The sequence below is a fragment of the Nomascus leucogenys genome, chromosome 3 (genome assembly GCF_006542625.1).
Source record: "Nomascus leucogenys isolate Asia chromosome 3, Asia_NLE_v1, whole genome shotgun sequence".
Classification (NCBI taxonomy): domain Eukaryota; kingdom Metazoa; phylum Chordata; class Mammalia; order Primates; family Hylobatidae; genus Nomascus; species Nomascus leucogenys.
This window is the reverse complement of record NC_044383.1, coordinates 33121305-33264352: the sequence shown is the minus strand read 5'-3', so window position 1 is coordinate 33264352 and position 143048 is coordinate 33121305. Positions and strand designations below refer to the sequence as shown.

The following is a 143048-nucleotide window of genomic DNA, read 5'->3' as shown; positions in this document are numbered from 1 at the left end:
ATTGCTTGTGGCCAGGTGTTCAAGACCAGCCAGGGCAACATAGCGAGACCCTGTCTCTAAAAAACAAAAACTAAAAAAATTAGTCATGTGTGGTGCTGCATGCCTGTAGCCCCAGCTACTCGGGAGGCAGGAGCATAACTTAAGCCCAGGAGTTCGAGGTTTCGGTGAGCTGTGAATACATCACTGCACTCCAGCCTGGATGACAGAGGGAGATTCTGTCTCAGAAGAAAAGGAAAGAAAGAAAAGAAATATCTATTGAATGCCTGCCTTGGGCCAGGTACTTCTAGGGAGATGGCAGTGAACTAGACAATCATGGTACCTGTCCTCATAGAGCACCACAGTACAAACATGATGAATGTTACAAAAGCAGAAACCACAGGAGCTAGGAGAGGGTATAATATGGGAAGCTGACCTGGTAATCTTTTTGGAGACTTGAAGAAAATAGGAATTAGCTAAGTGAAAAGTCAGTGGGAGAAGAGAGAGGAGGCAGCAGAGTGCTCTAGGCAGACGGAAAAGTATATAGTGAGGCCCTAAAAGTAGAGAATCATAGAAATAGAACTAGGAGAAGGGTGGCTAGCGGTAAGGTAAAGATATAAGCAAGGAGGGACCAGGACATAGAGGGCCTCGCAAGCCACGGTAAGAAGTGTAGACTTTATCCCAAGGGCAACAGAAAACCAATGAAGTATTTTAAGCAGGAAGGTGACATGCAGAATTGCATTTTTAAAAGATCACTATGGATCTAGCATGGTAAATAGACTGTGGGGCAAGGATGGACACAGGGGAGCCAGTTAGGAAGGTATTTTGGTCGTCTAAGTTGAGATACTGATAGCAGTGAGGTGGAGAGAAGAGAAAAATCTGGAGACTTTGGAGTTAGAATTAACAGCACCTGGTGATTCAATGCAGGAGGAGAAAGAGTCAAAGATGATTCCTTATCTTTTCCTTGGTAGTGCTTTCAATTATGACTAAGTAGTTATTTGTGCAAGTATTTGTTTGGCTGCCTTCCCCACAAGATTATAAACCACCCTAGGACAGGGATTTCTCTTAAACATCTTACTTAGGTACATGCTGTAGCAGGGTGTGTGGCACACAGTGGTGTTGAAAAACTATGTGTTAAGGCCGGGTGCGGTGGCTCATGCCTGTAATCCCAGCACATTGGGAGGCTGAGGTGGGTAGATCACTTGAGGTCAGGAGTTCGAGACCAGTGTGGTCAACATGGTAAAACCCTGTCTCTACTAAAAAACAAACAAACAAAATTAGCCAGGCTGTGGTGGTGGACACCTGTAATCCCAGCTACTAGGGAGGCTGAGGGAGGAGAATTTCTTAAACCTGGGAGGTGGAGGTTGCAGTGAGCCAAAATTATGCTACTGCACTCCAGCTTGGGCAACAGAGTGAGACTCCATCTCAAAAAACAAAACAAAACAAAAAAAGCTATGTGTTGGCTGTGCTTGGTGGGTCACGCCTGTAATCCCAGCATTTTGGGAGGCCAGGGAGGGAGGATCGCTTGAGCCCAGGAGTTTGAGAGCAGCCTGGGCAACATAGTGAGACCCCACCTCTACAGAAAAATAAAATAAAATTGGTTAAGCATGGTGGTGCATGTCTGTAGTCCAAGCTACTAGGGAGGCTGAGGTGGGAGGATGGCTTGAGCCTGGGAGGTGGAGGCTACAATGAGTCATGATTGCACCAGACCCTGTCTCAAACAAAACAAAACTGTTGGTTACATGGTATTTCTGGTTCTCAGCAACCAGGTTTATGGTGATATCACTCACTGAGTTTGGGACATGGAGAATGAAGAAGAGGTTTGGGGGATGAGTTTAGTTTTTTTTTGTTTTTTGTTTTGACAGAGTCTCACTCTGTTGCCCAGGCTGGAGTGCAGTGGTGCAATCTTGGCTCACTGCAACCTCTGACTCCCAGGTTCAGCTACTTGCCTCAGCCTCCCTAGTAGCTGGGATGACAGGCGTGCACCACCACACATGGCTAATTTTTGTGTTTTTTTTGTTTTGTTTTGGTTTTTTTTTTTTGAGACTGAGTCTCGCTCTGTCGCCCAGGCTGGAGTGCAGTGGCATGATCTTGGCTCACTGCAACCTCTACCTCCCGAGTTCAAGCTTTTTTCAAGCTATTCTCCTGCCTCAGCCTCCCAAGTAGCTGGGATTATAGGCACATGCTACCATATGAATTTTAGAATAGTTTTTTCTAATTCTGTGAAAAAATAACATTGGTAGTTTGATAGGAATAGTGTTGAATAAATAGATTGCTTTGGACAGTATGGCCATTTTAACAATATTGATTCTTCTAGTCCATGAGCATAGAATGTCTTTCCATTTGTTTATATCACTTTTGATTCCTTTTAGCAGTGTTTTGTAGTTCTTCTTCTGTAGATCTTCTTGAGAGATCTTGGAAATCTTTCACCTCTTTGGTTAGATGTATTCTTGGGGTTTTGTATGTGTGTGTGTGTGGCTATTGGAAATGGGATTGCATTCTTGATTTGGCTGTCAGCTTGAACATTATTGGTGTATAGAAATGCTGCTGATTTTTGTACATTGATTTTGTATCCTCAAACTTTTCTGAAGTCTCAACTTTTATTTTAGAATCAGGAGGTACATGTGGTGGTTTGTTACCTGTGTATATTTTGTGACACTGAGGTTTGGGGTATGAATGATCTTGCCACCCTGATAGTGAGCATAGTACCCAATAGGTAGTTTTCAGCCATTGCCCCCCTCTTTCCCTCCCTCCTCTAGTAGTCCCCAGTGTCTGTTGTTCTCATCTTTATGTTCATATGTACCCGATGTTTGGCTCCCACTTCTAAATGAGAACATGTGGTATCTGGTTTTCTGTTCCTGCATTAATTTGCTTAGAATAATGGCCTCCAGCTGCATCCATGTTACTGCAGAAAACATTATTTCATTCTTTTTTTTTTTTTTTTTTCTGAGACAGGGTGTCACCCTGTCATCCAGACTGAAGTGCAGTGGCACGATCTCAGCTCACGCAACCTCTGTCTCCCAGGCTCAAGTGATTCTCATGCCTCAGCCTCCCGAGTAGCTGGGATTACAGGCGTGCACAACTAGTGCCTGGCTAATTTTTGTAATTTTAGTAGAAACGGAGTTTCGCCATGTTAGCCAGGCTGGGCTCAAACTCCTGACCTCAGGATTACAGGCGTGAGCCCTCACACCTGGCCCTTTTTTTTTTTTTTTTGAAACAGGGTCTCACTTCAGTTGCCCAGGTTGGAGTGCAATAATGTGATCCCAGCTCACTGCAGCCTTGACTTCCCGGGCTCATGTGATTCTCCCACCTCAGTCTCCTGAGTAGCTGGAACCGCAGGCATAAGCCACCATGCACGGCTAATTTTTTTTGTATTTTTAGTAGAGATGGGGTTTTGCCATGTTGCCCAGGCTGGTCTCAAACTCCTGGACCCAAGCAATCCACACACCTAGGTCTCTCAAAGTGCTGGGATTACAGGCATGAGCCACACTGCTCAGCCTGATTTCATTCTTTTTTATGGCTGGAAATTTCTTTTTCCTTTTTTTCCTGAATTGCCACAAAATCATAAGTTCTTTGAAGTCAAGGATAGTGTCTAATTTATATTTGTATTAAAGTGGTTTGTCACAGTGTTAGAAAAGAAAAGGAATTTAGTAAGTACTTGCTGAATGAATGAATTTTAGAGACAGACTTAAGCGCCCTCTTCTAGATTACAATGATAGATGGAAATGTTAACAGAAATGAGTTCCTGGTGTCCAGAAAAAAGTAACTAGAGAAAAGATGGGTAAAGACTAAGGGAAATGAGTCCAGGCACGGTGGATCACACCTGTAATCCCAGCACTTTGAGAGGCCGAGGCGGGTGGATCACCTGAGGTCAGGAGTTCAAGGTCAGCCTGGCCAACATGGTAAAACCCCATCTCTACAAAAATTAGCCAGGCATGATGGCGGGTGCCTGTAATCCCAGCTACTTGGGAGGCTGGGGCAGGAGAATTGGGAGGCAGAGGTTGCAGTGAGCTGAGATCACGCCATTGCATTCCAGCCTGGGCAACAGAGTGAGACTCCGTCTCAAAACAAACAAACAAAAAAAAGATTAAGAGAAATGAAGACTCATCTTTTTGGAGCTCCAGTCTTGGGTATATTTGAATTTGCCTCTAAATCCCTTAATCCTCATTATCACAAATGTCCACTGAGAATAGCGCTTTGTAAGAAACACACACACAAACATGTTTGTACTTCCCAAAGTGTGTTGAAAGGACAGCTTTCCTATCATCTCTTTATTTCTTAATCTTTCCTTATTTCTGAACTAACACACCTATTAATAAGAGTCTAGACCGGGCGCAGCAGCTCATGCCTGTAACCTTAGCACTTTGGGAGGCCGAGGGGGGTGGATCACCTGAGGTCAGGAGTTTGAGACCAGTCTGGCCAACATCGTGAAACCCTGTCTCTACTAAAAAAAAAAAATAGCTGAGCGTGGTGGCGGGTGCTTGTAATCCCAGCTACTCCGGAGACTGAGGCAGGAGAATCGCTTGAACCCAGGAAGCAGAGGTTGCAGTGAGTCAAGGTTGCGCCACTACACTCCAGCCTGGGCAACAAGAGCGAAACTCCATGTTAAAACAAAACAAAAATCTTACATGTACCCTGGAAATATTGGTTTCTGGGTAGAAGTTTGGCTTTCTGTACTCTTGAGCTCAGATTTCTTTTCAAATCAACTTTAACCTCTTCTGAACCAGAAGGTATGTAGTAGGAGTGATCACTAGGTGGTGAAAATGCTTTGGACATGAAGAATGCAGGTAGGAGACTCCTTCCCAACTCCTTAGACTAGGAAGTTAAGGCCTTTGGGAAGCAAAGGATCTGAGAACTGGCTAGGCAGGCAAAGTACATGGCGTGTGCAGGCTCCTGACTGCAGAACTTTTGGGTTTCAAGGTCAATTTGAGACCACAAAGGTCAGAGATGTTGTGAGGGTCTGGTTTTCTGCACCAAAGCCTTGGAAAGGCACTTTTCATGCCAACTTTTCCTGATCATTTAATTTTAAAAATGTTGAGAGCAGGGACAGAATCTGTACTTTCATTGCATTTTCCAAAGATAGTCTAGTTAACAATGGGCTAAATGTACAAACAAACCTCCAGCAGTAAATGACACTTTAGGTTAATGTTTAACTTATTAACTCCTAGGAAACGAAGTGTCACCTTGTATTTTTATCACTGATTTTAAGGTTTAAAGCATTTCACACCAATTTTTTTTTTTTTATTTCTTCCAATATCCCTATAACTAGATAAGGGACAAGAATTATGATACACAGCCGGGCACAGTGGCTCATGCCTGTAATCTCAGCACTTTGGGAGGCTGAGGTGGGCGGATCATCTGAGGTCAGGAGTTCGAGACTAGCCTGGCTAACATGATGAAACTCCATCTCTACTAAAAATACAAAAATTAGCCGAGCCTGGTGGTGCACACCTGTAATCCCAGCTACTCGGGAGGCCGAGGCAGGAGTATTGCTTGAACCCGGGAGGCGGAGGTTGCAGTGAGCCGACATCACATCATTGCATTCCAGCCTGGGTGACAGGGTGACACCCTGTCTCAGAAAAAAAAAAAAAAGAATGAAATAATGTTTTCTGCAGTAACATGGATGCAGCTGGAGGCCATTATTCTAAGCAAATTAATGCAGGAACAGAAAACCAGATACCACATGTTCTCATTTAGAAGTAGGAGCCAAACATCGGGTACATATGAACATAAAGATGAGAACAACAGACACTGGGGACTACTAGAGGAGGGAGGGAAAGAGGGGGGCAATGGCTGAAAACTACCTATTGGGTACTATGCTCACTATCAGGGTGGCAAGATCATTCATACCCCAAACCTCAGTGTCACAAAATATACACAGGTAACAAACCACCACATGTACCTCCTGATTCTAAAATAAAAGTTGAGACTTCAGAAAAGTTTGAGGATACAAAATCAATGTACAAAAATCAACAGCATTTCTATACACCAATAATGTTCAAGCTGACAGCCAAATCAAGAATGCAATCCCATTTCCAATAGCCACATACACACATACAAAACCCCAAGAATACATCTAACCAAGGAGGTGAAAGATTTCCAAGATCTCTCAAGAAAATCTACAGAAGAAGAACCACGAAACACTGCTAAAAGGAATCAAAGGTGATATAAACAAATGGAAAGACATTCGATGCTCATGGACTAGAAGAATCAATATTGTTAAAATGGCCATACTGTCCAAAGCAATCTATTTATTCAACACTATTCCTATCAAACTACCAATGTTATTTTTTCACAGAATTAGAAAAAACTATTCTAAAATTCACATGGAACCAAAAAAGACCTCAAATAGCCAAAGCAATCCCATGCAAAAAGAACAAAGCTGGAACATCATATTACCTGACTTCAAACTATACTATAACACTACAGTAACCAAAACAGCATAGTAGTGGTACAGAAACAGACACATAGACCAACGGAACTGAATAGAGAACCCAGAAATAAAGCCACACATCTACAGTGATCTGATCTTCAACAAAGATGACAAAAATAAGCAATAGGGAAATGACTCCCTATTCAATAAATGGTGCTGGGATAGCTGGCTAGCCATATGCAGAAGAATGAAACTGGACTCCTGTCTCCATAAATAAAAATTAACTCAAGATTGATTAATTAGGATTTAATTAGGTCAAGTGGGACCTAATTAAACTCAAGAGATTCTTTTCTGCACAGCAAAAGAACCTACCAACAGAGTAACAGATGATCTACAGAATGGGAGAAAATATTCGCAAATTACATATCCAACAAAGCTATAATATCCAGAATATATAAGGAACTTACTTAAATGATTAAATAAGTGAAACCCAAATAACCCAATTAAAAGATGGGAAAAGATATGAACAGACATTTCTCAAGACATACAAGTGGCTAACAAACATGAAAAAATGCTCCATGTCACTAATTGTCAGAAATGCAAATGGACACCACAATGAGATACCATCTCATGCCAACTATAATGGCTATTATTAAAGAGTCAAAAAAAAAAAAACAGATGCTGGTGAGGTTTCAGGGAAAAGGGAACATTTATACACTGTTGGTGGGAATGTAAATTAGTTCAGCCACTGTGGAAAGCAATTTGGAGATTTCTCAAAGAACTGAAAACAGAACTACCAATCAACCCAGCAATCCATTACTGAGTATATTTCCAAAAGAAAACAAATCATTCCATCAAAAAGACACAGCACAATAGCAAAGACATGGAATCAATCTAGGTGCCTATCAATGGTTGATTGGATAAAGAAAATGTGGTACATATACGCCATGGACTACTACACAGCCATAGAAAAGAACTAAATTATGTCCTTTGCAGCAACATGGATGCAGTTGGCGGGGGGGCATTATCTTAAGTTAATTAACACAGGAACAGAACAGCAAATACCCATATTCTCACTTATAAGTGGGTATATATGGACATAAAAATGGCAATCATAGAAACTGGGGACTACTAAGTGGGGAGGGAGAGAAGCAAAGGTTGAAAAAGTAACTGTTGGGTATGATGTTCAGTACCTGGGTGATGGGATCATTTGTGCCCCAAACCTCAGCACCACAAAATATACTCAGGTAACAAATCTGCACATGTACTCCCTGAATCTAAAATATAAGTTGAAAAATAAAAATTGAAATTATGTTTAAAAAATAAATATGCCAGTTGTGGTGGCTCACACCTGTAATCCCAGCACTTTGGGAGGCTGAGGTGGGAGGATTGCTTGAGCCCAGCAGTTCAAGGCTAGCCTCAGCAAATTGCAAAACCCTGTCTCTATGAAAAATATAGAAAATTAGCTGGATGTGGTGGCACATGCCTATAGTCCCAGCTACTTGGGAGGCTAAGGTTGGAGGATCGTTTGAGCCCAGGAGGTGGAGGTTGCAGCAAGCCAAGACTGGGCCATTGCACTCCTGCCTGGGCAACAAGAGTGAGACTCTATCTCAAAAAAATAAAAATAACAATAAATAAAAAGATAAATAATAAATAAAACAATACACTTAAAAAAAAAAAGAAAAAGAAAAAAGAAATTCAAGGAATTGTGGAGGCCTAAAACATTTTCTGGAATATAAAGGGAATAACAGATGGGTCCATTTTAATAGATAAATACCACTTTTTTTAAAACTTAAAACTTTTTTTAATTAAAAAAAATTTTAAATAAAGACAGGGTCTTGCTATGTTGCCCAGGCTGGTCACAAACTCCTAGGCTCAAGTGGTCTTCCTGCCTTGGCCTCCCAAGACGCAATTTTAAAAATTTTATTTATTTATTTATTTTCGTGCATTGTAAGATAAATACCATCTTCTGATTTGCTATTATTGAAACCATGACTCTGAGTCCAAATATTCCTGTGTGGGCATACAAGCTTACATTCGTACACTGTTAAATTTTAAACTGGTTCTTTCTTCTTCTTTTTTTTTTTTTTTTTTGGCAGAGTCTGGCTCTGTTGGCTAGACTGGAGTGCAGTGGCGCGATCTCGGCTCACTGCAACCTCTACCTCCCAGGTTCAAGTGATTCTCCTGTCTCAGCCTCCCCAGTAGCTGAGATTTTAGGCACCCACCACCATGCCCGGCTAATTTTTTTTTTTTTTTTTTTTTGTATTTTTAGTAGAAACGGGGTTTCACCACATTGGCCAGGCTGGTCTCGAACTCCTGACCTCAAGTGATCTGCCCGCCTCAGCCTCCCAAAGTGCTGGGATTACAGGCATGAGCCACCACGACCGACCCTAAAGTGGTTCTTAAGTAAAGGGCTTTTGCATTTCATTCATCCTTGGGTTTGTTTTTGAGGTATTTCTTTATACGGAAGGACTTAGCAGATGCTTTGGCAGACTCGTCAATTTTGAGTCGAAGCACATATGTGATAAGAAGCATAGGACGTAGTGTCCAAGAATCTTTTGTTCTCCCTAGTTTTAAAGTTTAAAGCCTTGTTTGCCTTATTTAAAGAGACATGCTTGATCATTATTTATTTTTTTGTTTTTTTTTTTTTAGACAGTCTCGCTCTGTTGCCAGGCTGGAGTGCAGTGGTGTGATCTCCGCTCACTGCAACCTCTGCCTCCTGGGTTCAAGCAATTCTCCTGCCTCAGCCTCCTGAGTAGCTGGGATTACAGGTGGGTGCCACCACACCTGGCTAATTTTTGTATTTTTAGTAGAGATGGTGTTTCACCATGTTGGTCAGGCTGGTCTCAAACTCCTAACCTCGTGATCTGCCTGCCTCGGCCTCCAAAAGTGCTGGGATTACAGGCGTAAGCCACCATGCCCAGCCCAGAATTTATATTTTAAAACAGCTTTGCAAAGCTGAGTTTTGATATTTTCTATTTTGATGACTCATTTGACTATCCAAATAATATTTTTAAAGTTTAATAATATCTGGGTTTCTAACTTCCAACACTTGGTGTTTGAAACTGAGGTACACAAAACAGAAGAGAACCAAAAACAAAAGCTCAAAATGTTTTACCACAACAATTATTTAATATTTCTTCTTCATTTTCTCATTGTATACTCAAAGTTTTGACTATAATGATTCTAGCTTGTAATCTGTACACTGTGAATCCTAATGACTGTTAAACAGATTAATATAGAGCTATATTCAACCTATGAGCTCAAAATCAAGTTATCTTGTGTGTAATAGATATTCAATCTTTATTTCATTCTTTCATTCAACATACATTTATTGAGGGCTTTCTAAGGGGCAGGCACTATTCTCGATGTTGAGACTACATCAGTGAACAAAGCAAACAAATCCTTGCTTCAGCGGAGCTGATATTTCAGTGGAGCTGATGTTCATTTATCCAAAAATCTCAAATAATCAATTTTGAAAATGAACTCCACTTGTATGGGGGAAGGGAGAGAAATGACAAGAACTCCAAATCATTTGAAAGTTGCAGCACGGTGTAAAAGGCCACTGGATTTGCAATCAGGAGACATTGATTGTAGCCCTGGTTGTATTAATCCTTCTTGTTATTTTCTTATTCTTAGTTTTCTCATCTGTTAAATAATGACATTGAATTTCATAATCTCAAAAGTCCCTATGGATTAAATGATTGAGCAGTTTATTATTCTATGATATGTAACAGGCATTTACTAAATTAACATAAATTTACATACAATGAAATGCACAGATTACAGGGATTTATTTTTTAAAGTAAAGACATGTCTAATGAGTCATCCTAAACTCCTATACCTTCTGTGGCTGCAGTACTTTATAGAGTTATATATTATGTTCAGAGTAATGGTCCTGAGGCGTTACAGAGTGCTGAATCAGTTAAGAGAATATTTAATTATGTTCATTAGACTACTTATTAAAGCACGAAAATGGACTGAGGCAATTTAGAGAGATTTCAAACAAAAAGTATCTTCTCATTAACCCATACTTAATCAGAAGCTCAATTAACCAGTATACTCTGTTCCAAGATTTTACAGTTTTTAGACTTATTTTTCTTTACAACCATGACAATATTGCTTCTAAATCCCAGCCATTTCATATGTATACTGTTATAATCAATGGATTATTGCTCCCTCAAACAATATGAAATGCTTCTACCAAAATAATCACTTCAGAGATAGAAAAACAATTGTTTAAATATGAAACAGACTTGAGTGAGCTAAGATTGTGACTTTTGCTTTTAAACACTCTAGATGTATTCTATCGAATGTATGTGCAATTAAAAAGCAAATTAAAAATAAGAAATAGCCAGCCATGGTGGCTCACATCTGTCATCCCAGTACTTTGGGAGGCTGAGGTAGGGGAATAGCTTGAGTCCAGGAGTTTGAGATCAGCCTGGGCAACATAGTGAGACATCATCTCTACAAAAAATAAACAAAATTAGTTGCGCGTAGTGGTGAGTGTCTGTAGTCCCAGCTACTCGGGAGGCTGAGATGGAAGGATCACTTGAGCCCAAGACATGGAGGCTGCAGTGAGCAGAGATTGCACCACTGCGCTCCAGCCTGGGTGACAGAGTGAGACTATGTCTCAAAAAATAAAATAAAGTAAAATAAAATAAATAAATAATAGCAGGAAGACCTCTTCTATTCACTGTACCTGAGAATCTAAAGCTAAAGAACAATTCCTTGAGATTTTAGTGGATACATAAACTGGTTCAACTCTACAGAGCAATAAAGGAAGATTTAAAAGGGTTTGGTTATGCAATATTTGATTGTCACATTCAGGGAGAGTTTTAAGCTTGGCCTATATACTAAATCTGTGTACTCATTCATTCTTTTGAACTTATTCCAAAATTACAACTTTCTCTCACAGAGTACGTCACATTCCACTCATTTTCCTTAAATTGGTAAGGAAATCTTATTTTATTTTATGTATTTATTTTTATTTTATTTTACTTTTTTTTTTGAGATGGAGTCTCACCCTGTCGCCCACGCTGGAGTGCAGTGGTGTGATCTCGGCTCACTGACCTCTGCCTCCCAGGTTCCAGTAATTCTCCTGCCTCAGCCTCCCAAGTAGCTGGGACTACAGGTGCCCGCCACCACGCCCGGCTGATTTTGTATTTTTAGTAGAGACAGGGTTTTACCATATTGGCCAGGCTAGTCTCGAACTTCCGAACTTGTGATCTGCGACCCCCCCCCCCCACCCTCCTCGGCCTCCCAAAGTGCTGGGATTACAGGAGTGAGCCACCGTGCCCGGCCTATGTATTTATCTTTGAGACAGAGTCTGGCTCTGTCGCCCAGGCTGGAGTGCAGTGGCGCAATCTCGGCTCACCCCCTGGGCTCAAATGAATCTCCTGCCTCAGCCTCCTGAGTAGCTGGGACTACAGATGTGACCCACCACACCTAGATAATTTTTTTTTTTATTTTTTATTTTTAGTAGAGACAGGGTTTCACCATGTTGACCAGGCTGGTCTTGAACTCCTGACCTCAGGTGATCCACCTACCTCAGTCTCCCAAGGGGGAAATCTTATTTCTTTGACCATGAACATCTCCTCAGAAATTATCATCGTCCACAGTAGCATTTCCATTTTTTGAAAAAGCTAGAACCCCAAAATCCTTCTTTCATGTCACCTTAGTGTTTCTCTTTTGTCTTTTATCAGTTACTTCCTTTCATTGGTCATTTAAGTCAATCTGTTAGAAACATGATGTTTTATTTCTTTCTCTCTCCTGGTTCTCCTTTACTCCTCACTCTTTCGTTTATTAATTATAATTTTAAAGAGACAGGGGTCTCCCTGTGTTGCCCAGGCTGGTCTGGAACTCCTAGACTCAAGCAGTCCTCCTGCCTTGGCTTCCCAAAGTGCTGGGATTATAGGTGTGAGCGACTGCACCCAGCCCGCTTCTCGGTCTTTTAAAACACCTTTCCTCATTATTCAAACTAACAACCTAAACATTCGTATTGAGGACATAACACACACCCAACAATGTGTGCGGTGAGTGTTCAAGGGATAGGAGTGATCTGGGCTTAGAGCTTGCAGTCAAAGAGCTCACAGTCTAGTTAGGGAGACAGAAAACATCAGAAAAAACAAGACAACAAGGAAAACATTAACAGTAAACCACGGGGTTCTAGCTGCCAGTGTAACTCAGGAGTTCAGAAAACCAAGCAGCTAGAACAGTCAAAGCAGAGAAACAGGCCAGGCACAGTGGCTCACGCCTGTAATCCCAACACTTTGGGAGGCTGAAGGGGGCGGATTATCTGAGGCCAGGAGTTCGAGACCAGCCTGGCCAACATGGTGAAACCTCCGTCTCTACTAAAAAACACAAAAATTAGCCGAGTGTGGTGGCAGGCACCTGTAATCTCAGCTACTTGGGAGGCTGAGACAGGAGAATCACTTGAACCCGGGAGTCGGAGGTCGCCGTGAGCCAAGATCGCATCATTGAACTCCAGCCTGGGTGACAAGAATGAAATTCTGTCTCAAAAAAAAAAAAAAAAGAAAAAAGAAAAGAAACAAAGCCACAGAATCATCTGCCAGGAAATCTTACGCAAATCTACCAAGGTGTACATTCTTATTTCATCTGGGGCCTGAGGGCAGCTATTAATATGAAGGGAAAACAACCAGGCAACCAGATAGATTGGTGAATTTATGTAAATATATCTTTTTTTTTCTAGCCGTATTAATTTGGCTGGATCACCAAACATGCCATTGAAAAAGATGTATCCAGTTACAAATATCAGAAAAGCCTGTGTGTGTGTGTGTGTGTGTGTGTGTGTGTGTGTGTGTGTGTGTGAGAGTGACAGAGACAGAGAGAGAGACTTCACCAGGTGGGAACAAATCCAAATGTGCATACTCAGAACACCACTACAGCGATCCAACCCTGCTCCACCAACATCAACCGATGTGTCATTGGGTATAAATATCCTTATTAAAGAGATCAGATGTATTGATTAATGCCAGACTCGTGGGTACCATATAAAACAGAACACTTTCCAAGAGATATCTGACAGTGCCTTGTATCTCAGATAGACGTGTGTTTATCAAGTCACACAGTGACTTGGAGACCGCCATAGTTTTACCCTGACCAAGACTGTCATAGAGCTTGGCTTCTAACCTTAGCAGAAGGCTTGCTCATGTCCATGCACTTAGTCGGTTTATTCTAGTTTCACGAAGTGGAGGTTTTTGATTTCTGATCTGGCACAGATGCTCCATCCCGTGCCTTCTCCAGGGATGTTTTCTGAGATCATCAGGTTTTACCAGGTTTCACGGGGCGACAACCCGTCCTCACTTAAAAAGTAAGGAAGTTATGTCTCCTGCAGGACAAATCGGTAACTGCAGGCTCGGTGATCTGCGAGGACAGCGTTCTGTGCCTTTTGAAGCACTATATTGTTTCTCTCCACAATGTGGCGCTGCTGTTCTAAGTGTCATTTTAGGGCCAGTTTAGGGTAGGAAAGGCGACAGCAAGAATTAGAAGGTGTAGGGGAGGGCGCCAGGGAAGCAGGGAAAGGAGAATGTTAGGAAGAAAGCTAGTGGGCTACTTCTGCCAGATAGGGCTTCCCTAGCACCCCAAATCTGATCCATTGCAATTAGGAAAGTTATCTCCTAGTCCAAGGAATTCATCCAGTAGTTCCCAAATCTGGCTGACTGGCAGAATCACCAGGAGAACATTTTTAAAGATACAGATTCCCAGATTTTATCCTAAGAAACTCTGATTCATAAATTTTGAGAGGAGCCCAGTCATCTGTCTTTTTAAAAAGCTTTTTCAGAAGATCATTGGTGTGTTATTTATCTAAGGTTTAGAAGGGAAAAAATATTTTAAGGGGAACCAGTCCTAGTCCTCTCAGGACTACATACAACTTCTTTTTTTTGTTTTTTTGTTTTTTTGCTTTTGAGACAGAGTCTCGTTCTATTGCCCAGGCTGGAGTGCAGTGGCGCCATCTCTGCTCACCGCAACCTCCACCTCCTGGGTTCAAGCGATTCTCCTGCTTCAGCCTCCTGAGTAGCTGGGATTACAGGCGCCCACCACGATGCCCAGCTAATTTTTTTGTATTTTTAGTAGAGACGGGTTTCATCATGTTGGCCAGGCTGGTCTCAAACTCCTGACCTCAGGTGATCCACCCACCTTGGCCTCCCAAAGTGCTGGGATTACAGGCGTGAGCCACTGCGCCCAGCCGGCCAGAATTTTCTTAAAGCAAAGCAGCCTAGAGTTCATTGAGGAGGTCTTCGCTTAGTGGTCCTGAGTGCCATGACCTTTCCAACTATAGACAAATACCATCAATTATTTTGTGATGGCTCTTTACACTATTTAGATGTTTATTTTCCAGCCAGGCATGGTGGCTCATGCTTGTAATCCCAGAACTTTGGGAGGCCAAGGTGGGAAGATCACTTGGGGCCAGGAGTTCAAGACCAATCTGACCAACATAGTGAGACCCCATCTCTAAAATTTTTTTTAAAAAAAAAATAAATAAATGTTTAATTAATTAATCAATTTATTTATTTTGAGATGGAGTTTTGTTCCTGCTGCGCAGGCTGGAGTGCAATGGCATGATCTTGGCTCACCGCAACCTCTGCCTCCCGAGCTTAAGCAATTATCCTGCCTCAGCCTCCCGAGTAGCGGGGATTACAGGCGTGCGCCACCATGCCCAGCTAATTTTGTAGTTTTTAGTACAGACAGGGTTTCTCCATGTTGGTCAGTCTGATCTCGAACTCCCGACCTCAGGTGATCCGCCTTCCTCTGCCCCACAAAGTGCTGGGATTATAGGCGTTAAGCCACCACGCCCAGCCATAAATGTTTATTTTCAAAGCAACTAGAAGCAGTTTGTTTCCTTCCTGAGATAATTATCCACTTGGTAATTGTAATAAATAATAACAACTATCAGACTATATTAGTCCTTAAAGATGGTGCCCAATATATTGTTGTATGTTGGAAAATATATACGTGGAAAAAGAAAATTGCAAGAAAATGCAGATAGCAAAGTGATAGAAAAGTACATAAACAGCAAAAGAATAGAAAAGTATGTGGAAGGAAATATACTCAACTCTTTTTTTTTTTTTTTTTTGAGACGGAGTCTCACTCTGTCGCCAAGCTGGAGTACAGTGGCACCATCTTGGCTCACTGCAACCTTCACCTCCCGAGTTCAAGCAATTGTCTTGCCTCAGCCTCCCGAGTAGCTGGGACTACATGTGCGCGCCACCATGCCTGGCTAATTTTTGTATTTTTAGTAGAGACGGGGTTTTGCCACGTTGGCCAGGTTGGTCTTGAACTCCTGACCTCAGGTGATCCTCCTGCCTCAGCCTCCTAAAGTGCTGGGATTACAGGCGTGAGCCACTGCTCCCGGCCAAAATATACTCAACTCTTAACAGTAAATACCTCTGGAGAATGGAACTGGGAAGAGAACAGCATTCCATTTTTATTTTACATGCCTCTGATTTTTTTTAAACAACTAGAATATATTATTTTTCTCTTCTCCCCACCGAATCAAATACAGATATTAGATAGATGGCAATGATGCAGGCACAGTTATTTAATCTCTCCAAATTCCCACATCAAAACTGGGAGAGCAACTAGATAACAAACCCAAAATCCCTGGACCACATTTTGCAAAACTAGGTGACAAGGTATCCCTAGGAATCCCATATGCAAGCAGGTGAAACTCAATACCCACAAGCTCCATACTATTTCAGCATCTGCATGGGAAAAGCAAAGGAAGCAACAGGACAGCTGACAGACCCCCAACTGGAGAACTCCAAAAGAGCCAACAGGAAAGTGAGGTGGGTCAATCTGAAAACAAGAGGTAGAACTGGAGGAGTTTGGCCTAATCCTATTAGTGGGTGAGTGCGTGTGGGGCCCATGAGTTTGGCTAGAGCAATCCAGCCCCTAGAAACCCATGAAACTGACCAACCAGGGCCCCATTTCAGGACATGGCCACACACTGAAGAAAAACATCTAGATGTAGAGTCAAAATTAAGCAGGACTGGGATATAAAAAGGCCAGTAAAAGAGGTGTTCAGATAAGGTGGAGGAGGAAAGGAACAATATCAGAGTCACAGAAAGCAAGCCATCATATTTTTAAACACTGCAGTCCTATCTCCTAAAATTTCAGGAAGCCAGCCTCACATAGAAAGAAGCAACAGAAAAGTATCAAGGTTAAATCTAATAAAAGTTATTATGAGGAAAAGGAGAATAAGAGGCAAAATAGTTTCTACAGACAATGAAAGCACATTAGAAACAGAGTAAAGCTCTTACAACTTCTTGCTTTGAAATCAACTGGAAAACCCCTTTTAAATGATATAAGACATAACAGAATAGTAAAAATCGGAAACAGACAAACTCAGAAATAAAGTGACAGAACTCAGGAAATAATTAGAAAGAAAATAATTTCAGAAATAAAGACAAACTATCAGAAACACCACAGTGAATAGGCACAACAAATAATGCCTTAAGAAAAATAGAAGGTGAAGGCTAGGCGCGGTGGCTCACGCCTGTAATCCCAGCACTTTGGGAGGCCTAGGCGGGTGGATCACCTGAGGTCAAGAGTTCGAGACCAGCCTGGCCAACATGGTGAAATCCTGTCCTTACTAAAAATACAAAAATTAGCCAGGCATGGTGGCACACCCCTGTAATCCCAGCTACTTGGGAAGCTGAAGCAGGAGAATCACTTGAACCCAGGAGGCGGAGGTTGCAGTGAGCCGAGATTGCACTCCAGCCTGGGCAACAAGAGTGAAACTCTGTCTCAAAAAAAAGAGAAATAGAAGGCAAAAAACAGGGAACATTTTAAAAACAAAAAAGAGCTGGGTGTGGTGGCTCACACCTGTAATCCCAGCATTTTGGGAGGCTGAGGCAGGAGAATCACTTGAGTGCAGGAGTTCGAGACCAGCCTGGGCAACATAGGGAGATCACATCTCTCTCAAAAAAAAAAAAAAAAATATATATATATATATGTATATTAGCTGAGCATGATGGCATGTGCCTGTAGTCTGAGCTACTTGGTGGGCTGAGGTGAGAGGATCACCTGAGCCCAAGGAGATAAAAGCTTCAGTGAGCTATGGTTGTGCCGCTGCACTTCAGCCTGGGAGATAGAGCAAGACCTGTCTCAAAAAAAGTAAATAAATAAATAGAAAATAACCCAAAAAGAAATAGAAAAGATTAAAGAGAAAGTGGCAAATATTGAAGATAAAATAAGAACATCCAATGTATGGACAATGAAAGATCTTTAATCTCATTGCTGGGAGAGGTCCCGACTATCTTTCATGCATAACAGTTTAAGAATTTTTACTTTTTTCTTTTTTTTTCTTTTAGAATCTCCCTCTGTCGCCCAGAATCAAGTGATTCTCCTGCCTCAGCCTCCTGAGTAGCTGGGACTACAGGCGCACACCACCACACCCAGCTAATGTTTTATTTTTAGTAGAGACAGAGTTTCACCATGTTGGCCAGGCTGGTCTGGAGCTCCTGACCTCAGGTGATCCGCCCACCTCGGCCTCCCAAAGTGCTGGGATTACAGGCGTGAGCCAGCGCACCCGGCCAACTTTTTATTTTTTTAAGACAGTCTCACTCTGTCAGCCAGGCTGGAGTGCAGTGGCACAGCCTTGGTTCACTGCAACCTCCACCTCCTGGGTTCAAGAGATTCTCCTGCCTCAGCCTCCCGAGTAACTGGGATTACAGGCACCTGCCACCATGCTTGGCTAATTTTTGTATTTTTAGTAGAGATGGGGTTTCACCATGTTGGTCAGGCTGGTCTTGAACTCTGGCCTCAAATGATCTACCCGCCTTGGCCTCCCAAAGTGCTGGGATTATAGGTGTGAGCCACAACATCCAGCCTAATTTTAGCTTTTTATTTTCACCTACACTAAAAAAAGTTTAAAAATTCATTCAATGGTGTGAAGTTTTTTCACTGATTAAAACTCAAACCCCCATTTTCTAGAAAGGCATCCTGTAGCTAGCTGCAAAAATAAACATACAAGATGCAGAGAATAATACGCATCAGGATCATCCTCTATATCTTGGGGCTGATTGAGATTTTATGGGTCCTGAAGCTTATAAAATTTAAGGAACACTCTTTAAGAAAAAGAATACAAAAATATCTTTAATTCCTAGCTGGGTTTTATTGGGCTCCCCTATATCAGATACATAATTGTCCATTGGAAAGTCATGATCACATCTGTCAGAACACTCAGGGATATAATAATGTGTCAAAGTGTATGTAAAGCAGGAAGAGTCAGCAGTTATAAATACTATCTCACAGTAGCAATCAGGAGAAACCAATAAAGACAACTAAGAAGAAAATAGTGATTGGCACCCCATCATGCCAGTCTTCCCAGCTTCATCCCAAGATCTCTTTACCTGCCTCACTGCCACAATCTCCAACTTCACCCCCTAACTGCACCCCTCCCTTCCTCTGCACTCTCACTGTACAGCCAATTGCCTGTTTACTCAACGGAATCACCTTAAGGATAAGAATTGTGTCCTGTTGACTGTTGTCTCTCCAGAGCCTAACAGTTCCTGAGCACGTAACAGGTGCTCAGTAACTATTCATAGAATGTAATGAGATCTTCTGGTACCTCAGCTCCTTACTCTTACACTTGCTGTGCTTCCAGCAAAGCTTTTCTGGAGTGTGCTATAATTCAGGAAAAGAAAATATTCTTTCTTTTTAAAATTTTTTTTTTAGTTTTTATTTTTTTGTAGAGACGAGGTCTTACTATGTTTCCCAGGCTGGTCTGAAACTCCTGGGCTCAAGCAATCAAGTGATCCTCCCACCTCAGGAGTGCTGGGATTCCAGGCCTAAGCCACCATGCCCAGCGAAAAACGTCCTTTCTCATCTCTTGCTTTGTCACCCAGGCTGGAGTGCAGTGTTGCGATCTTGGCTCTCTGCAACCTCTGCCTCCCAGGTTCAAGCAATTCTCCTGTCTCAGCCTCCTGAGAAGCTGAGATTACAGGCACACATGACCATGCCCAGCTAATTTTTGTATTTTTAGTAGAGATGGGTTTTCACCATATTGGTCAGACTGGTCTCGAACTCCTGACCTCAGGTGATCCACCCACCTCGGCCTCCCAAAGTGCTGGGATTACAGGCATGAGCCACTGCGCCTGGCCAGGAGAATATTTTTGTAACCTGCATAATAGTATCTAATAAGTTTTTGCTCAACCCAAGATTTCATATAAGAAAAAAAACCCAATAACTTAAAACTCCTCAAAATTATGAGCTTTTGCTCTTTGAAGGTTGTTAAGAAAAGAAAAAAGACAAGCAACAGACTGGGAGAATACAGAAATAACTCAGTATCCACAAGTAGTGTACCATTTCAGCATCTGCATGGGAAAAATCAAAGGAAGCAACAGGACAGCTGACAGCCTAAAGGGGTCTTGTATCTGATAAAGGACTTGTATCCAGAGCTCTCAAAATTCAGTAGTAATAAAACAAACAACCCAATTTTTTAAATGGGGAAACTATTTGAATAGAAAACTCACCCAAGAAGATATATGGATAGCAGCCAGGCACGGTGGCTCAAGCCTGTAATCCCAGCACTTTGGGAGGCTGAGGCGGGAGGATCACGAGGTCAGGAGATGAAGACCATCCTGGCTAACACGGTGAAACCCCATCTCTACTAAAAATACAAAAAAAAGTTAGCCAGGCATGGTGGTGGGCGCCTGTAGTCTCAGCTACTCGGGAGGCTGAGGCAGGAGAATGGCGTGAACCCGGGAGACGGAGCTTGCAGTGAGCCGACATCACACCACTGCACTCCAGCCTGGGCGACAGAGCAACACTTCGTCTCAAAAAAAAAAAAAAAAAAAAAAAAAAAAAAAAAAAAAAAAAAAAAAAGACATATGGATAGCAAATAAGCACAGAAAAAGATGTTCAACCTCATTAGCCAGTAGAGAAATGCAAATTAAAACCTCAGTGATACTACTACACACTTACTACAAGAGCCATAATCCAGATGAGTGTTTTGGCAAGAATGGGAAGCAACCAGAACTTTCTTCCTTTCTTTTTTTTTAGAGAAAGCGTCTATGTTGCCCAGGCTGTTTCAAACTCCTGGGCTTGCGTGGTTACGGTGGCTCACGCCTGTAACCCCAACACTTTGGGAGGTTGAGGCGGGTGAATCTGAGATCAGGAGTTCGAGACCAGCCTGGCCAACAAGGTGAAAGCCTGTCTCTATTAAAAATACAAAAAATTACTTGGGTGTGGTGGTACACGCCTGTAGTCCCAGCTACTCAGGAGGCTGAGGCAAGAGCATCACTTGAGCCAGGAGGTGGAGGTTGCAGTAAGCTGAGATCACACCACTGCACTCCAGCCTAGGCAACAGAGCGAGACTCCATCTAAAAAAAAAACCAAATAAACAAAACAAACAAACAAACAAAAAATCCCATTTTGGAAAAGTTTGGCAGCTTCTTAAAATGTTAAGCATACACCTACTATAAACCCAGCCATTCCATTTCTAAGTATTTATCCCAAATAAATGAAGATATAGATCCATTAAACACTTGCACTAAATGTTTACAGCAGTTTTGATTTATTTTCATTATTTTAAAATTTTTAAAATAGAGATGGGGGTCTCACTATAATCCCTGCTCTTTGGGAGGCCAAGGTGGGCAGATAAGCTGAGGTCAGGAGTTCGAGACCAGCCTGGCCAATATGGTGAAACCCTGTCTCTACTAAAAATACAAAAATTAGCTCGGCGTGGTGGCGCATGCCTGTAATCCCAGCTGTTCTGGAGGCTGGGGTAGGAGAATCACTTGAATCCAGGAGGAGGAGGTTGCAGTGAGCCGAGATCGCGCCACTGCACTCCAGCCTGGGCTACACAGCGAGACTCCATCTCAAAAAAAAAAAAAAAAAATTCACTGAGCGTAGTGGCGGGCACCTGTAATTCCAGCTACTTGGGAGGCCAAGGCAGGAGAATCACTTGAACCCAGGAGGCAGAGGTTGCAGTAAGCCGAGATCATGCCACTGCACTCCAGCCTCGGTGTCAGAGCGAGACTCTACCTCAATAAATAAATAAATAAATAAATAAACAAACACACAAACATCTAGCAGACACTTCCTGATCTAGCTTATTCTACCTCTCTGACCTTATCTCCAGCTACCCTCCCCTCTTTGCTTACCATATTCAGCCGTACAGATCTTTTGGCTCCAAAAACCTGCCTAACTTGTTCCTGCCTCTAGACCTTTGTGTTTACTGTTCTTTCACTTGGAATGTTCTTCCTTGGATCTATGCCTAATGCGCCTTCCTATTTTTCAGGCCTCCCCTCATGTATCACTTCTTCAGAAAGGACTTCCATGACCACATCTGAGGAAGCCCTGTAGTCAGTCCCTATTCATTATAATTTCATAGCATATATTATCTGAAGTTATTTTGCCATTTGTTCATTATTTCCCTCTCCCAACCACCACCTTCAAGACAACAATAATTAGTTTCTTTCTTCTTCACAGCTGTATCCTTAGTGCATACACCAGTGTCTAGCACATCACAGGCACTCACATGTTTGTTGAATGAATGAATGGGTGACCTTCAAGCAGTCTGGAAAGAGAGCAGCCAGTTCTCTCCTTAAATGTTTTCAGAAAAGATTCCACCATTTTTCTGACAATAAAAATGAAGTCCAGCATCCGATAACATTTAGTTGTCAGAATGGTCCGCCTAATATCCAACCTAATCCTTCCCAAAGCAATGTCTGTCCTGTCTCTTCTCATTTGTCTGATGCTCAATGGAATAATTAAATTGGCTTACCATGGTCAATAATAAATGTACTAGGCCTTCTCAACGATAATTCTACTTCTCATCATATCTCACATTGCTGTTCTCTCTGGTCCTTGTCAAAGTTCTCGGTCTCAAGTTTCACTTGTGAAGCCCAGGATTCAACCCAAATATTACTGCTTGAAATAGCCTACACAATAAAAACTCAACGTATAAGTACCTACTTAAAAAGAGCAGTCCTACATCACCTACCTCTTATTAAATTTCTTTATCTGGCCAGGCACAGTGGCTCATACCTGTAATCCCAGCACTTTGGGAGGCTGAGGCAGGAGAATCACTTGAACCCAGGAGGCACAGGTTGCAGTGAGCCGAGATCACACCACTGCACTCCAGCCTGGGCTACACAGCGAGACTCCGTCTCAAAAAAAAAAAAAAATTCATTGAGCGTAGTGGCGGGCACCTGTAATTCCAGCTACTTGGGAGGCAGAGCAAGACTCCATTTCAAAAATAAAAAACAAAAAAAAACTATTTATCTATAGATTCTACATGTGTTTTCATAATGGCCTTTTGTGAAAATGCTTGGACCTTCTCAAGAACCTGTAGGTTCAAATGAGAAGAAGTTTCGAGACATCTTAAAGGTTATAGCTCCTAGAAAAGCTACCCAACATTGCTGGCCCACCTGTGGTTTCGCCACTCCACGCAAAGCAGGGTACAGGTACAGGGTGTGAAATTCCAGTGACCCAGAAGAAGGTTGAATGAATAACCATTAAAAGCACACTTTTCTTTTTTTTTTTGAGACGGAGTCTCACTCTTCACCCACGCTGGAGTGCAGTGGCGCGATCTCGGCTTACTGCAACCTCCACCTCCCAGGTTCAAGTGATTCTCATGTCTCAGCCTCCCAAGTAGCTGGGATTACAGGTGCACGCCACCACATCGGGCTAATTTTTGTATTTTTAGTAGAGATGGGATTTTACCAGGTTGGCCAGGTTGGTCTCGAACTCCTGGCTTCAATCGATCCACCCACCTCAGCCTCTCAAAGTGCTGGGATTATAGGCGTGAGCCACTGCACCTGGCCAAAAGCGTACTTTAGTGAGAAGTTATTAAGACTAAAAAAGTGGGCTTTGGGCTGGCTGGGGTGGCTCATGCCTGTAATCCAACCACTTTAGGAAGCCAAGGGGGAGATCACGAGAGCCCAGGAGTTTGAGACCAGCCTGGGCAACACAGGGAGACCCCCCGCCATGGTCTCTACCTAAAAACTACAAAAATTAGTTGGGTGCAGTGGTGCATGCCTGTAATCCCAGCTACTTGGGAGGCTGAGGTGGGAGGATTGCTTGCACCCTGGAGGTCGAGGCCGCAGTGAGCCAAGGTCACACCACTGCACTCCAGCCTGGGCAACAGAGTGAAACTGTCTCAAAAAAAAAAAAAAAAAAAAGTGGGCTTTAGGGGTAAATCTTAAAGTTGAGATGGGGAAAAAGCAAATAGAACTGAGGATCCTATAGACTGCACTAGCCAAAGTTATGAGAGACCTCAGTTTTATTAAACAGTATAGCACTGTGGTTAGAATAAGCTCTGGAGTCAGGCACACCTAGGTTCAAATCCTACCTCTGCAACTTACCTACTGTGTAAATCTGGGCACCTTACCTTGCTTCTCTAAACCTTGGTTGCTTCGCTCATAAATGAGGGCAATGATATTGCATCCCTCATAGAGTCATGAGATTAAATGACTTCATTCATGTAAACCCCTTTTTAGGGTTGTAGGAATTGCTCAGTACATTTATTTGAGTTACTACTATGAATTCTTTTTTTTTTTTTTTTTTTGAGATGGAGTTTCACTCTTGTTGCCCACTGGAGTGCAATGGCGCGATCTCGGCTCACTGCAACCTCCACCTCCCGGGTTCAAGCAATTCTCCTGCCTCAGCCTCCCAAGTAGCTGGGATTACAGGCATGCGCCACCACACCCACCTAATTTTGTATTTTTTTAGTAGAGATGGGGTATATTATAAACAACTATAAGCCAATGTATATGAAAACTTTCATCAAATGAATCATCTTCCAGGAAAAAATACAATTTACCAAGACTGACTCGAGAAGAAAGAAAAACCCTGAATAATCCTATAACAAGGCATTAAAGCAATAGCTAAAAATCAAGTCCAGGTGGTTTCACCAGTGAGTTCTCACATACATTCAAGGGCCAAATGATTCCAACTTATGCAAATCAATTCAGAGTACAGAAAAGGATAAATCACTCCCAATTAATTTTGTGAAACTGGCAGAATTCTTATAAAATTTGACAAAAACTTTATGAATAAGGAAAATTATAGGTCATAGTCACTCAGTAATATAGATGCAAAATCCTAATAAAGTGTTAGAAAACTAAATTTAATAATGTTCAAAACTGACAATACTTTATGACCAAGTTGGGTTTATCTTAGGAATGCAAGCTTGGTTTAGCATTGGAAAATCCACCAACATAATTCAAAATATTTGCATATTAATGAAAGATAATATGTTTACGCACTACATGGATACAATGCATATGATAAAATTCAACATCGATTCATTTTTTAAAAATAATTAATTAATTTTAGTTTTTTCTTTTTTTTTTTTTTTGAGATGAAGTCTCACTCTGTCACCAGGCTGGAGTGCAGTGGCACATTCTCAGCTCACTGCAACCTCCGCCTCCTGGGTTCAAGCAATTGTCTTGCCTCAGCCTCCTGAGTAGCTGGGACTACAGGCATGCACCAGCTCGCCCAGCTAATTTTTGTATTTTTTAGTAGAGATGGGGTTTCACCATGTTGCCCAGGATGGTCTCAATCTCCTGACCTCATCATCTGCCCACCTCGGCCTCCCAAAGTGCTGGGATTACAGGCGTGAGCCACCATGCCCAGCCAATTTTAGTTTTTTTCTAAAGAGAGGGTCTTACTTCATTGCCCAGGCTGGTCTTAAATTTCTGGCTTCAAGTGATCCTCCCACCTTGACCTCCCAAAGTGAATTCATTATTTTAAAAACCTTTAATGAAACTAGACATAGATGTGAACTTCCTCAATCTGATAAAGCCTCTACAAAGCTCTTTGTATTAGGTATCCATTGAAGCATAACAAATGACCTCAAAATTTGATAGCTTAACACACTTAAACATATTTATGATCGCACACAGTTTCTATGGGTGAGAAATTCAGGAAGCTTAGCTGAGTGCTTCCAGTTTAGTATTTCCCATGATGTTGTAGTCCAGAACATTGGCCAGTACTGCAGTCATCTGAAGGTTTGACTGGGGCTGGAGGATCCTCTTTCTAGGTGGCTGACTCACAGAGCTGGCAAATTGATGTTGGTTGCCAGCAGGAGGCCTCCTTGCTGCAGTGACCCTTCCATAGAGCTGCTTGAGTGTCCTCCCAGCACAGCAGCTGGCTTCCCCCAGAGCAGGCAAACCAAGAGAGAGCAAGATGGAAACAGTATCTTTTATAATCTAGCCTCAGAAGTCACACGTGACCATTTCTGCAATATCCTATTACACAGGTCAGCCCTCTTCAGATATGGGATGTGAATATCATTAGGCAAAGGTCATTTGGAGCCATATAGAGACTGGCTATCACAATTTCATGTCATATATCTTCTTTCATGGTGAAACAGTAAAATTATTCCATTTTATGAACAAGACAAAAGTTGCCACTATCATCATTTCTATTCTATTGAACTAGAGGTCTTAGTTGACACAGTAAAATTGAACAAGAAATAAAAGGAAGAAACAGTCACTGTTTTCAGATCACATATGTCAATATAAAAAATGCAAAAGAATATCCCACAAAGTGTTAGAATTAAAGTGAGTAATGTTTCTGAATACAAAGTGAATATTAAAAAATAAATTGTGCCAGCAACAATCGGAAAGTACAATTTCAGGACCAGGCTCATCACTCTCCCACCTTCTGAGTCTTCAGTGTCTATTATTCCACTCTATGTGTCTACGTGCACTCATTGTTAGCTCTCACTAATAAGTGAAAACATGCCGTTTTCTGCTTTCTGCTTCTGAGTCATTTCAATAAGGATAATGGCCTCCAAAACATCGTATTTAACGATGAAATATTAGAAGCATTTCCACCAAAATAGGATAAGATCAGGAGGCCCATTACTGTCACTAATATTATATTCAGGTTTAGTCAATGCAACAAAAGAAGAAAAAGAATGGAGAAATATAAATGTTGAAAAGGAAAGTCAATTTGGTAATATCTATTAACACTTTAAGTATATATATTCACAAGTTTTAGGTGGCCAAGTGAACACATAGTTTTTCCCTCTCACTACTGGAACTCCACCCTATTATAGTGGTGAAAAACTTACAGTGGTGAAAAAAATGAAGGGGCCCATCAGCAAATGAAGATTTCAACCAACTTTTTGAAGTTAGAGATAAGGAAAGCGTAATGAAGCCAAGAAGAAGCAGCTACTGCCTAGGGTTTGTGTGAAGGGGGTGGCTGCCAAGGACACTGGGTAGTCCACAGGATCCAGGAGGAGCTTTTAGCTGGAGGCCCCAGATACAACACAGGGAGCAAATGAGATGTGGGAGTTATTGATTAAAAGTCTGTACATAGAACAGCTGGCCCATCAATTTCACTCTCCCTTTATCAGTCAAGCACCTGCCCCTCCAGTAAATAATTGATGAGTTCTCCTCAAAATAACTCAAATGGCTCAATAAGAAAGGGCTCAATACCCAGAATGCAGGCTCTGGCATCACAGAACTTTCTTTCATCTGTTGTATGGGATTTGACCACCCAGATAAAAAGTTCCAAAGTGATAAAATCTGAGATTATACAACATCTGAATGTGAGTACAAGGTTTGCTGCAGGGTTTGGGGGTGTATTTTGGTTGTTATTATTGTTGTTGTTTTGAGATAGGGTCTCACCCTGTCTCCCAGGCTGGAGTACAGTGATGTAATCTTGGCTCACTGCAGCCTTGACTTCCCAGGCTCCAGCGAACCTCCCATCTCAGCCTCCCAAGTAGCTGGGACCACATGCGCGAGTCACCATGCCAGACTAACTTTTGTATTTTTGGTAGACAGAGAGTTTTGCCATATTGATTAGGCTGGTCTCAAACTCCTGAGCTCAAGTTTTCCACCTGCCTTGGCCTCCCAGTGCTGGGATTACAGGCGTAAGCCACTATGCCCGGCCTATTGGAGTTTTTAGAGTGAAATGTTTAAAGGTATATGTCCTATATGTTATGGATTGAGTTGTGTCCTCCCAAAAGATATATTGCAGCCCTAAGCTCCGGTACCTCAGCATGTGACTTTATTTGGAAATAGAGTTGTTGCGGCAGATGTAATTAGTCAATTTAACATGAGGTCATGCTGGAGTAGTGTGGGCTCTTAATCCAACACAAATGGCGTCCTTCTAAGAAGAAAAGAGGCCAGGGGCAGTGGCTCACACCTGTAATCCCAATACTTTGGGAGGCCAAGATGGGAGGATCGCTTCAGGCCAGGAGTTTGAGACCACCCTGGGCAACATAGTGAGACCTTATCCCTAAAAAAAATAAGAATTAGCCAGGTGTGGTGGCGTGCACCTGCAGTCCTAGCTACTCAGGAGGCTGTGGCAGGAGGATCACTTGTTCCCAGGAGTTCAGGGCTGCAGTGAGCTCTGACTGCACCACTGCACTCCAGCCTAGGGGACAAGCGAGACTCTGTCTCTAAAAATAAATAAATAAAAATTTTAAAAATGAAGAAGAAGAAGAAGAAGGAAGAGAAGGAGAAGGAGAAGAGAGAAGAAGAAGGAGAAGGAGAATAAAGAAGAAGAAGAAGGAGGAGGAGGAGAGAAAGAAGGGGAGAACACTGTGTGATGACAGAGGCTGAGACTAGAGTGATGTGTCCACAAGCCAAGAAATGCCAAGGACCGCCAGCAACACCAGAAGCTAAGAGAAAGGCTTGGAACAGATTCTTTCTCTGAGCCGCCAAAGAGGAACCAATCCTGCTGACACCTTAATTTTAAACTTCTGCTCTCTAAACTGTGAGAGAATACATTTTGGTTGTTTTAAGCTTCCCATTTTGCGGTGCTTTGTAATACAGCGGCAGCCCTAGGAAACGAATACATCTTCCACATTAATTTTCTATATCAAGTTGTTCTTTCTCAGGCATAGTGTATTTCTTCCAATCTTGGCATCCTTGAAAAGCCAGTGGAAATGGAATAGCAAAATAAAAAGGAATGGGTTAACCAGGACCCCTCAGTCACTGATTACTTCCTGCCTAGACTTTATTTTTATTTATTTATTTTTGAGGCAGAGTCTCACTCTATCACCCAGGCTGGAGTGCAGTGGCACAATCTTGGCTCACTGCAACCTCTGCCTTTCAGGCTTAAGCAATTCTCATGCCTCAGCCTCCCAAGTAGCTGGGATTACAGGAGTTACAGGAATGAGCCACCACACCTGGCTAATTTTTGTATTTTTTTAGTAGAGATGGGGTTTCACCTTGTTGGCCAGGCTGGTCTCGAACTCCTGACCTCAGGTGATCCACCCGCCTCGGCCTCCCAAAGTGCTGGGATTACAGATGTGAGCCACTGCACCTGGCCCCTGCCTAGACTTTCCTTACACAAAAGATAATCCTGAGTAGAGGTCAGTTACCATGAAAGAGGATCATTGCCACAAGTTATGTTATTCAACATTAAACTGTCTCAGCCAGATGTCACTTATTGAAGTTGATGCAGTCCTTTTTGGTTGTGCAAAGACACACTCGGCTTCTACTACTCTAGGGCTTCTAGATTCTCTAAATCTTTTTCTCCTTGTCATCTATTTTAGAGCGCATTTTGCTATCTCATGTTTCTCCTTTCTGCTCTCATTATTCTTCTTTTGAAAAAAAAAATATATGGAATATTCAGGAATCAGTGAGAAGCCCAACTTGACAGAGATACTATTTTCCTCTCTGTCATTCTCTCTCTTATCCAAATTTCCAGGGAAGGAAACCTGATTGGCTCAGCTGGGGAGAGTACCCACTTAGTTACCCACTTAGTTACATCATTTATGGTCAGGGCTGAGGTCATGTGGTACAAAATTACTGCCAGAGGCCCCCCACTGGAGGTTAGATAGCCTATAAACGTGATTATGAGCTGGACAGACACTTCAAAAGCACTCTGCTATTAGTTGTAATAATTCAATGAATACCCTTGTGTATAATCTTTATAAACATCATATGATTACTTCCTTAAAATAAATTCCTAAAGGTGGAATTATTGGGTCAAAGTGTATTAATATGATTAAAGTTTTAAATTCATGTTATCAAATTCATCTCAAAAGCACTGGATTAATTCACACTCCTATTAGCAGTATATAAAATGGCCATTTGACAAAACAATATTGGATCTTTTTTTTAAATCTTTGCCAATTTGATGAGTTAGGTGATGTCTCGTTATTTCAATCTTCCTTTTATAATCAGTAAAGGAAATTTTTTTTTTTTGAGACAATGTCTCACTCTGTCACCTAGGCTGGAGTGCAGTGGCACAATTTTGTCTCACTGCAACTTCCACCCTCCAGGGTTCAAGTGATTCTCCTGCCTCAGTCTCCCAAGTAGCTGGGATTACAGGCGGCCGCCACCACACCCAGCTAATTTTTTGTATTTTTAGTAGAGACGGGGTTTCTCCATGTTGGCCAGGCTGGCCTTGAACTCCTGATCTCACGTGATCCTCCCACCTTGGCCTCCCAAAGGGTTGGGATTACAGGCGTGAGCCACCCTCCTGGCCAAGGTAAATATTTTCATCTGCTTCTAGGGTGTTTTTTATTTCTGACTTTTGAAGAGCCTATCCATATGAATTTGCTGTTTTAAAATTGGACATTTTTCATTCTAATGGTTTGTTATAGCTCTTTATATATTAAAAATATTTACCTTTTTTGTTTTGTTTTGTTTTTTGAGACGGAGTCTCACTCTGTCACCCAGGCTGGAGTGCAGTGGCTCAATCTTGGGTCACTGCAACCTCTGCTGCCAGGGTTCAGGCAATTCTCCTGCCTCAGCCTCCTGAGTAGCTGGGATTACAGGCGCCTGCCACCACGCCCAGCTAATTTTTGTGTTTTTACTAGAGACAAGGTTTCACCATGTTGGTAATCCACCCGCCTCGGCCTCCCAAAGTGCTGGGATTATAGGCGTGAGCCACCGTGCCCGGCCCAAAAATATTTACTTTCAACATACATATTAAAGATATATTTCCATTAGTCTATTTTGTTTATAGAAAGGTTTTTTTAATGCCAAATTAAATTTAAAATGACACATTTACCTAAATGTTAATTGCCCTCAAATCAACTTTAATAACACACTTAAAAAATACTCTAGAGAACAATAGATTAAATATTAGCAAATTAATCTTGAATACTAAGTGAGTATGAAGCGCCAAGCAAATATTCAATCACAGTGTCCTTCATTATACTAAATAGCTAATTCAATACTCTTCTATTCACTGCCATATTCATTCTTTGTCTTTTTTCACCCGGATTTCTGCAACTGGCCCTAAATTGTCTCTGCCTACAATCTCATCCTCATCTAAGCCATTTTTCATCACTGCCAAAAAATAAGTCTTCTAATGTATACATTTTATATTACAAGTCTGCTTAAACCCTTTGATGGTTTCCAATTACCTTCATGATGATAAAACCCAAACTCCTTAGAACGGGTGCTTCCTCCCCTGCATACTACCTAATTTCTCTGGCTCTTCTTCTTCTTCTCTTCTTCTTCTTCTTCTTCTCTTCTTTTCTTCTTCTTCTTCTTCTTTTCTTCTTCTTCTTCTTCTTTTCTTCTTCTTCTTCTTTTCTTTTTTCTTCTTCTTTTCTTCTTCTCTTCTTCTCTTTTTCTCTTCTTCTTCTTTTCTTCTTCTCCTTCTTCTTCTCCTTTTCTTCTCTTCTTCTTCTTCTTCTTCCTCTTCTCCTTCTTCTTCTTCTTCTTCTTCTTCTTCTTCTTCTTCTTCTTCTTCTTCTTCTTCTTCTTCTCCTTCTCCTCCTCCTCCTCCTCCTCCTCCTCCTCCTCCTCCTCCTCCTTTCTTTCTTTATTTATTTTTTTTTGAGATAGGGAATCTTGCTGTGTCCCCCAGGCTGGAGTGCAATAGCACGATCTCGGCTTACTGCAACCTCTGCCTCCCAGGTTCAAGCGATTCTCCTGCCTCAGCCTCCTGAGCAGCTGGGATTACAGGCGCCCGCCACCATGCCTGGCTAATTTTTGTATTTTTAGTAGAGACGGGGTTTCACCACGTTGGTCAGGCTGGTCTCGAACTCCTGACCTCAGGTGATCCACCCGCCTCGGCCTCCCAAAGTGCTGGGATTACAGATGTGAGCCACTGCACCTGGCCCCTGCCTAGACTTTCCTTACACAAAAGATAATCCTGAGTAGAGGTCAGTTACCATGAAAGAGGATCATTGCCACAAGTTATGTTATTCAACATTAAACTGTCTCAGCCAGATGTCACTTATTGAAGTTGATGCAGTCCTTTTTGGTTGTGCAAAGACACACTCGGCTTCTACTACTCTAGGGCTTCTAGATTCTCTAAATCTTTTTCTCCTTGTCATCTATTTTAGAGCGCATTTTGCTATCTCATGTTTCTCCTTTCTGCTCTCATTATTCTTCTTTTGAAAAAAAAAATATATGGAATATTCAGGAATCAGTGAGAAGCCCAACTTGACAGAGATACTATTTTCCTCTCTGTCATTCTCTCTCTTATCCAAATTTCCAGGGAAGGAAACCTGATTGGCTCAGCTGGGGAGAGTACCCACTTAGTTACCCACTTAGTTACATCATTTATGGTCAGGGCTGAGGTCATGTGGTACAAAATTACTGCCAGAGGCCCCCCACTGGAGGTTAGATAGCCTATAAACGTGATTATGAGCTGGACAGACACTTCAAAAGCACTCTGCTATTAGTTGTAATAATTCAATGAATACCCTTGTGTATAATCTTTATAAACATCATATGATTACTTCCTTAAAATAAATTCCTAAAGGTGGAATTATTGGGTCAAAGTGTATTAATATGATTAAAGTTTTAAATTCATGTTATCAAATTCATCTCAAAAGCACTGGATTAATTCACACTCCTATTAGCAGTATATAAAATGGCCATTTGACAAAACAATATTGGATCTTTTTTTTAAATCTTTGCCAATTTGATGAGTTAGGTGATGTCTCGTTATTTCAATCTTCCTTTTATAATCAGTAAAGGAAATTTTTTTTTTTTGAGACAATGTCTCACTCTGTCACCTAGGCTGGAGTGCAGTGGCACAATTTTGTCTCACTGCAACTTCCACCCTCCAGGGTTCAAGTGATTCTCCTGCCTCAGTCTCCCAAGTAGCTGGGATTACAGGCGGCCGCCACCACACCCAGCTAATTTTTTGTATTTTTAGTAGAGACGGGGTTTCTCCATGTTGGCCAGGCTGGCCTTGAACTCCTGATCTCACGTGATCCTCCCACCTTGGCCTCCCAAAGGGTTGGGATTACAGGCGTGAGCCACCCTCCTGGCCAAGGTAAATATTTTCATCTGCTTCTAGGGTGTTTTTTATTTCTGACTTTTGAAGAGCCTATCCATATGAATTTGCTGTTTTAAAATTGGACATTTTTCATTCTAATGGTTTGTTATAGCTCTTTATATATTAAAAATATTTACCTTTTTTGTTTTGTTTTGTTTTTTGAGACGGAGTCTCACTCTGTCACCCAGGCTGGAGTGCAGTGGCTCAATCTTGGGTCACTGCAACCTCTGCTGCCAGGGTTCAGGCAATTCTCCTGCCTCAGCCTCCTGAGTAGCTGGGATTACAGGCGCCTGCCACCACGCCCAGCTAATTTTTGTGTTTTTACTAGAGACAAGGTTTCACCATGTTGGTAATCCACCCGCCTCGGCCTCCCAAAGTGCTGGGATTATAGGCGTGAGCCACCGTGCCCGGCCCAAAAATATTTACTTTCAACATACATATTAAAGATATATTTCCATTAGTCTATTTTGTTTATAGAAAGGTTTTTTTAATGCCAAATTAAATTTAAAATGACACATTTACCTAAATGTTAATTGCCCTCAAATCAACTTTAATAACACACTTAAAAAATACTCTAGAGAACAATAGATTAAATATTAGCAAATTAATCTTGAATACTAAGTGAGTATGAAGCGCCAAGCAAATATTCAATCACAGTGTCCTTCATTATACTAAATAGCTAATTCAATACTCTTCTATTCACTGCCATATTCATTCTTTGTCTTTTTTCACCCGGATTTCTGCAACTGGCCCTAAATTGTCTCTGCCTACAATCTCATCCTCATCTAAGCCATTTTTCATCACTGCCAAAAAATAAGTCTTCTAATGTATACATTTTATATTACAAGTCTGCTTAAACCCTTTGATGGTTTCCAATTACCTTCATGATGATAAAACCCAAACTCCTTAGAACGGGTGCTTCCTCCCCTGCATACTACCTAATTTCTCTGGCTCTTCTTCTTCTTCTCTTCTTCTTCTTCTTCTTCTTCTTCTTCTTCTTCTTCTTCTTCTTCTTCTTCTTCTTCTTCTTCTTCTTCTTCTCTTCTTCTTCTCCTTCTTCTTCTCCTTCTTCTTCTCCTTTTCTTCTCTTCTTCTTCTTCTTCTTCCTCTTCCCCTTCTTCTTCTCCTTCTCCTTCTTCTTCTTCTTCTTCTTTCTTCTTCTTCTTCTTCTTCTTCTTCTTCTTCTTCTTCTTCTTCTTCTTCTTCTTCTTCTTCTTCTTCTTCTCCTTCTCCTTCTCCTCCTCCTCCTCCTCCTCCTCCTCCTCCTCCTCCTCCTTCTTTATTTATTTATTTTTTTTTGAGATAGGGAATCTTGCTGTGTCCCCCAGGCTGGAGTGCAATAGCACGATCTCGGCTCACTGCAACCTCTGCCTCCCAGGTTCAAGCGATTCTCCTGCCTCAGCCTCCTGAGCAGCTGGGATTACAGGCGCCCGCCACCATGCCTGGCTAATTTTTGTATTTTTAGTAGAGACGGGGTTTCACCACGTTGGTCAGGCTGGTCTCGAACTCCTGACCTCAGGTGATCCACCTGCCTCGGCCTCCCAAAGTGCTGGGATTACAGGCATGAGTCACTGTGCCTGACCTGCCTTTCTTCTCCCTCCTCCCTCCCTGTTCCACATACTGCAGCCACAATGGGCTAATAATACTTCTTCAATGTACCCTGTTGCTTCACACATTTGTAATACCTTTTGTTATTCCCTCTATATGAAACCCCCTTCCTTTTTTTCACCACTGATGAACTCTTATTTCATTTTTTTTTAGACTTAACCAAGTCTCTTCATCCTCTAGGAAGTCTCTCTGGCTCTCCCCCTGTTCCTTTGGGTACACCGCCTCCACGCTCCCAAGGCACGCCATGCATATCTCTCCCTTGGCAATTTTGAATGTTTACTAGCCTGTTCTTCCAGGAAACTGTCAATGTGGTGGCAGCCTCCTCTATCACTATGATTCAGAGTCTTACAAAGGGCCTGACACATCATAGGCTATTACATTTTTGCCAATTAAATAGACACATTCACGCATCCATGTTTTCTTAGGGAAAAGTACAACAAAGCAAATGTGCCACTATCAAAGTTTTAAATAGAGAATAAAGTGTCAGGGTATTAATAATAAAAACTTAAAACAGTACTATCACTAAGAATACTCAGTATATTGCTTTTCTGCCCTCTAGCTTAATTTTCACATTTTTATGTCTAAAAGAATAACACTAAGCAAACACCTTTGGAAGATGAACTAGGATAGAAGAATATTAAGAATTTGGTTGTCAGGCCGGGTGCAGCGGCTCATGCCTGTAATCCCAGTGCTTTGGGAGGCTGAGGCAGGTGGATCACCTAAGGTCAGGAGTTCGAGACCAGCCTGGCAAACATGGTGAAACCCCATCTCTACTAAATATACAAAAATCAGCCGGGCGTGGTGGCAGGTGCCTGTAATCTCAGCTACTTGGGAGGCTGAGGCAGGAGAATCACTAGAACCCAAGAGGCAGAGGTTGCAGTGAGCTGAGATGCCATTGCGCTCCAGCCCAGGTGACAACAGGGAGACTCCGTCTCAAAAAAAAGAAAAAAAAAAGAAAAAAAAAAGAAATTTGGTTGTAAAGTGCTTCAATTTATTAGTTTCTGGTATAAATTTCCAGGAGAGAGGTGGATATTGCAGTGAGCCGAGATCGCACCACTGCACTCCAGTCTGGGCGACAGAGCTAGACTCCATCTCAAAAAAATAAAATAAAATAAAATCCCAGGAGAGGCCGGTCACGGTGGCTCATGCCTGTAATCCCAGCACTTTAGGAGGCTGAGGCAAGTGGAACACCTGAGGTCAAGAGTTCAAAACCAACCTGGCCAATGTGGTGAAACCCCGTCTCTACTAAAACTACAAAAATTAGCTGAGCATGGTGGTGGACGCCTGTAATCCCAGCTACTCGGGAGGCTGAGGCAGGGAGAATTGCTTGAATCTGGGAGGCTGCAGTGAGCTGAGATGGCACCGCTGCACTCCAGCCTGGGCGACAGAGTAAGACACTCTCAAAAAAAAAAAAAAAAAAACCCAAGAGATCTAAGAATATCTGATTTTTAATTATTTATAATAGTAAATCAAATAATGTAATATAGTCTGTTTTAGAGGAAAAATGCAAATGTAGTTCATTTTTACATGGGGCCCCTGATTTGAGGGCACCAAGAGAAAATTCCAGACTTAGGATTTGAAAATAATGAGAGGGTTATAAAGTTGAAAACAAAACCTGATGGAACTCATAAATTTATTTATAATTCATTGTACCTCAACCATTGAGATAAAGACTCTATCCTTCAGTATCAAGGTGATTAAAATAGCAATACTTAAATCCAAATGGAAAGAAATTAAAAAGTTGACTTTTTTTGTTCCCTTCTTTTCACAGGTGTTGAAAAACTTGCCTTTTAAATACCCGAAGAATTAAAAAAAAAACTGCCAATTCTTTTATTAGACTGAAAACAACCCAAATATTGAGCAAAATGAGATTACTTGTATACCTGACAATTTATACTACCCTGCTCTTTAAAAAATTGAGAGTAAGAGAGAGAGATATATATTTTTTGAGACTGAGTCTTGCTCTGTTGCCCAGGCTGGAGTGCAGTGGTGCGATCTTGGCTCATGGCAACCTCTGCCTCCCAGGTTCAAGTGATTCTCCTGCCTCAGCCTCCTGAATAGCTGGGACTACAGGCGCATGCCACCACGTCTGGCTAATTTTTGTATTTTTAGTAGAGATGAATTTTACCATGTTGGTCAGGCTGGTCTTGAACTCTTGACCTCGTGATCGCCTGCCTCAGCCTCCCAAAGTGCTGGGATTACAGGCATGAGCCACCGCGCCCAGCTGAGAGATCTTTAGATCCTAACATAGAAAGTTGTGTAGAGGTTCCAAGATGGCCGAATAGGAATGGCTCCAGTCTGCAGCTCCCAGCGTGAGTGACACAGAAGATGGGTGATATCTGCATTTCCAACTGAGGTACCAGGTTCATCTCACTGGGGCTTGTCAGACAGTGGGTGCAGCCCACGGAGCAGGGTGGGCCATTGCCTCACTGGGGAAGCTTAAGGGATCGGGGAATTCCCTTTCCTAGCAAAGGGAAGCCATGACATACAGTACCTGGAAAATCGGGACACTCCTACCCTAATACTGCACTTTTCCAATGGCCTTAGCAAATGGCACACCAGTAGATTATATCCCACTCCTGGCTCAGAGGGTCCCGCTCCCACAGGGCCTCGCTCACTGCTAGCACAGCAGTCTGAGATCAAACTGCAAGGCTGCAGCAAGGCTGGGGGCAGGGCGTCTGCCATTGCTGAGGCTTGAGTAGGTAAACAAAGCGGCCGGGAAGCTGGAACTGGGTGGAGCCCACTGCAGCTCAAGGAGGCCTGCCTGCCTCTGTAGACTCCACCTCTGGGGGCAGGGCATAGCTGAACAAAAGGCAGTAGAAACTTCTGCAGACTTAAACGTCCCTGTCTGACAGCTTTGAAGAGAGCAGTGGCTCTCCCAGCACAGATTTTGAGATCTGATAATGGACAGACTGCTTCCTTAAGTGGGTCCCTGACCCCCGAGTAGCTTAACTGAGAGATACCTCCCAGTAGGGGCCGACTGACACCTCATACAGCCGGGTGCCCCTCTGAGACTAAGTTTCCAGAGGAAGGATCAGGCAGCAACATCTGCCATTCTGCAATATTTGCCGTTCTGCAGCCTCCGCTGGAGATATCCAGGAAAACCGCCTGGAGTGGACCTCCGGCAAACTCCAACAGACCTGCAGCTGAGGGTCCTGACTGTTAGAAGGAAAACTAACAAATAGAAAGGACATTCACACCAAAACCCTGTGTATACGTTACCATCATCAAAGACCAAAGGTAGATAAAACCACAAAGATGGGGAGACACCAGAGCAGAAAAGCTGAAAATTCTAAAAATCAGAGCACCTCTTCTCCTTCAAAGGAACGCAGCTCCTCACCAGCAACGGAACAAAGCTGGACGGAGAATGATTTGACGAGTTGAGAGAAGAAGGCTTCAGATGATCGGTAATAACAAACTTCTCCAAGCTAAAGGAGGATGTTTGAACCCATCGCAAAGTAGCTAAAAACCTTGAAAAAAGATCAGACAAATGGCTAACTAGAATAAACAGTGTAGAGAAGCCCTTAAATGACCTGATGGAGCTGAAAACCATGGCACGAGAACTATGTGATGCATGCACAAGCTTCAGTAGCTGATTTGATCAAGTGGAAGAAAGGGTATCAGTGATTAAAGATCAAATGAATGAAATGAAGTGAGAAGTTTAGAGAAAAAAGAGTAAAAAGAAATGAACAAAGCCTCCAAGAAATATGGGACTATGTGAAAAGACCAAATCTATGTCTGATTGGTGTACCTGAAAGTGACAGGGAGAATGGAACCAAGTTGGAAAACATTCTTTAGGATATTATCCAGTAGAACTTCCCCAACCTAGTGAGGCAGGCCAACATTCAAATTCAGGAAACACAGAGAATGCCACAAAGATACTCCTTGAGAAGAACAACTGCAAGACACATAATTGTCAGATTCACCAAAGTTGAAATGAAGGAAAAAATGTTAAGGGCAGCCAGAGAGAAAGGTCGGGTTACCCACAAAGGGAAGCCCATCAGACTAACAGCAGATCTCTCGGCAGAAACTCTACAAGCCAGAAGAGAGTGGGGGCCAATATTCAACATTCTTAAAGAAAATAATTTTCTACCCAGAAATTTCATATCCAGCCAAACTAAGCTTCATAAATGAAGGAGAAATAAAATACTTTACAGACAAACAAATGCTGAGAGATTTTGTCACCACCAGGCCTGCCTTATAAGAGCTCCTGAAGGAAGCACTAAACATGGAAAGGAAAAACCAGTACCAGCCACTACAAAAACATGCCAAATTGTAAAGACCATCAATGCTAGGAAGAAACTGCATCAACTAATGAGCAAAATAACCAGCTAACATCAAAATGACAGGATCAAATTCACACATAACAATATTAACCTTAAATGTAAATGGACTAAATGCTCCAATTAAAAGACACAGACTGGCAAATTGAATAAAGAGTCAAGACCTATCAGTGTGCTGTATTCAGGAGATCCATCTCATGTGCAGAGACACACATAGGATCAAAATGAAGGAATGAAGGAAGATCTACCAAGCAAATGGAAAACAAAAAAAAGCAGGGGTTGCAATCCCAGTCTCTGATAAAACAGACTTTAAACCAACACAGATCAAAAGAGACAAAGAAGGCCATTACATAATGGTAAAGGGATCATTTCAACAAAAAAGAGCTAACTATCCTAAATATATTTATATATATTGCACCCAATACAGGAGCACTCAGATTTATAAAGCAAGTCCTTAGAGACCTACAAACAGACTTAGACTCCCACATAATAATAATGGGAGACTTTAACACCCCACTGTCAACATTAGACAGATCAACGAGACAGAAAGTTAACAAGGATATCAAGGAATTGAACTCAGCTCTGCACTGAGCAGACCTAATAGACATCTACAGAACTCTCCACCCCAAATCAACAGAATATACATTTTTCTCAGCACCACATCACACTTATTCCAAAAGTGACCACATAGTTGGAAGTAAACCACTCCTCAGCAAATGTAAAAGAACAGAAATTATAACAAACTGTCTCTCAGACCACAGTGCAATCAAACTAGAACTCGGGATTAAGAAATTCACTCAAAACTGCTCAACTACATGGAAACTGAACGAACTGCTTCTGAATGACTACTGGGTACATAACAAAATGAAGGCAGAAATAAAGATGTTCTTTGAAACCAATGAGAACAAAGACACAACATACCAGAATCTCTGGGACACATTTAAAGCGGTGTGTAGAGGGAAATTTATAGCACTAAATGCCCACAAGAGAAAGCAGGAAAGATCCACAATTGACACCCTAACATCACAATTAAAAGAACTAGAGAAGCAAGAGCAAACACATTCAAAAGCTAGCAGAAGGCAAGAAATAACTAAGATCAGAGCAGAACTGAAGGAGATAGAGACACAAAAAACCCTTCAAAAAATCAATGAATCCAGGAGCTGGCTTTTTGAAAAGATCAACAACATTGATAGAGTGATAGCAAGACTAATAAAGAAGAAAAGAGAGAAGAATCAAATAGACGCAATAAAAAATGATAAAGGAGATATCACCACCGATCCCACAGAAATACAAACTACCATCAGAGAATACTACAAACACCTCTACGCAAATAAACTAGAAAATCTAGAAGAAATGGATAAATTCCTGGACACATATACCCTCGCAAGACTAAACCAGGAAGAAATTGCATCCCTGAATAGACCAATAATAGGTTCTGAAATTGAGGCAATTAATAGCCTACCAACCAAAAACAAGTCCAGGACCAGATGGATTCACAGCCGAATTCTACCAGAGGTACAAATTCCTTCTGAAACTATTCCAATCAATAGAAAAAGAGGGAATCCTCCCTAATTCATTTTATGAGGCCAACATCATCCTGATACCAAAGCCTGGCAGAGACACAACAAAAAAAGAGAATTTTAGACCAATATCCCTGATGATCATCGACACAAAAATCCTCAATAAAATACTGGCAAACCGAATCCAGCAGCACATCAGAAAGCTTATCCACCATGATCAATTTAGCTTCATCCCTGGGATGCAAGGCTGGTTCAACATATGCAAATCAATAAACATAATCCATCATATAAACAGAACCAAAGACAAATACCACATGATTATCTCAATAGATGCAGAAAAGGCCTTCAACAAAATTCAACAGCCCTTCATGCTAAAAATTCTCAATAAATTAGGTATTGATGGGACGTATCTCAAAATAATAAGAGCTATTTATGACAAACCCACAGCCAATATCATACCGAATGGGCAAAAACTGGAAGCATTCCCTTTGAAAACTGGCACAAGACAGGGATGCCCTCTCTCACCACTCCTATTCAACATAGTGTTGGAAGTTCTGGCCAGGGCAATCAGGCAAGAGAAATAAATAAAGGGTATTTAATTAGGAAAAGAGGAAGTCAAATTGTCCCTGTTTGCAGATGACATGACTGTATGTTTAGAAAACCCCATCGTCTCAGCCCAAAATCTCCTTAAGCTGATAGGCAACTTCAGCAAAGTCTCAGGATACAAAATCAATGTGCAAAAATCACAAGCATTCCTATACACCAATAACAGACAAACAGAGAGCCAAATAATGAGTAAACTCCCATTCACAATTGCTTCAAAGAGAATAAAATACGTAGGAATCCAACTTACAAGGGATGTGAAGGACCTCTTCAAGGAGAACTACAAACCACTGCTCAACAAAATAAAAGAGGACACAAACAAATGGAAGAACATTCCATGCTCATGGATAGAAAGAATCAATATTGTGAATATGGCCATACTGTCCGAGGTAATTTATAGATTCAATGCCATCCCCATCAAGCTACCAATGACTTTCTTCACAGAATTGGAAAAAAACTACTTTAAAATTCATATGGAACCAAAAAAGAGCCCACATCGCCAAGTCAATCCTAAGCCAAAAGAACAAAGCTGGAGGCATCACGCTACCTGACTTCAAACTATACTACAAGGCTACAGTAACCAAAACAGCATGGTACTGGTACCAAAACAGAGATATAGACTAATGGAACAGAACAGAGCCCTCGGAAATAATACCACACATCTACCACCATCTGATCTTTGACAAACCTGACAAAAACAAGAAATGGGAAAAGGATTCCCTATTTAATAAATGGTACTGGGAAAACTGGCTAGCCATATGTAGAAAGCTGAAACTGGATCCCTTCCTTACACCTTATACAAAAATTAATTCAAGATGGGTTAAAGACTTAACTGTTAGACCTAAAACCATAAAAACCCTCGAAGAAAACCTAGGCAATACCATTCAGGCCATAGGCATGGGCAAGGACTTCATGACTAAAACACCAAAAGCAATGGCAACAAAAGCCAAAATTGACAAATGGGATCTAATTAAACTAAAGAGCTTCTGCACAGCAAAAGAAACTACCATCAGAATGAACAGGCAACCTACAGAATGAGAGAAAAATTTTACAATCTACCCATCTGACAAAGGGCTAATATCCAGAATCTACATAGAACTTAAACAAATTTACAAGCAAAAATCAAACAACCCCATCAAAAAGTGGGCAAAGGATATGAACAGGCACTTCTCAAAAGAAGACATTTATGCAGCCAACAGACACATGAAAAAATGCTCATCATCACTAGCCATCAGAGAAATGCAAATCAAAACCACAATGAGATACCATCTCACACCATTTAGAATGGTGATCATTAAACAACAGGTGTTGGAGAGGGTGTGGAGAAATAGGAAGGCTTTTACACTGTTGGTGGGACTATAAACTAGTTCAACCATTGTGGAAGACAGTGTGGTGATTCCTCAAGGATCTAGAACTAGAAATACCATTTGACCCAGCCATCCCATTACTGGGCATATACCCAAAGGATTATAAATCATGCTGCTATAAAGACACATGCACACATATGTTTATTGCAGCACTATTCACAATAGCAAAGACTTGGAACCAACCCAAATGTCCATCAATGATAGACTGGATTAAGAAAATGTGGCACATATACACCATGGAATACTATGCAGCCATAAAAAAGGATTAGTTCATGTCCTCTGTAGGGACATGGATGAAGCTAGAAACCATCATTCTGAGCAAACTATAGCAAGGACAGAAAATGAAACACCATATGTTCTCACTCATAGGTGGGAATTGAACAATGAGAACACTTGGACACAGGGTGGGGAACATGACACACCGGGGCCTGTCGTGGGGTTGGGGGAGGGGGTAGGGATAGCATTAGGAGATATACTTAATGTGAGTGACGAGTTAACGGGTGCAGCACACCAATATGGCACATGTATACATATGTAACAAACCTGCATATTGTGCACATGTACCCTAGAACTTAAAGTATAATAAAAAAATTTAAAAATTAAAAAAAGTTGCATATTATTAAATGAGAAAAGCAATTTGCAAAATACAATTTATATAATCTCATTTTTGTGGAAAATGTTTATATACACATTTACATATGCATATAAAACCTCTTGAAAGACCATCTAAAACTTAACTGCTGTTATCCTAGAGGGCAGAAGGCAGGTCATCAAAGGGGATTTGCACTATTTATCTCTGTCATGTTTAAGTTTTTATTATAAGAATGTATTAATTTTGTGCAAAACAATAAAAGTAGTCCAGGCGTGGTGGCTCATGCCTGTAATCCCAGCACACTGGGAGACCAAGGCTGGATGATCTCGCCAAGCCAGGAGTATGAGACCAGCCTGGACAGAATAGCGAGACCCTGTCTCTAAAAATAAATAGATAGATAGATAGATAGATAGATAGATAGATAGATAGATAGATAAACAAACAATAAAAGTCAACTTTTTCCTTTGTGGAAGAAATTCTAAGGGGATAGGACAGTGCCTCAATGAACTCATTTTAAATTAGCTCTCCCTTTTTACACAAAAACTGCCCAAATCTGCTCTACCTCCCAATGAATTTTTGCATCCCTTAGGAGTTCTCTAGTCAAGTAAACGGCAAAAACTGTGGTCAGGGAAGAAGTCAAGGCTGAAATCCAGGAGTCATTGCTCCTTATCTTCCTAGGACCTGACTCTTGGCCTGAAATAGACTCTGCTGCTCTCTTTCTGAATGAAGAGAGAGAAGGACCTAAAGTTGTCTGTGTAGGAGCCACAACTGACCAAGCTCATCTCACAATAAGGTTTAGAGCCCCAGATAAAGACTTGGTCTAGAAGATTCCATGTGGACAACAAAATTACACAGTTAAGATACTGAGGTGAAAACCCCCTAAATCGTCTGGCCTAGGTAATGGAGAAAGTGAATTTGTGTATTAATTCTTTATTTTCTGGTTCAGCCTAGCCAGAGAGGGTTTTGGAGCAAGAAGAACAAGGTTAAAAGAAAAGAACAAAGACCATTGTCTCAGGGAGACCTTAAGAAAGGTGATGTGGATGCTAAAGTAGAAGGTGTGAAAATAGAAAGAATGAAGAAGACCTAGTATTCAATAGCGCAACAGGGTGACTATCGTCAATAATAATTTCACTGCACATGGTAACTAAGAGTATAATTAGACTGTTTCTAACCAAAGGATTAATGCTTGAGGTGATGGATACCCATTTACCCTGATGTGATTATCACGCATTCATTGTATGCCTGTATCAAAATATCTCATGTACATGTACTCCATAAATATATATACCTACTATGTACCCATAAAAGTTAATTGAAATTTTTTTAAAAAGATGGGGCTATATGGCCACATAGACATCAGTCTGGAGCCCTTTGAGGATCCCCAGTGCTGTGGCTGAGGCCACCCTCCTCTCTAGGGAACAGACGGAGCAGAGTCCCAGAGAAGTGTGAGCCTGGGTGCCCTCCTGGCTCCGCCACCCGAGTTTAAGAAAGTAGGGATTTTGAGATCACCTTTGTGTGCCTATTCAAATCTCTTCCCTTCTTCAAAACTCAAATTCTACCTTCTTCAGGAAACCTCCCCTAAATAAGCCTACACTATTATAGGCAGTTTGTAGCTATTTAATACTTTATTAAACTGCATATATTTTATTGTCACCTTACTAGGCTGTAAATGTCATTAGGGCAGAAATCATGTTTTGGTTTTTAAAATTTTCCGCAATGCCCAGGGTGGTGTCGAGAATAAAATAGGCATTTGGTAAGTAATTGTGTGATGAAAAAGTTGAAAGGAAGAAAAAACCATCAGGCTTCCTGAAGTTTCTAGCCTTTCTAACTTAGACAGAGAATACACTAGATGGTAGGACTGCATCCCCACATTCTCAAATCAGAGGGTGCAGTTTCACCTGCACCTGGTGTATTTTTTTCTGAAAAAAAAAAGCTATCCTGAATGCAAATTCAGTCTCGAAGTGCTGCAAAGGACAACCAGGAAAGCACAGTCCCTTCTGGACCCCTTTTGGGGACCAGGCTCTGTGTGTGTGTGTGTGTGTGTGTGTGTGTGTGTGTGTGTGTGTGTGTTGTGTGTGCGTGTGTGTCTGTGTGTGTCTGTGTGTAAGTGTGCATAGGTGGGGAAAGGTTGTGGTGTGATGGGAGGGGATAGGCAAGAGGGAGGAAAGACTCCACACAGTGATTATGTGGAGGGGATTTGCTATGTCTCTTCCCCCCGCTTCTTTCTTTGTCCTCTTTCTCCTGGTCCCCTTCTTCTGCATTTGTCTAGGAGGATCCTGGAGTGTTCTTTTGATCGACTCAATCTTTCTCTGGCACTTGAGTTCTGATTGGCTGAAGGACTTAGAGGGGAAAAAAAACTTTAATTAAGTAGATAATCTCTTCTTTGGACGTTTGGCAGCTCCATTTCACCTCCCCTTAACTCTGTTTGGGATCGCTTACACACCAAGGAAGTTGGGCTTTGAGAATTCCATCCCACTGCCACCGAGGAGAATATTTCTCCATCTTGCTTACCCATCTCCCAGTTTTTTGGAATTTTCTCTAGCTGTTACTCCAGAGGATTATGTTTCTTTCAAAGCCTTCTGTGTACATCTCTCTTTTCACCTGTGTCCTCCAACTCAGCCACAGCTGGTAAGTAACCTGGACTCTTTACCTGGAGCTGGGAATAGGTAAGTGTATGTAATATGTTGGGTAAAGCTCATTTCATTTCCAGAAATGTAGGAAGCCTTGAGATCTCTCCTAGGAAAAACTGTTCTATGGGGTAGGGCTTTTCCTAAATTTATGGCTGATTTTAGTGAATCTTTAGGACCCCTACCAATAAAGGACTAAATGATGGGAGGGGGGGTTCCTATTTTTATAAATTGCTACTCCACAAATATTCCTCCAAAGTGATTTGGGGGTAAATGGACAGCAGCCCTTTTCACGAAATCCTGATGTCAGCATTGTAGAGAGGAGGAAGGTAGTTCAAAGCAAGTTCTACCGTGTGTTGAATCTGATCTTGAGGTAAAGTCTGGAGACAAAATTCAATGGGATCTTACTTTGTACTTTCTGACTTTATTTTTTTTCAGGATATTCTAAGTAATTGCTCAAATTGTCATTCCCTAGACATAAAAAATTTTATTTGAACCACTAAGTGGGCATTGGGTTAACAAACATGTTTGAAACCAGATATTTTAGAAATCTAAACGTCTCAAGAAATTTATTTAATTTGTTCAATTTACAAAAATTTCTAAATTGTTCAGAAAATCAGATAACGTATATGAAAGTGCTTTGTAAATTATAAACACAAATGCTAAAGAATATCATCACCATTCTCATTTAGCTCTTGGAAACCATACAAACTATCTATACATGCAATTGTTCATTAGCAAATACACCAGTACACAATAACATACAGAATGCAGGTTGCTAGGGTGTTCGGAGTTTCTCTCCAGTTCAGATATGAGCTCAGTCTCTCTCTTCTTCAGTTCTCATTTTGACCATCTATTTAACAAAGATATAAATCCAATTGCTACATAAACTGTTGAGGAAGCAGGAAAAGAAATTTCTTTGCTGAGATAAGCTTCCATTGAGAATTGAAAATATATTTTTATCATAAATGAGTGTAGCCGTCTTTATTAGAGTGTTGATAAGAAGTATGCCAACTTCATAAAACTACTTGCAAGTTAATACAATAATTTGCAACATTTCTGATTATAAGCAGAACCACCAATTAGTCCATTTTTAATTGGCATTTTCATTAAATATTTCAACGTTAAAAAAAAGATCTCTCTTCTCTCCCCATCATGAGAACAAAAAGACAAAAGGGAGAGGAGACTATTTCAGAGCATTTCTACTGATGTTCATGGTATTCTTCAGCTGATTCAGTATCAGCAAAAGAGAAACACGAGATTCCTTTCCCTAGTCACCAGGGCGGTGTGAAGAATTGTTCTATAAAAAATACCTTTACTGTGTGTTCCCTTCCCTGCTGGAGGGGGTCATGTTCATTTCATTCCTATACTGACACAGCCACACTGAAAGGTGGCTGGGTTGCTTGTCTGTCCAAATTCAAGTGTCTGGATTCAAAAAGAAAAAAGGAAAAAGAGATGTGAAAGAAAGTTCTAATTTTAAAAAAACAGGGTTTAAGAACCCCTTCTCGCCTTGCCTGACTTTGAGGAGAAAATGTACAAATCTCCTTTATAATACAATTAGATTTTAATTGCTTTTTCCTATAAGCTCCAATTTAAATTAAACATTTGTACTTCACCAAGAATCTGTTTGTGGTGGCATTTGAAAAGTGATTTTTAAATTTAACATTAAATCTTGATTATGCTTCTAATGAAACTATCAGGGTTTTGCATAAGGTCATCTTCCCCTTTATGCCATGCAGAGAAATTTGACCAACCACAGCCTTTGAAATGTTTCTCTTAATACTTCATTATCAACCTTTTATGTAAGGACCTCAAAAGCACTTAACAAATAGAGAACCACAATTTCTGCTTGGCTGTTCAATTGTAGGCCTGCCTGAAATTACTGTCTAAAAGAGTCCATCAGCAGAAATTCCTGGGCTTGAAAAGGAGAGAATAATGATGACATTCACCTATAGTATGGAGTTTTACTAGGTAAATCAGTACAAGATGATTTCTTTGAAAAGTATTTGCCACAATTTTTTATAGTTGGGACGCTTCCAAGAAGAACTGTCTTTTAGTAACTTGAGAAAATTATTTTTTTTTAATTTGTTTGTCTTAATCCTTACGGCTCCAAAGAAAGAGAATGAGAATGCATGATAAGCCAAGCAGATGATGATGATTATAATGGTGGCCAGAGATGAACAAATTTGATTTTCCTTCCAATGCACTTACTCATCTGGAATAAGCAGGCCTAGAAAGTGTTTTACCTTAACTGGTTGGCCCCATTTTACTCCCAATGATATGTCATAATGACAGTGGGTCTTACCCAGTTCTGTTCATTTCTCACTCTCTCCCCACCTAACTCAGTCGCCAAATCAGAAGGATGCCCTGGGATACAGAAGTAAACTATAGCTCTGCTCTCATTCTTCAACAGAAGTCACCGCCTCTACTTCTTTCCAAAGGTCTGCAGCAGGAATTTCAACAGGGTCCATTTCTCTTCTGCAGTAGGGCAAGAATTTACCTAAAATCTTTGGGTTTTAAGGCAGCTTTTGAAAAACATCATCTTTTGGTCCTCTACATGCATCTTATAGAGTAACCTTTCTATGGCTCTTGAAATCTCATCTGATGATGACATGTGGGACTCCTGACTGGCAAAGGAATCAGTTATTGGAGGAGGGTCTTTGAATCCATATTCTCACCAAGCATTGCATAAAGCTGAAATTATTGATCTCCACACTATGTGCTACTACTTTTAGGTGTATATTATGAACAATAAAATACAAGCTCATTTAAAAATTACTGAATTCATACTGGGGTTCTGTCATAAGTTTTTGCCATGTTGACTTTTTCCCACTAACAGATTAAAATAAACCATATATGATCAAGTTAGGATCCACTAAAACTGTCACGATAGGGGAAGATTCTCATCCTCAAAGATGCTGGGAATCCCCGAAGTTAAAGAAATAAAAAGTAAGGTATGAGGAACTGCTTTGGAATCTGGAAAAAGAAATACCAGTATAAAAGAGTCACTTAATAGCATTCTTGGTTCATTAAAAAAAAAGTGCCCGATCCATTAAAAAAAAGCTGGGATTTGTGGAGAAGCTCTGAGGTGGGCTAGATCAGCAGCTGCACTGTAGGAAGGCCTGAGGGCTCTGAGACATAACCAGAGAAGTTTAATTCCCAGGTTTATCATTGAAGGCCTCCACAACTTGAGCCCTATGTGTTTCTTTCCAGAATCTCTATTTCTATTGTCATGAAAGACAATAACTATTATTAGTATAATTATTAATAACAACAAAGGCTGTGAGTATGCTGGGAAAAGACATTTCATTACAGCTCTTGTTATGAAACCAGTTTATGTGAGTGACAAGAAGGATGCTCTAAGATGCATCTTTGTTTTAGTTTTAGTTTTTGGTGGATGACAACATGACACAAAGAAGGATCTCCTTTGTGTGCTATTACATAGTGACAAATGAGGCATTTAAAAAGGACCAGAAGAAAAGGAGTTTTAATCTAAACCCTCTCCTTCCATGGAAAGATACTCTTTTTTTTTTTTTCTTTTTTCCAGCTGAGAAAACTGGTTTAATGCTGCTCTACATTGGGTGATACTATTATCTCTTGGGACTATTAATAAAATTCCTTTTTTTCTGGGCTCTGATGATGCTTGTCTATTTCCATCAGAAAAGTGGGGGAGAATTTATATGGCTTAGAGAATGAGGTCAATATAATTTTTCTTAGGATAAATCTATTTTTCAGAAAGTGGATTTTTTTCTTACTCAGTAAAAGATCAGGCTGGGTTAACAGCTGGGGGAAACACTGAGCTTGGGTCACATAAATAACATTCCCCATTGCCTCCCACTTGAAATATACCTGCACTCCCAGGGCCTCTCAACGGAAACTACCATCCACTTTGGACAGATGCTTCAGTCTCATTATGAGCCAAACTTTTATGGTTTGTTTTTCTCAATCTTTATTGTAAGCCCCTGTTATTGATCATTTCATTTCTCTGTATGCTTCTTAGGTTAGAGTTTTCTCCAAGCCAAGAGAAAATCAGATCTTAAGGGGATCATTTAAATTCACCATCATTTGACCAGTCCAAACTTGCTTTTTAAAAATAGGTTGTTTTCACAACTTCAGCATCCTATGGTACCAGCACATTATGGGGCTATATTCCAGTAGTCCCAATAAGACCCTATAAGAGGGCTAATAGGTCAGTCTTTCTATGCAGCTCCATAGATGAAATTCTTATACTCTCCAGGCCAAATCTACACCACCCTACATTAGGAGGAATTTCCCCCTCATTCAAAACTGCCATTACCTTTTGCTGCTCTAAATCTCAGTCCTTTTTCTGTAGTCGGGTTCTTTAGGTTTATCGTATCACACTTTGAAGGTTCCATTATCCAGGACACTAAGTAGTGAACCAACAGATTGTCCACATTATCCTGTCTGGTATTTCCTCACCTTAATCCAAGGCACCTGGTAGAGCCCAGATTCCAGAGATTATTGCTTTTCAGAATAATTGGTTTTGTTTTAAAATTTTCATATTATGGGAAAAACATGTTTTTACAAAGGTTGAGAACAGCATATATAACAAACCCCAATAACTCAGCTTCAACCGTTATCAATCTCTGACCATCATGTTTCACCTATACTTTCTGTAGCATTTTTAACGGCATATTCTCTTAGTCTAAATCTTCCAAGTACTACCATGGTTCAAAATAGGAAGAAGAGGGATAGCAAAAGGATTATCTGTCCTGTGTCTGAGAGATCCAGGCCAGTAATTAGAATGAAGTTTGGGGAACATTGTACATTTCTCCCATTGCCCTTGGGAGAAGATCAAGAATACAAATTAGCAAAAGGGAATAAGTCATTCAAATACATATTTGTGTTTATTTCTATTGGAGCTGCGGTTGATTAGCAAAGGCAGTAGAAATTGATGGTTGGATCAGATTGAGGAGAGGACATTTTACCATCTATTTGGATTTAATTCCATTAAGCAGTAAAAATGGCACTAAAGTGCCAAAGCCTGTCAATTTTCCAACCTTAAACTGTTCATCTAGTTGTTTTACAGGATAATTCTTGGAGTTACCATGTACACCTACCTTCTTGATACTGATATAAACTGGTATTGTTTCCATCGATGCAACTGAGAACATAAATGTTTTCTAAAGTCTATACTGCAGGGACCAAGGCAACAAGATCAGACAACAAAATGGAATTATCTGCCTCCATAACGACTGTGGAAAAAGTTCCCATGATCCCAGGCTTTCTGGGAATGGTAGCTTGAGCTGTTCTTTAGCAGCTCTCACTTAGAGACCAAGGAAAGGAGCGTGAGTATAGCTTATCCCTGCCACAGTCCTCATTTAGATGCTAAGTGCTGAAGTGCTTTTCTGTAGCTTAGCGTTTCTCAGCAGCGCTTGCTACAATACATAAAGAAGGAAGGAAATGAGGACAGGGAAGACAGCCTATCACTCTATAAAATATCCTGGAATACAAATGACATCTCAGTTGCAGGGAAAAAGATGATCCCCTGAACATTTGTGCTTCGCTTGTGAAGGAATCTGCCTGAGCTTCTTTTGCAAAGATCCATGGTACAGAGTTGTCTTGTGGGCTATTACATGGCCTTTGCCAACAATCATTTGGCAAGGGCTGGATTTGCGATAATGTGGGATTTTAATATACATTTTAATATAAGGACTACTGCTAAGACTGTCACATCTGTTTAACTTTAAAAAAAATTTTTTTGTCAACTGGCTTACAAGACTTGTTTTCTCTTTTCATATTTTAGGGCACTGCATTATTATATAAAAAATTCACACTTATAAAAAACATTTTTAGAATGATTTACAGGGCTGAACTCCCTTTGAAGAAAGAAATGGACTTTAATTTGGTGAAATAGTTATGGGAATATGACCAAAAGCTACACATTCCTGAATTTTTCTTTCTATACTCATCTTGAAAAATACCTTCCTTTGGCCCCACTCTCCACTGCAATCATTTCTCCTTTCTCTTTTTTCTTTCAATGCCGTCCTCCTCAAAACGAGTCAGCACTAGCTACTTTTGTGTCATAACTCTTCCCTCTCTGCAATCTGGCTTGTGTTCTATTGCCATACTTAAATAGATCCCTCCACTGATACCAGCTTTGTTCCCTCTTGACATATTTTTAAGTAGGAGGAAATCTGATTTTGAAAGTCTGAATACTTCTCTTCCCTTTAAGACTTCAGATACCTTGTAACTTCTACTTCCTAATCCCTTCCCCTAGTTAAATAAGGAAGCCTGATTTCAATACGTTGGAATAGGTAAGAATTAGTCATGCTTTTCACCCTTGAAAAATATTTGCATTTTAAACTTAACTCTCTCAAATTGTACAGTGAATAGTTCCAAGTTCAATACCCTCAGGTATTATCAGATAAGGGTAGTGAAGAAAATTTGGGGACCAATGGGATATTATTTCACAGTTATTAGTAAGACCTACTTTCTGTGTAACTGTGTGTGTGGGCACATGTGTGAACATACCTTTGTGTCTGCTCGTTCACGTGTGTTCTACAGGTCAGATGTGTGGATGCTGTGGAACAGAGACAATCACAAGGAAACTCACTCAGAAGAGCTATCTTTGGGCTCTCCCCAGCCCAAGGCATCTTGGGAGTTCTATGGAGTGAAAAGCTGCTGTCAGAACTCATTCTAAGAGAAAGCTGCATCACTGGAGCACCTTCCAGCTATAGCCCCTGGCAGTTTCCCTACTCCATACCCTCCCCTTAGCCTTTAGCCCTTTGCCCTATATGCCTTCTGTGCTAAATCTTCAGATGGAGATCTACAGTTCACATTCATTCACTACCATTTCTCCTTTCCCCCGGGCCAGCACTCCAATTTCGGTAATCAGACATCTCTCTCCTAAAGTAGACCAAACTGAGCCTCATGACTCAGAGACAATTTTTTTAAGGCAGGATCTCACTCTGTCAGCCAGGCTGGAGTGTACAATCCTGGCTCACTGCAGCCTCGACCTCCCTAGCTCAAGTGATCTTCCCACTTCAGCCTCCCGAGTAGCTGGGACTATAGTGTATGCCACCATACCTGGCTAAGTTTTGTATTTTTTGTAGAGACAGTGTCTCATTGCCTTTTTAAATATCATCATTATATCCTCTTTTCTGAGCTCCATCCCATTTCTCCATCTTTATTATGATTTTTATTTTTATTTTTTGTAGAGACAGAGTCTCACTCTGTTGCCCAGTCTGGTTTCAAACTCCTGGGCTCAAGCAATCGACCCACTTTGGCCTCCTAAAATGCTGAGATAACAGGCGTGAGCCACCATGCCCAGCTGATGACTCAGAGACATTTTATGGACATTAAGAGATGGGATTAAAGGTTGGGGAGAAGCCAGAAATATTACGTAAAGATTTGTGGGGAAAGTGATGAGAAGCAGAACAAAACAAAATCACAGGGCACTAAGATGAAAGTCCTGGGTGGTAAGAGGAAAATATCAAATTCTGCAGATTCATATTCAGAATGTTTGTTTCTTATTTTCCATTTTATTTTGTTTTATTTTATTTTTTGAGACAGAGTCTCACTCTGTCGCCTAGGCTGGAGTGCAGTGGCGCAATCTCAGCTGACTGCAACCTCCACCTCCCAGGTTCAAGTGGATTCTCCTGCCTCAGCCTCCCAAGTAGCTGGGACTACAAGTCCACACCACCACGCCCAGCTAATTTTTGTATTTTTAGTAGAGATGAGGTTTCACCGTGTTAGCCAGGATGGTCTCGAACTCCCAACCTCAGGTGATCTGCCTGCCTCAGCCTTCCAAAGTGCTGGGATTACAGGCATGAGCCACCGTGCCAGGCCTATGTTTTGTTTAGATACACAAATGCTTACCATCATGTTATAATTGCCCACAGTAGTCAGTACAATAACATGCTGTATAGGTTTGTAGCCTAGGAGCAATAGGCTCTACCATATAGCATGGGTGTGCAGTAGGCTATCCATCTAGGTTTGTATAAGCACATTCTATGATGTTTGTACAGTGACAAAATCACCTAACAACACATTTCTCAAAACATACCCCTGTCATGAAGCCACACACTGTATCCCCTCCCCACCTCTGCCTACAGCGTCCTTTAGTATTTGTTTCTCCCTACTCTTTCATACATAGAACCCAGTGTGAGCAGCAACGGTGCCTAGAAAATGTGCCCAGGGGATGTCGTGCTACCCAGATAAAGCAGGGCCTGTGCCCTGGCAGATGTGGTTGTTTTGTGGACATAGAAGCAGTAGGCTGGTGCAATGAAAGGATAAAAAAGTAGCAGAGACAATGTGATAGTTAACTGAGTGTATTCATGAGTGTGTGCAAAACATCGCTTAGGCCTCTCAGAAATATTTACCAAGAATTTTTCAGGAATTAGGAGTCCTGGATTAGCCAGTGGGAATAAGAGCAAGGGAAATACGGGCTGCAGAAAAGCACAGCAGGTAGAGTGCATGCTCTAGGGTAGGACTGCCTAGGCTCCAGTCCTGGCTTCACCACTTACCTAGCTGCGTGAAGCTGGGTGGCCACTCTGTGTTTCAGTCTCTGTTTCTGTAAAATGAAAGATATAATAGTTTCTACCTCATATAATTGTGATCATTATATGAACTTAAAATATGTAAAACACTTCAAAGTACATGGTCAGTCCTGGCAACACAACGAGACCCTGTCTCTACAAAAAATACAAAATAAAAATATGCTGGGCACGGTGGCTAACCCCTGTGGTCCCAGCACTTTGGGAGGCCGACATGGGCGAATCACTTGAGGTCAGGAGTTCAAGACCAGCCTGGCCAACATGATGAAACCCCATCACTACTAAAAATACAAAAATTAGCCAGCATGGTGGCATGTGCCTGTAGCCCCAGCTACTCAGGAGGCTGAGGTGGAAAAATGTCTTTTTTCTTTTTTTTTTTTGAGATGAAGTCTCACTCTGTCGCCCAGGCTGAAGTGCAGTGGCACAATCTCGGTTCACTGCAAGCTCCGCCGCCCAGGTTCACGGCATTCTCCTGCATTAGCCTCCCAAGTAGCTGGGACTACAGGCACCCACCACAACGCCCGGCTAATTTTTTGTATTTTTAGTAGAGATGGGGTATCACCGTGGTCTCAATCTCCTGACCTCATGATTCACCCACCTCGGCCTCCCAAAGTGCTGGGATTACAGGCGTGCGCCACCACACCTGGCCGGAAGATTTCTTGAGTCTGGACAACAGAGCAAGACCCTCTCTCTAAATAAATAAATAAAAGTACTTGGTGTGCACAGAATAAACACTCAGTGAAAAGTATAGTACCCACCCCATGGAGTTGCTACGGAAATTTAAAAAGATGATACAGGTAAAGTACTTAGAAGAGTTCCTCTCATACTTGATAAATGCTAGTTATTGTTACATGATATGATTAAACTTTATATTATATCAGTGTATACACACACACACACACACACGTATACTGGACAGCTAACACAAGGAGAAGAAACAATTGTAAAATTTTGACTTGGCAGTGTAAAAGCACAACTAGCCACGTTATTTATGTAAATCGCTTACCACTTATGCCTAATTACTATGAAGCACAATAACAATTACACACAGCACTAAGTGTGTCAGATTAACTTTGCTAAAGGTTTGATTACAGCACTAACCTCTGTGTACATATGCTCAGTGTTCACTCTCTGTTACTCTTGTAGTATGATCATCTGCTAATGTAGCATAGTCATCTGCTCACTACATTAAAAAAATTAATGGGAGCACTGGCTTGCCACAGACTTCTTATATTTCTCAAAATCTTTTTGCAGTTCTTTTTCTCCTTACATTTTCTGCTGCATCTGATGATCTATCTTTTTTATTTCAAAATCCTTATATTCAATTCACTTCTGTAGGCACTTACTATGTTCAAAGTACTAGATTAGGAACTGGAGGGTATACAGAGATAATTAAGGCAGCCCATACTTATAGTCAAGTATAAAAGAGGAAAGGGAAACCTTCTTATGAAACAGAGAAAAGTTGCTGTGAGGCTTCAAGGTGTGCTGGTTGTGGCTTCTGCACTGGTACTTATTCAAGAATAAGTGAGATTTTTAAATAATAGCTTTATTGAGATGTAATCTACATACTATAAAAGGCACCCTTTAACAAATCAATGATTTTTTTAGCCATTTCATGGATTTGTGCAACCTTCACCACAATCCATTTTAGAACATTTTAATCACTCCAAAAAGAAACCCTTTATTCATTAGCATTCAGTCCCCGTTCCTCCTCCCCTCAGTCCCTGGAAACTGTGAATCTAGTCAGTTTCCATGAGATTGCCTATGCTGGACATTTGATATAGATAGAATCACATCATTTATGGCCTTTTGTGTCTGGCTTCTTTCACTCAGAATGATATTTTCAAGGGTCATCCATGTTGTAGCTTGTATCCAGTACTTCATTCCTTTCTATGGTCAAAAAATATTCTATTATGGGTTGGGCATGGTGGCTCATGCCTGTAATCTTGCACTTTGGGAGGCTGAGGCAGGACAAGTGCTTGAAGCCAGGGGTTTGAGACCAGCCTGGACAATAAAGTGAGATCCTGTCTCTACAAAAAATTAAAAAATTAGCCTGGCATAGTGATGTGTACCTGTAGTCCCAGTTACTCAGGAGGCTGAGGCAGGAGAATCACTTGAGCCTAGGAGTTCAAGGCTGCAGTGAGCTATGATGGCACCACTGCACTTCAGCCTGGGTGACAGAGAAAGACCCTGTTTATACTTAAAAAAAAAAAAAAGACAAAAGAAAATAAAGGGCTAGGTGTGGTGGCTCAGGCCTGTAGTCTGAGCACTTTGGGAGGCTGAGGCGGGTGGACCACTTGAGGTCAGACATTCGAGACCAGCCTGGACAACATGGTGAAACCCCATCTCTACTAAAAATACAAAAATTAGCCAGGCATGGTGGTAGACGCCTGTAATCCCAGCTACTTGGGAGGCTGAAGCAGGAGAATTGCTTGAACCTGGGAGGCGGAGGTTGCAGTGAGCCAAGATCATGCCACTGCACTCTAGCCTTGGCAACAGAGTGAGACTCCGTCTCCAAAAGAAAAAAAAAAAGAAAAAGAAAAAGAAAAGAAAACAAAAATATTCTATTTATCCACCCCTCAGTTGATAGATATTTTTTTTTCTTTTTGGCTATTATGAATAACGCTGCTATGAAAATAAATGTACAAGTTTTTGTTGGACATATGTTTTCAATTCTCATGAGTATATACCTAGGAGTGGAATTGCTGGCTTATATGATAACTCCATATTTAACCTTTTGAAGAATTGGCAGACTATTTTCCAAAGTGTCTGCACCATTTTACAATACCACCAGCAATGTATGATTTCTCCACATCCTCACCAACAGTTGTCTTTTTTATTTTAGCTATATTTGTGGGTACAAATCCTTGTCATCTTTTTAATTCGTATTTCCTTGATGGCTAGTGATATTGTGCATCTTTTCATGTGCATATTGGCTATTTGTATATTTTCTCTGGAGAAATGTCTATTCAAGTCCCTTGCTGATTTTTAAAAAAATATTATTTATTCATTTATTTTTGGGACGGAGACTTGCTCTGTTGCCCAGGCTGGAGTGCAGTGGTGCACTCTTGGCTCATTGCAACCTCCGCCTCTCTGGTTCAAGTGATTCTCCTGCCACCCTCCCAAGTAGCTGGGGAGTACAGGCATGCACCACCACACCTGGCTAATTTTTGTATTTTTTGGTGGAGAGAGGGTTTCACCATGTTACCCAGGCTGGTCTCAAACTCCTGACCTTAAGTGATCTGCCTGCCTCAGCCTCCCAAAGTGCTGGTATTACAGGCATTAGCCACTGCAACCGGCCCCTTACTGATGTTTTAATCAAGTTTTGTTGTTGTTGAGTTTCAGGAGTTCTCTATATATTTTGTACATTAACCCCTCATCAAATATGTGCATCGCAAATATTTTCTCCCATTCTGTGAGTTTTCTTTTTGCTTTCTTGATGGTGTTTTTAGAAGTGCAAATGTTTTTAATTTTGAAGAAGTTCAATTTATCTGTGCTTTATTTTGTCACTTATGCTTTTGGTATCATAGCTATAAAACCACTGCCGAACCCCATGTCACAAAAATTTACACGCATCCTTTGTTCTAAGAGTTTTATATTTTTTGCAGTTACATTTAGGTCTATGATACATTTTGAGTTAATTAAAGGGGATGGAGAGTTGCAATGTTAAATAAATATATGTTGTGTAATAACAATCCAACTTAATAACTTAATCGTTTTATATGTGTATATCCAGGTGTCCCAGAGTCACTGGCTGCAAATACTAAGAATAGGTGAGATTTAACAGAACAGCCAAACAAAGGCATGGCGGCATGAATGCATGGATGCGCAGGAATAGCCACTGGTTCAGCCTGAATAGAGGATTGGACAAGTAGGGATATTTAATGGGAAATGAGACTGGAAAGGTTATGTAGTCAGATTATGGAGGGTCTTGAGTACCAAAAGTTGGAGAACTGTGGAAGATTCTTGAGCAGAAGAATGACATTAGAATCAGTCTTTCAGAAGAGTGGTTTAGTTGAAGACTATACACTAGATTGGAATGGGGTAAACAACGTAAGCAGAGAAGTCAGAACTCCTATGGTGGTCTAGGTGGGAGATCACAGCTAAGACTGTGACAGTGAGAGTAGAAAAGAGGGAGCTGATAAGCAAAAAGTATGAGAGGCACAATACACATAAGGCCTAGTAACCGGTTGGATGATGAGAGCAAATTGGTAGAGACTTGGCAAAATGGTGGTTCCATTAATAACAATAAAAAAGTCAGGAGAAGTAGCTAGTTTAGTAGGAAAGATGAGTTAACTTTTAGATAAACCATCTTCACAATTTGAAACATTGCCAGTAGAGAAATCTAACTTTCACGTGGAAACGCAGCTCTGGATCTCAAGAAAGAAGTCAGGGCTGAAGTTAAGGCTTTGGGAGACATCACTTAATCATGATCGTTAGAACCATGGACATGAATGAGGAAATCCCCTTCTCTTTCTAGATAGCAGCTCCTTTAGAGTTTCTTCAGATGATATTTCTTCCTACTACCACCCCTAAATGTGGGTTCCTGCATTCATTCATTCAACAAACATTAAAATACATTTAATAAACATTATTAAATGCTTATTATTGCCAGACACTGTTCAAGGCATTGGTAATATTTGATGAACAAAATAGACCAACCAACAAACAAAAAAACTTGCCTTAATAAAGCTTACAGCCTAGTGGGAGGAGGCAAACAGTAAATAAATATATATGTAAAGCATATAGTGTTCATAAGCAGAGAAAGGGGATGGGGGAGATGGAGTTACAGTTTTAAACAGGATAATGAAGGAAAGCCTCAGGGAGAAGGACACATGTGGTTATGTGGTTAAAGGGCTGATGTAGGTGAAGGAACAAGCTATGTGGATATCTGAGTACAAAGCATTCCAGGATTCCAGGAACAGAGAACATGCAATGACCCCAAGGCTGGAGAGTGCCTGGTGGGTGAGAGAAACAACAAGGAGACCAGCACAGCTAGCGAAGAGTAGTGAGGGGAAAGCAGGAGATCAGGTCGGAGGCATAAATGGAGGCCAGATTGTGTAGGGGCTTATAAACCACAGCAAGAATTTGACTTCTGCTTGATGTGAGATAGGAAATTATTAGAGGATTTTCAGCAGAAAGTGGCAACATTTGATCTGTATTTTAAAGGTATTAATCTTTAAACAGACCACTCATTTTGAGAACAAAATTTGGGAGAATAAAGGCAGAAGCAAGGAGGTCAATCAGTAGGCTTTTACCATAATCCAGACAAGAGATGACAGCTTGAGCCAGGGTGATAACAGGAAAGGTGTTGAGAACTGGTTAGATGCTAGATACATCTTGAGCTGGAGTTAGCAGGATTTGAGGACAGAGTGAAACAGGATGTGAGAGAAAGAAAGGAGTCAAAGATGACTCTTGGCTGGGCATGCTGGCTCATACCTGTAATCCCAGCACTTTGGGAGGCTGAGGCAGGCGGATTGCTTGAGGTCAGGAGTTTGAGACCAGCCTGGCCAACGTGGCCAAACCCCATCTCTACTAAAAATACAAACATTAGCTGGACGTCGTAGCGCATGCCTTTAATCCCAGCTTCTTGGGAGGCTGAGGCACAAGAATTGCTTGAACCCAGGAGGTGGAGGTCGTAATAAGCCAAGATGGCACCACTGTACTCTAGCCTGTGCAACAGAGCAAGATTCTGTCTAAAAAAAAAAAAAAAGTGATTCTTTATGATTTTTGTCTGAGCAACTAGGAGGAACAGTCCTTTGCTTAGATGGAGAAGACTACAGAAGGAGTAGGCTTGGGTGGTGGCAGCGAGGATCAGGAGTTCAGTTTTGGACACGTTAAGTTTGAGATGCATATTAAACACTGAAGGAGAGATGCCAAGAATACAGTTGGATATGCAAGTCTAGAGTTCAAGCAAAGGTCTGAGAAGAGTTGGGAGGGTTCAGGAAGTCATGAACCCTTTGAATGGTCCTGAATCTGGGTAATATTGTCAGCAACTGCACAACCTCATGGGAAATGGGAAGCTTGTACCTCCATCTGGGAGTATACCGGTTTTACCACGTTCTGTCTATATAGCAGCCTCCATTTGTTAAACAAAATTTGTATCTTAAAACAAATTTTTTTTTTTTTTTTGAGACAGAGTCTCGCTCTGTCGCCCAGGCTGGAGTGCAGTGGCGCAATCTCGGCTCACTGCAAGCTCCGCCTCCCGGGTTCACGCTATTCTCCTGCCTCAGCCTCTCTGAGTAGCTGGGACTACAGGCGCCCACCACCACGCCCGGCTAATTTTTTTGTATTTTTAGTAGAGACGGGGTTTCACCGTGGTCTCGATCTCCTGACCTCGTGATCCGCCCCCCTCAGCCTCCCAAAGTGCTGGGATTACAAGCGTGAGCCACCGCACCCGGCCTCAATGTTTGTTAGCATCTTTCCTTCAATCACATAACTGCCACATATAGGTCGCACCCATACAAACACTTAAATTCCTTCCTTTTTGGTTCTCTTTGCATCTTCTCACAATACACACTATGTTTTCTGCAATCTATATTTTACCCCAGAAAGGAAATCATGCCATTGTTTCATTGACCAAGAACAAGATCCTCCTCCTTTGGTACTCACTACAGGACAGTCTTCTTTCTTTTTTTTTTTTTGAGACAGAGTCTCGCTCTGTCGCCCAGGCTGGAGTGCAGTGGCACGATCTTGGCTCACTGTAACCTTCACCTCCGGGGTTCAAGTGATTCTCCTGCCTCAGCCTCCTGAGTAGCTGGGATTACAGGCATGCATCACCACGCCCGGCTAATTTTTGTATTTTTAGTAGAGACGGAGTTTCACCATGTTGGTCAGGCTGGTCTCAAACTCCTGACCTCAAGATCTGCCCGCCTTGGCCTCCCAAAGTGCTGGGATTACAGGCGTGAGCCACTGTGCCCAGCTGAGTCTTAATATAGGATATTTTGGATATGAAGAAGCCAGCCATAAGGTTCAAATATGTCTGCAAATAACTCGGAGGTTAACAACACAAGTTGGCCAGGCGCAGTGGCTCACGCCTGTAATCCCAGCACTTTGGGATGTCAAAGTGGGCGGATCACCTGAGGTCGGGAGTTTGAGACCAGCCTGGCCAACATGGTGAAACCCCATCTCTACGAAAATTACAAAATTAGCCAGGTGTGGTGGCACACGCCTGTAATCCCAGCTACTCAGGAGGCTGAGACAGGAGAATTGCTTGAACTCGGGAGGCAGAGGCTGCAGTGAGCTGAGATCATGCAAGACTCCGTCTCAAAAAACAAACAAACAAAAAAACACAAGTCCCGGGAGGCAGAGTCTGCAGTGAGCCGACACCACACCACTGCACTCCAGCCTGAGCAAGACACAGCAAGACTCTGTCTCCAAAAACAAAACAAAACAAAAAACAAAAACACAAGTCACTTTATAGGAATGTTGTCCAAATAAGGCCTATAGTGTTGTTCCATGACAGGTGCTCAATTAAGTCTCATTCATTGATCAGTTAGGCTAGACCAGGACATCATACAAATCTTTGCATATTGTAGGATCTTCCAGGAAAGAATTCTCGAGAATCTCTATCACTCCCTGTAGTTCCGGCTTAGACTCCTTTCACAGGAAGACTCTTCACCCCGGCTATGGCAAAGCATTTTCTTTGTCACTCAATTTGCTTTGTTGTTTTGTTTTCTTTCCTGATAATTTCTGTCTTATGGAAAATGGGAACTAGCTCTGTCAGGCTTGGTAATGTCCAAAAGCTTTGAATGTTATTCCTAACATAAAAAGTGCCTTTCTGAGTGGGAACAAGCTCAGGTCCCTTTCCTCAAAGCAAAGGGGCTTGGCTGATTCCTCTGACATGTCTTTAAGGATCAGAAATTCATGTCCAAACCTATAATGGCTTTGGAAATTGTGAATTCATTTAAGTCATTCTGAATTTTATTTTTGTGTTTTGCTGGTGCTACTACACCTGATCAAGCAGCGCTTCTTTTCAGTTGACTTAAGGTTGTCTACCAAGCTTTAAAAAGTAGGCCTTAGTGGCTGGGTGCGATGGCTCACGCCTGTAATCCCAGCACTCTGGGAGGCCGAGGCGGGCGGATCACGAGGTCAGGAGATCAAGACCATCCTGGCTAACACAGTGAAACCCCATCTCCACTAAAAATAAAAAAAAAAATAAAAAAAATTAGCTGGGCATGGTGGCAGGTGCCTGTAGTCCCAGCTACTCAGGAGGCTGAGGCAGGAGAATGGCGTGAACCTGGGAGGCAGAGGTTGCAGTGAGCCAAGATGGCGCCACTCCAGCTTGGGCGACAGAGTGAGACTCCGTCTAAAAAAAAAAAAAAAAAAAATAGGCCTTAGTTTTGCTAGACTTCATAGTATTTTTGATTTTCTAAAATTCTATTACAACTCGTTTAGAATCTTTTTCATCTTCTCATATGGCAGCCTCTTAGTTTGTTAATACTGGTTTTCAAAAACTACTCACATTTTTGGTGTTGTGTTTTGTATGAAGAAAGTCAGCTAAGCTCTTTTGGCCTGACAAGAAACTTTCTTGGTCTATTTCATTTCCAATCCCCTTTCTGGTGATGTTCAGCATCTTATTGGCCTTCAGAATTGCAGGGGTACACCAGATTTCATGGAATAATACATAATGATTCCCGTATTACTTTCTCACATTATAATGGAAAAAGAAAGATAATAGATAATAGATTCTGATTTTCGAATGCCTATACTGAAGTCATTCTCCAAGTCTTTGGCCCTGCAGATCATGTGTGTATGTACATATATATTTAACTTCTTATTTTTAGATAATTATAGAGTTGCAAGACATGTACAGGGAAGAAACGTACAGGGAAGTCCCATGTACACTTGCCCCAACCTCCCCCAGTGTGAACATCTTACAACGTTAGTACAATATCCATGAAGCTTATTCAGACTTCACCATTTTTACATGCACTTGTGTGTACATGTACTCATGTATGTGGCTTTATGCAATTTTGGCATGTGTAGCCTTGTATAACCACAGTAAAGACATTTTGCCATCCCCCCAAGACTTTCTCATGTTACTCCTTACAGCCACATCCATCCCCCATCCCAAATCCTTGGCAACCACTGATCTGTCCTCCAGCTCTATAATTATATATTTCTATTATTTCACTATTGTTTATGTAAATAGAATCATGCAGTATGTATCCTTCTGAGACTGACTTTAATCACTCCGTAACTTCCTTGAGGTTCATCCAAGTTGTTGCATGTATCAATAGATCATTCCTTTTTATTGCTGAGTAATATTCCATGGTATGAATGTACCACAGTTTTTTATTATTTATTTATGTATTATTTATTTTATTTTTGAGTCGGAGTCTCGCTCTATTACCCAGGCTGGAGTGCAGTGGAGCGATTTCGGCTCACTGCAAGCTCCACTTCCCAGGTTCACGCCATTCTCCTGCCTTAGCCTCCTGAGTAGCTGGGACTACAGGTGCCCACCACCACGCCCGGCTAATTTTTTTTGTTGTTTCTTTGTTTGTTTGTTTGTTTTAGTAGAGACAGGGTTTCACCGTGTTAGCCAGGATGGCCTCGATCTCCTGACCTCGTGGTCTGCCTGCCTTGGCCTCCCAAAGTGCTAGGATTACAGGCATGAGCCACCGCACCCAGCCACAGTTTTTAAAACTACCCTTTGAAGGACATTGGGTAGTTTATAGTTTTTGACTATTATGAATAAAGTGGCTATGAGCATCCAGGTACAAATTTCTGAGTGAAAATAAGTCTTTATTTCTCTGGGATAAATGCCCAAGAATGCACCTGCTAAGTCATATCATATGGCAAGTTCATTTTTAGATTTTTTTGTTTGTTTGTTTTGAGACAGAATCTCACTCTTGCTCAGGCTGGAGTGCAGTGGTGCAATCTCAGCTCATTGCAGCCTCTGCCTCCCGGGTTCAAGCGATTCTTGTGCCTCAGCCACCTGAGTAGCTGGGATTACAGGCGCAGACCACCATGCCTAGCTATTTTTTTTTTTTAATAGAGATGGGGTTTTGCCATGATGCCTACGCTGGTCTTGAACTCCTGGATTCAGGTGATCCACCCACCTCAGCCTCCCAAAGTGCTGGGATTACGGGCATGAGCCACTGTGCCCAGTCCATTTTTAGTTTTAAAAGGGGCAGCCAAACCATTTTCCCAAATCAGATGACTTATTTTTAGAATTTTATTATGACTCAATCCCTAGAGAGATATTCCACTGTTAGTTTACCTCTTCCTAATTAGAGAAGTATCCTTCTAATGTCCCACGGAGTCAGATGAACGTGGATTCAAATCCTGCTTCACTCACTTATTAGCTGGGTGAGCCTAAACACATGTTTAACTTTTCTGGAGTCTCAGATTTCCTGTTTGCAAAATAGAGATAATAATGCCTGAGACAGTAAAGATTTAACAAGATCAACATGTAAAATACTGAGAGTAGAGCATAAGGAACATAGTCAGGAATTAATGCTAGTTCTCTCCCCACTTCATGGCAGAATAATCAGCAATCATTACTATCAAGTGTATGGTACTGGAAATTTTACTTGGCTTTAACAATGCAAGGAAATGATACTACTTTTATTCATGTTTTTTCTACTAAGTTTTGTGTGTGTGTGTGTTGTTTTTTTGTTTTGAAATGGAATTTTGCTCTGTCGCCCAAGCTGGAGTGCAGTGGCACGATCTCGGCTCACTGCAACCTCCACCTCCCAGGTTCAAGTGATTCTCATGCCTCAGCCTCCTGAGTAGCTGGGACTACAGGCGCCCACCACCATGCCCCGCTGATTTTCGTATTTTTAGCAGAGACGGGGTTTCGCCATGTTTGGCCATGCTGGTCTCAAACTCCCGACCTCAAGTGATCCACCTGCTTCAGCCTCCCAAAATGCTGGGAATACAGGCATGAGCCACCCCACCTGGCTGTAAATTATCTTTAGTAGGTTTGTTATGCACAGTGTTTCCTGGGTAAAACTAGTTTCCCTTTCTTCTTATTAATTACATGTGCTGAAGTAATTCTTACCACTCTTGGAAGCAGAAACAAGTTGGTGTCTCTGCATTATATTGTTTTTGTTTTGTTTTTTTCCCTTATAGGTCAGTAAACAATTTCCTGATGACTGGTCCAAAGGTAAGAACAAATTCCTTTAACTGATATGGATTTCACTAATCTTAGCCTGCTGACTAAAGATGATAAATGCAGATTTTTCATTATATCCACATCTTTTATTATGCTGTATATATTACAGATCGAAAGACTGAGACCCAGAGGGTGTTAGCGACACATCTAAAACCACATAGCAAACCACTGTCAGAGCCAAGATAAGAACTCAGGAGCACTGAATTCATGGCTAGAATTTCCAGAGCCATAAAAGTCAACAGCCTTTTATAGGTGTCAGGCTGCAAAGTCACACATCCTTCTCAGTGCCAAGTGGTGGGATGCAGTTTCCCATGTTTAAAATGCTGGAATTGTAGTACATGATCTTTACATTCATGGGCATTTTCAGTTCCAAAGTGTTATTTTCTAAGATTGTCATGTGATGAAAACTCCTTAAATTTCATGAATTAAGTGATTTGGGCTCATTTTGGAGAGGCAGGATAGTATAGTGAAGAAAGGTGAATAAAGGATAATAGGGACTAGAGTCTGATAAAACTGAGTGTCATTTCTAGTTCTGCCATTTTCTAGCTCTGGGACTTTGGGGAAATTACTTTAGCTCACTCCCTGAGCCTTGGTTTCCTAATCTATAATATAGTGCCTATTTCACAGGTTATTTGTGATGTCAAATGAGACAGCATATTTAAAGGCTTACTCCATCGTTATTTTGGAGGGATGGGAGAGTAAGCAGGAAGAGGGGTGTTTGGTCAGTTTAGGGCAAATGCCTCCTAAGTTCAGTCTGAATTTTTACTCCTATGTCCCTACAGGCTTACCTGATTTACTCCAGCAGTGTGGCAGCTGGTGCCCAGAGTGGTATTGAAGAATGCAAGTATCAGTTTGCCTGGGACCGCTGGAACTGCCCTGAGAGAGCCCTGCAGCTGTCCAGCCATGGTGGGCTTCGCAGTGGTAAGAAAAGCCTCAGCCACAGCTCCCTGGACCCTCTAGTCACAGGTTAGAGCTCCAGGGATAGTCCCTTGCCTCTTCGACACCCTTATTCCTCACCTGCTCTCTTCTCTTAGGTCATCTCCCTCTCCAGGATCTTCTCTTTTCCTTTTCTACTTCCTTTTTCCCACCTATAGTTTTTTCTTTCTTTCTCAACACTCTCATTGTTCAACAAATGGATCTCGCCTTACTCCCAATCCCATACCATCCTTGGCCTCCCAGTTGGCTAAAGGTCTCCTCACAATGTAGGTAACATCAGGAGGTAGGCAGGGGTCGTAATTCCTCAGACCTCTTAGCCCCTTCCTTAGCAGAGAGGTACTGGGCAAGTGGAGAGTGACTTGGAGACCAGATTCCCATGGAGAAGATAAAGAGTGGCCATGCCAGTAAATGAAAGAGCTGCCAATCAGAGGCTCTTTTCAAGACTAACTGCACATGACTCTTAGACCCTAGTGTTCCAGGTGGAAGTGGGGATGGGTTCTTTACAACCTTGCCTTCAGATTCATCTCCCTCCTCATTTCTTCCTTAGGCTCTTTCCAATCTAAATCATTTACAATCATGTGTGTCAACAGTACCCTAGCCACCTGGTCATAAAATGTGTGACCTGAAAAGACAGGAGGTGAGAAGAGCAGGGCTAAGGTCAGGGATGGGGCAGACCATGGAAGAGGGTAAGATACATTATAAAGATGGGAAGGCCAGGCACAGTGGCTTAAGCCTGTAATCCCAAGTTCTTCGGGAGGACAAGGTAGGAAGACTGAGCCCAGAGTTTGAGACAAGCCTGGGCAACATAGTGAGACCCTCTCTCTGCAAAAAAAATAAAAGTTAAAAAATAATAATAAAGATGGGGAAATAGGATGGAGCTAGGGAAAGAGGACATAACGATGGTTATTAAAGAAAGGTAGCATGTCTGGTATTTCTTTAAGCTGAAACCCCTCCCTCTAACTCTGGATTTTTGGTTCCTGCTAGCCAATCGGGAGACAGCATTTGTGCATGCCATCAGTTCTGCTGGAGTCATGTACACCCTGACTAGAAACTGCAGCCTTGGAGATTTTGATAACTGTGGCTGTGATGACTCCCGCAATGGGCAACTGGGTGAGTAGTAATGTAGGGATGGGTACATAGGCCAGCTCAACGCACATAAAGAATGAAAAGCCTGGTGGGGGTGAAGAAGAGCTGTATTCTTCTAAATATGAAGAAAATCATGCGGAAGATGGGTGAACGAGTTTGATCCCAAGCCCTACAATGACAAGCCAGGCTAAATGTAGCTTAGAACCTTCTTTTCCCATTGAGTAGTTTCCTTAATTTAAACATAATAATAAAGAAACAACACTCTGGGGATTCCTCTGTTGCTTCTCTCAAACACAAGGGGAACTTCCTTCCGTGTTGCCTATCCCCGTCTACTTTCCACTCCTTACCTCCAGTGCCGTCTCCCATCTCCTGTGCCCTGCTGACCAATTTCCAACACCGTTGTTCCATATTTCAATTGTACCCCTTTCCCCCTCAATGCTTGAGCTTTCCACATCTTTTTGGCACTATTTTGTCCCTTCTGGACCTCAATCACCAGCAGGGCACGTGCACCCTCTGCCCATGCGAAGAGGCACTGTTGGCAGAGGAGTGTACTGGCACCTTGCAAAGAATCCACCCGGCAACTACTTACGTCATTGAGCCCTGAGCAGGGGATTGGCTGAACCTGGAAGTAGGCGTGTAAAAGTGGCAAAACCAAATCTAGACGGCAACTGATCTGGATACAGGGCACTCGCCCAAGCTTAATCCTCTCCTATCCTGGACCTCCCCACCCCCAACTCAATTAGAAACAGCAGCCCAGGAGGCTCTGCGCCCGCTTGCTCAATGACCTGTCCTCCCTCTGCACTTTCCCAGGGGGCCAAGGCTGGCTGTGGGGAGGCTGCAGTGACAATGTGGGCTTCGGAGAGGCGATTTCCAAGCAGTTTGTCGATGCCCTGGAAACAGGACAGGATGCACGGGCAGCCATGAACCTGCACAACAACGAGGCTGGCCGCAAGGTGAGTCCCGCAGCCCTTGGAAATAGGCAGCTGCTGGCTACATCCACTAACAGCTCCAGGTGCGGACAACTCTTCAGTTCATTTAAAAGATTGGCAAAATGAGGTACCAAGTGGGCTGGCCCAGTAGACTAACTAGATTTCTCGCAACTCCCGCAGGGGCAGTTAAACTCGCCACGCGCTTAATCCCGGGCCTCTCACTCCGAGCTCTCTCCCCAGGCGGTGAAGGGCACCATGAAACGCACGTGCAAGTGCCACGGCGTGTCTGGCAGCTGCACCACGCAGACCTGTTGGCTGCAGCTGCCCGAGTTCCGCGAGGTGGGCGCGCACCTGAAGGAGAAGTACCACGCAGCACTCAAGGTGGACCTGCTGCAGGGTGCTGGCAACAGCGCGGCCGGCCGCGGCGCCATCGCCGACACCTTTCGCTCCATCTCTACCCGGGAGCTGGTGCACCTGGAGGACTCCCCGGACTACTGCCTGGAGAACAAAACGCTAGGGCTGCTGGGCACCGAAGGCCGAGAGTGCCTGAGGCGCGGGCGGGCCCTGGGTCGCTGGGAACGCCGCAGCTGCCGCCGGCTCTGCGGGGACTGCGGGCTGGCGGTGGAGGAGCGCCGGGCCGAGACCGTGTCCAGCTGCAACTGCAAGTTCCACTGGTGCTGCGCAGTCCGCTGCGAGCAGTGCCGCCGGAGGGTCACCAAGTACTTCTGTAGCCGCGCAGAGCGGCCGCGGGGGGGCGCTGCGCACAAACCCGGGAGAAAACCCTAAGCGTCTCCTCTGCCCCTTCCTTTTCCCACTGGTTCTTGGCTTCCTTTAGAGACCCCAGTAATTGTGGAACCTGGGGAATGGGGAACCCGCTTTCCCAGACCTAGGGATCCTGAGAGGGAGAGACTGCAATTTCTCCGAAGCTTGCCACTTTCCACCCTGTTTCCCCAATTCCTCTGTGCTCTCCTAGAGCTCTGTCTGAATCCTCGCAGCCACACCTAGGTCTGAGAACTCAGGCTTTGAGCTACTGATCTTCCTTGGAGTAGGATGAGAACAGGTGTTCCTCCTCCCCTCTCCTAGCAGCCCTAATGTCTGACCTAGCCTATCAAGCCTTAGGCGCTGGAAGAACCCTTCTCAGACACGCAGGGCCCAGGTAAAGTTAAAGCTTTGCCCTTTTGCCCACTGTCTGCTACCAGGGCTCACCCACTGCTGCACCTCTGTTCTGCACAGCTCCTCCCCTGCTACCTGCTGACCCAGACTCCCCAGGAATCTTGAATGCTTTCTCTCGTCTTCTCCCTTTCCTTTCTTTCCCAGAAAAACTGAGGAAACCGGCCCCGGAAAAGCATGTCTTTGGGGTTGGTTCCTAGAGACAGAGGTTGAAGATGGAAGAGGGAGCTCTGGAGTGCTAACTTCAACACCAAGGGTGCTACTAATCCCTGTGGTATCATGTCCTGAATGGACTTTACTAGTGGGGCAATGACCTTACTAGACAATCACCCAAGGGACTCCAGATACATACCCCAAAGGTCTAGGAAATACGTTAAGGGCAGATTACAGTCATTTCCTACCCTTTAAAGGTATCTTCTCCCAACCTACTTCCTCCTAGCAACCAACTTTACCTCTTCTTCTTCTCCAAAGGATCTTTGTTCCTCTGAGCCAGGACTGAGGTAAATAAAGCCACTTTCCTGTTCAGGTCCTGGTCTGCACCTCTAGAGGCAGGTCATAAGAAGGAGAAACTGAGACCCTTCCTTCTCACTAACCTGGTTCTCAAACAGGCAGGATTCAGAGCACTGGATATCTTCCTTCGATGAGTAAACCTCCTGCAATGAAACTGTTACTTAATAGGAAGTTCAGCACCTTGAATCTTAATTTATTGCAGTCATTGTGATATGTGCTATTTTTCTAGGTACTGCACTTATTCTTGAGGATATTGGGGTGGGGTGTGGTAACAGATACAGCCTGTAGGCTCTCTCCTCCCTCCCATCTTGGCAGGATAGCATCCTCCCTAGAGCCTCACTTCCCTGGTGGCCCAAGCAGTTACCTGGATTGAAGCTAAGCTGCCAAGGTTTAGTAAATCATCTATATAAATCTTCTAATACATTCACTCAATAGCCATGAGCTTGCTGCTTGTGGTACTTGAGTCTTCTGGTTTTATTCTCAGAGAGGAGTACAGCAGGGACTTCTTTATGAAACAGAGCAAGACCTTGAGGAGGGAAGAACCAATCCCTGACAGACCCTCTGTAGCCCAAGGAGCTTCCCAGCCAGCTTCCTTGCCCTAGGACAGTCCCAGGTCTGGGGCTGGGCAGCTCTTCTAGAGCAGAACTGGTCAGATGCTAGATGACCTCAACCTTCCTCTCCCAGAGTAGGAGAAAGCAGTGTGGCTGGCTCCAGGTAACAAAAGCCAAGACTCTAGGGGCTCACCTGTAAGAGTCAAGGGTTCCCATATTCCAAACTAAGGCAATGGCCAGGTCAGATCCCAAACCCCTGGCCTCAACCACACACCTTCTGGTCTTACCAACACTTACTGAGGAGAGAGTTTCCCGTTCTTGACCGGGGATACACTTCCTTTCAGGTGTTCCTAGTGCTTCATTTCCAGCTCTCTCAGCAAAAGGTCCTTCAGGCCTTCCCTCTGCCTTTATCTGAGCCTCCTGAATCTCCCAACTCACCTTTTCTCCTTAATCAAGAAGCAGCATATTACTAACCTACCTGTCCCACTTTGCAGAATTACTTGATAATGTACACGAAGAAAGTTTGGCAAGGCAGCTAGAAAATTTAAAAGTACAATGTTGTAAAGTAAAGCTACATTCTCCAGGTCTCTTAGCATAAAAGCAGAACTACTGTGCTTCATATTTGGTAACTCTAGGTCAGCACTCTAAAGACATCATGCTGCCAGAACATTATTTCATAGGTTATTGTTTTATATCCCCAAATGGATACCAGATTCATTCCAGTTCTACCAAGAAAACATGACTGAGATGCCTTGGATCTGTATTGCTTTTCCCTTCCTTTTGCAATATCCACTTGTTCATTTGTTCATTCAACAAACACCAGAGTAGAGATAGTGGTGAACAACCACCACCATTGCTGCATCATGGATTTTAAGTTATCATCTTACACTCAATTGCCAGGGCCGTGGTCCCTTTACAAAGTAGACAACTCCAGAACTGGTGCTTGGGAAGACATCTTTGAGGTCAGCTAGTCAAACCTTTTGTTTTACAGATTTAAACTGATGCTGAGAAAGATGACGCTTCTTCCCCCAACTAGTAAGTTACTGTGGGGTGAGTGCAGAGCACAGGCCCCTTCCCACCCCTTGTGTGCTCTTCAGGAGCCCATCTGTCTCAGCCAGAAGACAGAAACAGAGGGAGGTCCTGAGAATTGAGAAGGACATTGGTTGGGGTGGGCAAAACACTGTCTCCTTCCTGTCCCTGGCCTGTGAGCCTACACACAGGCAGAGCTTTTTCTTTTTGAAAAGAATCGCAGCCTCAACTGGCCTTAGCAGCAGGTTAGGGCAAAGACAGAGACGGGGTCGTCTTCCGCGCTGGTGGTGCTGGCAGTGGTGGGAGGGGAGGGCAGGCCAGGGCACTCGCCTATTGTAGGTCTGGATTGGATGCTTCCACTCATTCATTTCCTTTTAATTAACCTGCATTCCTGGAGGAGAAATATTTATGTTGGCTCCCATAGAGGCAATCCTCAGACTGGAAAGAAGGGGGAAGAAAGCCTGTCTTAGCAAAACAATATCTCTAAAGAGCTCAAGAAGAGAAAATAGGAGAACAAAATGCCATTAAAATAGCCTTCTACCCCCACCGGAGTCAATGAAAACTTCATTTCACATGCTAATCCGCCACTCCGCCCCCTTGTCTTCTCACAACACCTTTTCCGAAAGTGTTTGGGAAAAGTCTTCGCAGTCAGTACACAGCTCCCTGCAGCTCAGACTTCTCCTTGTGTTAGTTCAGGGCCCCAAGTGGGGCTCTCGCTCCAGCAGCGGCTTTTTTCTCCCCCACTTTAATTTAAACAAAGACTTCAGAGTTCATCAACCTCCCACTGAAATTCACAGCTGCTGAACAAACTAATCCCCTCTCCCGGCCTTTCTTCCCTTCAATGGGCTCTTGGCTTCAAAGACACTTTGGGAAAGGACTTTGCTAGGGCTCACACTGCTTCATCAATAGAAGTTAGTGCAAGTATTATCTGAAGAGCAAGTGGCTTTACAAACAAATACTGCCTAACAATCCCTCCCTCCCAAACACACACACATCTAGCCCACAGACATGATGGGATCTACAACAGGATTAGGGCTAGTATCCCCTGGCTTCACACCCAGTCCCTTTGTATAGCTGAGCTCAGCCCTGAAGTGGGGTGGGGAAAACCCTGGAACTGAACACCAGGCACGGATGAAGGGAGACAATCCCCCCACCCCCAACACACCCAGCAGAGTGACCACAAATGCTGCAAGGAGAGAACCTAATTCAGTGGGACTGGACACCTTCCTTTAACTTTCTTGATTTATCTCTCCCTAAGCCTCTCCCCTGCCTTACTAGGGTGCAGGAAGCAAGAACAAAGAGGACTAGAAAGGTAATGGCAAAACAGAACCCAGAGGAGGCAGTGACTGGGAGATGACAGAGGAAACCAAATCAAAGCAGCTTTATTGCACCATTAAGTACATCACTGCATCAAATACAGTGCCACAAATGCAAATCCAATCGGAGAAGGTAGCCCTGAGACATGTGGTGGCTGTGAGGGAGAAGGACCCCCAACCCTTGAGGAGCAGCGCTGGAAGAGAATCGTTCCTTAATATGGCTCCAATTCCAGAACTGGGCTTTATCATCACAGAAGGAATGGCCCTGGGCTAAGGCTCCAACATAGGTGGAGTCAAGGGCAGTTCCCCATAGGCTGTGGTTCCCCTGCTCCTATCTCACAGCCTAAGACAGCTTCCAGCAAAAGGCGGTTCATCCCTTTTACCTTCCATCCAACCTAGCCCACCCTTACTAATGCCAGCAGATGAGAAATTCCATTTTAACAGCACCAAAGTTTCCTCTCTTGGTTCTGCTCAGCACCCATCCCTCACGTCCATGACTTGTTCAAAGGGTGAAGAGCAGTCAGCTCTACCCCAGACCCTGGGCTACAGAGAAATACGGACCTGGAAATACGAAGTCAGAGGCAGGGAAAAGGTAAGGGCAGGCTCATAAACCACAGAAGGGAGAAACAAAAGACCCACATGATGGGTCACAGCAGAGGTAGGCTTAAAAGTAACAATCCTGTTCAACCTCTCAGAAGCCACTTAAATAGAAGATCCCTGGGGGAGAAGATATCCTGCCCCAGGTCCTTACAGAGTGTAGTATTAGGGAGAGTGAAGAACTGACTCTATGCCCTGCCTCCAGGCCTGAGAGTGTCTTGGACAAATCCTAGAAGGCCAGGCATAAAAGAGTAAAAAGCAGGCACTCAGCTGGTTTGGAGCCAAGCCTACAGCATCACATACCTGGCAGCAAGGAAAAGAGTCGGGAAAAACAAACAGAGTCTGTTGCAAAAGTCCCCTCTTCTGCAGGGAGGAGTTATGTAACAGCAGAAGTGGCCTCCTAGCAAGAGAGGCTGCCTGGTTTAGACCAGCAGCTTATGAGCGATGATGAGGACAGCCTTCAGGATAGGCATGAAGCTGGACACCTCGCTGAAGCTGCTACAGCCCGCCACCTGGGCATGCACTGCGAGGCCCTCCTCAAAGCTTCCTGCATCCACACATCGGGCAACCTCATGGAGCCCAGCCACAACATGAGGTGAGAGCTGTGGAGAGAATGACCCTTAGGTTAGTGAGCCCAACCCAGCTCCTACCCTGGCAGCATGGAAGGAATAAGGGAAGACTTAAGTTCTGGGGCCCAGTCCAGGGAAGATGCACGTATTTTCTGGGGAACCCAGGTCAGTGAGACTTATGGGAAGAAAAGACACTGGGCTTCCTTTGGCCATGGTGATGGTGGAAGTATAGGAGGCAGTGGGAGCACAGCTAGCTGTACTTACTGTGCCCTCACAGAGCTTCTCATATAGACACTCCAGACGCTGGGCTGCCTCTTCCAGCTTCCTTTTTGTCTTCTGCACGGAAAGAAATGGATTCCAACCCCAGCCCCTAAGCCTAACACCACACAGGGCCATAAAGAATCACAGCATATTAGGCTGGGCATGGTGGCTCACGCCTGTAATCCCAGCACCTTGGGAGGCCGAGGCGGGTGGATCATGAGGTCAGGAGATCAAGACCATCCTGGCTGACACGGTGAAACCCCGTCTCCATTAAAAATACAAAAAATTAGCCGGCCGTGGTGGCAGGCACCTGTAGTCCCAGCTACTCGGGAGGCTGAGGCAGGAGAATGGCTTGAACCCGGGAGGCAGAGCTTGCAGTGAGCCGAGATCGCGCCACTGCACTTCAGCCTGGGCGACAAAGCGAGACTCCATCTCAAAAAAAAAAAAAAAAAAAAAAAAAAAAATCACAGCATATTAGAGCTAGAATGGCTTCATTTCACAGATGAAGGAATGAAGGCCCAAGAAGAATAAGTGACTTGCTCAAGCCGACACAGCCAGCAAGGGAATGGCAGACTTCCTCACTCCTGGCTCTACCCCCCTTCCAGTACCCCTGCTGCCTTTAGGTCTCAATGCTGCTGGGTCCTACGACCAAGGAGCTGGACTTCAGACCAGACTCAAAGTCTCTCCCCAGCTCCACGTGGACATCAATTAAGTATAAGATAGAGACAGCATGTCCAGGGGCAGTGAGAAGAGAGTCACACAAGGAACTGGTCCACAGCTGAGGGGTCCTGGAGCCAGCGAGGGGTGCGAGGAGGGCACTGTGAAGAAGGTTCAGACTTACTAAGTCAGTTGCAGACAGGGAGCAGCGTTGGAGAAGTGCCTGGAAGCTGCTCTTCAAGGACTGATGCTCTGGGGGCAGCTCCTTCCTTTCCATCTTCTCAGGTGGCAGGTGCTGAAGCTGCTGATAAAGAAGCAGGGAGAAAGGCCAGAGGGGCAAGCTGTCCTTCTCATGGCTTCCCTAAGGACTAGTCCCCAGTGACTCACTCACAGTCACACTGTTCCCATTACAGCAGAGTTGGGGAGATGAGCAGCCTCCCTTTCTCTGCAGTAAGGACACCTGGTACCTGCCCCCAGTCTCCCTCAGCACATGCCTTGAGGAGTGATGCCCATCTACCATGACCTGCACCCAAGGAGGGCTGGAAGGTTTCCCAAGGGAGGGGAATACATTGTCCCTGTCACCTGCAGGCTAAGTTCTCCTGGAACTCCTGGGGGAGCATGACTCACACCGGAGACAGAGGGCTGTGAGGGAAGAATCCCTCGTAGCTCAGGGGTGAGGCTCATAACTGGAGCAGTAATTGGTGCTGGGGGCATAAATGTCTCTGGCAGCTAAAGAGACAGAAGGAAAGACACATGAGTCTAAGCCGAGAGACTCCACGGCTCTGGTTTTGGGGAGGGGCAGGAATGATAGTGAAAAAGGAGACAGAAGAGTGAGTGTGGGAAACTGGTAAGTGAGGAGACTGGTGTGTGTGTGTAAGAGGGAAAGAGAAAGAGGAGGGTCCTGAGGAAAGAAGAGTAAGTGGGAGGAGGGCAGGGACAGTCTGAGAAGGGGAAGGACTGACTGAATCCTCTAAGGAATTAGAACGTGGTCATTGGTGAACGTGCGAGGGAGTGGGTGGGGAAAGATGCACTGACCTTGTTCCTCTGGAGGTTTCCCCTGGGGGCTGGGGCTTCTTTCCAGGAATCTTGAGGTCCTATAAGATAAAAAGATAGAGGTTTTCCGGCACATAGTGAAAAACACTGGAAGTTTTTTATCTGAAGGCTGGAAGCATTCTTTGAGTTGGAGTCCACCATACCTCCCTCTGCAGACCAGCTACACTCCCAGCCACCCTCCACCCAACAGGGCCCTAGCCCTCTGACTTAAGGAAAGACTCCCAAAGTAGTGAGAGGGGCAGGAGGCAATAACCCAGAAGAGGGATCCATGGAAGGAAGACTGACCTGGGCGAGGAGTCAAGATGCCAGTGGTTGGGAGGACACTAGAGCATGGGGCACCTGGGTCCCCTGGAAGGTATGGCACCGGGAAGCTTGCAGGAGGGGCTGGGGTGTGGGGGACCATGCGGCTGGGACCTAGTGGTCTCAGAGGAAGCAGAGGGAACAGTCTAGGAGTCTCAGGCAGGGAGGTAGAGCCAGGTCGCATGATGTCTGGGCATGCCATGGGTAGAGGGGAACCAGGAAGAGGCCATGTCCCAGGGAATCCCACCGGGTTAGGAGCTTGCACCCTTTGCCCTCCTAATAGCTGTGGCTGAGATGAAGCTGAAGTAGAACAGAAACAGGTCATTTGTCACTAAATTTCAATTCAGGAGCAACTCAGAGCATATGAGGGAGAAACAGGATTGCAATAAAAAATTAATAATAAATGACTAATACATGTATATGGAAATCTATAATTTACAAAATACTTTTAACTATATTCCTTATTTGACCTTCAAAACAATCCCATAGCGTTGAAATAAGCAACACAACACTTTGGTATATTGACAAAGGTACGAAGCCAGTGATAGCATTAGGAATTCAGACTTCAACTTCCAAGCTCCTCTCACTAGACAGACATACAGCTTCCCAAATCCATGCTGGCCATGCCAATTGCTTTCCTGAGACCTCTGTGCTCTGCCCAGATAGATCTTCAGTGACTCACTCACCAGGCCTTACCCCAGGGCTCAAAGGCAAAGGCTGGATGGCCTGGGGCCCAGGTGCCCTGTAGTTACTTATATTCTGCGTCCTGGGGCCCTGATAAGGGCTAGGATGGGAAGGTGCCAAGCGCATCGCTGGTGATGACTGAGGGGTGAAAACCCTTGGCCTTGGAGATGAAGTTGGAACCTATGAAGAGAAAAAAACATCAGCTCTTGGAAAGGAAAGAGAAAGGTAAATAATAGAAAACAGAAAAATAATAGGGAAAATTAATGAAACAAAAACTAGTTCTTTGAGAAAAAAATCAATAAAGTTGATAAACATCTAAAAAATGATAAAGATAAAAAGCGAGAAGATATAAATCATCACCAGAGATCAAACAGGGAATATTACAACAGACCCTGAAGCCATTAAAAATATAAACGAATACTACAGAAAACTTTACATTCATAAATCTGACAACTTATCAGAAATGGACCCATTCCTCAAGAACCACAAACTACCAAAACTCAGTCACAATGAAGGAAGATCCGGATAGTCCTATAACCATTAAAGAGATTGAATTTGTAATTTAAAAGCTCCCAAAAAAGAAATCTCCACGCCTAGATGGTTTCACTGGAGAATTTCACCAAACAGTCAAAGAATTAATACAATGTTTACGTAATCTCTTCCAGAAAATAGAAGGGACACTTCCTAACTAATTTCATGAGGCCAGTATTACCCTGATGCCAGCATAGCAGAAAATAAAACTACACATCAATGTTTCTCATGAACTTAGACACAAAAATCCTCAACAAAATTTTAGCAAATCAAATAATGTATATAAAAAATAATATTCCACAAGAAAGTGGGATTGATCCCAGTTCATACAAAGCTGATCCAATATATTTAAAAACCAATCAATTTAATCCCCTATACCAACAAACTAAAGAATGAAAATAATATGATCACAGAAATGACGCAGAAAAAACATTTGACAAAATTCAACACCGATTCATGATACAAGGTGTTATGGTCTGAATATGCTCCCCAAAGTCATGTGTTGAAAACTGAATCCTCAATGCAACGGTGTTGGGAGGTGGGACTTTTTGGAAGTGTTTAGGTCATGAGGGCTCTGCCCTCATTAATGGATTAATGCCACTATAAAAATGACTTGCAGGAGTGGGTTAGCTTTCTCTTGCACATCTGCCGCCTGCCAGGTGAGGACATAGCAGCAAGGCACCATCTTGGAACTAGAGGGTGGAACCATACCTGCTGGAACCATACCTGGTGGTGCCTTGATCTTGGACTCCAGAACCATAAGAAAGAAATTTCTGTTCTTTATAAATTTCCCAGTCTGTGGTATTCTGTTATGGTGGCACAAAATGGACTAAGACACAAGGAATAGAGGGAAATGTCCTTGGTCTCATAAAGAGCATCTACGAAAAACCTAAAGCTAACATCATGCTTAATGCTGAAATATTGAATGTTTTTCCTCTAAGACTGGAAACAAGGCAAGAACATTCATGTTCACTATTATTTTTTTTTTGAGACAGAGTTTCGCTCTTGGTGCCCAGGCTGGAGTGCAATGGCACAATCTCAGCTCACTGCAACCTCCACCTCCCGGGTTCAAGCGACTGTCTAGCCTTGCCTCCTGAGTAGCTGGGATTACAGGCATGCGTCACCATGCCCGGTTAATTTTATATTTTTAGTAGAGATGGGGTCTCACCATGTTGGCCAGGCTGGTCTCAACTCCTGACCTTAGGTGATCCACCCGCCTCAGTTTCCCAAAGTGCTGGGATTACAGGTATGAGCCACCGCGCCTGGCTCATGTTCACTATTCTTATTTAACAGAGACTGGAAGTCCTAGTCACTACAATAAGGCATAAGAAAGAAATTAAATGCATATAGATTGAAAAGAAAGAAAACTATCTGCAGATTTGCAGACAGCATGACTGTCTAATAGAAAACCCCATGGAATCCACAAAAAACTTCTATAACTATTCAGGAAAGTCACAGGATATAACCAGATCAACACATAAAAATCAACTGCATTTCTATATACTCACAATGAACAAGTGGAAACCAGGAAATTTGATTTTAAACTGCTGAAGAGAAAATTAAATACTTAGTAGGCATGAGCTGACAGGTGATATTAAAAAAATGAAATACTTAAGTATGAATTGGACAAAATATGTACAGGATTGGTGTGATAAAAATTATAAAATGCTGATGGAGAAACATGCCACGTTCATGGACTGAAAGACTGAACCTAGTAAAGATGTCAGTTAGGAACTTGTATTTGAATACTCATAGCAGCTTTACTCATAATACGCCAAATTGGAAACTACCCAAATGTCCTTCAAAGTTTGAATGGCTAAAAAAATTAAAACTAGGGCTGGGCACGGTGGCTCACGCCTATAATCCCAGCGCTTTGGGAGGCCAAGGCGGGCGGATCATGAGGTCAGGAGATCAAGACCATCCTGGCTAACATGGTGAAACCCCGTCTCCACTAAAAATACAAAAAATTCTCTGGGCGTGGTGGCGTGCGCCTGTAGTCCCAGCTACTTGGGAGGCTGAGGCAGGAGAATGGCGTGAACCTGGGAGGCGGAGCTTGCAGTGAGCCAAGATCGTGCCACTGCACTCCAGCCTGGGCAACAAAGCGAGACTCTGTCTCAAAAAAAAAAAAAAAATTAAAACCATGGTACATTCACACCATGGAATACTACTCTGCAATAAGAATGAGTGAACTACTGGTACACAGAACAACTTGAATGAATCCCAAAGAAGTTATGCTAAGGGAGAAAAGCCAATCTCAAAAGGATACATATTGCATGATTCTATTTAAGTAACAATCGTTAAATAACAATTATAGAGCTGGAGAACATATTGGTCAAGCCAAGGATGAGGGAGGCGGGATAAGCACAGCTATAAAAGAGGTAACACAAGAGAGTCTTGTGGTGATGGTAAAATTGAGTATCTTGATTTTGGTGGTGGTTACATACCACAATGTGGCAAAACTGCATAAACACACATAAACACACACATAACAATATGTAAAACTGGTGGAGACTGAATCTGAAATCTGAATCCATGGATTGTACTAATGGCAATTTCTTGGTTTTGATAGTGTACTGTGGTTGTGTGAGATGCCGACATGGGGCGGGGTGTTGTTGGGATGCAGGAGACATCCCAGTACATTTCTTTGCCACCTCCTGTGAATCTATAGTTATTTTTAAATGAAAAGAGACGGGGAGAGGGAGAGAGAGAGGAGAGGAGGGGAAGGGGAAAAGGGGAGACAAGTGAGGGAAGAAAGGGAGGGAGGAAAGGGAGGGAAAAAAGAAAAGGCATTAGGGTGGGGATTGAAGGTGGGACAAGATGAGCCATCAGAGCTTCTGCCTGATAACTCAGTATCCAAATCTCCCTGGATTCTGTTCCCCAGCCCCTCTAGTAAGCATCTGGCCTCACATCTTAACAGTATCCAATCCCCCCGGGCACTTTGGCCAGAACCTCTTTCCTCTCCCTCAGTCCCCGCAACCACACACACACCTCTCCAAACTATCAGCAATTCTGTCAGTTCTATCTACTACGTACTAAGTATTTCAAATCCAACCTCACTGGCTAGCTTTAGTTATTTCATGTCTTCATCATCCCTTACTATAGCCTAACTCCCTCCAGCCTGGCCCTTCCTAATATACAGCTAATTATGTCACTCTTCCTAAAACTGTTCAATAGCTCCTCCCTGTCAAGTTTAAGTTCTTTATCACAGAATGCTAGGTCCTTAGTGATCTAACTCCTACCTGTTGTTCCAGTTTCATCTAACTTCACTTCACAGCCACAAACACCTGTGTTGCAGCCCCAATTAAATAATAGTAATCCTCAAAAGGCCTCGGCTTACTCTTGCGTCAGTGCCTTTGTACATGCTATTCTCTGTGCCTGAAACAGTCTTCACTTGCTCATTCCTTTGCCTAAAAGCTTTTAAGCTTTGAAACTCTGATCAAACATCAGACTCTTTCTGAAACACTCCCTGGACTGCCCCCACAACCTCACCATACAGAGTAAACTACTTTCATCTGTGTGATCTTATAGCCCCTTGCCATACCCCAATCATAGTATTTATGAATTTTACTGTAGCTTTTTTTTTTTTTTTTTTTTTTTTTTTGAGACAGAGTCTTGCTCCGTTGCCAGGCTGGAGTGCAGTGGTATGATCTGGGCTCACTTCAACCCCCGCCTCCTGGGTTCAAGTGATACTCCTGCCTCAGCCTCCCGAGTAGCTTGGACTACAGGTGCGTGCCACCACGCCCAGATCCTTTTTTTGTATTTTCAGTAGAGATGGGGTTTCACCATGTTGGCCAGGATGGTCTCGAACTCCAGACCTCATGATCTGCCCGCTTTGGCCTCCCAAAGTGCTGGGATTACAGGCGTGAGCCACCACGCCAGGCCTATTGTAGCTATTTTTTACATATCTATCTTTCCACTAGACTATGAGCTACTTGAGGGCAAGTATCACGATTTTTGCACCTTTATGTCCTAAGAGCCTAGTAGTTCAATAAACAGTTATTTATTATAAAAAGAACTGAATCTATGTTCTATGGAAGTTGGGAATTTTCATCAGTTTTGTTCACAATATATTCCAAGTGCCCAGAACCATGCTTGGCACGTTAAGTATTGTTGAATGAACAAATGAAACAAGGTCTTACCTGGTGAGAAGGCTGGGATCCCAATCTGTAAGAGGATGTCTCTTTAGAGTGGAGGGTAGCTCCCACAACAATCCGGGGGAAGGGGAAAGGGGGAGACTGTTGGCCCAAGACAGCAGAACCTTGAGCATGAAAAAGCCGATCTCTTAGCTGCTGAACTGGTGGCTATAAGTTTTAATGAGGAAGAGCTGTGTCAAGAAATTAAAACAATCAAGGCCCCAGGTAGCAGTCAAATTTCAGCTGACCCTCTACACCAAGCTTGTCCAACCCGTGTTATTTTGTTGTTGTTCTGTTCTGTTTTGTTTTGTTTTAGGCTTTTAGCAGCCTGAAGCCATGGTTTTTGGTTTCTGTCTCTAGTGGTAAGTGGAAAACGGATGAGGAAGGGGCTTTACTGGCCCAACCAGAAACAGAAACTAAGCACCCACGACTGTATTCTGACCCTTGGACACCCCTGCTCTATACTCTAGCCCCCTTAGAAATGACTCAAGGTTCCCGAATCCCTGCCAAACACTTGCATGCCTCCCTCCTTGCTATTCTTTCTGCTTAGAATGCTCTATATCTGCTGGTAAGCTACTTCTCTTTGAAGGTTCCAGCTCAGCTGTTTTAACCATTGGGAAGCCTTCCTTGACTTCTCCAGGCAAAAATCAGTCCCTTCCCTGGACTCCCACAGTGCTCAGTATAAGCTTCTGTTATGGCACTATAAGTCATCGACATCTGATCTCCCCCCAGTAGATTGTGAGGTGCTTAAGGGATTCCATCTTATCTATCCTAGGAGCTTCAGCATTAGCATAGTGCCTGGAACATGGAAGTGCTCAATCAATGTTAGATGACTGAATGAAATGGTTTGCTCTCTCCACATGGCCCCACTTACCTGAGCACAGTCACTGGGTAGAAAGCTCATGGCAGTGGCCAGGCTGCCCTGGGCTGCCAGGAGGTTGGCATACTGAGTGACCCTGTAGGTTGTGGCAGGGCCTGGGCTCACCCCATGAGGACCCCACAGTTGCTCCAAGCTCCTGTTAAGAACCATCGCCTTCTCCATCAGGTCCTGTAAGGACAAGGATGAGGGTGGTAAGCCTTCAATGAGGCATATCCTGCTCTCTTTTAAGTCCACGCAGCTCATTCAGGGATCTCCCACTATGGGTAGAGATGAGGGTACCTAGCCATACCTAGGTGAAGGCAGCAGATGATGACATGTAAGAACTGTGACAGAGAAGGGCCACCTGGCCTCACCTCCCAAACTGTTAAGATTGGATTTAACTGGACCCATCTGGGTCTTAGATTTTTGTACATCTCTACCTCTTCCTTTTGCTTTTTTACCCTTTCTGCTTATACATCACCAACCACAGACTCTGTTATACTAACTGTTTCATGTGTGACTTTTGTCTCTCCATGAGTCTATGACCCCCACTTTCTGTGGTCACCCACAGAACACCTGGCAGTTTAGATCCACAGAATTTTCCACAGTAGCTAATAGAAGGGCCAAGCCACAATTACTCAAGTACTGAATACATCTGTAAAACCAAACCTGAAATAGGAAAAAAATTATGAAGACTAACACTGAAGCAGCTGCTGCTTAAGTCTTCTCTGAGGGAAGAGAAGATCCCAGACATTCAGGACCTTTCGCTCCTCCCTAACACCGTGGTTCCAGCCTGTCCCAGAAGATTGGCCTCTGCTAGCTCTGCACATCTCCACCACTAGCCTCCTAAGGGCCTGGTGTGGAATGGCCAGTACCCTGCAGAGAAGGGGTACCTGCAGAGCCATGGGGGACAAAGCCTGGTGGCATTTTGCCCAGCACTCCACCAGCCGCTCCACACTCCCTGAGCACACATAACAGAGTCTGGCTTCGGAGGTTAGTGCCCTGCCGCCCTCCTGTTCCATGCGAGTTCCCAGCATGTCTGCAGAGAGAGGAAAATTTCATTAATGGCACAGCTGCCCTGTGTGCCTCTCCTTCTCCTGTTTGGAAACAGGGAGAGGACCATGAGCCTGGGACAAGTAGTTGCAGTGGCTTTAAGACAACACCGAGACTCACCTTGCTGTACAGAGAAGGGGAAAGTTCTCACATCATGGTGTGACAAGACAAGGTAAAACAGGACAACAAAGGATCCCCTCTGAAAGTAGGGGCATGCACTGTGGTCCTTGCCTCCTGGCTAAGCCAGATTCTAGCCTTGACAACATTGCCTGGCCTCCCAGAGCTCAGGCTGCTCCTCCACCTCCCTCCTGCATGCATCCTTTGACTCCATGCTGGGGTCACACCATTTCATCCTGAAGCCTGGGACCACACCTACCACAGAGCTCAGGGAATTTCTCTGTGTCTGAGTATGTCAGTAGCAAAGCCAGTGCCTCTCTCCAGTTCTTCAGGCTACAGGTACACACCACATCCTTCCAATTCTTTTGCACAACACAGGCTAGAAGCTGTAACGGGCAGAGAGGGAAAGAGGCCATCAGCCATCCATCCAGCATAGGCAGCAGGATTCCTGCACAGGCCTCCTGTTAGAGCACTGAGTAGAGGCAAGGGATGAGGTGGGGGTGGTTAGAGTAGAAAGAGAGAGGCAGGCAGATACTCAAACATGGGTCCCAAGGTGTGGGTATCCACCTCACAAGGTCCAAGTAATCCCCTCCCTTCTTCTCCTGCATGATGGGCAGTTACCGAGGAGATTTTAGTTTTCTTCTTGGCCAAGTAGCGCTCCTGTGTTTGCTTCAGCAGATCTGCACCCCCAGCCTGGGCGAGGATAAGGGCATCAGCAAAGCGCTCCTGCTTCAAACACAGCTCCACGGCTGGACCCAGTTCCCCAAGCAGGAGAGCCTGGCTTAGGAGTCCATCAACATCTGCAGGCAGAAGCATCCCCTCTGCATTAGTTGCTCTCAAACCCCAACTTCCTGCCCCCTCAGGGCCCATAGCACACCCTCTATATCTCTATATCACTCAGCGTGCTTGGCTCCAAACTAAGCCCTCAAGCTTCATTCCTTGGCAATAAAATGTATTTTGGTGCCCAGGTCTAAAGACAGGGCCCAAGACAAGGGAGGGAACTGATGTGGCGGTAGCACAGTGTGAGGTGTGCTTGATCACAGTGGGCAGGCCCACAGTGCTTTCAGCAAGAAGGATAGAAGAAAATCTGTTGGTAGAAGGCCTTCCATAGGAAGGACCTATCCATGAAAATCTACAACCAGAGAGAGCTCTAACTGGTAAGCGACTCACTCAGCATTTGAGATGGTGGGAGGAAGGCATGAGGCAGGGGACAAGAAGGGAATGTCTCAAGTCCAAAACCTCCATGCCCACCTAGTCCTAAGCAGAGACTCTCTCTCTCCCTCAGGGTCAGGATACCTTTTGTGATGGGGATCTCCAAAGGAGTCATGTTCTGAGGGACCAGCTCATCAAAGAAGGCTGAGGAAGCAGAGGCTTCCTCTGTGGTGTGTTTGGAGGCCTGTATGAGGAAGGACAGAGGTGACTACTTAGGGATGAACCCAGAAGACAGACAGTGAGCTGGCTTAGCAGCTCTGAGAGCTCTACCGTTTGGCCGTTAATGGGTAAAACTAAAAAAATAGCCAGGTAAGGTTTGGGAAGGGCCATAGTTCACAGTTAAGACACAGCTCTCCACTCCCAGCCCAAAAGCTTAGGGACCCTGTGTCTCACTCTGGTTCTAAGAGAGTGAGGAGTCTGAAGACTTCTACAGATGCTGAACACTTACAGAGAGCAAAGAAAAGGGCCAGGAAGGGAAAGATGCCCAAAAGGCAGGTTTCCTGTATTACCATAGGTCAGGCTGACTAGACTCCTACCACACCTGGCTGCAGAAGGCCTGTTGTCTGTCACTGTTGAGGTCATTTCCCTTGGGCTGAGGACTCTCAGCTAACCCCATGTCACTCTTCAACCATGTGGCCACCTGCAGGGAGAGACCTATGAAAACCACTCTTTCCAGCGTAAGATCAAATAAGCATTATCCTCTTCCTACCTCCATACCCCACCAACTGGACTCTCTAAGATCCCTGATCTATTTTTTTCTGAGAAAAAAACAAACTCCAAGATGTAAAATGCTCACATATGCAATCATAAGGCCAGGAAGAGGTATTCTGAGATGGTTTACTCTGGCAACATTCTCTTCTTCTCTTCAACAAGTACATGTTTCTGATGTGAAAAGCAGCTTACCTTCTTCTGAAGCTCATCTTTACTGTATCCTAAAAGCTTTAGGAATTTCATTCTGGAGTCTTGCTGTAAGGTCACCTAAGAAACCACAGAACACAGAAAAGATTCCATTAAATGACCATAAATGACGGTCTTCCTACACCAAGCTGGGCATCTGTGCCAGTATACCCCCCAATATAGTTCTTTGTACTACTAGAAGTGCCCTCAGCAGTCCAATGGCATCTCTCCCTTTTCCTCCTTGGATCTGACTTACTGATGGGCTATGGGCAGTGTTAACATAGCCCCCTGCCCTTTGCACATGAGAATTTGACCTTTCATTGACTTCCTAGCTCTGTTACCCTGGTAGTCTGGTGAGAGTAAAATGTCGGCTATTCCTAGGCAATATGCTTGTGATTGGTAACTTGCATAGACTGGAACTATGTAACCTAGAAATAATTAATGTGAAGAACATGCTATGCGTTTCCCTGATTGCAGTGGCTCTTGTAACTGGACAGATTCCTTGCGGGGACCCCGGAAGCTATGCTTTTAGAATTGGTACAAGAGATATTGGCTCTTGTGGGCAAGAAGCTTCTAAGTCAGAGCAACTTATGTACCTGCCTGATGTATATTCTCATCTCTTTGCACCTGAGCTGTCTCTGGGGGGCTGAAGAAGAGAACTCTGAATTACTGCAAGACTGCTGAAAGGGCTCCCACAGAAGATACCTGCCTGATGCTACCCTGCTGCGGTCCCTATCCCATATCCTTCCGAGAAGACTGCTGCCAAGTGTAGCCTACAGTAGTCTTGTGAGTCTAAATGGTTTTTTTGTTTGTTTGTTTGTTTTTGACAGACTCTCGCTCTGTCGACCAGGCTGGAGTACAGTGGTGCCATGTCGGCTCACTGCAACCTCCACCCCCAGGGTTCAAGCGATTCTCCTGTCTCAGCCTCCCGAGTAGCTGGGATTACAGGCACCCTTAACCATGCCCCGGCTAATTTTTTGTATTTTTAGTAGAGACAGGGTTTCACCATGTTGGCCAGGCTGGTCTCCAACTCCTGACCCCAGGTGATCCACCCGCCTTGGCCTCGCAAGGTGCTGGGATTACAGGCATGAGCCACTGCACCCAGCCTTGTGAGTCTAAATGTTTCTTTGAGAAGACCTCTGGTAGAAGTTGCACAGGTATGGTAAACAAAGTCAGCTTCCCACTCAACGTCCCAAATACCAAGGAGCAAACCTTTCTGAAGCCCCCGTAATCTTGGTTAGCTGTCCCAGGCCCTTAATTTATTCCACACTGAACCAGGATTTCTAACCATACCTTTCTCATAGTCTCTCTGGTCACCCTTCTCCTTCCATGCCCTTCCCTTGGAAATGTTCACCACACCCAACCAGGAACCATCATGATGGACAGCTCTTGGGTAGCTTTTAAACCAGAATGCCTGGCCAGGCGTGGTGGCTCACGCCTATAATCCCAGCACTTTGGGAGGCTGAGGTGGGTGGATCACCTGAGTTCAGGAGTTCGAGACTAGCCTGGCCAACATGGTGAGACCCTGTCTCTATTAAAAATACAAAAATTAGCAGGGCGTGGTGGAAGATGCCTGTAATCCCAGCTATTTAGGAGGCTGAGGCAGGAGAATTGCTTGAACCCGGGAGGCAGAGGTTGCAGTCAGCCAAGATCATGCCATTGCACTCCAGCCTGAGTGACAAGAGTGAAACTCTGTCTCAAAAAAACAGAAACAAAAAAACTCAAAATGCCCTGTCCTATAGGTCCCTCTGTCCTATAGGTACCACTGTCTCCTTTGTTTAGCGGAGTAAAGGCTGAACTCCTGACCACTCCCTCTCTTTCCCATCTCACCATTCCTGGAACTTGTATCCTGCTTACGACAAAAGCATCATTTCTTATTCTTTTCTTCCCACATCATTCTCTGGCTTCACTGTATAGTCAAGATCTTTCTCAAATCCTCTTTCTCTAACTTCCTGATGTCCACCTTCATAAAGCTCTACTATGCCTAAAGCTCAAATTTCAGGTCCCTCTCAGATGCCCTGGTACAAGCCCAATCCTTTTTGCTTTCTTCTATACAATTCCAAAAATTTGCACAATCATCCCACTGACTGACCAGTCAGCTACTTCCCTTTCTTCCTTCAGATCTCTCACTTGCTCATTTCCTTTGATAGGTATAGTACTTCTCCTGGTGTCATAGGAAACTTGAAATTAAATGAGAACTGGAACTGAACCCATGCCTCCAGCGTACAGTGGCACCTGAACCCTAGGACCCACTCCAACGACTTGCCTTGGGTTACTTGAAACCAACTCAAAGCCTTCTTATGACAATGTGTCCTTCTAACTAATCATTTTCCTTTCTCTTCTTTTTCTCTTTCTTCCCTTTTTTCTTCCTTTCCATTACCTTGCCTGCCCTTTGGCATGATACCGTGAAGGTCTTTGCCTTGGCCCTGGTAAAGTACCTAGGACATTAGCAATAGTAGCAACAAAGGAAAACATCTCGTGTATTCCCCATCTTTCCTAGCCTCTTCCCAAATGGCCTTTGAGCCTCTGGTAAAGGGTGAACGTTTTGTGTCCAGATGGTGGGTATAGTGTGGGGGAAAAACTAATGGGAGTTAAGGCCTCTGAAATCTGGGTCCCAGTGTGCTTGTGCTTCTCCTGCAGTTGACACAGGTTGGAGTTCCAGGCTTTGGGGAGACACTTCCGAGCAGCTAGCCTTCAGGCTTCCCACCTTCAGGAACTGCCACAGCATCTTTTCACTTTGCAGTAAAGCTTGCTGGCTCTTGTTCTGACAGTAATTCAGTAGATTTCCTGATCCCAAGGCCTCCTGCAGCTCAGTTGATCGCATCAGGAATTCAGATTCTGTGGTGACTTGACTGATAAAGACTAGGCGGGGGCAAGCCTGTGGCACCAGATGGGCAGGGGTGCTGAGGAGGCCAAAAGTAACCAGCTTCCCTCCAAACTGGTGAGGAAAAGCAAGAAGGGTAAAGGTTATACCTTCAAGCCAAAAAGTAACACTAAGTCAGGTTCACAGAGAAGGCTATCTGATGGCTGACCCTAGGCTAGGAAATAAATAAAATAAGAGAGTTCCTGGTGGGGTGGAATAGGATCAGGAATTTAGTATTGAATGCATCTCCCTACCAAAACCACTTCTGTACTCTTAGGACCACCCGCTTCAAATTTCACCACACAGTACTCACCTTCTGCTAACCTGTCCTGGTACCACCATTCTCCCAGTCACCTGGGCTAAATACCTCAGCATTAGCAAAGTCTTCATATCCCCTATAGCCAAGCAACGACAAAGTCCTACTTATTCTTGTTCACTGTCTTTCATACAGGTCCCCTCCATCCCATTCCCAGTGATAGCACACCCAGATTACTAAAATAGTTTGCTAGCCTTCTGTTCTTTTCCCTCCTCTAATTAAGCTTTAGACTATCCCTCTATTGTTTGTACCAACCTGCTGCTATTCAGGAGCTTGTGTGGTTTCACAAGGCCACAGGAAAGAGCTTAAGCTCCCCTGCATGCAGTGCACAAACCTCTGCAAAATCAGGGCCAAACCTATCTTTCCCAGCATCTCTCTCCCTGCTTGTTTATTACAATTGCTCCACATCCCTAAAATGCCCGGTGTGTTCCTGCTTCTGTGCCTTTACCCACAACACCCCCACCTGGAGTATCCTTCTCACCAAATTAGATGCCTTATATAAAGCATCTGGCACAAAACAGGACCTTAGAAAAACCCTTTTTACCCCAGCAGTTCTCAACATTGGCTGCATATTAAAACCACGTGGAGAACAACCCAGACTTGCCAGGCCACACCCCAGACAATACAATCAGAAACTCTGGGGGTGGGACTAGGCATCAGTATTTTTTGAATTATTCAGGTTATTCAAATGTGTATCCAAGGCTGACAACTTTTTTTTTTTTTTTTTGAGATGGAGTTTTGCTCTTATTGCCCAGGCTGGAGTGCAATGGCACAATCTCGGCTCACCGTAACCTCCACCTCCCTGGTTCACTCGATTCTCCTGCCTCAGCCGCCCAAGTAGCTGGGATTACAGGTATGCGCCACCACGCCCAGCTAATTTTGTATTTTTAGTAGAGACAGGGGTTTCTCCATGTTGGTCAGGCTGGTCTCGAACTCCCCGACCTCAGGTGATCCACCCGCCTCGGCCTCCCAAAGTGCTGGGATTACAGGAGTAAGCCACCAGCACCTGGCCGACAACTATTTTTTTTTTTTTAGCTTTTACTTTAGGTTAAAAAAATTCAATCCCATGCAGTAAATGTGCATGTTTGTTACATGGTAAACTTGTGTCATGGGGTTTGTGGTACCGATTATTTGGGGTTGATAACTATTGCTTTACTCCCTAACTATTCACCATTTCTTTTCCCAATATCCACCTCCTAATGAACTCTCCCAGTCAGAATTCTTATTTACCGTGACTTCTGCAGCACAAAATCTACAGATTAGTGCTAAACAAAACCATTTTAACTTTTGATTTATATAGTACTTGATAGTTTTACAAAGTATGTACATATATTCTTATTTGTGGTTCATGTTAATTTTCTGGGCAGGCATCACTATCCCTGTTTTACCAATAACAACGGTTAAGTCCTGAGAGGTTAAATGAATTGTTCAAGGTTACCCAGCTAATAAATGACAGAGCTATGATAAGAATTCAGGCCTCTTGACCTCAGAATTCTTTACCTCCCTACTTCTTTTTCTTTTTAAGCTCACAGCCTATTGAATGTGTTAGTCTTGCCTCCCCAATAAAACTGTTGGCTTTGAAAACAAGAACTTCCACTTGTATACATCTGTTTTCAATTCAAAACTAATATTTAAAGCATTGTACCAAGTGCTTCAGGGCCTTGTCATTCAAAGTGCTAGTCCTCAGACCAGCTGCAAGGACATCAACTGGGAGCCTGCTGAAAAATCAGAATCTTGGGCTTTACTTCCGACTCAATGACCCAGTTTCTGAATTTTAATAAGATCCCCAAGTGATGTGGATGCACATTAATAGTTTGTGAAGCACCGCTTTGGGGATATAAAAATCAGCAAGACATAGTCCCTATCCTTAACGAGTCTATTACTTAGCAGGGTAACATGCATATATGTATATAAATAACTTTAGTATAGTTAGAATGTATCATTACCAAAGTGTAAGTCTGTGAGATTATAGACAGAGGTTAATTTTGACTTGGGTTAAAGACAGGCATCAAGGAGGAGATGGTATTTAAGAGAGGGGCCTTGAAAGGCTGTGGTAGCATTCAATGGGCCCAGGAGAGAAGCTGAAGGTTAGGGTACAAGCAGAGACAGGAAGAGTTGAGGAGTTATTTACAAAACAGAAAGAAGTCATATGTAACTGGAACATAGAGAACATATGAGAATGAGATGGAAATGGAAAGGTAAGTGGAGCCCTGTGCACATTTAGCCTTGTCTATAAAGCAATGGGATGCTCAAAGGTTTTGAACAGAGAAATGACAGAATAAAATCTGGTTTTTTTTTTGCCTTCTTTGTAGTTCCTTACTACCAGTCCAGACATGTAAGGGTTAGAGAAAAGATGGAATCTCAGGCTATTTCTCCACAACTGAGAGTTCTAAGGCAGTCAACTCCTTTAAGACAGGACTGGCAGAAGATATAGAATGGGTGAAGTGAAGAGAGGGAAGCTATAGTAACTCTCTCCTTGAGAGGTAAAGTGGGATCCATTCTGAGACAGAGGCAGTGGGAATATGTCTCCTACAAAACTTAGCTCCATGCTGGGCACATGGTAGGTTTCACAAACATACACACACACAGACACACACACACACACCTATACATCCACTACACTTACAGCAAATGAAACACCTGTTGGTCTTCTAACCCATTTGGGGGGTTTTTTCAGGGGAGGTATCAGTGATGCTTGTGCCACTTGCTCTGGCACCTGCAGTGGTGGGAGAGGCTGGCCTTTGCTGAAGGAAGAGGAGATCTGGGGGGGAAAGACACCTGCGTCGCCATCCTAAAGTGACAGTTTAGTCAGGAACTCCACCTACAAACTCCATTTTGGGAGGAATCCTTGAGACACCCAATTTGACCTAGAAAGGTCAGACTCCCATATTCTAGGGGATGGGGAAGTGAGTGGTAGCGAGGGTGGGACTCCCATGCAAGTAAGCTCTTGGAAAGACTACTACATTCAAAGTCTACAATGGAGTGTGGCACAAAATGGATCTATAGGAGAAAGATAAGAGTCATACTCTTGAAATAACTGTCCCAGCAAAGGGGTCCCACTGTCCCTGAAATACTACAGGGCCCATCCAATAACAAGAGTCAAGGTGAAGGCCTTCTTCACATTGTGGCAGAAACTGACATCCTTTCAGGAAGATGGGCACTAGAACAAAGGTACAGCCCTCCCAAACCCTGGGCCCTGGTCTCCCAATCTCCAATATCTCCGCTTCTCAAGCCATATGTCTCTCTCCCACAAATAGAGACAGCCCCTTCCCTCCAGCATTCTCTACCAAGCCCTTCAAACCTTGTCAGCCTGTCTCATGTGCGGGACTTCCCAGCTCCTACCCATCACAGAGTACAAACTGATCCAGCCGTCGCAGGAGGCAGCAGAGAACACTGAAGGGTCCCGAGGGCACCACTGCACATCAAAGCACCAGCTGCTCTGTGTTGGTAGCTTATATACCACCTAATATGAGGGAACACACCATTAGGGACAGTCCATGAAACCCAAAACACATGGCTGCAGCTGAGATTCTTCTACCCTCTCTCTCCCATCCCAGCATGCCCACAGAAGGGCCAGCCTACCTCACTGCTCCCCAGGTTCCAGCACAAGATCTGGCTGTCCTTAGCACTAGTGAGCAGCAGCTCAGCATCAGCCTGGCTCCATGACACTGACAAGATCCCCCTACAAAGGTAAGGGAAGAGGAACTAGCATTTGTTGAATGCCTACTATGAGTAGGGTGCCTTATATGTCTTTTATACATTTTATAGGGCATATCAGACCATCCATGCCCTATAAAATGCATGGTCTGATATTATCTTACAAATGAAGAAAATGAGGTTTTGAAAAATTAAGTAACTTTCCAACAGTTGCAGAGTCAGAACCCAAACCAAACCTCAGAGCCTGTGCACCATGCAATGTACCACTCTGCCTCTCTTAGATCACTGCAGGATGGCCTACTTCTTTTCACTGATTAGACAGTAGAGATTATGAATCAGTATGAATCACACAAACACTCATCACTATGGGTGCTTTTAGCCCAGGAGGTAGTAAAGACCTAACCATCTAAAGTCCCCAAGGAGGCCAGGCACAGTGGCTCATGCCTGTAATCCCAACACTTTGCGAGGCTGAGCGGGGAGGATCACTTGAGCCCAGGAGATCGAGGTCACAGTGAGCCTTGATCACACCACTGCACTCCAGCCTGGGTGACAGAGCAAGAACTGGTCTAAAAAAATAAAAGTCCCCAAGGAGATACAAAGGCACCATGGCCCTTTGGTTAGAAAGAACAGATTGTAGAGGCCTGTTCACAGGACAGACAGGAGTCAAGTTGTTTTTATGAAAAAATCCTGGAGAAGGCAAGCTCATCACCTAAAGAAATGAACGTTATCCTCATATCAGAGCCTGCGGACTAAACACTGGTTCCAGTATTTCTCATTACCCCATTCCATTCCCATCTCTGGAATTTAGATGGAATCTCAGCCTCCTCTCCATAACCTCAGGGTCTAAGGGCCTCCTCTTGGTTAAGGCTGGAGTTGGTATTGGATGACTATATGTTGACCGGAATGGCTTTAAAGCCAGGGAGAATGTTTAGTGGCTAAAGTGAGGGATACATTGCCTCCTACCCAGGCCAGTTATGTCCACCATCCCCCCAAGGATATGGATGATGTCTGAGATGTTACCTGCTGTGGTTCTCCAGCACCTTCAGGGGCGAGGAGGCAAAGCGCAAGTCCCACAGCTGAATCACGGGAAGACGATCATCCTCTGAGCACAGCACTAACTGGGTGGCAATGTCAGGATGCCAGGCCAGGCCTGAGCAGTGCATCTGTGAACAAAGCAGATCCCAATGGGTGCTGTAACCTGACTCTTTTGCCCAGTTGAAATGGGACCACTCTGAGAGCAAGTTTTCTGTCTCTTCTGTGACTGAGAACACCACAGGCATCAGAGAGTGATGGCCAGGAATAAGTAAGGAACGGCAGAAGCTTCCAGATCAGCTCTGTTTAGCTTCTCAGAGTTTTCACTCTCAATAGGAAATGTGCTAAGTGGCTGACTCCACATGTCTGACAGCTGAAAGCAGGACTCTGGCCTGGGGCAGAGCAGCTCTAACTGCTAGGCAGGAGAGAGAAGCCAGAGCCCATGCCTGTGTTCTGACCTCCAATACTCACCCTGTTGCTGTGATCACTGACTTTGATGATAGGTTCATTCTTCCTGAGATCCCACACAACTGCCTTGCCACTGGGGTGAGCAGAAGACAGAATGTGTTGGGCTTGCCGGTTCCAAGACAGTGCCTTGATGTCCTCTGGGGGCTGCTAAGGCAGGATGGGGACAGAAAGATGACAATTTGTCACCCCCTGGACAAAGTGACATCTGCTGTTCCACTGCTCCCAGCCACCCACAGCAAGTCCAAGAATAGACATGGGGCTACCCAAACTAAGACAGTGTTGTGAAGCTGGGAGTTGAATTTTCCAGGGAGGATCCTTTAGGGTATCAGTGTAGAAGCAGAGGGGATGGCAGGCACATCTAAGTTTTACTCCTACCCAAGGTTTTACTAAGAGGATAGAGTCAAGATTTTAAAAAACAGCCCTCTTGTCTAGGACAAAAAGAGACGGAGAGAAGGAGGAAGATGAGGGAGGGAGGAAAACAGATACCCAAGACCCCTGGAGAGAGTGAGGCTGAGAGAAAAACCACAAGAGGCTATCAAATTGAAACTTAACTTACCTCACGATACTGTAAGCACAGAAGAAAGAGAAAAGGCCAGGAAGCAAAAAGATGGGCCCAGTTACAGATTGACAGACAGGCTCTCCAAGACAGAAGACCAGACCCCCGACTGCAGGGGAGAGCCACATACAGGGAGAACAAAGCTGACCCCCCCCCATAAAAAGGACAATGGTATGTCTGGGGTCCTACTCTTGCTCCCTCTTTGCTGGGCCCAATGCCCTATCCAACCCTGCGAAAGCTCTACTGTGATAAACAGCACTCCCATCCCTTCTTGTGGTGTCTTTTGCTCTCCCCACCTTTCATCTGCCTCCCAGAAACTCCTAGAACAAGTAATGTGCACAAACCAACTACCCCATATACACCCTCCACCCACCGGCCATCCTAACTCTTATCTGGCTGGTAGCATGTTAGTCTGTGGAGTTTTATTGCCCTCCAGTGGTAAAGCCTGATATCTCCTGAGCTCCGATTGGCTCCAGAACTCAAGACTTTTACTTAGGAGAATCAGCTGCACATTCTAAGCAGCAGCCAGGGTTGGGTAGTGGGGGTGCTGCTCACCTGTGACTTGGATCCCAGGGTCATTGGCACATTCAAGTTATTCAGATCCCAAATGAAGATTTCAGAATCGCTGGCCCCTGAAGCCAGGAGGTTGCCCTGTATGAATAAAAGGTGTTTGGAGACATACCACCCTAGGAAGAAATAGAGCAGGAAAGGAGGAAAGAAGCCCAAATGGGGCTATCAAAAGCTTCCCCTGAAACAGCCTGGAAAGGGGTCAGAGTTACAGACTGGAGGCCACAAACGAATGCTTCCACTCAGATCTGTTGCTCCCTGGCTTGGCCATGTTTGACTAACTGAAATGTAGTACCTGGAAAGGATTAAAGTCGAGGGCTCTGACAGCTCCCGTGTGCTTCTGTTTCTGGGCAATCACAGGCTCCTTCCCCGAAGACAGGATGTGGGTCACATTGTATAGAATAAGCATGCCATTGTCCCCGCCGCCTGCAATAACCCTGGAGCTTTCCAGAAGCCCACTGCCAAAGCTCCCCCAGATCAGCTTGTGAAACCTATAAAGAGGAGGAACTGGCATCAGTACAAACTTAGGTTCATGTCAGTAAGCACAGGATGGGCATCTCCGTCAGCTTCTGCCATTATGCAGGCAGCCCCACCCCTAGCTGGAACTTGCCTGTCTCCTTCATTTCCCAGACAGAAGGGAGGTATCCTCCGCCCAGTCCTGCCCTTTCTCTGAAAAAATGTTTCATCTATGTTACACCAGAAGCCAGGAAGCTATTGCCTCTGAGTTGTGTGGAGGTGTATATATAAACATATATATGTACATTTTTAAGTTAACATTGGGGTTATATAGGCCCATGATATATACTTCAAATAGATTACTTCACATAATCCTCACAATTCAAATAGTCAAGTAATAATAGCAACCACTTACACTGACTGAATACTTGCCATGTATCAGACACTGTTTTAAGTGCTTTAGATGTATTAGCTGACCGAATATTTAACAACCTCATGAAGTATTACTATTATTTCCATTTTCAATTGAGAAAACTGAGGCACAAAGAAGTTATAAAATTTCTGTACACAGAGCTAGTAATTTTATCCCCATTTTAGGATAAATGCTAGGAAGTAGCAGGGTCAAGGTTCAAAGTCAGGCCCATCTTATTCCAGAGCCTGAGCTCTTAACATCATAAAATACTGTCTCCTATTAAGAGAAAGATCCAAACTCTTCTGTAACTATTAGAAGCAGGCTCCCTAGACCAACAATTCACTCTCAAACTGGAAATGAGAAAAGACCCAATGGCCTCCCCATCCCATGCCTCTCCCATGTGGCTGGCCCACTGGAGTGGCCATGTGGCTGCAAAGGGCCAGACCTGGAGACAGAGGCATGAAAGGATACACTCCCACTCAGGAAATACTTTTCTGGATTTCTGAGGATGCTTCTAACAAGATAATGCCAACGTCTTGCCCCAGAGAAAAAGATCCCTTTGGATCCCCGGATCCCTTCTGGACAAGTTTGGGTCCTCTGCAAAGCCCCTATGGAAGGCATGTGAAATCCCTGAAGCCTCATAGGTGGTCTGTCTCTCACTTCATAGCTGCTAGCCAAGGACATTTCCACAGCCCTTTGGAGAAGCCAGATATCACGCCAAATGAGGTTACAAGATCTCCAACTGCAAAGAAATGCTCCCTGCGAACAGTCAGCAAAGCAACTGAGTAGGTGATAGGCAGGAACTTGTTAGGCCAGTCACTGGTAGGCAGAGCCAACTGGTCAGAAGCAAAGTGTGGAGCACCAGCTCGGACCAGGTCAGCATCTGAAGCAAAACAGCAGAACTAACACAATGCTAGCTAAGAGGCTACTGCCAGAAAGGCTGTTTTCTAAGGTAGCAGAAGGATGTTTTTCCATACAGGTTCAAGAGGCTGCCATGTCATCCAGGGACTGAAGCTCAGCCGGGGTAGAGGGCAGGTCAACTGAGTAGCTAGAGAAGCCCACAGTAGGTCACACAGGAACCAGCGGAGGGTATGTCCAGTGAAAAACCCACATGGAGATGCAGAGGGTGCAGCGGTCCCAGCATGGTCAGAACACATGACATACAGAGCAGAGTAAAAGGTACCTGAGACCTCAAGGGGGAGTCACCAAAGGGCTGGAGAAGAGGGCAGTTACTTCAGAGTGGCAGTTACTTCAGTTTGCCACATACAGGGTGTGACAAAATGATTTTCTTTCTGTATGCATATAGAAAGCACATTTCTGTGGTTAACCACCTCACTAGCGAGGGTAAAGCTGGTGCCTGAATAGGTTGTGATAGAGAGCAACCTGGGCAAATGGGCTTAACACCTAGGTGGAGTTAAGTGAGGAAGGCGACTTGATGGTTCAGGGTGCTCAGGGAGTGTTCCCATCTCTACTCTGCAAATGAAAACGGAACAAGAGATGGGTGGGTGTGTCCTATTCTGCAACTTTCCTGTAAGTCTGGATTTTTAAAAAATAAAAAGTTAAAAAACAAAAAAGGTGGTCTAGCTGGGCACAGTGGCTCACACCTATAATCCCAGCTACTCAGGAGGCTGGGACAGGAGGATCACTTGTGCCCAGGAGATGGAAGCCAGCCTGGTCAATAAAGCGAGACCCTATGTCTGTTTTTTTAAAAAAGAAAGAAATATCTGCTGTGTAAATTGTTTCCATGATTTATTCATTCCTTTGGTTTGGATTCTTTCATTTTCTTAGTAAGATTCTTTTCAAAAAAATCCCAGCTTCATGTTAGTGAACTAAAGTGAAAAGAGTTTGTCCATATTCAAGCCAAAATAACTTGGGAAACTCAAGCCTCCCTAGAAGTCAAACAGAGTGGTTAAGGCAGTACTACAAGCTGGAGAATGAATGGAGCATTGGTTGTTTGAGAGGAAAGCTACTTTTCTGAATGCCTATTATACAACAAACTACTACGCATCTACCATGAATCCTCAATTTACAGTGGAATAAAAAGGTTCAGAGAAGTTAGATAAACTGTCCAAGAGGACAGCAAGTAGCAGAGCTGGGATATAAACTCAGGTCTATCCAACAACTAAGCCATGCTCTATTATCTTGATGCCTCTAGAAAGAAGGCAAGTCTTGAGAACAGGAAAACTGAGAGAAGTACACAAATGATTTTTTTCTGCTTGATGTTGTCCCTTACAGAAGGCCCCCAAAGAGAGGACATAGTGCTCCCCAAGTAGCTAGAATTGAGATAAAGGTAGAATGACAGAAGACAGATCCTCTACTTTCTCCATGTTACTTGAGGATGGTTCTTCCAGAGGTTATGGGGGCCACTCCAGAGAGCTAGAAACTCAGTGTATAGAGAGGGTAAGGTACAGCAGACCACACACTGGTCTCTCATCTCATTTACCCACAGCAGCTATGTCCTCAGTCAATGATATAAACAGTGTGATATTCTCCCAGAAACCTTTCTGAGTGAAATTCATCTAACAAACCAAACACTGTTTGCTTCACTGCACATGTTAATCCATATTGATTCTGACTGCATCCAGAGGCATTTTTCCATGCACTCTCTTCAGTCTATTTATAGCTTGAGGCTGCCCCTTATCTATACCCATAGCGGTGTTTCAGAACATTTTTCTTTCAGTCAAATATTTCTAGGTAGATAATATTTCTCTGATGCCTCAAAGATTGAGGATAAGGGGATCTTCAGGATCCAAATTTGGTTGAGGCATGGGTTTGGAGAAAAGGGCAGGCAGAGAATGGGGAAGATTTTGAAAGGTGTATGTTTAGTTGATAAAAAAGAGATACAGGAAGAGGTTTAAAAATGGAAAAAGGAGGAAGACTACTAGAAAATAAAAGGGAATAAGAGACTGAACATTAAACCTGAATTCAGATGTCAGCTAGTTTCTTCGAAGTCATCTTGTACAATGTCTTCTTTATACATAAGTGAGGGAACCTAAGATAACTGACTTGATTTGCCCAAGTCACACAGCTCTATTAGTATTATGGCCAATGCTACAGCCCCACACAACTGTGCCTTATGCCACAGCATGCAGAAGACACAGAAAAAAAGAGATAGGAAGACAGAAAGCAAAGGATGAGTGTCCCTCTATCTGTCCTGATCATCTAGGTCAACAGATTATGATGCTGACTGTTGAGCATGTGACCTAACCTAGACTGGAACAGAATGAAGTGGGTGTCTTAGACCCTGGGTGTCTAAGATGATTTCTTCAGAAAGGCCCCAACAGGGCTGTGTCAAAGGTAATCCCTTTGGGATTGAGGTCTTTGGGGAAGTGATTTAATTTTCCAACAGTTACAGAGGTGGGAAAAGAAAGCAGAGATAAAATACTTACCAGTAGGGTTAACTATACTATTTATTCTGATTACTGGCCCCAAATCCCTACAGAGTGGAGGAGTATGAGGTAAAGTTCATGACTCCCAAATTCAAACTAACAGCCTGAAAAACTCTGAAGACACTAAGACTAACTGAAGAACTGAAGACTAACTGTAACTGAAGTGCTGGATTTGAATGCTGTTTGGTAACCCAGAAGTTTCTTTTTCCTTTTTTTTTTTTTTTTTTTTTTTTAGGCAGGGTCTTGCTCTGTCTGTCGCCCAGGCTGGAGTGCAGTGGTACCATCTTGTTGGCTCACTGCAACCTCCGCCTTCCACGTGCAAGCGATTCTGGTGCCTCAGCCTCCCGAGTAGCTGGGATTACAGTTGTGCGCCACCACGCCCAGCTAATTTTTGTATTTTTAGTAGAGACAGGGTTTCACCATGTTGGCCAGGCTGGTCTTGAACTCCTGGCCTCAAGCGATCCACTGGTCTCAGCCTCCCAAAGTGCTGGGATTACAAGCATGAGCCATCGCACCTGGCTGGTAACCCAAAAGTTTCTAATATCACTCATTCATATAACAAATATTTATTAAATGCAAATATTTATTAAATATAATGCCAGGCACTGCTCTAAGTGCTGGAGATAGAGCAATGAGTAAAACATTAAAATCTTGGCCGGGTGCGGTAGCTCACGCCTGTAATCCCAGCACTTTGGGAGGCTGAGGTGGTTGGATCATCTGAGGTCAGGAGTTCGAGACCAGCCTGGCCAACATGGTGAAACCCCATCTTGACTAATAATACAAAAATTAGCTGGGCATGGTGGTGCATGCCTGTAATCCCAGCTACTCAGGAGGCTGAGGCAGGAGAACTGCTTGAATGCAGGAGGTGGAGGTTGCAGTGAGCCGAGATCGAGCCACTGCACTCCAGTCTGGGTGACAGAGTGAGACTCAGTCTCCGGAAAAAAGCAAAACAAAACAAAAAACCATTAAAATCTCTGCCCACATGGATCTCAAAATTAAGTTGCTAAGATTATACTGCCTCTTTCTTAAGAACCCTTAGCCCTAAGGAGCCACTACTACGCTGAAGCTATTGCTTTGCTTGTTGAGGATTAGAACTAGTGCCCCCTCACCTTTTTTCTTTTCCTATTAGCTTTCTCAGGTTGAACCCCTTTTTTAAGCTCCAGCATATAAACATCTTGAATTAGCTCACCCCTTTGAGGGGCCCCTTCTGAAATGTTCGGTTAGGGGCTAAGAGTATCTAATCATCATCAGTAAATCCTCAAGTGCCTGCTCTTCAAAGGATATAGGTACTGGAAATACAAAGAGATGTAAAAAAAAAAAAAAACCTGCAAAATAAGAGATGCTGTCATAAAGTGATGCAGGAGCTCAAGAAAGGGAAAACAACAACTAACTTTTCATTATGAGGTTAAACTATGAAAAGAAAGATGGTACTTCTGCCTAAATATTTTAACTAATCTCTTAGAGGGACCAAGAAATGCACAAGGAGTTCATCAATCATCAGATGGAATGTTGCCTTCTAAACCAGTAACCTCTAATATATATATAAAAAATAGAAATTACACTTTATTAATAGTATAACAAAAAAATTAGCCAGGTGTGGTGGCACGCACCTGTAGTCCCAGGTACTCGGGAGGCTGAGGCAGGAGAATCCCTTGAACCTGGGAAACAGAGGTTGCAGTGATCCGAGATCGCCCCACTGCACTCCAGACTGGGCGAGAGAGTGAAACTCCATCTCAAAAAAAAAAAAAAAAAATAGTAGAGCCAGGTGGCTCAGTGGCTCACACCTATAGTCCCAGCACTTTGGGAGGCCGAGGGGGCTGATCGCTTGAGCTCAGGAGTTCAAGACCAGCCTGGGCAACACGGCAAAACCCCATCTCTTCTAAAAATATAAAAAAATTAGCTGGGTGTGGTGGCATATGCCTGCAGTCCCAGCTACTCAGGGGGCTGAGGCGGGAGGATCGCTTGAGCCCAGGAGGTGGAGGTTGCAGTGAGCCCTGATCATGCCACTGCAATCCAGCCTGGGCGACAGAGTGAGACCCTGTTCCAAACAAAAACAAAAACAGTATAGTAGTACATGTATACATTTATACTGAATATATAACTTGAGTATAATGAATATTCACATTTTTTCTGATGATATAAAAATTTGGAGACCATCGCTTCAGATTATAAGCCCCACCTTTATAAGACCTTTAGAAGAAGGGCAGAATAATGGAAAGAAGGTAGGCTTTGGACACAGATAGGCCTTGACTTAAATCCTAGCTTCTCAGAGTTTCAGTTCCCTCCTATGTAAAATGGAAATATGGTACTTATCACTTAGGTTTATTATGAGGAATAAATAAAATGTACAGAGCCCCTAGCACAGTGTCTGGCATGTACACATGTGCTCAATGAATGATAGTATCTAGCGCTGGAAGCCTGCAAGAGCCATGAAATCCATGAGAACCAATCAGTGTCTAAAAGCAATGAGGAGAGGATCATTCGTTCTCTTCCTTGTTGGCAGAGAGAGTGATATTGTGTAAGATGTTTATCTTCACAAGAGCCAAGGGAGGAAGGAGCCAATATCTTTGGGTTCAAAGACAGACCAGGTACACGTGGGTCCAGGCTTGTCTGAGGCATCTCTATCACATGCATTCAGCCTGACACTGCTATTGCTGCTGACTGGAAAGGTGGGGGTGGTTGTTTTTTAAATCTTTTTGCAAAATAAGCCCAGGGTTAACTTCTCTCCAACTTGGCAAAGCTCCTTCTTCCCTCACTTGGCTCCTCATGAGCCCTGAGAAACACACACTGCTCCCAGGATTCCTCATCAGGATCTACCCTGTATACCCATCGATAGATCAGACAATACCTGCTCGAGGCAGAAAGGACTGCTTTGTGTTTCAAGTCCAGAGAAGGGTCTCTGAAATCAACCTCAAATATTTCCAATGTGCCATTTGTGCTGAAGGAGGAATCTAGCTGTTGGGCAGATGTTCCTAGGCACAAGAAAAGGCAGCATATGAGCAACAATACACGCATGGATTTCAGGTATAAGAAGGTTAAGGAGTGAAGAAGAGAAGGAACAGAAGAGGGCTGGGTATACCCTTTCTCAAAGGTAACTCCACAAAAGCAAGAAAACATTGGCTGGGCGCGGTGGCTCACACCTGTAATCCTAGCACTTTGGGACGCCGAGGCGGGTGGATCACAAAGTCAGGAGATCGAGACCATCCTGGCTAACATGGTGAAACCCTGTCTCTACTAAAAATACAAAAAAAATTAGCCGGGCATGGTGGTGGGTACCTGCAGTCCCAGCTACTCAGGAGGCTGAGGCAGGAGAATGGTGTGAACCCAGAAGGCAGAGCTTGCAGTGAGCCGAGATCGCGCCACTGCACTCCAGCCTGAGCGACAGAGTGAGACTCTGTCTCAAAAAAAAAAAAAAAAACATGACGTACCTAAACTTGAGCCATAGTCCTAGGCAGCCCTCAGGTACCCAAAATACCTAATATCTCCTTGCTTATGCTGTGAGCCACCCTCGCTTTCTATGATCTGAGAGCTTTCTCTGATGCTCAATAAATAATTCTAGATACTAAGTTTCCCCTCATCTTATGTACTCCCAGTGGATCCTAATTCACAGTGTCACCATACCTGTGGCCAGATACAAAGGGTATTGGCTGGCTGGGCTCCATGCCTGGACAGCTGGCCGCTCAAGTTCCTTCAGCTTCATGGTCTATCCTGTAGGTGGCAGAAAACTGACATGGCCCTCAGCCCACTGAAAATAGAAACCAGCAAACTTAACAGCCAGATCCAGGGAGCATCTGTGGACAAGAGTTCTTGTTTGTGTTTCTCCATCACAAGATAGGGCATTTCAGGGCAACACAGAGTGACAAATACATGACCATCTGCAGATCTAAAGATAGTTCATTCACCCAATTACTGAAATGTAATGCTTTAAACCGCAAAAGATACTCAACCACAATGGCTACCACAGGTCCAGTGGTGATAACCATCAAACCAGACAATCTCTCAGTGATTTTTGTCCATTTCCTTGGCTTTAAATAGCATCCATATGCTGATGATCCCCAAATTTATATCACCATCACAAATCTCTTCTCTAAGCTCCCAGTTCTTATATGCAATTTCTTCTTCTTTTTTCTTTTTTTAGACAGAGTCTTGCTCTGTTGCCCAGGCTGGAGTGCAGTGGCACGATCTCAGCTCACTGCAACCCCTGCCTCCTGGGTTCAAGTGATTCTCCTTGAGTGGCTGAGATTACAGGCATGTGCCACCACGCCTGGCTAATTTTTGTATTTTTAGTAGAAACGTAGTTTTACTGTGTTGGCCAGGCTGGTCTCGAACTCCTGACCTCAAGTGATCAGCCGCTTAAATGCAATTTCTAATCAAATATTTCACTTGGATATAGTAGATACCTAATGGGGGAGGGAATTCCCATTTTAGTCTGTCTAAAATGGAATTCTCTATTCTACCATCTCTTACGGGTTTTTTTGTTTTTTTCAGAAAGGAGCAAAGTTACAATCTCTTCTGTTCTTCCTCCAGTTTTCTTCATCTTGGTAAATGGTTCCACTATCCACCCAATTGCTCAACCCAGAAGCCTGAAAATCCCTCTTGATTCCTCCTCCCTCATTCTCTTCTAATCCATCATTTAGTCTTCCTGATTTTACCTCCAAAATATATCTTAATCTGTCTACTTTTCTCTATTTTCGCTGCCAACAGCCTTTTTGATTATATCATCTCTTACCTGGAGTACTGCAACAGTCTCCCAACTAGCTATCCCCTTTCTACTCAAGCCATTACCCAATTCGTTCTTTACACAGCAGCAGGAATGAACTTCTAAAATAAAAAATAGGATTTTGGCATTCCATGCTTAAAATCTTTCAATGATTTCTATCACACACAGAATAAAATTCAAACTTCTTTGAGCCCTGCCCAAAGGCTCCAGCCTACCACTTCAACTTCATATTTTGATACTTTTCTCATTCACTGTGCTTCAGCCACACTAGCCTTTAATTTCCTGACATTTTCCTTCCTTAGAGCCTTTACAAATGCTGTTCCCTATGCTTTGAATGCTCTTCCCTTCACTTTCTACATGACTGTCTCCTTATATCTTTCTGGGCTCAGCTTCTCACTTCCCCAAATAAGCGAACTACCCGATCACAAAAAGCCTCAGTTTTTTTTCTTCCTAGTAATTTATAATTACATATTTATTTACATTGACATTGTCGGTCTCTTCCACTAATATGCAAGCTCCATGAGAGCTGGCACTGTGTCCGCTTTTGTTCACCATGTTATAACTAGTTTCCAAACGAATGCCTGGCACATCGTAAAAGCTCGAATGTGGACACCCATTTTAACTCTGTGGTTTCTAATTCCAATGTATATTCAAGGTCCCATCCCAACAGGCTAGCAAAGAGGTAGAAATGATTTTTAAAAATTACACTGAACTTGAGGAGAAAGCTTGGGACCTACTGTGACCTGCTTGAGTAAGCTATAGTCAGATCAGTCTCACCTACAAAAACAGGAGATAGTATTACTTAATCTCTAACGTACTTTCCAGCGTGATGAAAGTTGAAGCCTGCCCATTAAGCCAAGATTTCCAAGGGACCTTTAAACACTTGTGGCTACTACCAGGTATCCTGTGACCAGCTCAACACTCTACTATACAGTCACCAGTGCCACCTGCTGGTCACAGCCATTTTAATGTTTCTGGGAAAAGATCCCCTAATAACAAAAATAGGAGCTGCGATAAGCAGCTGTGCATTTGATGTGCATATCTCATTTAATTATCTCAGTGGTCCTATCAGGTAAGTACTACGATTATCCCCATTTTCCAGAGACGACAACTGGCTAGGCCGGGATGTGAACCCCCATCAGCATCAAGAGCCTGTATTTCTAACCATTGTACTAGTCGCAAGTAAACCCTATAAAGTGTTTTAATCACTGACAGTCTAGGAACTGGGAAAATGGGCTCTTAATTCACATTGTTCAGACGCATCTATTCACAAAAAAAAGGGCCCCCGCTGGGGTCAGATTGGCCATGGGGGCGTGAGGGGGAGATGACCAATGAAATGCTGGACAGACTTGCCATGCAGGAGGGCACCAGCTACCCTTGGCAGTCCAGTCCCTAGGGAAGACGGTCAGTACGGCTTCTTTCTCGCTGTCGCCGAAGCGCGGCGCGCCAGGGTCAGCAATGACAGGCCTTCCCGCCCAGCCCAAACGCAGCGACACCGGGCCAGGTCAGGACCAAGGCGGATGGGAAGGCGCAAGGCAGCGCTGAATAGGGAGACCCTCATCCGGCTGGGGGCTCCCGTGCAGCAGGGACAGTAGAGCCGGATCCACTTCAAGGGTAGGCGTAGTGGAGGCCCCCGGGGCCCGGACCCGCGGGCAGGGCAGGCGCGGGCCGGGGGCTCCGCAGCAAGCGGGCTCCCCTCGGCGCTCTGCCGAGAAAGGAGCAGTGCTCCGGGTCCCCAGCGCAATCTCTGCTCCCAGGGACCCCAGACCGGCGCGGCGAACCAACCTGTGCGGAAGACCCCAGGCAAGGGTCAAGCGCCGCGGCCGGAGCCGGTCCTCTGGCAGGGCTCTCGCGCGGAGCCGGGCGCTGTGGACGGCGGCTGCGGAGGACCAAAAGCGGCGCGCACCCTGGCAGGGCACCGCCGCAAACACGCTCCGCGGGCGCCGACCCCGAGACACGGACAGACCCACGGAGAACGTTTCCAAACAGTATTATAGCTTTTAACCGGGCCTCCCTCACCTACCCTGTGATTGCGCAGTGGCTCAGATCTGGACCAGTAAGTTCTGGTCTATTCAGTTTGAGCGAGGCTCTTGTGCCAGTCTCTGAAAAGGGAAAATACTAACTCATTATCTATGTATTGAAGCGGGAGAAGACCCGGTCCTAGCCCCAGGAGCCCTCGGTGGAATCCATTTAGTTGAAAACGTAAAAAGCAATCGAGGCTGTACATGGCAGTGAGTGTTGCACTGCAGCCCAGCAGAAACTGGTGCCCAAAACTTGGTTGAATTAAGGGCTGTAAGTGTATGGAGGGTAAGACTACAGGGCCAGGGGCTTCCTGAAATATTTCAGGAACATAGGAGGGGTGTTATCCTCTGGAGCTGCAAGAACACAGGTGATATTCCAGCCAATCATGTATTTTTTATGTTGAAGAAATTGTGCCACTTCCAAATAAAAATGTTCTATGGACAGGCCGGGTGCAGTGGCTCACACCTGTAATCCCAGCACTTTAGGAGGCCAAGGTGGGCATATCACCAAAGGTCAGGAGTTCGAGACCAGCCTGGCCAACGTGGTGAAACTCCGTCGCTACAAAAAATATAAAAATTAGCCAGGCATGGTGGTGCACGCCTGTAGTCCCAGCTACTTGGGAGGCTGAGGCATGAGAATAGCTTGAACCCGGGAGGCGGAGGTTGCAGTGAGCTGAGATCACACCACTGTACTCCAGCCTGGGTGACAGAGACTCCATTTCAAAAAAAAAAAAAATCTGTAGGCAGCTTTAGATCTTAGAAACTTATGCTTAATGCATGAATTCTCTGTATTTCTGCCTGATACACCTCCAAAGATGGGGGCCAGTTATCATAATGGGGCCCAACTCATTGTGACACAACTCCAGTTCCCTTCCATGTGGATATGGCAATTTTGAAGTCAGACAGAAGGTAATTCAGTGCATTATCTGTGCCTAGCCCATGCTTCCTACCTACTAAGTACTCATGTATTTCCTGAACTTCTTAGCTGGCACTACAGGGAATGAAGCCTGAGGAAAAGTAAACAGGGTTGAAAACTAAACCTGACAGAAGGAGGCAGAAGAGTTACTGATGGAATACTCCTAAAGAAATTTGAACCAGAAGCTTAAGTCACAGTTTCGGGTAGGACATGATTAAATCGAATTAAAAGTGCACTTTCTCAACTCACACCTTTTAAGAATTCTTGCTGGGAGCGGTGGCTCATGCCTGTAATCCTAGCACTTTGGGAGGCTGAGGCGGGTAGATCACTTGAGGTCAGAAGTTCAAGACCAGCCTGACCAATATGGTGAAACTACATCTCTACCAAAAAATACAGAAAAAATTAGCTGGGCGTGGTGGCGTATGCCTGTAATCCCAGCTAGTCGGGAGGCTGAGGCACGAGAATCACTTGAACCTGGGAGGCAGAGGTTGCAGTGAGCTGAGATCATGCCACTGCACTCCAGCCTGGGTGACAGAGTGAGACCATGTCTCAAAAAAAAAAACTCTTTTTGGCCTGGCATAGTGGCCCACACCCATAATCTCAACACTTTGGGAGGCCAAGGCAGGTGGATTGCTTGAGCCCACAAGTTTAAGACCAGCCTGGGCAACATGGTGAAACCCTGTCTACAAAAAATACAAAAGTTAGCCAGGTGTGGTGGTGCATCCCTGTGGTCCCAGATGCTTGGGAGGCTACAGTGAGAGGACCGCTTGGGCCTGGGAGGTAGAGGCTGCAGTGAGCTGTGATCACACCATTACACTGCAGCCTGGGCAACAGAGTGAGACCCTGTCTCAATAGTAATAATGATAAAGAATTATTTTCACTTTGTATTATAACTGCTGGTCTCCTACATAATATTTGAAGGCGATTACTTTGTCTTACTCAGTTTTATATCTCCAGGGCTTATCGGTGTTTGATACATATTAGACACACAGGTGTTTGTGAAGGAAATGATTATCAAATGCTATAGAGAATGAAGACAGATAAAAAGCCAGTCGGGACCTTCAAAGAATAGCATTCCACAAGTATCCACTCCCTGACAGCACAAAAGATCTCTCACTGCCTGCATAACTAAGACTCCACATCTAATTTGAAAGAACTTGCTTCTTTTGGTCACATTAAATGTATGCGTTTCTATGGGACAGGTTTTCCGGCAATATACTGTAACTTAAGAAAATGTCCCCAAAGGAATGCGGGTTGGTTCACTTAAAAATAAACGCATGAGGGCTGGGTACGGTGGCTCCTGCCTGTATTCCCAGTGCTTTAGGAAGCTGAGGCAGGACTGCTTGAGGCCAGGAGTTCGAGCCAGCCTGGGCAACATAGCAAGATCCCACCTGAACAAAAAATAAGAAACTTAGGTTCGTACATACCAGTAATCCTAGCTACTAGGGAGGTTGAGTAAGGAGGATCTCTTGAGCCCAGAGGTTTGAGGTTACACAGAGCTATGATTGTGCTATTGCACTTCGACCTGGGGAACAGAGGAAGATCCTATCTCTAAATAAGACAAAAAACAGATGAATGAGATAGATTCTCAAAAACATAGTTTTTCTCTAAGGCTGTTTTAGGAGTGTGGATGAGTCATTAAAAGTAATCAAAGCTATGAACATGTTCAGTAGTAATTCACTGTCCTCCAATTCATAAATATAGGTAATGTCAACTTATTAAGAAGCTATGATTCAGAAGCTGCTTTGGAATATTCTTCTTATAACAGAAATAAGATCAGAGGCAGTCACAGCCTTAGGCAGACAGGACAAAAACACTTATCAGTCCTGTAATATACTTGAAACACGTTAGGGCACAATTTTTTCCAAGTAACCACTATTATTAAGGAGGTTTTTTTCCTTGAGACAGTCTGGCTCTGTTGCCCAGGCTGGAGTGCAGTGGCACCATCTCACTGCAACCTCCACCTCCTGGGTTCAAGCAAGTCTCCTGCCTCAGACTCCGGAGTAGCTGGGATTACAAGCATGCACCACCAAGCTCGGCTAATGTTTTGTATTCTTTAAATAGAGATGGGGTTTTGCTATGTTAGTCAGGCTAGTCTTCAACCCCTGGCCTCAAGTGATTCACCCGCCTCGGCCTCCCAAAGTGCTGGGTTACAGGCTGAGCCACCATGCCATGCCAAGGTTTTTTTCGAGACAGGGTCTTGCTGTGTTGTCCAGGCTGGAGCAGTGTTGCAAACATGGCTCACTGCACCCTCCAGGGCTCAAATGATCCTCCCAGCTCAGCCTCCTGCACAGCTGGGACCACAGGCGCGCACTGCTGTGCCCAGCGAATTTTTTGAAATTTTTTTTTGTAGAGATGGGGTCTCGTCATGTTGCCCAGGCTAGTCTCAAAGTCCTGAGCTTCAAGCAATCCTTCCACCTCAGCCTCCCAAAGTGTTGGGATAATAGGCGTGAGCTACCAGACCCAGACTAGAAAGGTTTTTCATGGGAAATAAATCTTGTTCCAACTTGGAAAGTTAGGAACATTTCTTCCTTGACCCTGTAAATGGGAAAAGGAGCGACCCTTAACACCTCCACACAGCTAAAACCCTTAAGTACCTTCACAACCCAAGTGAAATTAACAAATTAACATTTTGTGCCTAAGCCCCCATCCATCCCACCCTCTTATACTTTAAATTTCAGAATAAGAAAACAGGGAAGACAGCAGACTTCAAGCAGAAAAAAAGGGAAAAGGATGAGGTTCCTCAGGGCAGTGACTATTCCTGGGGAAATGAGGCACAAATAACACAGCACTGAGTTTTATTAGGGATTTCATTAAGGTTAAATTTCTAGGAATGAGGGAGTCCTAGTTAGAGGACACAAAAGCCCACGAAGCCTCCTCAGATCTCATAGTGAACCACCCGCTCTGGTTCTTTGGAGGGATCGCCGCCTCGTTCCAGGTACAGATTATTGTAAGGATACTGCTTTGGTCCCTACGGAAAAAAACACAGGTCAGCAAGAACATACATTCAGTCAATACCTGGCTACACCCCACTCTGAGTTAACAATCACACATGGTAAATGGGTACGCAGTAGCCTCTGGTCAGACCCAGCTGGGCTAGGTAGGAAGGCAGGAACAGCACTCCTCTTCCTCACTCAGCCCAAGGCAGAGAGAAAGCCTAAATTGTAAGAGAAGTGGTGCCTACACTGTGAAAGAGGAGAAAGGGGGAGGGAAGGGGGTTAGGGAAAGGAGGGGAAGGAAGAGAGGGAGGGAGGTAAAGAAATAGAGAGTGTGTGTCAGAGTCAGAGGCAACGCTTTCTAAATGAGACAATGCATCCATCCATCCTACTCTCTCTCCGGGTCGAGACAGACTCAATCTCCTTTAAGTCACTCAGCCTCTAATGGTTCCACCACTAAAGTGGCCCAGCAAATGAGGCGTGCAGGAGCAGTGGTGGGGGAAAGCACAGAGGAGGCAAGGCTGGGACGTGCTTTAGGGGCTGCTGGCTTTACCAACAAACAGCTGTCAGAGAACACAGCTCAAGGGGAGGAGAAAAGGGTGATGTGCTTACAGAACTGAAAAATGGAAGAGCCACACTGTTTCTTGCTCTCCTGAAGTGAAGTTAGTGCTCACCCTAGCCCTACGTGCACTCTCCAGCATGGAGCCCCTGGGGCTTGGTAGGAAGGCTCGTGTCAGTGCACACAGACATACCAGCTACCTTCAGGACATTGATTGTCTCTGCAGAGGTAGCACTGGGCAGCCAACTGCAAACACAGCAGCCTCTCTGCTTTCAGTTTCTCTCCTTCCAGTACATCCTGGAGACTACTCCCAGATTAATCTTCCTAAGAACTCAGCATTCATTATGTCACTTTTCTGTTCGAAAACCCAAAATGGCTCCCTGCCACCTAGAGGCAGACCAAGTCATCACTGTATCCCCAACCGCTAGCACAGTCTGCATCTGGTACATAGTAGAGGCTCCATAAATATTTGTTCAATTAATGCTTTATTACACCATCAAGTCCAAATCCCTTAGCAATGAAATAAAAGCTGCCCAACCTAACTGACCAACTTACCTCACGATATTTTTTAACACAGTGACTTCCAAATCTAGATGCACATCAGAATTACCTGGGAGCTTGTTAAAAATACTGCTTCTAGAACCCTACTGTGATGCTACTGAATTAGGAGCACCAAGAAGTGGGGCCTGGGAATCTGGATTTTTAGCAAGTCTCCAGGAAACCAATGCAGCTGGTTATTTAGGAACTATTTTATACGTCTATTCTACTCTAGCTAACTCACCCTCCTTTTCCTTCATTGTTTTCTTTTTTTTTTTTTTTTTTTTTTTTTTTTTTTGAGACAGAGTCTTGCTCTGCTGCCCAGGCTGGGGGGCAGTAGTGTGATTTCAGCTCACTGCAACCTCTGCCTCCCGAGTTCAAAGGATTCCTGTGCCCCAGCCTTCCAAGTAGCTGGGATTACAGGCGCGCACCACCATGCCCAGCTAATTTTTTTGTATACTTTGTAGAGATGGGGTTTCTCCATGTTGCCCAGGATGGTCTTGAACTCCTGAGCTCAAGCAATCTGCCCACCTCAGCCTCCCAATGTGCCGGGATTACAGGCGCAAGCCACCATGCCTGGCCGCCTTCATTGTTTTCTCTTGCCCCAAATGTTTTCTCCAACTTTCCATCACCCAAAGCGTGTGTGTGTGTGTGTGTGTGTGTGTGCGTGCGCGTATGTGTGTGTGTGTGTGTGTTAGCATCTAGGTAGCCCTTCTCCTTGACAGTAACTCATACCACTAAGCACATACATTCACTATACACATAAATTGTACAGAATTCTCATATATATGTTCAAATGTTGCTCGTGTAACTTATCTAAATTTTCTTAACTAAACTTCCTTAAAGCTAGAGAATTCATTTTCTACGTCCTTTACATTCTCCAAAATGTAAGTCTATGCCTGTAGTAGACACTTAATTGCTTCCAATATACTACAGGAAGTGCTCTTCACATGTCCAACAAAGGATAAGATTTTCGCTCAAGATTCCTTAACTCTACTATGAAAGATCACTTAATGAAATATTGTTAATAAATATAATCCCTAAATAGCAACTCTGGTGACTAGCTGGTTTCCACACACTCACTGCTCATCTAGTCTTCAAGTGTATCTACTCACCCAGACTGGTCCAAGAAGTAGGGGTGGAGAAGTGCTCTGGTACTTGTGGCAGGCCAATGGGTCAAGGCCCTCCTATCTTCCTATCTCCTAAGACTCCAGGAAGCCAAGCTTGGTATTGATTGGATTCCTACCCCAGAGACTTCACTCCCTCAGGAAATGGGGCTAAGCAAGCGTGCCTAAGGGAGCACTTCTCGGATACTCACCACAGGCTGGTAGACAGGGTACGTGTCCCCCATCCAGCACATGAATATCATGAAAGCCAGGAAACCGACGAGCTGCATACACATGACATGCCAAGAAACAGGTGTGGGGGATGTATCCACACGGTTCCTGTTGTACATGTCTAGGTGCCAGTGCATCTGAGGCAGAAAGACAAATAGCTGTCACATACTACTCTTCCTGCAAAATGCAGGCAAGTCCCCAGTGATCAGAGCCTGATACAAGGCTAGACAGACGCATTCTACCACCCTGGGGTAATATGCTGAGAACCAGGTCTGAGGCACACTGCCCTACAGGATTAGATGCTGGCCTCTGTCTAGGTTCTGCTGAATAGGGACAGCTCAATCATGGAAGTGCACAACTTTCACAGTACAGAGTTTCATGATTCCCAGACGTCCCATTCAGTGTGCCACATGCAATCTCAGATCTCACATCACTGGACCTTGCTTCCTTGAGCAGAAAAGCTTAGTGTTACTTGGTCAAAGAAGTACCATCTGAGCTAAAGAATCTCCAAGAAGACAAAGGGAGAAGGAAGGTCAAATGAGATATGGTTCGCTTACCGGTTCACCCCAGTTCAACCTCAGGTCCGGTTGGTCCCAGCTATACCATGGATCCCTCTCATGCTGTGAGCGGTCAGGGAGCTTCGGGTAGTCGCCATACCTGAGAGACAGCAAGAACTTCTGGAAGGGGCTGTGAGGAGCCTCAGACAATTCAGAGTCTCCTCATCTTATAGATGAGAAACCAAGTGACAGAGATAACTGCCTCACCTAAGGACAAAAGAACTAAACCTCAAGGCAAGAGCTCAAGTTCTAGTCACTAAGCACAGAATTAACCATAGAAGTCCAAATTGTATTTAAAAGTTCATGGCAAACTTTGAAATATTTTAACGTATATAAGCTTTCCCTGGGCCAGGTGCGGTGGCTCATGCCTGTAATCCCAGCACTTTGGGAGGCCGAGGTGGGCAGATCACCTAAGGTCAGGAATTCAAGACCAGACTGGTCAACATGGCAAAACCCCATCTTTACTAAAAATACAAAAATTAGCTGGATGTGGTGGCAGATGCCTGTAATCTCAGCTACTCAGGAGGCTGAGGCAGGAGAATCACTAAAACCCAAGAAGTGGAGGTTGCAGTGAGCCGAGATCGCACCATTGCACTCCAGCCTAGGCAACAAGAGTGAAACTGTCTGAAAAAAAACAAAACAAAACAAAAAAACCCAGCTTCCCCAAACTTCTTTCAATAAAAAGAAAAAGTCACACAATCATGTGATATTAGAGATGAAAGGGAATTTAGCAGTCAATTACAGTCATGTGCCACATAACATTTCGGTCAATGATGACGGACCACATACACGAAGGGGGTCCCATAAGTTTATAATAAAGCTGCCCTATACATATGTACCTTTTTTTTTATCTTTTTCTCTTTTTTGAGACGGAGTCTTGCTCTTTTCGCCCAGGCTGGAGTGCAATGGCACAATCTCAGCTCACTGCAACCTCCGCCTCCCGGGTTCAAGCAATTCTCCCACCTCAGCCTCCCAAGTAGCTGGGATTACAGGCACCTGCCACCACGCCCAGCTAATTTTTGTATTTTTAGTAGAGACAGGGTTTTGCCATGTTGGCCAGGCTGGTCTGGATCTCCTGACCTCGTGATCTGCCTGCCTTGGCCTCCCAAAGTGCTGGGATTACAGGCGTGAGCCACTGTGCCTGGCCCATTTTTTATCTTTCATAGCATATTTTTATGTACCTTTTCTATGTTTAGATACACAAATACCATTGTGTTACAATTTCCCACAGTATTCAGTACAGCAACATGCTGTACAGGTTTGTGGCCTCAGAGCAATAGGCCATACCATAAAGCCAAGGTGTGTAGTAGGCTATACCATCTAGGTTTCTGTAAGTACTCTCTGATGTTCATACAGTGAGGAGATCGCCTAACAACACATTTCTCAGAATGTATCCCTGTTGTTAAATGACGTATGACTGTACTCTGATTCCCTCATAAGATAGAAAATGAAAACTTAAAGTTTAGAGTCTGAATCCAAAGTCACCCAGCTAATTGGAATAAAAACAAAAAGGGTACAGATTAGAAAAGCACTCTTCTCGTAATAACTGTGTTCTTGACCACCCAGTTGGCATTCATCTCCACATCTCAGACACCTCATGGGTGTCTTGCTAAGCTGGGTTTTCCCCAACAAATCCAGGTTCATCTGACACTGACTTCAAACAAGGCTGCTCTTGTCCACAACATAAGAAAAAACAGGAAATGATGACAACTAGACATATGCTACAGAAAATGAGTGTATAACAAGAAGAATAGAAGCTGCTGAAACCAAGATTGAAAGAGTGACATTAGGACAGGAAATAAAGGCGATGATAATCACTTCAGATAATTAACCATTGCGATGTTATGTGGGTATGGATATGGAAGAGTGTGGAAGGGATAGGATACCATCAACTGGAGTAAGTAAGGGGGCTGGCTGTTTAACCTGCTTAACAGTTGCTACGATTTCCACAGCACTAACAGAAAAAAAATTTGTTTTTAAAGAGACATACACACAAATATAGAGTACTCCGTTTACAAATAAGATTCTCATGACAGAAGTCCAACTCCAGCCTGGTCACATGCCTGGATGACAGCACCTGAGCGCAGCAGATGCTCAATCTAAATGAAACTCGACGCTCTGAATAGAGCCAAGGAAGGCTCCTGCTATTCGGGGGACCTCAAGGGAGCCATTAAAACCTCGGCTTCCTCATTTGAGGAAACAGCCTGAGCCAAGGAGAAAATTGAAGTCCTCTCAGCTGCAGCTGCTCACCCACCCCCCTCCCACCTGCCTCCACAGAGAAAAGCACCCACTCCATTGACTCTGAGGAGTCACGAGAAGGTTCGGGAGAAAGGGTCACAGTCAAGCCACCCAACCCAGCCGGCCTTCTCCCATCACTACTTGGGTGCGAGCAGACCCTCTCTGTCTCACCCCATGCCATCATCCGGGTAAGGTTCGTAGTCTTCCACACGCATATTATACTTCTTGGCGGCGGCGGCCCGTTCTTCTGGGGTCCTAGGATAGGGTCCCGGGAACATGTCCTTGGTCATGTGGGAGGCTAGAACGCAGAAGAGAACAGGTCAGAAGCGATCCCGCTCTCCAGCCGCTCCGAAGCCTTCAAGTCGCTGGGGCTGCAGAGGTCCGAGCCCGGGACTTCGCAGGATCAGCGCGACCCTCCACCCCATTTTCTGGATATATCAACGCCACCTCCGGTCCCTACCCAGAGGCTGCCGCCGCGGCATCCACGATCCCCCCTCCCGATACACCAAACCTCAGGTGCCCCCTTCCCACACTGAGGTCTCGCCCCTTTCTCGCGGACCTGTCCGTGCGCCCAGCGGCATCACGTTCCGGGATGCCCTTTGCAGCCACTGGACTCCCAGGACCCCGGCCCTGGCCACCGCCATCTTCACCTTCTTCACGTTTCCCTTCTGCACATGCGCAAAGGCCTGTCACGGCGGCTGAGCCGGGCCAAACGTGACGGAGGAAGCCGGGAGTGAAGAAAAGCCGAAGGGTTCAACAGGGGCGGGGTTTAAATACGGAGTTGGGAAGCCAAGGGTTGGATAGAGGCTGGGAGGGATAAGCGGGAAGAAGAGAAAACCAGGCAGATCTCTGACATTTCAGAATGTTGTGTCCTTTTTCTCCCTGAGCTGACTTAGACCCATCCAGGGATGAGGGGAACTGGAACCTGAGCAACTCAAGTAGACAGCTTAACCACCTCCCCCAGGAGCTGTACTAGTGAAATGAGCCTGTCTTACTCTCTTCTCTGGCTGCTTGCTTTCCTCTCCTTCGCGGGCACTTCCTTCCATCCCCAAACATGATCATTCTTCAAATTCACCTGTTGGTCTTGCCTGTTCTGTTCTCCAAATTGATTGATCTTCACTTAGACGCCAGTGCAACACACAAATTGGCCCTGAATTGGCTCTTTAGTGTCAGTGCGTGTTGCCATTTGCATGTCTCAGTCACCTCAACCCAACAAATGTAAAATTAAACCTATCACCAGAGGCAGCTCTCCAGAGACAGCTTAAAGCCTCGGAGTTGGTAGGACTTGGATAAAACAAATTACAAACCGGCCCATAATGAACAAACTCTAACTCAACAGAAGAATTGGAGACATTATTATGTTTGCATATGAATGTTTTCACTTGGGATTTGAATAACTTACACATTATAAATATGCACGTATTTCCAGTGACTTTTCAGGTGACCACTGTTTTGGAGCAGAACCTATTATTATAAATATTCTCAAGTATATATCAGAGCAATAAAAATGCATATAAGCTGGGAGCTGTGGCTCACACCTGTAATCCCAACGCTTTGGGAGGCCTAGGTTGGAGAATGGCTTGAGACCGGGAGTTTGAGACCAGCCTGGGTGACACAGTGAGACTTCCTCTCTCTTTTTTTTTTAAGTTATAAAAAATAAACAAATATGGATCTATACTATTTAATATATAAATTTTGGGAAGGGTTACGCAGCAACTTGCTGTCTTGTAAATGAGCATCACTAGTTGATGTTCAGAATAATTGGACAACATCTGCGTTCAACCAATAGCAAACCCTGATCCAATTTAGGTCAAGAAACAGAGTTGATCTAATTTATTTATTTTTATTAAGAGACTATTCACATAGCATAAATTCACCCTTTTAGGCCGGGTGCAGTGGCTCACGCCTGTAATCCCAGCACTTTGGGGGGCCGAGGTGGGAAGATCACTTGAGGTCAGGAGTTCAAGACCAGCCTGGCCAACACAGCAAAAACCCGTCTCTACTGAAAATACAAAAATAGCCGGGCATGGTGGTGTACACTTGTAATCCCAGCTACTCGGGAGGCTGAGGCGGGAGAATCACTTGAACACAGGAGACAGAGGTTGCAATGAGCCGAGATCACGCCACTGCACTCCAGCCTGGGTGACAGGGTGAGACTGTCTCTAAAACAAAAAACAAACAAAAACAAAAATAAAAAAACCTTTCAAAGTGTACAATAGTTATTTTTAGTACATTTACAAAGTTGTGCAATCATCATCACTATCTAAAACATTTTTATCGCTTCTGAAAAAACCCATACACATTAGCACATTGCCCCTACTTCTACCCACTGGCAACCACTAATTTACTTTCTGTTTCTATGGATTTGCCTATTCAGACAGTTTATATAAATGGATATATATGTAACGCACATGCAATATGTGGCCTTTTGTGTCCATTTTCTTTCACTTAAGATAATGTTTTCAAAGTTTGTCTGTGTTGTAGCACATATCAGTACTTCATTCCTTTTTGAGCTGTATAATATTCCATTATATGAATGTACAGTACAACATTTATACATTTATCAGTTAATGGACATTCGAGTTGTTTCTGCTTGTTTGGCTATTGTGAATAATGCTGCTATGAACATTCTTGTATAAGTTTTTGTCTGGATGGATGTTTTCTACTTTTTTGGTTATATGCCTAGGAGTAGAATTGCTGGGTCATAGGGTAACTCTATGGTTTAACTTTTGAAGAACTGCCAAATTGTTTTTCGAAGCAGCTGTGACATGTTACATCCCCACTAGCAGCGTGTGAGAGGGTTCCAGTTTCTCCACATCTTTATCAACACTTGTTATTGTCTCTTTTTAGTATCGCCATGCAAGTGCCTGTGAATGGTACTTCATTACAGTTTTCATTTGCAGTACCCTGATGACTACTAATGCTGAGCATCTTTCCATATGCTTATTGGCCATGGTATACCTTCTTTAGAGGAATGTCTGTTCAAACCCTTTGTTCATTTTTAAATTGGTTTGTCTTTTTATTGTTGAGTTGTAAGGATTCTTTATGTATTCTAGATACAATTCCCTGATCAGATACACAATTTGTAAATATTTTCTCTGACTCTGTAGGTTTTTTTACTTTCTTACAGTATCATTTGGAACCCTGTGTTTATCATGAAAGGGTGTTGGAGTTTGTCAAAAGCTTTTTCTGTGTCTACTGAGATGATCGTTTAGGGTTTTTTCTTTTACTAATACAGTGTATTATGTTGATTATAAATGATTAATCAATAAAATATTGATTACTACATGGTGTGTTATATTGATCATTTTCAGATTTTGAACTGACCTTGCATTCCTGGAATAAATCCCACTTGGTCATAGTATATAATTCTTTTATATGGTGTTAGACTGAGTTTGCTAGTATTCTGTTAGGATTTTTGCATCTATATTTATAAGAAATATTGGTCTATAGTTTTCTTTCTTTCTTTTTTTTTGAGACGGAGTCTCACTCTGTTGCCCAGGTTGGAGTGCAGTGGTGCGATCTCGGCTCACTGCAAGCTCCACCTCCCAGGTTCACGCCATTCTCCTGCCTCAGCCTCCTGAGTAGCTGGGACTACAGGTACCCGCCAACATGCCCAGCTAATTTTTTTGTATTTTTAGTAGAGACAGGGTTTTACCATTTTAGCCAGGATGGTCTCGATCTCCTGACCTCATGATCCACCCGCCTTGGCCTCCCAAAGTGCTGGGATTACAGGCATGAGCCACCGCACCAAGACCAGTGTTAATTTTTAAAAAAATGTTTGGTAGGATTCATCAGTGAATCTATCTGGTCTTGAGCTTTTTTTTTCTTTTTCTTTTTCTTTTTTTTTTTTTTGAGATGGAATCTTGCTCTCTTGCCCAGGCTGGAGTGCAGTGGCATGATCTCAGCTCACTGCAACCTCCTGGGTTCAAGCGATTCTCCTGCCTCAGCCTCCCAAGTAGCTGGGACTACAGGTGCGCACCACCATGCCTGGCTAATTTTTGTATTTTTGATAGCGATGGGGGTTTTACCATGTTGGCCAGGCTGGTCTTGAACTCCTGACCTCAGGTGGTCCCCCCCACCTCGGCCTCCCACAGTTCTGAGATTATAGGCATGAGCCACTGTGCCCAGCCTTTTCTTTTCTTTTGAGACAAGGCCTAGCTCTGTGTCAAAAGGCTGGAGTGCAGTGGTGTGATCTCAGTTGACTGCAACCTCCACATTCTGGGCTCAAGTGATCCTCCCACTTCAGCTTCTCGAGTAGCTGGGACTACAGGCGTGCCACCATGCCTGCTGATTTTTTTTTTTTTTTTTTTGGCTGGGGAGATTTGGTAGAGATGGGGTTTCTCCATGTTGCCCAGTCTGGTCGCGACCTTCTGGGCTCAAGTGATTCACTTGCCTCTGCCTCCCAAAGTGTTGGGATTACAGATGTAAGCCACCATGCCCAGTTTCTGGGCTTTTCTTTATGGGATGTTTTTGATTCCTAATTCAATCTCTTGTTACAGGTCTATTCAGATTTTCTATTTCTTCTTGAATCAGCTATTATAGCTTGTGCCTTTCTAGGAATCTGTCCATTTCATCTAGGTTCTCTAATTTTTTGACATACAATTGTTTACAGTATGTCCTTATATGCTTTTTTTGGGGGGTAAAGTCAGTAGTAATATCCCTGTTTCATTACTGATTTTAGTTCTTTTAATCTTCTTGATCTTAATTTCTTTCTTTATTTTTAGTAAGACAGGGTCTTGCTCTGTCATCCAGGCTGGAGTGCAGTGGCATGATCATGGCTCACGGCAGCCTCCACCTCCCAGGCTCAAACTATCCTCCTACCTCAGCCTCCCTAGTAGCTGGGACTACAGGCATGCATCAGTGCACCGAGCTAATTTTTAAAATTTTTTGTAGAGATGAGGTCTTGCTACGTTGCCCAGGCTGATCTGGAATACCCAGGCTCAAGTGATCCTCCCGCCTCAGCCTCAAAAAGTCCTGGGATTACAGGCATGTGCCACCATGCCTGGCCTAATTTATTTTTAATTCCCAAGGTTATGAATTAATACATTCTTGTAAAAATTCAAACATTCAGCCTGGGCAACATGGCAAAACCCTGTCTCTACAGAAAAAAAAAAAATTAGTCCGGCATGGTGGCATGCGCCTTTAGTCCCAGCTACTTGGGAGGCTATGGTAGGAGGATTGCTTGAGCTGGGGAGGCGGAGGTTGCAGTGAACCAAGATTGCACCACTGCACTCCAGCCTGGGTGACAGAGTGAGACCCTAGCTCAAAAAAAAAAAAAATTCAAACACTGCAATCAAATGAAAGCCTTGATTGCCACCTGCAGCCTCAAACACTTCCACAGAGATAGCCCTATTATCGGTTTGGTGTAGCATGGTTACTATGTAGCATAATTAAATAGTTAAGCCAGTGCATTCATTTCTATTACTGCATAACAAATTACTATAAATTTAGCAGCCCAAAACACCAATTTATTTTCTCACATATTCCATGAGTCCAGGTACTGGTTGGCTGAGTCCTCAGCTCAGGGTCTTATCAGGCTGAAATCAAGGTGTTGGCTGGGTTAGTGATCTCATCTGAGGCTCTGTGTGTGTCCTTTCCCAAGTTCAGTGGTTGTTGCCAGAATTCAGTTACTTGCATTTGTAGGATTAAGGTGCCCACTTTCTTGTTGGCTGTCACCCAGGAGCCTTTCTCAGCTCCTAGAGTCCACCTGCCATTTCCTGCCATATGGCAGTTTGCTCCTTCAAGGTGAACAGGACAGCTGTGCTGTGGCTTCAAATCTCTTAGATTCTGTCTCTGACCTCTAGCCCTGATTTAAAGGGCTAGAGTGATAAGAAGAAGCCCACCAGGATAAATCACCTCCTTTTTGACTGCCTTAAAGTTAATTGATTAGGGACTTTAATTACATCCTTGTCATATAAGCTAACCTAATTACAGGAGTGATGCTCTATCATATTCACAGTTGTGTTTTCTTTTAAGGGGAGAAATGTATACAGGATGTGTACACCATAGGGTACAAATCTTGGGATACATCTTAGAATTGGGCCTCTCACAGCCAGCCATAAGAACTGTCCAAGTAAGCAATAGAGGTAATTAATATGGCCTTTTATAATCAATATAGATTGTTTGAAAATGTGAGATGTCCATGGTTGGCCACTAATAACATTTGTTTCATGGCAAACACATATTCAAGTAGGAGAGATGGTGATATAGGCAGAAAAATCAAATGATGCTAAACAAAAGAAAACTGCTTGATTTTGAAAGAATTCAACTTGCTGTATATCTTTTGCCTAAGCCTTCAGTCAGCCTTTGCTCTACATTTACCAGTGTGATCACTGCTTTTCCTTCTGACTTCTTTAGGTGGGTCAAGAGTTTGCTTTTCTCCCCATTCATGAGTGTAAAGTTTAATGCCTAACTGAACTTGCTTCCTTCTTTGACTCTTGTGTAGACTTGGGCACATGGGCAACATTTTTTTGTGTTTTGCTCTACCAGGTCATCCCTATTCTGTGGGATGGCCCCATTTCTTCAGCAGTGGAGCCTAGGATGTAGAGCTGCATGTTACCATTAGAAGGCGCACCCTCAGGCCTCGGCTCCGCGTTCTTTATGTCTCTGGACCGCTCTCTCTCGCAGCTCATCTCTATGGTTTCCGCTGTGTGTGCGGGTTTTTTTTTTTTTGGTCCGGAATAGGCGGAGCTTCCGGTTCCGGTGGGGGGCCGTCCCTGGCGGCGGAGATGGCGGCTACAGCGGCGGAGGCTGTGGCCTGTGGCTCTGGAGAGCCCCGGGAGGAGGCTGGAGCCCTCGGCCCCGCCTGGGATGAATCCCAGTTGCGCAGTTATAGCTTCCCGACTAGGCCCATTCCGCGTCTGAGTCAGAGCGACCCCCGGGCGGAGGAGCTTATTGAGAATGAGGTGGGGGGCGGGGCCGCGTCTAAAGGGAGAGGAGGAAGGTACCAGGTAGAGAGGTCAGAGGTGAATGGTGAAAGAGATGGGAGACTGGCAGGGCTCTAGACTAGGGCCTATGGGAAGATGGAGAGAAAGGCGAGGAGATACGGAACTTGAGGGGTTCGTGCTGATTAACGGGAGAAATTATTCTTAAGTCGAGAAGTAGTTGGGATCATGGAGGCCAACTCACCGGCTCCTTGGCATTACTTCATTTGGTGTTTTTCACCTGTTGTTTTCATTTAGGAGCCTGTGGTGCTGACCGACACAAATCTTGTGTATCCTGCCCTGAAATGGGACCTTGAATACCTGCAAGAGAATATTGGCAATGGAGACTTCTCTGTGTACAGTGCCAGCATTCACAAGTTCTTGTACTATGATGAGAAGAAGATGGCCAATTTCCAGAACTTTAAGCCGAGGTCCAACAGGGAAGAAATGAAATTTCATGAGTTCGTTGAGAAACTGCAGGATATACAGCAGCGAGGAGGGGAAGAGAGGTAAATTCCCAAATCTTAATTTTCTGTTGGATTTAGGGCACTCATTTTTCTTTCCTATACTTGTTTGAAGGTGTGGCAGAGTTGGGTCAATTAGAAATTGGCATCTCCCATCTCTGGATTCCTGTTGAAGGAGTAGTCTGGTCTTCCAGCCTTTAAGGGGTTTGAGTTCTTAGTGGTTCTTGGTGCTACAGCCAGCTAGTTCTGTAGCTTGAGGGATGAGGGAATGATTAAACTTGAGCTAAGAATCTTTGGGTTCCCATCTTCCTCGTAAAGAGTTGCCTAGAAGGGTCAGGCAGGTGAATGGAAGGAGTAATATCGTCTGTGTGAAATCAGTGATGAAGCTGAAGGCATAAGCCCTGTTCAAAGTGAGACGCCAAGGCAGGGTGGCGTAGCTCATGCCTGTAATCCCAGCACTTTGGGAGGCCGAGGTGGGAGGATTGCTTGAGCCCAGGAGTTCAAGACCAGCCTGGGAAACGTGGTGAGAGCTAGTCTCTACAAAATTAAAAACTAAAACAACCGTGGTGAGAAGTCATTACTTGACTCTGCTTGCTTCAGTTTTGGAGTGCAGTTCTAGGGTTGCGAGATATTCCAATTTTCAAGAGAAGTTCAAAATCAGGATTTTAATTTAAAATCTTTTGACTTTAAATGTGAGCAACTAAATCAGATTTAAAGAAAAAAAGTTGCAGGGGCCAAACAAAAATGTTTGTCACTGGATTTAGCTCTGAAAATGCCTTTGTTTGTAGCCATTGTCCTTAAGTATTGTGATGACTGAGGATAGTTCAACCTGAAAAGTTGTATAGTTTGTTGTGATTTTGCAGTTAAGAAGGTCAGGATTCTCTAGCTTAGGGAAGATCAGATTAAATTTGTTTTTCCTATCACAACAGCAACACAAGACACACAAGAGAGTGATTCTTCCTCTCTGCTTTTATTCCTGGTTATGAGGACAGCCTCTAATGTGGGTCCCAGACAGTATTCAGTCCCACACTATAACACTGCCTCTGGGGAACTGCTTTCGCTGAGTACTTCACGGTGAATGACCCTCTCGCATTTGGTGTCCAACCCTGGGTTTCTCTCTAGTCTCTTGCTTCACTCACTCCTGTCCCTGACTCCTTATCAGCAGTTTGTGGCTGAGTGAATGGATTTGAAATATCTTTTTTGCTGCTTCTTAACACTTAGCTGTTGTCATAATGATGGGATTTTTGACCAGAAGAGTTTCCAAGATATGAACTGTGGTCGATCTGTCCATGATGTCTTACTATGTTGGTTCAGTTATCTCATGCATTAAGTTTCTAAAATTTAACACAGTGTGTGTGTGTGCACACTTCCATACACACACACCCAACATTGAGAGAAAGATTGATTTAAATGATGCTGTTGGATTGTGTAATTCCATTGAATGAACTTATATCCAAGAATAAGCATAAGATATGTGAATCTTTTGGTTCTTCAGTCTCTTGAAGTTTCTTGCATCCCATAGTGAGAGCATTTTGTGTAAGAATGAGTGTAATCTGTACTTTGTGGGTGATTAAAGAGTTTTCAAGGAAAATCTTTAATTGTTTGGAAGTTTTGCCCTATCAGCTGACTTTAGCACCGACCAGCTTCACTCTATGATTGGACAGGTTGTTGTGATTATGGGGTGAAATGTATTAGGATCCTCTGAGCTATTTTGAGCATTTATCATTCTGGTGTAGTCATAATATTGTTTAGATTCATATTTGGGGAGTATCACTGATTCTTTCAAAGTTACTTGCATATTTTTTGGGTGAATATATAATTATTATCTTTGGGGAGAGTTGGATTGAGTCTTGAGGATTTCATGTTCCTACAAAGGTAGTGTTTACAACTCATCAAGATTTCCTATTAAGGCTGGGCATGGTAGCTTACACCTGTAATCTCAGCACTTTGGGAGGCAGATCACCTGCGGTCAGGAGTTCGAGACCAGCGTGGCTGACATGGTGAAACCCCGTCTCTACTAAAAATACAAAAATTAGCTGGGCATGGGGGCACGTGCCTGTAGTCTCAGCTACTTGGGAGACTGAGGCAGGAGAGTTGCTTGAACTCAGAAGGCAGAGGTTGCAGTGAGCCGAGATTGCACCACTGCACTCCAGCCTGGGTAACAGTGAGACTCCGTCTCAAAAAAAAAAAAGATTCTGATTAACATTGCCTTAAACATTGTGATTCTAGGCAGTGAGATGAGATGCCTTTGAACCTTTCTTTCTTTTTTTTTTTTTTTTTGAGACAGGGTCTTGCTCTGTCACCCAGGCTGGAGTTCAGTGGCATGATCTCAGCTTACTGCAACCTTCACCTCCCAGGCTCAAGTGATCCTCCCACGTCAGCCTGTCAAGTAGCAGGGACCACAGGCATGTGCAGCCATCACCATGCCCAGCTAATTTTGTGTATTTTAAATAAACAATTTATTTATTTAAATACATAAGGTTTTGCCATGTTGCCCAGGCTGGTCTCGAGCTCCTGAGCTTAGGCAATCCACCTCCCTTGGCCTCTCCAAGTGCTGGGATTACAGGCATGAGACACCGCACCTGGCCCCTTTGAGCCTTTTGAAGTAATGATCTCAGGACCAGGACAGAGATGCTTCTGTCTTTCTTTTAGGTTTGCACACTTATTAAATGTCTCTTGGGGGCTTGTTCAAGTGTGTCTGGGTTTTCATATCTCTTAAGTAACTTATGACCTTCCTCAGGTATGTTAGGAGCCTGATGCCTTTGCCTAATAAGCTGTCTTCCTTACTTTAGCTGTAGAAGGCTGCAACAGGATAGGTGGCTGAATCAGTTAAGATACAGTAGGCTTCAAGCCAGAGCTCGGGCTAAAAACAACAGAGGCTTCTCACTTACTACATATTGATAATGGGTAATGTCATATTGTTCTTTACATCATCTTACTCGCTCTGGCACCCAGATTGCCCCAGCAGCTACTATCTGGAACTTTGGAGTTGCTGTGGCAGAGGGAAAGAGATGTGGTAGTGGTGACTTGTTCTTAAATTACAGTTGGAAACAACACAAGTCGCTTCTGTGGACATTTCCTTGGCCAGAGCAGGTTAAATAAGCAAGCCTCGCTTCAAGGGGATGTGAAAGAAAACTCCCACACTGAGGGAACCAGCTGTTGGTGAACAGTAATACAGTTTACCACATGGTCATCAGGGGCCAAAGGAGATGTCTCAGACTGCGAGTCTCTGGAGTAAGACTGATTCATCATTCTAGGGTCTATGGATAGGCTTCTAGGAGTCTGAAATTGTATGAAAGTTCTGGGTGTATGTGCATTTTTATGGGGACCCTCCGTGGATTCTTTTATTTTTATTTATTTATGTATTTATATTTTTTGAGATGGTGTCTTGCTCTTGTCACCCAGGCTGGAGTGCAATGGCACGATCTCAGCTCACTGCAACCTCTGCCTCCCAGGTTCAAGTGATTCTCCTGCCTCAGCCTCCTGAGTAGGTGGGACTTTTTCTCCAGGTTTTTTTTTTTTTTTTTTTAATTTCATTTTTCATCTCACCCTCCTACTCTTTGGATTCTTAAAGGAGTCATTCTGTGACCCAAAAAAGGTTAAGCATCACTTCTTTAAAGAAAAAGTTTGGGGGCCAGATGCAGTGTCTCATACCTGTAATCCCAGAACTTTGGGAGGCAGAAGCAGGAGGATTGCTTGAGCCCAAGAGTTTAAGACCAACCTGGACAACATAGTGAGACCTTGTTTCTTTAAACAAAACCAAAAAAAAACCCCAGTAAATTAAAAAGTTTGGTGTTGAACATAACTCAATGAAGGATAAGTAAGAATTCAGTTGTATGGGAATCCGTGTTGGCTAAAATTTGCCTGACTACATCTGTTCTCTGTGGGAGATGCTGGTATGGATTTGGGCTTGGATTTTCAGATGTGGAGAGGCCATGCCAGGGGCTGTGTGTGCATGCACTAATAGGATTTTCTTCTTGGGGAACGTAGGTTGTATCTGCAGCAAACGCTCAATGACACTGTGGGCAGGAAGATTGTCATGGACTTCTTGGGTTTTAACTGGAACTGGATTAATAAGCAACAGGGAAAGCGTGGCTGGGGGCAGCTTACCTCTAACCTGCTGCTCATTGGCATGGAAGGTAAGAAATCTTTCAAAAGCAGCATGGCTTGGAGTCATATGAACCTGATTTCTAATCCTGTCTCCACCGCTTATTAGCTCCATGACTTTGAACAAGCCACTTCACTTTCTTAAGCCTCAGCCTACTCAGCTCTAAAAGAAACATAATAGGGGCTGGACGCCGTGGCTCACGCCTGTAAATCCCAGCAGTTTGGGAGGCCAAGGTGGGTGGATGATGAGGTCAGGAGATGGAGACCATCCCGGCCAACATCATGAAACCCCGTCTCTACTAAAATACAAAGAAAAAAAATTAGCTGGGCATGATGGCACGTGCCTGTAGTCCCAGCTACTCGGGAGGCTGAGAGAGGGGAAATGCTTGAACCCAGGCGGTGGAGGTTGTAGTGAGCCAAGTTCATACCACTGCACTCCAGCCTGGCGACAGAGCAAGACTCTGTCTCAAAAAAAAGAAAAAGAAACATAATAGGGCCAGGCATGGTAGCTCATGCCTGTAATCCCAGCACTTTGGGAGGCTGAGGCAGGAGGATTGCTTGAGGCCAGAAGTTTGAGGCTGCAGTGAACTATGATTGCATCACTGCACTGCAGCCTGGGCAACAGAGTGAGATCCTATCGCTTAAAAAAAGAAAAATGGAAAGAAATGAAACATGATAATGTCTTGTAAATAGTTGTGAAGATTAAATGAAACAATGTATGTTGAGCCTTTTTTTTTTTTCCTGAGACAGAGTCTCACTGTGTTGCCCAGGCTGGAGTGCAGTTGTGCGGTCTCGGCTCACTGCAACCTCCGCCTCCTGTGTTCAAATGATTCTCCTGCTTCAGCCTCCCGAGTAGCTGGCACTACAGGCGTGTGCCACCACACCTGGCTTATGTCCAGTCTTTAAGCTAGTTTCGTATACTCTAAAAAGTTCCCTTTTCCCTTCCTCAGCTGTTATGTGAGTGTGTATACTGAGATACTAGGGATCTCTCTGAAATACAGACGTGATACTTAATGTCAGGGATACGTTCTGAGAAATGTGTTGTTAGGTGACTTCATCATTGTGCGAACACCATAGAGTATAGTTACACAAACCTAGATTGTGTAGCCTGCTATATGCCTAGGCTATATGGTGTAGCCTCTGACTAAACCATGTACTACATGGTGTTAGCATATTACTGTACTGAATATTATAGTCAGTTCTAACACAATGGTATTTGTGTATGTAAACATACCTAAATATAGAAAAGGTATATAGTAAAAGTATGGTATCAAATACTGCAGGAAAAAGGTGACAAAAGAAAAAAAATATATAAAGGATAAAAAGTGGTAGTTTGGGAATTTTTTTATTGACAAAAAAAAAAAGATAAAAAACGGTATACCTGTATAGGGCTGCTCCATTATAATCTTATGGGAGCACTATCGTAGTTGCAGTCTGTTGTTGACTAAAATGTCATGTGGCACATGACTGTACCACTTTTCTCTCCTAGATCTGTCTATATTCAGAAAATTTTTATCCCTGTAAAAGAGGGGAAACTCATTTTTTTTAGTATAAATTCAAGTTTATTATTTTTATTTATTTATTTATTTTTTTGAGACGGAGTCTCGCTCTGTCGCCCAGGCTGGAGTGCAATGGCACGATCTCGGCTCACTACAAGCTCCGCCTCCTAGGTTCACGCCATTCTCCCACCTCAGCCTCCCAAGTAGCTGGGACTACAGGCGCCCACCACCACAATTGGCTAATTTTTTTTGTACTTTTAGTAGAGACAGGGTTTCACTGTGTTAGCCAGGATGGTCTCGATCTCCTGACCTCGTGATCCACCTGCCTCGGCCTCCCAAAGTGCTGGGATTACAGGCGTGAGCCACCGCACCTGGCAAATTCAACTTTATCTTTTAAATAGATAATACATTCATGGAGTTCAAATTCAACAGGTGTAAATAGGTACGTAGTGATAACCACCCCTGTCTCTTAGCCTCCCAATTTCCTCCCTGGAGGTACTGCATATTATTAGTTGCTTGTGTTTTCTTTTTTTTTTTTGAGACAGAATCTCGCTCTTTTGCCCAGGCCGGAGTGCAGTGGCGCTATCTTGGCTCACTGCAAGCTCTGCCTCCCGGGTTCACGCCATTTTCCTGCCTCAGCCTCCCTAGTAGCTTGGACTACAGGCGCCCACCACTGCGCCCGGCTAATTTTTTGTATTTTTTTAGTAGAGACGGGGTTTCACCGTGTTAGCCAGGATGGTTTCGATCTCCTGACCTCGTGATCCGCCCGCCTCGGCCTCCCAAAGTACTGGGATTACAGGCGTGAGCCACCGTGCCCGGCCAGTTGCTTGTGTTTTCTGCTAGAGAAATTTATGCATACACTAATAAATATGTGAATGTGTTTTTTTTGTTTTGTTTTCCTTTTGAATGAAAGGAGAGGCCCTTAAACTCCACTCAGGAGAATGAGAGCTTTTTATGAGACGGGGTCATTGTCTCATTCTTATTTTTATTTCTCACAATAGCTCAATGCCAGGCCCATGGTAGGTACTTAGTAAATGGTGAATAACCTAGATTGAACAAGGAAGCAGTGAAGTTATTTATTGTCATTCACCACTGAGCTCTTTGGTTTCTTCTCGTTTGATTGTCCATTCTTCAGATTTGGATCCTTTGCTGCTAGTACTAATAAAGATTTCCAGCCATGTGGCTTGTGAATTGACACCACCTGCCTCTTTTTTTGTTTTTGTTTTTGTTTTTTATTGAGACAGTGTCTCACTCTGTCACCCATGCTGGAGTGCAGTGGCATGATCAGGGCTCACTGCAGCCTTGACCTCCCAGTCTCAAACGATCCTCCCACCTCAGCCTTCTAAGTAGCTAGGACTACAGGCGTAAGCCAGCATGCTTGGCTAATTTTTAAAGTATTCTTCTGTAGAGATGAGGGTCTCCCTATGTTGCCCAGACTGGTCTCGAACTCCTGGCCCCCTCTCACCTTGGCCCCCTAAGTGATCCTCTCACCTTGGCCCCCTAAAGTGTTGGGATTACAGATGTGAGCCACTGTGGCTGGTCTTACCTGCCCCTTTGAAACCAACTCTTGGTTGACCTGCCAAGAAAGAGCCAGTTCTGGTTTACTTGACTTTTTTTTGAGACAGAGTCTTGCTCTGTCGCCCAGGCTGGTGTGCGGTGGCGTGATCTCAGCTCACTGAGATCACCGGAAACCTCTGCCTTCTGGTTCACACCATTCTTCTGCCTCAGCCTCCCAAGTAGCTGGGACTATAGGCGCCAGCCATCACGCCCAGCTAATTTTTTTATAGTTTTAGTAGAGACGGGGTTTCCTGTGTTAGCCAGGATGGTCTCGATCTCCTGACTTTGTAATCCGCCCGCCTCGGCCTCCCAAAGTGCTGGCATTACAGGCGTGAGCCACTGTGCCCGGCAGTTTACTTGACTCTTACGTCTTTCTGTTGCCTGCATTTCCTATGGTAGGGTGCATGGAAGTGGATCCCTCTGATAGAGATGAGAGTAAGTCTCCTTTGAGGATGCACGTGGACTCTCATCACTTAAGAAAGTATCTGTCTTGGCATACCCAGACAGAGCTGGGAAAGATTTTCTAAATTCCACGCCCTGCAAAAGTGTGTGTTCAACTCATGGACTGTGCAAAGGCCAAACAACAGACATGGACCTAGTTATAAAGGAGTAGATGGAACATACACTAGGGCACAACTAATTCAAGGTGGCATTTAAAATAATGTGCCACATTTAAATTACACAACACTCTCTTCAGTCATCTGATACTCTTTCCTCCAATGAAAATCACTTGCACCAGTGAGCCCCAATGTTGCTCTAAGAAGTGTTGTCTTGGCTAGATGTGGTGGCTCACGCCTGTAATCCTAACACTTTGGGAGGCTGAGGTGGACAGGTCACTTGAGCCCAGAAGTTGGAGACCAGCCTGGGCAACGTGGTGAAACTCCGTCTCTTAAAAAAACAAGTATTGCATCCGTTAGGTGTATCGAAGTGGGAGGAAAGGTTGAGAGTCCACAAAGGTTTTGAGTTCCACAGAGCTACCCAAAGTAAATACAGAGCTACATAATCATACAACTTAGAATGACTGGTTAACTCCTCATGTATATGTTGTTGATACCAGTCATTTCTGTTTTGCTTCCCTTGAATTCCTGCTGTAGTCAAGAAGAGTACACGGTATACACAGTTGATTACCCTACCTGATTTTTGAGTATCATTTTGATGTGCTCTTGCTTCCAGTAAGGGCAGCAGCCTTCATTTAGGGAAGTTGACTTAGCTGATAGTGGACCCTTAACCAGTGATGTTTGCTAGAGTTATTACCATACAAGCTTAACACCTAATTTTCTGAGAGTTGTAAATGGAATTTCCCTGATTCTGCCTAAATTTTGATTTGGAACTCTTAGCTGGGAGGGCAGGCTGGGTTTCTCTTTAGCACTGGGTCCTGTGTTCCAGCTTGTGCAGTAGAACCACTGCTCTGCATAAGAAAATGCCTTTCTTCTTACAGGAAATGTGACACCTGCTCACTATGATGAGCAGCAGAACTTTTTTGCTCAGATAAAAGGTTACAAACGATGCATCTTATTCCCTCCGGATCAGTTCGAGTGCCTCTACCCATACCCTGTTCATCACCCATGTGACAGACAGAGCCAGGTGAGCTTGTGTGGTCTGAGAAGGGTATAGAACTCTAGATTCTAGAAATGCCTAGGCTGGAATGTCTTTCCCCCTTCCCCGTAGTGATATGCCAGGTTCGGATTACAGGCTGTTCTTGCCTTAACACACCAAGAGGATAATTTCATTGTAGCTCACATATTCCAGGCTCCCTGGAGTGGCCACCAGATGTTTGTAAGTATAACTAGCCCCACAGAGCCAATTCTCGGGACAGACCCTGTCATTGATGCTAATGGACTCTGGTTACTCTGTTTGATTGGCTTCTAAGTTCATGGAACAAAATGTGTATGTCTCCATTGGATTTAATCATTGTTTGCTTTTGTCATGGATGCTATTTCTTTTTGATAAGGAGAAGGGTGAATAAAACTGAGCTATGTTGTTTAATGTATTTCCTGGATCTAAGTGAGGTATGTGATTAACTGTGGCCAGCCAAAGATATCCTTTCCTTTCTTCAGAAAGCTGTCTAGCTACTTCATGTGGGAGTCTTTGCTGGTTAGAATATGTTTTTGGGAGAAAGTTTCTGAAGGTTTGGGTGGAGGATAATTCCTAATTCCTCATATCCTCAGCTGTGGAGTAGGTTGTCTGACCTCAGGAGCACTGAAGCCTAGGATTCTTTCTTTATCACTTAACATTCAAATGTGGACTGTGTTATATTGTTCTCTCTCAGAGTTTAATGTGCATTATATCTTCTGCTGGATATAAATTCTAAAGACTTTTTTTTAAGGCATTTTTTTTGTTTGTTTTTTGTGTTGTTTGTTTTTACTGCCAAACTGGTACATAGTAGTTTTACTGGTGAAGATTTGGTGATTGACTGATATTTTTTTTCTTTCTCTTAAACCTCTTAGGTGGACTTTGACAATCCCGACTACGAGAGGTTCCCTAATTTCCAAAATGTGGTTGGTTACGAAACAGTGGTTGGCCCTGGTGATGTTCTTTACATCCCAATGTACTGGTGAGAAGGGGGCTAGGGCTGGGGAGCTTTCTTTTCCATTCCCTAGAAAGCCTTGTCTGTGTCCCTTCTGAGTTACGGCATGATTGGTTTTATGTGGTCTATAGGAAGGTTGGCATATCCAGACGTGAGCGTACTGAACCTGTGGGGGATAGTGGGGGGAATGATAGCCCTGTCTCTAGGACAGGATGACAATTCTTCAAGTCCATAGAGATTCTAGAGGCTTGAGCCTAGAAAACCTGTTCTTGGCTCTTTGGTATTTAGAGACTGAACACCAGTACCTCTAACCCCCCAGTGTGTGTTTTTTCACAGGATGAGTGTAAAGATACTGTCTTCACTATTTTCCTTAACTGGACTCTACCTAGTTTTTCAGCTCCCCCCTGCCCCCCCACCCCCCGCCAAAAGTATCAGTAGTAAACAGGAGCCTGTTTGTTTTCTTGCAGGTGGCATCACATAGAGTCATTACTAAATGGGGGGATTACCATCACTGTGAACTTCTGGTATAAGGTGAATATGGTTTGCTTTTTTTGTTTTTTCCAGATGGAACTGGCTCTTGGGTAAGGTAGGTATAATAAATGATTTTGGATGGGATGGTTGACTATCCCTGGAAGTGATTGTCAGGTGTCTGGGGAGTTGAAGAGGGACAGGATTGAATTGGGTTTCTTGTTTTTAAATATATTTTTTGAGACAGAGTCTTGCTCTGTTGCCCAGGCTGGAGTGCAGTGGCGTGATCTGGGCTCACTGCAACTTCTGCCTCCCGGGTTCAAGTGATTCTCCTGCCTCAGCCTCCCGAGTAGTTGGGATTATAGGCACACACCACTATGTCCAGCCAATTTTTGTATTTTTAGTAGAGATGGGGTTTCACCATGTTGGCCAGGCTGGTCTCAAACTCCTGACCTCAAGTGATCCACCCGCCTCGGCCTCCCAAAGTTCTGGGATTACGGGCCTGAGCCACTGCGCCCGGCAAGAGTTGGGTTTCTTAGAAGGGAGGATGGTACTAAGAATAGTAGAGTGACACTGATGCCTGCTGCTAAAGGCATTTCCTGAGTTACTGCTTCCTTTGTAGGGGGCTCCCACCCCTAAGAGAATTGAATATCCTCTCAAAGCTCATCAGAAAGTGGCCATAATGAGAAACATTGAGAAGATGCTTGGAGAGGCCTTGGGGAACCCACAAGAGGTATGTGACTGCCCCAAGGTGGCCTAGTGGGTGGGTTGACCAAGGAAAGTCAGGATCACAGTGACATTCTTTACAGCCTCTGTGTTTCAGTATCTGGTGTCCTCTCTCTCCATAGAGGTTATGGGTATGTTCAGAAAAATTCTTGTTTTCTGGTGATAGCTGGGCTTGACTGGCAGATCAATTATAATTAGTTCCATGCTAGTAGTAATGTTCCCCACGGGGCTTGTGTGCCATCTGGGGACCCCCTGAGGGGATTCTTCTGGAACAGGAAGCGAGCACTAACACATCTCCTTGCACTTTCCCAGCTGTGCCAGGGCTGCTGTAGGTAATGTTGAGAGACCTGCTTCCCACGCAGGTGTGCCAGTGGCCCATTGGGTAAATAGGGGAGGTTTGTATTTGTAGGGTTCTTGCCTGCCTCTTGCAGGTAACCTCAGCATCCACAGACACCTGTGGTTTTGGGGGATAGCATCAGCCCCAGTTGCAGGTGATCCTTTTTTGAGGGTATGGAGGCAGTTAACATTCTGGAGAAACATGCAGACACTCTTGGGTGTTCGGGGATTATTAGCTTCTCTGACCATGTCTGTCCGTTGGGGGCATATTATGGTAAGAGACAGGGTGTTGTGAGAGAGAAGAATAATAGTACAAGATGGACCCCTGAGGAAAAGGCTATGTCCCAGAATACTGGGTTGACCTTCAAGAAGATAGGTGATTAGAGGATTCACAAGAGTATATGAAAACATTGTCTCTGTCCTTGGCTGGACATCTGATGTCTCCAGATACACACTGTCCAATTCCAGGGCCAGGGAACAGCCAGTTCTGATTGGCTCCTCATGTTTCTTTACAGGTGGGGCCCTTGTTGAACACAATGATCAAGGGCCGATACAACTAGCCTGCCAGGGGTCAAGGCCTCCTGCCAGGTGACTGCTATCCCGTCCACACCGCTTCATTGATGAGGACAGGAGACTGCAAGCGCTAGTATTGCACGCTGCACTTAATGGACTGGACTCTTGCCATGGCCCAGGAGGCAGGTGTTCGGGCGAGGCAGGGCAGTTGGCACTCCACTCCTATTTGGAGGGACTTCATACCCTTGCCTCTTGTGCCCCAGCACCTTCTCTCTTTGCCCCCCGCCTAAAGTCCTGCATTCAGTGTGTGGAGTCCCAGCTTTTGGTTGTCATCATGTCTGTGTGTATGTTAGTCTCTCAACTTTGGAATGTGTGCGTGTGTGTGCATGCACACGCATGTATGTATCTGTTCCCTGTTGCTTCTGGGTCAGGCTGTCACTTCCGGCTCTCAGCCGTATCTCCTGCAACCTCAGTGCCTCAGCCTGAGAGAGAGAGGAGATGCTCTTGGACTCCCCACTGCATCTGGGCTGCAGGGCCAGAGCTAGTCTGACCATTAGGTCAGTCTGCCTCCTGACAGTTTTTGCATAGTCAAGCTCTAGGCAGTATGGGAATGGCTACTGGGACTCTAATGGGGTGAAAGAAAGGGGAGGCTTGTCTTTGAGAGCCTAGATAGCCTTCCTGTGAGAGAGGATTAGATAGGGTTCCAACTGGGCCTACAAGCTCAAGCCATATATAAAAGGACCTTGGGACATAAGAACCAATGATTGTGCATAAGTTCCAAATTACAGACACATACAATTTCTCTCAGCACCAGCTCTTGCCCCTATGCTGGGTACCAAGGGAGTTCTAGCTGTGGCTTCTCTAGGTTCTAGGGGTGCAAGCCTCTGTGTGTTTGTGTGTGTGTGTCTGTGTGTGTGTATCTACACTGGGGTGCAAGCCTGTATGTGTGCGTGTGTGTATCCACACTGGCCAGCCTCCCTACTTACCAAGGTTCTCCACTGCTTACCTTTTCCGGTGGGACAGTACAGTGTGAGCCCCCGGGAAGTACTGCCTGACCTATCCTAGGCTTTTACACTTGGATTTTAGCCATCATATGTTGGCCAGGTCTCACTGCAGCCTGCCTGAGGCTAACTGGCTAGAGCCTCCAGGCCCTATGATGCTCCCTGCCCAGGCCATATTCTTTATTCCTGCTGAGCTTCCTGGCTGAATAGATGAAATGGGGTCAAGCCCAGGCAGCTCATTCACTACCTGTGATCCACCTCAGGGCACGGGCAAACACATAGGCTTGCCTCTTAAAGCCAGCTCCTCTGCCAGACCCCATTGTAGTGTGCCACAACACCCTCAATAGTCAGGGCAACTGGTAGAGCATGGAAGTCGAATTTCCTTTTCTGTTAGGAGCTACTCATGGGAACCCCTCAGGGCTGCAGCTTACAGGTGGGCAGCTGTGATTGCACAACTTGAAGGGCCAACATTCACATCTATTCAGTGGGAGTGGGGCCCCTGGGATTGGGCAGTGTGGTGGCCCTATGTCTCCTCACCTCTGCTCCTGTCTTCATCACCTTCTCTCTGGAAGGGAGGAGGAGTTGGAAGGTCTCTGGTTTTCTTTTCTTTTCTTTTTTTTTTTTTTTTTTTTTTTGCCAAAGGTTTACTTCCAGCATCTGAGCTCTGGCCCTCACCCCCGAAGCTCAGTTTATAGTGCACTGATGAACTGAGAGGATGCGTGTGGATGCGTTTGCATGCCTGAGTGTGTTTTTGGGGGAGGGGTGTTTATTTTTAGTACCCCATTCTGGGGTTCTCTGATGCAGTGTGGATGTGAAGACATGGTACCTTCTCAAGTGTAGCTCTTTCAAATATAGTCAATGCTGGGAAATGTGATTGCAGTGATCTCTGTCCCTCCACTTCTTTTGGCAAAGAGGAGCACAGGAGTGGAGGAAAAACTTGGCCACAGTCACACTTGGAAAGATAGTAGACGATTTTCGTTCTCAGCAGGTGTGCTGTATTCCTTGCTCAGCCCTGAAAGATGTGGGTGATGTGTCAAGGAGGCGTGCACTTAGCTGGTCCTTGCTGAGTTCTGTACTGACACAGGTCTCACTAAGGTGGCTGAGGGGTGGGAGGGAGAAGGCTAATCTTGGAACCTTCACAGGATTGGCCTTGATCCTTGGGTAACACAAGAGTGATCCCTGATTTTTAGACACCTAATATGTGCCTAGTGCTTTTATCTTTGTTCCTCACTATCCTGCAAGGTAGGTATTCTCACTTACAGATGAATAAATGGGCTCAGAGAGATTAGGTGATTAGTGACAATCAGTTGTAACTTAGCACTGTTTGGCTGCAAACCCCTTGTTCCTTCCTTTCCACCAAACTATGTTGATTTTCCTTCCTTACCTCCCTCCTTGTACCACAGGTTCTGTCCTCAAGATATCACCCCACTGGGCAGTATCTGAAGGCAGACCCAGCCCAAGATGGTGCAGAATATACAGCTCAGGGTAAAAGTTCTTCTGGGCTCCTGCTAACAACGTCTTGGAAAAACCTCCAGGGAAGCCATATGATGAATTAGTGCTAGAAGAAGCTGTGGGGGGAACTGAGTTCTATCTCTAATTGCATTACTTGTGTGTCCTTGAATAGGACCCATAACTCCTTCCAGCATGCTTTTGCATCTATAGAACTGAAGCTGTAGTTCTAGATGACACTAAGGGTCTTGGTTCATATTCAGCTGCTGCTTCCCCCCAAGGAAAAGATGAGGTTTTCCCCTTCAATTACCTTGTTGAGGGATGTTTAGGCTCAAATTTGCTTGCCACAGAGGAAACATTTCTGCTGTAATTGTTTACCTCCATCCTAGCTGGCAGTGTGGGGGACACACATACAGCAAGTGAAGGTGGGGGTTTGGGCCCGTATAGGGGTCAGCCACACTGCAGGCTCATCTATTCACACCAGCAGGTACAGAGATAACTAGTGTTTTGTAAAGTCAAATATTTGTTGGGGGGTTGGAGTTCTGGGGATGGAGGAGGGGCTGTTCTGGGCATCAGTTGAACAGATGCCCAGGATGCCTGGGGGAGACCAGCTTCCCCTACAAATCAGAGCTCTAAATTACAAGGTTTTTACCAACGTGAACAGTTGGGGGAAGTCGTCTGCTGTCATTTGCGTAATGGTTTCTGTCACTGGTGATTAGACACAGGATGAAGGAAAAGAAATTTGACAATTAGGAATGAGTGATCATTAATCTGAATCTGTTAAGAGACAGAGAGGGGAAGGATCCTTATCAGTGGGCCAGCCCAGTATGGGGAGACACTCCCTCCCTCTGCCCCCAGAGACTCCTGGGCTACATCCTCTTTCAGTATTGCCACAAGTGGGCAGAGCTTGTATTTCTTAACAAAGACTAGGGACCCAGTCGCCAGCCTGAGATGGATATAGGAACAGACATCTTTGGGCATGAGCCAACAAAGAAATAGATGGGTGTCAAGTACAAGCTATAAGGCAAAGAATAACAGTGGAAAAGTTTTGACATGTGTTTGCCATTTGTGGAAAATGTTTTTGTAATAGTCAATACCCCTGATAGCCCACCTGTGACAAGTATTTATTACATTCCAGCACTGTAGGGTGTGAGGAAAATCTGGTCCTTATCAAATCCCAGGAACTTCTGCTTAGTTGGGAAAGAAATTACATGAAGCAACCAGAGGTTATAAGGCCACACATGTATATCGTGCACCCTGTGTGGACAAGATTAGGGACTGTTGAGAGAGGAGGAAACCAGTAGAGAGCAAAGCTCTACCCAGGCTCCTCGTAAGCCTCTGGGCTCACCCGAGAGGGCCTCGCTACTCTACACTTCCTAGCAACAATGATGTCCCCACAACCCCACATCAGTGCAGCTGTGGCTGTGTGGAGGGGCTCTGAGGCCAGATGTGTAAACAGTGCTGAGGTTCAGTAATAGGATGAGTCTTCAGGTGTGGAGCAGCCCACCTTGGCTCTTCCCATGTCTCTATGTTACTTCTTCTGCTGTCCTTTCAAACTTCAAGGACAGTATTAATTTATACTAGTATTTCTTCCTCAGTTTTGTGACTTGAATGCAGTGAGTGCCTTAGATGAGAGGATCCCTCAAGGATGAAGGAATGGGGGTTGGTGGTTCTCTCTTTCAGAACTTCCCAAAAATGGGGCTGTGTCTCACCTCTCAGTAGGTTCCCTACCTCTGGGTCTTCCACCCTTCAAAATCTGGTACAGAATTTAGCAGGGGCTGCAGGGAATGACCCTCAGGGACCAGTTTCACCCAGATGGGGTAGATGATGAGGTATGCCTAGAAGTAGCTCAGGGCTCCAGAGTCTGGCCTTTCAGCTGGTGTCTTACTCCCCTTTGAGACCTCCAGCTGCTTGTCTTCCACTCCCTGCATACTTCTCTGATGTCTTCTCAAACTGCTGGCTCTAAAGGGATGTTCCAGCCTCCCTCTCCAGAGCTGCCTGCAGTTTCCCTTATTCAGCTGTCCCCTGCCTAGTCTCTCCAGCGGCCTCCTTACCAAGACCCTTTTTCCTAAACAGTTGTCCTTCCCTCAGAAACTCCATGGCTGCAAGTGTTGAATAGACTTGTCTTTAGGATCCCTCTCTCTGGTCATCACTGTTCATCTTAGGGCCATCTCCCTTTTCTGATTTTTGACAGCTCTGTTTATTTTGCCCATGGCTAGTCCTCTTGTTTTGTGTCTGCTGTGTGTTCTTGCCCTTCCCTTGTCAGTTCTGTACATCCTGGTTCAGCTTGTCTCACCGTGGTAGCCCCTTCTTGTCTTCAGCCATCTTGGTTTAATCCTTATAGGTCATGGATGAATGGAGCCTTGCTGAGCGCTTTTGAGGGCATTTCTGTTGGGCAAAACCTCAGAAACTGGAAGTCTTGAGGCCTGGGAGCATGTGGTCAGTGAGGCCTCCAGAGGTGGGTTAGGGGTGGGCACCTAGAGAGTAGTAGAGAGCCAGTTGAGGGGAGAGGTGCAGGGGTTGCTGAGGAGACTTTCTGAGAATGGTGTCAGGCCTGGGAAGCCGTTGCAGAAGAACTGAGCTGTCAGAAGGAGATACCAATATCCCCTTTGCAGGGTGGTGATGAACATCAAACATGACATGTAATATGCTCCCTTCATGGAGGGTTTCCATCTAAATGCATCTGTGTGCCTTAGGGACCAGTAGTTCAGGAGTGATGGACTTTTTTGAGTGTCTCCTAATTTCTCTCAGGTGTCTTTGGCTCTGTGTCACCAAATGTGCCTGACCTCTGCATCCCAGTGGTTGCTGAAAGGGAAACAGTATATTGCGTAGTCAGATGTCAGGAGTAGAGATCTTAATGAGAAAAGCCCTGGCAGCTGGAGAGATGAGAGGACCTAGTGGTCAGCTTATAGTCAGCTTATACCCAGACTATCTCTTCACTCCTCCAAGAGTTTGTGTCCCATAGCTGATTAAAGAATTTACATATGGGCTCCCCCCTGCTTTCCCACTTAAAATCTATTATCATATTTTGGGAAGGAGCATGTGTCCTTTAACTTTCAACGGTAAACAATCTAGGATAGTGTTTAAAGGCATGGATTTTAGAGTCAGATATAGTTGGTTTGAATTTCTAGCTTCACTACCTACCAGCTCGGTTTGACCTTGGTTGATTTACTTAACCTCTCTGAGCCTCAGTTTCCTCAACTATAATAACGTGGGTGGAGGGAGGCATGTTGAAAATATCTACCTCAGGGTTGTTGGAGTAACTGAAACAATGTAAAGCTTTAGCACAGTGCCTGGCAAGCACTTAATAAATGGCTGTGGTGGTGGTGGTTATATTTATTACGTGATTTATTCAGAAATTTGGTTTCAGTGATCTCTAAACAGATTTCCAGTGGTTCTTTCTCTCTCAAGAAAAGCATAGGGAAAAACGAGAAACACCTCAGATAAACCATATTGAGTTGAGGGTAGACAGAAGAGTCTAGTACCTAAACTCACCCTAGAGGAAGAGAAACAGGAAGTGTCTGATGCCTCTTCTGCCTGGGCAGCCAGACTTTACCGCGGTACTACCAGCCCAGGGCCTTGGGTGAGAAGGTTTCAGGTCTCAGCTCCCCTTGCACTGTGTGAGAGGCCGTGGAGCCGAATGAGTCCTTATTACACCTGGAGAAGCTGTTGTCTCCTCACACCATGAAATGCAATAGCAGTCAAATCAGGCCCCTCTTGATTCAATTTTAGTCCATGCCTTTCCGTGTATTTAAATTATGTAAGTGTTGGCCAGGTGTGGTGGCTCGTGCCTGTAATCCCAGCACTTCGGGAGGCTGAGGCAGGAGGATCACTTGAGCCCAGGAGTTCGAACCAGCCTGGGCAGCATAGTGAGACCCCATCTCTTAATAATTTTTTTTGAAAATAATTTTTTAAAAATTACAAGTATGGACCAGACACCTGGGAGGATTACCTCATGCTTGTAATCCCAGCACTTTGGGAGGCTGAGGCGGGTGGATCACCTGAGGTCAGGAGTTTGAGACCATCCTGGCCAACATGGTGAAACCCTGTCTCTACTAAAAATACAAAAATTAGCCAGATGTGGTGGTGGGTATCTGTAATCCCAGCTACTCGGGAGGCTGAGACAGGAGAATCACTTGAACCTGGGAGGTGGAGGTTGCAGTGAGCTGAGATCACATCACTGCACTCCAGCCTGGGTGACAACAGTGAGACTCCCTCAAAAAAAAAAAAAAAAAAAAAATGTATGAGTATGTTAGGATTGTTGCAGGGGAGAAGGGCAATCAGAAAATTCAGAAAAATATGAGTGGGATGTTAATAGCTACCATTTGTTGAACACTTCTGTTCCAGGCACTGTATTAGTTCCTCCCCATGTGGTGCTCTCAGATCAGTGGGGGAGACAGGCAGGCAGTTATAATTATGGTGTATAGAGGAGAAGCATTGCACCACGTCCAGTTTTTTATGGTAGGCTTCCTGCAGAAAGTGATAAGTCCAAGCTGATATGTGGAAGATGAATAATTAACCAGGGGTTGGGGGGTTTGCCCCTTAGCTTCTCTTTCTTCCAGTCCAACAGTCCAAAACAAACACTGCTTCCCAATGCGTAAGGGTTTTGTTGTACCTTACTCCAGGGAATGGGTGACAGTAGATCCCAAGACGAAAACCCTTTGGTTAGTCACAGAAATCTGAAAGTCTTGGTTGCTGGCTTAGATTTGTCCTGGAGTGGACGTAGACTGGACTTGCTCATTTGTAGCCCTCTACCGTTCTCATTTGTTTTCTGGCCTCTGGAGCCACCCTGCCATACCCTACTTGGAAGAAATGTTGAATCAAGCTACTCAGACTTCAGCCTGAGATGTATTATGGCTGGCTGGAATGCTCAGCCCTTTCCACATCATGATCCCATTAATCTGTTGGGTCCATCACCACCCCCAGCCACCTCTCCTCCTCACTATAAGCCAAGTCTCCCTGTAGTTCTCTATAAATATTCAGATCCTCTTGCCTCAGACCCTGGTCCCTAGCCTTGTGGGTGAAGAAGATACCTCTTTAGCTTGTGCCAACCCATCCCTCTGGGCTACAGGCCATTCTGTAGTCACCTTGCAATCACCTCTTTCCTTCTAGGTAACTGGCTCTGGGCCTTGGAAACCTTCTCTTTGGCTCTAGCTAATTTTGCTGTTTTATTCTGTTTACTTAAAACCTATTCACTTGGTCATTGAGGTCAGAACTATCAGGAAAGCTGTGCTCCTTAACCCATCATCTAAGCTAAGCTTGGGCCAGGTTTTTATTACCTCTTGAATATATATAGTGCAATATAGTGTAGTGGTTGAGAGTGGAGTCTGCATACCTGGATCTGCCATTCTGCATGACTTTGGGCAAATGACAAATTGCCGGAAACTTGACTTGTTTATATGTATAGGGAAGACATCATTTACATTGTCAGGGTAAGGCTTAGCAGAGTGACCGGTCCATAGCAGGGGCTCAGTCTTTCTGTGTCTCTCAGTCTTTACCTCTCGTCCCCATCTAGCCTTCTGACTAAGGTCCTGTTTCTAGTCTCAGGGCATATCTAGTTGTCAGCTCCTGAGCAGAGCAGAGGTATAAGCATCAACTCATGCTCGTGTTACCAGTTCCTACCCCTGTCAGTAACCTCTGATGCTTACAAGGATACTATCACCTATGCCATCACTGGGGAATGACCTTCCAAAAATATTTTTAACAATACTAAAAATACCTGAAACATACTGGGTGAAAATAAGACATTGGAGCTGCTGCTCCCCAAGGAGATAAAAGGACAGTTCCTAAAGAGGCATTGAAGGTTTGTGTGAGCCAGCAGCACAGTCAGAAGGCACAAAGGAGACCCTGGGATGTGCGCAGGGATGCAGGAGACGAGATTGTCACAGAGGCTGCCATGCTAGTAAGAGTCAGAGGTTACTGATGGGTAGAGATTGTCACAGAGGCTGCCTTGCTAGTCTAGAGGTAGGACCATGGGTTTAAGAACGTTGCCTCCAAGTTTTTGAATTGTGAATTTTTGATCATACTGTTTGAACAAAACCCCGCCTACTTTACAGTCTGCATGGTCGTTGTTCTCACAAGGGTTTGTGTGGTGCACTGACAAGAACAGAGGCTTTGGTGGTGACTCCTGGGTTTGAATCACCATTTGCCACTTGCTAATTCTAACCTTAGGTAAGTCAGTGTCTCTGGGTCTCAACCTCTTCCTCTGTGAGGGGTAGGAAATAGCACATAGCTTGTAGCATTGTTATAAGGACTTGTGATAATGTTTTTAAGACACCTGGCTCAAGCACTCAGGAAAATGTTTTATTATAAAGACTAAGTGTCTCTGAAAAGTGTTTCTTTAGTGTCTGGAGAGAAACTACAGCAGCAAGGCTTTTCTGATCCTACTCTGACTCTCAAGATATGGTGCTTGAAGTGAAATCACAGAAGAGATGACCGGGGCAGGAAAAGCAAGATGGAAAAGATAAAGTTTTGGAAGGGACTGAAAGTCCATGAAGTGCTGGGCTGGGGACAGAAAGGGTTTAATAGAGCAGGGTCTTGAAGAGGAACAGAGACCTTGGTTCTGGGTTGCCATCTGATTCCCAGAAGAATAAAGGAAATGGGGCAGGAGGATGTCTGTGGAGGACACAGCATGGCTGAGTGGAGAGAACACAAGCTTCTGGCCAGTGAACCTAAGTGGGAATGTCAATGGACTTTGCACAGGCTGGGTGC

General features: G+C 44.0%; 4 protein-coding genes across 14 annotated transcripts; 2 read left to right on the top strand and 2 right to left on the bottom strand.

The window, feature by feature from the left end:
• The first annotated feature begins 44909 nt into the window (after nucleotides 1-44909).
• Nucleotides 44910-69445, top strand: WNT8B (Wnt family member 8B). The gene is made up of 6 exons (XM_003255341.2): nucleotides 44910-45137; nucleotides 64735-64768; nucleotides 65560-65698; nucleotides 66698-66823; nucleotides 67610-67752; nucleotides 67969-69445. The coding sequence occupies exons 1-6, from the start codon at nucleotides 45070-45072 to the stop codon at nucleotides 68512-68514; spliced, it is 1056 nt and encodes a 351-aa protein (XP_003255389.1). The 5' UTR covers nucleotides 44910-45069; the 3' UTR covers nucleotides 68515-69445.
• A 2906-nt stretch (nucleotides 69446-72351) lies between these two features.
• Nucleotides 72352-105792, bottom strand: SEC31B (SEC31 homolog B, COPII coat complex component). 11 transcript variants are annotated; one of them, XM_030808409.1, is made up of 27 exons: nucleotides 105449-105792; nucleotides 102565-102734; nucleotides 101792-101915; nucleotides 94982-95177; nucleotides 94675-94770; nucleotides 94120-94128; nucleotides 93567-93710; nucleotides 93084-93226; nucleotides 91989-92088; nucleotides 91708-91869; nucleotides 91033-91167; nucleotides 87935-88165; nucleotides 85234-85308; nucleotides 84872-84970; nucleotides 84415-84514; nucleotides 83740-83918; nucleotides 83378-83504; nucleotides 82842-82987; nucleotides 81964-82137; nucleotides 81096-81257; nucleotides 76428-76605; nucleotides 75727-76041; nucleotides 75424-75482; nucleotides 74971-75117; nucleotides 74573-74692; nucleotides 73735-73806; nucleotides 72352-73503 (listed from the first exon to the last, which is right to left on the bottom strand). In XM_030808409.1, the coding sequence occupies exons 2-27, from the start codon at nucleotides 102641-102643 to the stop codon at nucleotides 73324-73326; spliced, it is 3552 nt and encodes a 1183-aa protein (XP_030664269.1). In that variant the 5' UTR covers nucleotides 102644-102734; nucleotides 105449-105792; the 3' UTR covers nucleotides 72352-73323. The 11 variants fall into 11 exon arrangements, with proteins under 11 accessions (XP_030664269.1, XP_030664267.1, XP_030664272.1 ...); XM_030808407.1 differs by having other exon boundaries at nucleotides 102565-102688; XM_030808412.1 differs by having other exon boundaries at nucleotides 74573-74689; nucleotides 102565-102688.
• A 3589-nt stretch (nucleotides 105793-109381) lies between these two features.
• NDUFB8 (NADH:ubiquinone oxidoreductase subunit B8) lies at nucleotides 109382-115475 on the bottom strand. Its single transcript, XM_003255342.3, has 5 exons — nucleotides 115324-115475; nucleotides 114936-115062; nucleotides 112527-112626; nucleotides 111951-112106; nucleotides 109382-109571 (listed from the first exon to the last, which is right to left on the bottom strand). Exons 1-5 carry the CDS (start codon nucleotides 115406-115408, stop codon nucleotides 109479-109481), a joined length of 561 nt encoding a protein of 186 aa, XP_003255390.1. The 5' UTR covers nucleotides 115409-115475; the 3' UTR covers nucleotides 109382-109478.
• Nucleotides 115476-121409: 5934 nt separating this feature from the next.
• On the top strand, nucleotides 121410-139672 carry HIF1AN (hypoxia inducible factor 1 subunit alpha inhibitor). Its single transcript, XM_003255345.4, has 8 exons — nucleotides 121410-121672; nucleotides 121949-122199; nucleotides 126145-126293; nucleotides 130756-130901; nucleotides 131765-131871; nucleotides 132312-132375; nucleotides 132935-133045; nucleotides 133890-139672. Exons 1-8 carry the CDS (start codon nucleotides 121496-121498, stop codon nucleotides 133932-133934), a joined length of 1050 nt encoding a protein of 349 aa, XP_003255393.1. The 5' UTR covers nucleotides 121410-121495; the 3' UTR covers nucleotides 133935-139672.
• Nucleotides 139673-143048: the final 3376 nt, after the last annotated feature.

Coding starts and splice junctions, on each gene's coding strand:
- WNT8B (XM_003255341.2), top strand. CDS start 45,070: ATGTTTCTTTCAAAGCCTTCTGTGTACATCTCTCTTTTCACCTGTGTC. Junction 45,138..64,734: donor CTCCAACTCAGCCACAGCTG/GTAAGTAACCTG, acceptor TTTCCCTTATAG/GTCAGTAAACAATTTCCTGA. Junction 64,769..65,559: donor TCCTGATGACTGGTCCAAAG/GTAAGAACAAAT, acceptor ATGTCCCTACAG/GCTTACCTGATTTACTCCAG.
- SEC31B (XM_030808409.1), bottom strand. CDS start 102,643: ATGAAGCTGAAGGAACTTGAGCGGCCAGCTGTCCAGGCATGGAGCCCA. Junction 101,916..102,564: donor CCCTTTGTATCTGGCCACAG/GTATGGTGACAC, acceptor TCTTGTGCCTAG/GAACATCTGCCCAACAGCTA. Junction 81,258..81,963: donor TACCCAGTGACTGTGCTCAG/GTAAGTGGGGCC, acceptor TAAAACTTATAG/CCACCAGTTCAGCAGCTAAG.
- NDUFB8 (XM_003255342.3), bottom strand. CDS start 115,408: ATGGCGGTGGCCAGGGCCGGGGTCCTGGGAGTCCAGTGGCTGCAAAGG. Junction 115,063..115,323: donor GCCGCTGGGCGCACGGACAG/GTCCGCGAGAAA, acceptor TCTGCGTTCTAG/CCTCCCACATGACCAAGGAC. Junction 112,107..112,526: donor GGTTGAACTGGGGTGAACCG/GTAAGCGAACCA, acceptor TTTCTGCCTCAG/ATGCACTGGCACCTAGACAT.
- HIF1AN (XM_003255345.4), top strand. CDS start 121,496: ATGGCGGCTACAGCGGCGGAGGCTGTGGCCTGTGGCTCTGGAGAGCCC. Junction 122,200..126,144: donor CAGCGAGGAGGGGAAGAGAG/GTAAATTCCCAA, acceptor TGGGGAACGTAG/GTTGTATCTGCAGCAAACGC. Junction 131,872..132,311: donor CTTTACATCCCAATGTACTG/GTGAGAAGGGGG, acceptor GTTTTCTTGCAG/GTGGCATCACATAGAGTCAT.